General features: G+C 35.7%; 2 protein-coding genes across 3 annotated transcripts; both read left to right on the top strand.

Moving 5' to 3' along the window:
- Positions 1-5,214: 5,214 nt before the first annotated feature.
- On the top strand, positions 5,215-41,964 carry LOC113078630 (WD repeat-containing protein 18-like). Its single transcript, XM_026250950.1, has 7 exons — positions 5,215-5,220; positions 7,733-7,876; positions 13,024-13,088; positions 14,758-14,882; positions 32,645-32,811; positions 37,850-37,918; positions 41,441-41,964. Exons 1-7 carry the CDS (start codon positions 5,215-5,217, stop codon positions 41,567-41,569), a joined length of 705 nt encoding a protein of 234 aa, XP_026106735.1. The 3' UTR covers positions 41,570-41,964.
- A 16,631-nt stretch (positions 41,965-58,595) lies between these two features.
- Positions 58,596-120,696, top strand: LOC113078631 (glutamate receptor ionotropic, NMDA 3A-like). Of its 2 annotated transcripts, XM_026250952.1 has the most exons (6): positions 58,596-59,581; positions 104,944-105,572; positions 112,903-113,995; positions 116,397-116,542; positions 118,139-118,249; positions 120,677-120,696. In XM_026250952.1, the coding sequence occupies exons 1-5, from the start codon at positions 59,123-59,125 to the stop codon at positions 118,152-118,154; spliced, it is 2,343 nt and encodes a 780-aa protein (XP_026106737.1). In that variant the 5' UTR covers positions 58,596-59,122; the 3' UTR covers positions 118,155-118,249; positions 120,677-120,696. The 2 variants fall into 2 exon arrangements, with proteins under 2 accessions (XP_026106737.1, XP_026106738.1); XM_026250953.1 differs by lacking the exons at positions 118,139-118,249; positions 120,677-120,696 and having other exon boundaries at positions 116,397-116,933.
- The last annotated feature ends 10 nt before the right edge of the window (positions 120,697-120,706 follow it).

The raw sequence follows: 120,706 nt of genomic DNA, 5'->3' as shown, positions 1-120,706 counted from the left end.
TATATGGGAAGCCTGTTTTACCTCAGCTAATTTAATATGCTGATGTCTTCAGCAGTTCTGTCCAGTTTTTTGAAAAAATCACTTGAAATGCATGAATATTTATCAATTCATATTTCTCTGTCATATGCACCCAAAGCTGCCTCACTTGTAATCCAGTTTGCAGCTTATTTAACTTGCTAAAATCTCATAATGGCATCAAGAACTCAGGTCATGAATGGTGTACTTAGCTTGAGATGATGTGCTGTCTTCTCTTTCTTGTTTTATGTGGGAAAATGCTCTTAAATGACTGTTTGCTGTGAATGAGACCTTGGATTGTCATTCAAGGGAAAGTTTGCATGCCATTTATGCTTTGTTCTTTGTTGATGTGCACCTTTATAGACCTTGTTAGGCATTTACAGGCCTCCTGTCTTCCAGCTAAAACACTTAAAATGGGGTAATTTTGGTTTTAAAACGGACAATAATGCATGCTTCCCCTTCCTCAAGTTCAAAACTTTTGCGGAAATGTGATTTTCCTGTTAATGGATGTGACTTAGGGTCAGTAAGTGTCCTGGCTGTGATATAAACTGCATAAGCAGAAGATTGAGGAGATAAAGTTTTTTTCCTCCTGCTGTCCGAAACCATAACGAACCATGACGTCAAAATTAGGTATATATAACGAACCGTCATGTTTGTGTACCGTTACACCCCTAGTGTGTACATATATAGTATTTACATAACAAGTATACATATTTAAGTATTTAGTTCATTTATTACATTTATTATCTACAATTTTACTCAATCAACTGATTAAGAGCTCTTTCCTTTTTAGTAATTCATGGATAATGGAAGACTCAATTTTCAAATCCAAACGATAAACTGCACTTTTTTGATTAAGCTCCAGGATGAGCAACTGCAAACCAGAAGCATCAAAATATCAAAGGAGGCATCAGCAGCAGAGCGTCTCTCCAAGGTCATCCTGAGATCGCCCTGTGGACTCGCTTTGAGTGTTTCCTGTGTGTGATCATTGACTCTAAGTACTGAAAAATTCCCAGTCCGTTATTGATACACAGTGAAGAAGTGAAGGACTTATTCGATCTTTCATGGATCTTTGAGCCCGAAGGACACTTCAGCTCTCACCGCTGATCTATTCGTTGCGTCTATCAATGTTCCGGTGTGATTTTGGATGAGACTTTATTCCTTTTATCATTGACATTGCTTTGACAGGATTACGCCCAATAATCAAGCCCATTATAAAGAAGCCACAGGCATGACTGATCTACAGGCTACATGCTCCGAGGATCTGTCATCAACGACTGGCTGCTTAGTCTTTGTTTAAACTGGAGGTGTGCCCGTGGCACCACTGCACACAGGCGTTCAATGTCACACTGAGTGCACTCTCTCATTACCCACAATCCCCCATGGGGCTTTTGCAGGACCGGTTGTTGTCATGACAGAGCTCTAGTGAGGAGAAATTGGTGAACGAGGTGTGGGTGATAATAGAGGGGAGTTTACCTCAGGGTGACTCACCCACCCCTCTCTTCTCAGGACCATTTCCGAGATTGTTTTTGGTATGAATGCCCTTACAAAACATGCTCGTAGGTCTCGTATAATCAGCCTCGTCTCACGCTGTCCGAAGCCATTTGAACGCTGTGGCTGCCGTCAGGGTCTCGGGGCCAATCTATACCCGAATCGATCAACTCCCAGAAGGAGCCAGCGATTTAAAAATTTGTTTGTGATGTCCGTGGGAATGCAGCTCACGCTGTTTAATTGTGTGACACGTTCTGCACTCGGCTGTTTGAATGATGCTTGTGTCTTGGGCTTCCCGTGTAGATATTGTCATGGCTAGTTTAGGGCTGATGTTTATCGGCTTGGATCCGCTGTGGAAGATAGCAGCGAGTTGCAGTATTTTGACGCCATGCGGTGTCTTATTCTAGACAGCTGGATGTAAAAATGAGCGTAATACCCCCAACGTTTATAAATAATAAATCATAATAAACATTTCTTCTGCCAAGAAGTATAGTTCATTAGTCTAATTGTAGACTGTCGGCAGTTGCCAAACAACTTGGTGCATTAATAAAGAATTCAACTGATGTGCGGTCACTGGTTCATGGGATCCAAAATATTTTTTTTGCATTGTTTTTTTGGCATAGAGAAGATCTTTTTTTTCCGTTTTGATCAAGAAATTTATTTTTATTAAGAAAGGATGCTTTAAATTGGATTGAGAATACTGATTTGTAAAGCATATTTCAAAAGCAATATTTATCTTATAGTGTCTTATAAATTCAGTTGAAGCAAAAAACGACTTAATTTGGTCTTTTCTGTTATAATTTTCTGTATTTAAAAATATAGAATTATAATATGTATATATTATAGAGCGTGTGTTAGTGTGATCATCCCTTCCTATTTACTACTAGTTTAAAATGAAATAAACATGAATGCACATCTCATGCCTCCTGTAATCACTCAATCTGTGTTTCAACTACGGAAAGACATTAAAACTAATCTCATGTAGCATTTAATTGACCTTAGGCAGGAAAGTCATCAGTAGTCAAGCTCCTTAGTTTGCTAGAGAAATTAAGTCTAGAGAACAGCATTTTGCGAAATAGTAGACTAAATATGCATTATAATTTACTTTACTTTTTTATCACATTTGAATTATTTAATGTTTAAATAAATGTGTAATGAAACAGGTTGTGACAGCCACTGTGTAAATTAATATATTTCAGCAACAAATAGAAATCGCATAGTTTAGAAGTTATTTAAAAAAACTGCATTACGTGCAATTTACATGTTTGCAGATGATTTTTAAGTCGAGTGTTGATTGTTATATCAAAAATAATAAATGGAAATTACATTTAAGATTGGACTTTGTTGTTAAGTGTAACCTTGTATTAATGTAAAAGGGCTCCCAATAGTTTAGAGCATAAACAGAGGTCGATTTTTATCCCTAAGAAAATTAATTATGATTGAATTTATTTAAAGAAAGTGCTTTGTTCAGTATACCACTGTTTAATAAAAGAAAAGCAATTTTATGTTTCCTTTTTCCCCTTGCTGTTTCAAAACCATACCGAACCATGACGTCAAAACCGAAGTATGTACTGAACCATTAGGTTTGTGTACTGTTACACCCCTAATATTTACCTGGTCTTTCTAATTTAATTGCCATTATTAACCCATGCAACATTGTTTTAAAATTGAGAGTGTTGTTCAATTGCATGCAGGATGAGAATGAGTGTGAAATGAGCATTTCAAAGACAACTCAAGGCAGCAAGGTGCTGAGAGGACTTAAAGTTTATCATCTGCATTCAGCCCTTCCCATCTGCCACTTTACTGGCCTGTGAATGACAGGGAAACCTTTCTGTTAGCTGTACCAAAGAGTCCAGAAGATCCCTTTTAAATTAGATTGAAATGCAGCCAAAATCTTTTTGGAATGCGTTCAAATGCAATAGTCCTTCATTTGATTTTGGGATAGTTTCATTTGCACTTGAAGTGGTTTTGTTACCAACTTAGCTTTCATTAGTCTTTGTACGCTTTAGCTGTTAGTACGCCAATCTGTCCGTCATTGTTTTTATCATTAACAGAAAAATAAATAAATAAATAATTATTTATAAAGCTGAAATAAAAAAATATTTTTTAACTTGCTAAAATTGAAAAACAAATTTGAAAATGATGCTAAATATTCTAGTGGATTTATTTCCACGTCTCCTTCTGCAGCTCTTTATTGTCGATTTTGTACAACAACCTGAAATCACTAGATAATGTGTCTATCTACTGAAAGAAAGCGATGGGGTGAAGCTTTTTCATCAGGTTTAATGTCAAAGTTGTTTTGCTTTCTAGCCAAACGTCTGAATCCTGCCCTGGCTTCCTTTCTTCATTTGAAAAGAGTCAGTTTATGAATTTCATATAGGTTTATATGAGGTCCGAAAACTGATATCTGTTGGCCTTGAATGGAGTTCATCTTCAATCTAATGGATAGTGTGTTGAGTCATGCAGTATATTGCACACACACACACACACACACACACATATATATATATATATATATATATATATATATATATATATATATATATGTATGTGAGAGAGTGAGAGAGAGAGAGAGAGAGAGAGAGAGAGAGATAGAGAGAGAGAAATATACAGCCTAAGGGTATGTGAAATGAATAAGCTATATGTGAAAAACGTAGGAAAACTGGCATTGCAAATGCAGTCTTGACAGATTTTAAAGGCCAGTTTTTGAATGTATCTACCAGTAAATGAGTTTCTTGTTTGTTTGTGGGTGTCTCTTAGGCGCATTTTAATTAAACTCCCTTTAAGCCAGTGGAAAGTGGTGCTTTTCGGTGGTGGAGAAGCACAGATGTCACTTATCAAAGGCTGAATATGTACTTTAAAGCTTCATCTCAAGCTACCATTAAACTAAATTTTTTTCTCTCTGATATTTGTTGAATCCAGGCACCCCCTCCCTCCCGTTTGTGCTCTGTCCCATTTAGACAAAGTGGTCGCCATCAGATTGCCATCAATCAAGTTGATCATTCTGATGTTTAATCTGTCCCACTGTTGTTCATTAGTCATTTGAGCTCAATAGCATCGGCTACGGTGGATTACGGCCCGTCAGTCATCCTAGATTAATTATTTTGTTTGTCGTTGTCGTGAGGAGGTCACATTGCACAAAGACATGGGCTTGTTAGTGCAAGAGAGATGGAGAGGTGTCTCTGTGTCAAACTGCAGACCGATCGCTGTTGGGTGTTTAATGATGGTTAGAAATGTCTGACATGGATTGACAAACTATCCCACACAGATGCACCGCCTGGCCTTTGACCAGTGCATTGGACAGCCTGATTTATGAAATGGTCAATTCATTTGGTGGAACATCACATGACCTTTGCTCTACATGTTTAGAAAAAAGCTCTTATATCTGTGGTTTCTTATGAGGGTTATTTGAATTATGACTGATATACTGGCTGGGTGTATTAATTAGGGGATTTTTGACTATTTAAAAACTATTCCAGTTGACAAATTAAAGGAATGGTTTATTTGAATTTCATTCTTTTGTTTAACACAAAAGAAGAATGTTGTTAACCAAACAGTTGACGGTAGCCATTGACTTCCATACTATGCAAAAAAAATAAAAAAAAAAATACAATGGTCAATGGCTACCGCCTGCTTCCAGTAATATTCTTCAAAATATATTATTTTGTGTTCAGCAGAAGAAAGAAACTCATACAGGTTTGAAAAGACATGAGGGTGAGGAAACAATGACCAAATTTGTATATTTTTCATCTCCAGCCTTGTGACAATGTTTACTTAGTGTTATGCAGTGTTTATTAATACTTTAAATTGGCTTTTATATATATATTTTTTATTATATATATTTACTTTTGTCAGTTGTATTAGTTTTTTATATTTCTGAATAGCTTTATTGTTATTTCAGTTATCATTTTTTGAATTGAGCATTTAAAGTTTAGAGTAAATATTGCATAAACCTAAAATTCATTTAAATTCATAAATTATTTCACGTTTATAATTTCTAATTGATGTATTTAGAATTATTAAAATAATTGTAAATATATAAATGTAAATATATATTTGAAGTCATATTTCTGAAACTTTAATAACGTTGAATATTATTTTATTATGATTTTGTTATTATAAGGTTGTTGTTGTTATATTATTGTTTTTATTATGATAGATTTATAAAACTTTTTTTTTTATTATCAGAAAATGAGCCACTCTAGATGTCTCCATGTTTTTCCTAAAAATGTGCATAAATTATTAAATGATTAAAATGATATGGTTACTGTTCTGCATGTCTTTTCTAATTCAGTAAAAGTGGCAGTGGTAATGGGCAGTTTCCTTTCACTCTTGACATTTTATGACTGGGTCATGGGCATTGATCCTTTTCAGCCAAAATTATTTTACGGTCAGTTTGTCTTCTTTATGATGGGGCATCAATCGTGCTGGACTCATGCAGGGAAGGGCGGCGGAGCTCCTCGGTTAATCACACATTACGCAGCATGTTCTTGCTCACGAAGTAAAAAAAACTTCCACTTCAGCTTTATACCTCCTTTGATTGAAGATCTTTTAAAAAGCAGCTGTACATTTGAGAATAATGGTTGTTCTCTCCTTACAAGCTCTGCAAGAATAGACCTTTCACTTGGACTGAAACTTTGTGTTGTTGGCTCAGCAAAGTCACTGCAGAGAACTAGAGCTTTCCAAATCTGAGCTTCTGAGCTGTCTAATGTCCATTTCAGCCTTTTCTCTGAGACGATAACACTGCATTACCCCTGTACCAATGAGAGACCATCAGACTTTTTGGCAAAAGTGCTACCATTAAGCTGGAAGTTGGAACAGGAATGTGTAGATGCTGGAGAGACGGCAGTCTTTGTGGATTTTATCATCCTGAGGGAATTACAGTCCTGACCTAGACCGAGTAACGATTACTGAGAAGTCTTTGTCTTTTTGTATTCACTCTTATCTGTCTCTTCATTCTTTTCTGTCTGCCTCTCTTTGTGTCATTATTCATTTCTAGTTTAATCAATGCAAATGTCACAGAATCTAACGATTTTTTTTTTTTTGTTCCACACAATAGTTTATTAAAACCATTTCTTGATAACACCACTTCTCTGCAGGATTTCTGCAGGTCTTAAACAAAATCTTAATCCACGCTTTAACAAATTAAGGCCTTAAAAGGTCTTAAATCAGAGCAGAAAGTGCTAAATTCAGTAAGTCAAGACATTAAATGTTGCATGCACTATGAAACAAAAAAAATCTTTTAAGTATTTTGTTTTGTTTTCCAATGCTAATATCTAAACATCTGTAAGTAGAGGTACAGACTGAGTCCTGTTCAGAGTACGATAGTCAAATCACATATACAGATTTATTTATTAATGTGTAATATGTATTTGTTATATATATATATATATATGTACTCTGGTCTTCAGTGTCACATGATCCTTCTGAAATCATTCTGATATGCTGATTTATTATTAATATTTGAAACAGTTGTGCTGCTATATATACATATATACATATATTTGGCAACTGTGCTAAATGTTTTGACCATTTAGCACATCCTTGCTGAAAAATAGTATTCTTTACATTAAAAAAAAAGAAAGAAAAAAATGTACCGACCCCAAACTTTTAAACAGTAGTGTATATTGTAACACCAGATTTCCATTTTGAATAAATTCTGTTTTCATTTTAAAATTTAAATTCAAAATCAAACTGATTCCAAACCTTTTAACGGTAGTATATATATATTAAACGGATTATGAAAATGTAAATACACTGAATGAATGGTATTTAGAATTGTTACAACTCTGTTGCTTTAAGTTACATCATCTACAAATGTTAAATCTACAAATAAAATTAATGAATAAACAATGAATAACAAAAAATAAATAATAAATTGAGATTTATTCTTTACATTTTCTTTGCTTGGTCTTAAAAGGTTTGAAAATGTCTTAAATCTTCTTAAATCTGTCTATGATGAATGTGTACATCACCTGATTCATTGAAAGCTCTAACGCAATAGACCTAAAAAATGATTTATACGTTAATTTTATGTATTCTTATAGGCAGAATATTGTATTTCTTGAAAACGCATAACTGTTTTAATACCAAACCTATGAGAACATAATGAAACCAACTAAGAACTTGGCGTGTGTTTCAAACTTGATTATTAAAAGACCGTTGTTGTCATGTTGGGCGTTATTTTTTTCGCTGACCATCCTTATTCTCTCTCCTCATGTCACAGGTCTGGGAAGTTTCCTCTGGGGAGATGCTCCTCTCTGTTCTCTTCGACGTTGGCATCATGTCAGTGACCTTTGACCCCTGCGAGTATTTCCTATTCTGCGGAGGCAGTGATGGCAATATTTTTCAGGTGTCTCTCTGCAGCACGGTAAGCACTTTAGACGCTGGCATTTCCTGATCAGTGGCATTTATCCAGGTCCGATGAGACCTTTGCAACAGAGTTTTTGTCACCATTGTGAAGTTTTTTATGAGATGTTTAATTGGCCAACAGCATATGGACAAGCAGCCTGTTGTGGTTTCATAAGCAATAATGCACCCTGTCTTATCTTCACTGCATTAGACGGAGAAGATTACAGTCATTTTAACTGGACTCCTGCTCGGCAGCGATTAGATGTAAATAGTGTCAAGTCATTTTCTGTCAAATCTACATTTCTTTTCTTTCACATAGTTCTCAGAGTAAACTTCTGGTGTGAAACGTTTATACGCTGATCTTTGTGATCCTCTGTCCTGATCCTTCACATGTCTCCTCAGCACTGCTGAGAACCGAAGTGAGTGGTTATATTTTTTATTTTTCTGGTGAGCTGTCTGTTTCAGTCCAGGTCAGGGCATCTTAGAGAAATCTCTCAGTGCTGGAAGGCAAAAATGAATGTGAAATGAATGTGTTTCCTCACATCCTCACCTCGCTTCACCTTTACGCTTCTCTCAAAGGGAATTTCAGATGAAACGTATGCAGGTGTCATGGCCATTGTCAGCTTCACTTAAAGCCTGTGTAGTTTTCCTGGATCATTGGAAGTAGGTTATTCCCCAGCAGGTGCCTTCAGATTTGAGAAGATATGAGGCTCTACCATCGGAAACATCTGTTTACAGAGAACATTGGTGTTGTGTTGAAATTAATGTATTTTGAAGAGATCTTCGATAATGCATTTACTCATTCTCATTTTGTTACAAACCTTTTGTGGGAGATGTTTAGCAGGAATGTTCATGCTAGGTGGGCGATGACCCTTCAGACACACACACACACACACACACACACACAAAGAAAATAATGTTGTCAGTTGAACAGTGTTAGAAAGATTTTGACATGCTTTATATTTAGTGTCGTGGTCATATAGTCCAATAAGTTAATATTAAGTTTTATGAGCAATTTGAACCTTTATAAAACCAATTTTTCCTAAAAGAGTCTTTATCTTTTGAGTCAAATTTAAAGTCAAATTGTTACATTTTAATCACTGAATTAGAATAATAAGACATTTGGCTTAAACTAAGCAAATGAGATCAGTATCAATGAAATGAATCTTTGCAATGCAGAGGAAACGCAGAAGCTGCTTCTGAAGTGGGATTTAAATCTATTTACTCACTGTTTAATGCAGGACATGAATGCATTCAAAGATGCAGTCCGTTTTTGAGTTCAAAATATACATAATAAGCGAGTACACCATGAATCAATTTTGCTAACCTTGTTTTTGGCTTGTCCTGAATCACTACTATATTATAGGTGCAGCTATAAGCTATAAGTGTTTATATTCTGACTATTTAGACTGGTTTGGGTAGGTACTGCTGTGGAGTAGCCCAGTACCTGCGTGATTCGCCATAGAACATTGAACTGTTGTAAAAAATCTATATCACATTTGTAATCATGGTAAAATTTGGACAAATAACAACACTCTTCATATGAAATTTTCTTGAATTTGTGATTATTTGAGTCTTGCAGTGAAAGAACACACTCTAAATACGCACATGCACTAGTCTAGACTTCATCATGTAATGCATACATGCATGCACTCTATAGATATGGCTTGTTTGGTTTTTGCAACAACAAAAAAAACAATGTCAAATTGCACATTGTTAAAACATCAATTACGATATTATCACAGACAATATATATCGAACAACGCTAGTTGAAACACAATTTCAGCAGTAAAAGAGGACTCATTGTGGGCTGCCTTAGAGGTGCTCATATACCGTATTTTTCGGACTATAAGTCGCACAGGTGCGACTTATTTATCAAAATTAATATGACATGAACCGAGAAAAATTAACCAAGTGAAAACATTACCATCTACAGCCGCGAGAGGGCGCTATATACTGCCAGAGATGCTGCTCAGTGCTCCTGTAGTCTGCACTGAAGACATAGAGCGCCCTCTCATGACTGTAGACGGTAATTTTTTCTCTTGGTTCTTGGTTCAAAATGAATGCGACTTATATTCCAGTGGGACTTATGTTTTTTTTCCTCATCATGACGTATTTTTGGACTGATGCGACTTATACTCAGGTGTGACTTATACTCCGAAAAATACGGTAGGTTAAATACACAAACTTTTATTTGTCAAAATGCCTTGTCTTGTATTTTGCAACAGTATAATAGATCCGGGCAGCTCTTAAAGTGACAGCAGTCTAATATTCCTGCTGTCTGTCATTCATGTTAATCAAATAACAAAAGAGAGAAAATTTATCTGCGTGGAAAATGGTTATTCATTTTGAGAATTACTAAGCTAAACAGAAGTTAGCATGCACAATTAAGTATCATTGAAGCTTGAAAGAGCAGGCTGTCTGAAATGGCTTTCTGATCCGTAATTGTTGAACAACTCAATGATAGAAGAAGGAAGAAACGTTTGGAAAAACCAGCATTTTCTGGTCAGCACTTAATATGATTTGTCTTATAGCTCTCACCATATCATAAAGTATTCCTGAGCTCCTATTGAGAAACCGCAAGCTTAACAGGAGATGCTAGAGGCAGAATTTTTTATGAATAAACATGTTTCTTCTTGAGACAGTGTTTTCCGATTGAAGATTTCTTTCTTCTTTTTGTTTGTCTGAATGCATTTTTGAATTCAGTGTATGTGTGTGAGAGAGACGGCATGTGTTTCTAAACACCTTTAAACAGAGGTGAAACTGTATGCGATTCCCAATCTGTCCAGATGCGTTCATCATCATTCTTGAACATTAATCAGGGCATTAATTAGCTGGTGCTGATGTGCTTTTTCTCAGCCTCTTCGGTTTTCATTCTGCTTGCGTCTGGAATCTCAGCCAGCCTTATTAGTCTGTAGGGTTTCCTGATTTATTTATTTTTTCATGTTTCTAAAACCTTTCAAGATGTTCAAAGGCTATTCATTGATAGACTCATATCTCTTTAACGTCTAAGGCTGGTTTTCACGCTTAACACTTTCGGTCTACTGTCTTAAAGTTGATTTCACAGGAAGATTAATTGGTGGGATGTAAGAAATGTGAGGATGCTTGGAACGAGGCGTCCTGACTTCTTTCCAAAACATCGGCCTCGATCTTTGCATTCTGATTGGTTCAGAATTTTCCCTTTGAACAAAATACAATACCTTGCTGGTAAAATTAGTGGAAAACTAAAAAATCTTCCACTCGGGACTACATAATGTGTCTTTATGGTGTTCAGTGGTTAGATTTCATGTCAAAAATGATTGTTTATTATGCAGTTGTGTCCTTAAACGCTTCCTCTAAGCTTCTCTTCTCAGTCCAGTGGTTTCATTGACCTCTTCACCCTGTTGAAAGTGCTTCCTCAGCTCTGTTTCTTTCCCCTTGTTGTTCGGATTGTCTTGTCAGTGATGAACGAGGGTTGAATTTTTCATATTTAGATAGAAAAAGACTTTCTGACAGGAAAGCTTACAACTCCCTGCCTGCTCTAAAGACAGAAAGACAGAAAAAAGACCTAAAGAGAAGAATACAGAGCCGAGAAGTGTGTTACTGCTGAAGGTTTTTAAAAACGAATCCTGTCAAGGCTTTCTGACTCAGAAAGACATCTGTTTAACTTCGTTCTGAACAGCCCCGCTCTATACAAACACTTTAATGTAGCGGTTTCACTTAATTTAACTTTAAATTGAATTATTAGCATTGAGTATTATAAAATAGTAGCATTTTTTTTTTTGTTTAATACTCACTTTTTATTTAAAAATATAATCGTATGATCACACTATTTATTATTTTATTTGAAAATATGAAATTGAAATGGAATTGATAATAATACTTATCAATTTAATATCAAACCGTTTTAGTTAAGTTGTAGCCATTTTATACTAAATTAAACATGGGAGCAAATTACTGTAGCATTGCGACGATTTAACTAAAATGAGGGAACAAATTAATAAATTGTGGCTACAAATGAAACAATTTAGCTAATTATTTATTAATTAATTCCACTATGTGTGGGGCTCAGTATGTTCTAAAAATATCCAGAAATATATTAAGCAGCACAACTGTTAATAATAAGATCCACTATTAATAACTGAGAACCATTAATAATGAATAATAATTAAGCAGCAAATCAGCATATCAGAATGATTTCTGAAGGATCATGTGACACTGAAGACTGGAGTAATGATGCTGAATATTCAGCTGCGCATTATAGGAATAAATAAGTTTTTTTGTGTGTGTTTTGCATTTTTTCATAATATTACTGTTTTAACTGTATTTTTAATTCAGTAAATACAGTTTTGGTGAGCATAAGAGACACTGATTCTCACTCACATGCCTTCCTTGTGGTAGCTCTTTATTACGCAGTGGTTTCACGTGAATCTTGGTACAGTGTTTGTCTAGCATGTTTAAACTGGCTTTTTGAACAGTCTTTTCAAGTCATTTTAACCACAGACCTCCCTTTAATCTTAAATCAAAAAGAGCTATTCTGAAACCCCATTAGATATTCCAGAAGGAGCTCATAGCTGGAAATTGCCAATTCTCTTCTGGGTTTCACGACTATAAACTTGAACAGCTCTATTGTTTGAATTATAACAAGGTCTCTCAAAACTTTTTCGGGACCAGTGCGATGTCTGTCCGTATTAATGTGCAAATCTGAATATGAAAGACGTGCGTTTCCTTCTGGAGATCTCCTGCTGGCTTTAACTCTTCCTGTCATGTATTATTGATGCTCCTTATTGCCAGGCTTTAAAGAGGTGATGTAATGATTTGAGTCAGCAGTGGTCCAGTCCAGGCCACCGGACTTCTCCCACAGCCTCTTCCTTAATTAATGCCATTAAGTCAATCGATCAGAGCGTTTAGGAGACAGTCGGGACTAAAACCCATGCTACCTAATGGAGGCTGTGTGTACCAGGACTGTAAGCTAATTTGCTGTAGCCGGTGATCAACTGTAAGGATGTTTTTCAGCTGCCCTTGTTGGCATAAAAACATGTACTTGATCAACGAGACCCCAAACTCTCACCCCAAGCCAGCAGGCTGTCGTTATTGTTGACCCATGTTAGCATTTGGATAGTTTTCTCCACATTGTAATACTTTTTCTCTTTTGCTCTTTTTCTGTCTTTCTTTCCTGCTTGGCAGAGTTTAAGCCGGGATAAAACCTTCCAGACGGACAGCGACGGCAATCAGGTGTTCAAAGGACACAGGTGAGGTTGTCTGTGCTTTTTTTGTGACCCATGTGTCTGTCCTCGGTTATTACTTCAGGAAAAGACATGCGTTTTTGTGCCGGAGCTCAAAGATCAGACAGTGAAAAGGAAGAAAAGGTGAACGTTTCTGGCTTCTGCTCTGGAGTGAACTCATTTTGGATTAAGCTCCTTGTTTCTGTGCTTTGTACAGGAGCTCCGCCTGTGAAGCAGTGCAGGCAGGAGGTGTAATCACAGCCTCCATTTGTGCTGGTGTTTTCAGGTTACACACAGCGAGAAACGCAGAATGGCCGATGCTGGTGGCAAAAAAGCTGTCATTTTGGCATCATACTCTAACAAATACATGTTCATTTTTGTGACAGCTTAATATGGATTTGACTCTATATTAAATTACGTTTTGTATATATATATATATATATATATATATATGCCTGGATAGACATAATTATATATAAAATATAATTGTCTTACAAATATCATTCATATAATTTTTTTGAACTTTCTATTTATCAGTGAATCTTGGACAAATCTAATAGATATTTTATAAATAGAATGTTAATGTATGTTTATATATATATATATATATATATATCAGTCCCTCCAGAAAAACACGATTATGCGATCGCTTGATTTAATGCATAATCAGCCAAAGGCCGCATATTTATGCGGGGTCGCATTTTTTCAAATACGCCACTCTTTTGCCGCATAAATGACTGATTTCAGAAAGCAAAATATGCGGGGCTAGCATGATTTCATAATCCCTGTATTTTAGTTGCAAAAAACTCACATATATATTAGCAGAAAGATGAAACATGTTGCGTTTACTTCACACAAGTAAAGCGCCATTTCCCCCTATTGCCTTTGGAACCTTATGAAGTGACGTAATTACGTGACGTGAACATCATCTGCAAACCCCGCGGTGAAACTTGAAGCGCGCAAATCATTCTTATTTGCCAACAAAAATAAGCGCAAAAGAACGCGCAAAGCAGTTTCCCAATTTGTTACATGACAGTGGAGCCAAATTATATTGCGAAAACTGCGGTTTGATCAAATAGAGAAAAAAAGGTGATTCCCCCAACATCCCGCATATTCCATCGCATTTTTTAAGAAAACGTGCCGCAAAATCAAGGATTTTTGCCCGCAACAATCACAAAAAAAATCTGCGTTTTTCTGGACATATATATATATATAATTTTAATGAAGGAAATGTGTAATTTTATAAATTAAAAATGCAAAATTGATTTCGATCTATTAGATAATATTGGAAATATATAATAGATATTTTTAGAATAGTGAACACACACACATTTATATTTATATAGATATATTTAGATTTTTATCTTGATACAAATTTTGCTCTTTCCACACACGCACACACACACACACACACAAAAAAAAAAAATATATATATATATCTATATATATATATATATATATATATATATCTATCTATCTATCTATCTATATATCTATAATACATAACTGAGCATGAGCACAACATGTCTGGTGCATGTCTGCTAAGTCCCACACCATGATTTTATTTATGTATTATTTTTTAATACACAGTAAACCGTATTAGGTAGGCAGACTTGTTGGTTTGTAGAGCAGATAAACCTGTAAATAAATCTGAACCTGCTCTCTCCACTATAACATTCTCTCTCCTCCTGGACAGAAATCTGGTGACATGTCTGTCTGTGTCTATGGACGGGACCCTCATGCTGTCCGGCTCCAACGATGAGACTGTCAGGATGTGGGACGTTCAGAGCAAGCAGTGCATATGGTCCATCAACCACAAGGGTAAGCATCAAACACTCTCTCTTTCTCTCTGCATGATTCCCTGGTCTACAGGCTAGATCTGCTCTCTGTCCAATCACCTCTCAAGCGTCCCAGCATCCTTCAGTGCTCAGCGATGCTCGCTGACTCTTTCTTGCTCTCTGGCAGCTCGACCAGTCTACTCCAAATTGACGTGCCATTGGACACCTGCATCTTTTTCAGTTCTGGTGTCTGATCTCTCGTGCTTCGGCTGTGATTGGCTGGCAGTAGTGCAGGAATGATGAGATTCTGCAGCGATAGTGACACAGCGTGCTCTGTTTTGGTTCTTATCCGTGAATACATTCTGTCAGCGCCGCTGGGGTTTGACAGTAGTTCACCCTCCATGGAACACTAAACAACCTCATGTTCCTTTCTGGGTTCCCTGGGTTATTTTTTTTTCTTTCTTTTCCTTGTCAATTATGGACACTGTGCAAAAATGGAAAATGGAATATCTAGGACACTCGAGTAACCAATTTAAGCAATTTTTAAGTCAGCAGGAAGTCACTATCTGGTCCTGATAGCTTTCTATTGCTTGGACCTGGTGTTATTGTGCACAATTCACCAATGCACATTATTTCTTCCAAATAAAAAACAATATTTTTCCTCTTTTCAGCTTGTATTCGGTTAATGCCAAATAGGTATTTTGGCTTTATTTAATAAGTCAATGTCATATAAATCTATCCAATATGTAAGTTTGTATTATATTTTTATATTAATATAGACAGAAAATGAACATCATTTTATTAAGCCTAGTACTGATGCTATATTGAAGATATGAAGACCCCAAAACTTGGGAACTGGCAAAACAGCTGCTAAAATAATAATTACTATAATAATAATATTAAAAATAATACTAATAAAATAATACTAATAAATAATACTAAATAATAATAATAATGTACATGGGTAAATAATTATGTAAAGTCCTGCTGTTCAGTTTGGTTTATTGTGGGTTGCAGATGCTATTTCTTTATTTTCTTGTATTTTACTTTGAATTAAATTTTTAACCATAGCAGCTGAAAAGCTGTGAATCTGTATTCCTGATACTGTATTAATAACGCTCCTTCAGCACTCCAAATATCCTTCAGCCTTTGAATGAGTCAGTGTTAAGACCTTGGCGATTCTGACGGACTACTGAATTCTCTCTCATTTTTCTCCCGTGAGGTGAAATCACTAATTAGCTCGCTTCACTCTTTCAACATACAGATGAGCTTTGGTCGTCCTGGGTTACAGCCGGGAGGATGAAAGTATTTTTCCATTAATTTCATTCCAGCAGACTCTAGAGAAACTCACATAGCCAGATTGCGTTGCACGGCCACTTGTCCTCAGCACGTTGTGTTATTTCCAGTATTGCTACTGAGCTGTTTCTCTACTCAACTGCTTCACGCTCTATTTGATTATTTTGTTAAAAGAAAAAAAATCTATTGCTGGAAGGTAATTTGTCAAATGTGGAGGTGAAGGGAAAACGTTATTGCGATCTGAAAACTCGAGCTGATTAATTGGTTTTAGTTCTCGCCATTGTTGCCCCCGGTGGTCAATGAGGGTTAAAGGACCACAGATGGCAGGTCTCTTTGAGCAGGCAAGAGCTTTTTGAAGGCCATTGAGGGCTCTTGAATTGAACAAATTAGCACCAAATTATTGTGATAACCCCTAGCCTCTAGTTCATTATTTATACTTCTAGAAAGGGAGGGTTAGAAGAGTGAGCGGGCTGTGGGGTTGAAGCAGATTTAGTTCATATGTTCTCAGATTGATGCAGGCTAAATTACCCTGTTGACTTTGAGGGCCTTTGATCAAATACCTGCTGTAATTAAACCGCTCTGAGAGGTTTAAAGGTTTTAATGAATAACCAGTGTGTTATGTGTCAGACTGACTCCCTCATTCCAAGAATTTTGTGTTGTTAAAAATAATTTTTCTGGGAAATTAATGATCTCATGGTGGTTCAAAGGTTTTGGGCAGTTTATGTAAATCCCTGCTATGGGATGGGCCAAGATGGTCGACGAATCAGATACTTGTCCAACTTTTGAATTGAAACTGTTACTGTTGAATTTGAAATGCCGTTTTCAGTAGCACGATTAATGGATAAACCCAGCATTCAAGAACAGATTAAAAGCTACGCAGGAGAGTCGTAATGTTGAACAAAAGAAAATTCGAATTGTTTATCATCTATCACTACTAATGTGTATGAATTTGAAATACTGTTTTAGATACCACCATTTATAGATCATGGATATCATAGATATAGATCATTTATGGGTAAACCCAGTATTTAAGAACTGATTATTAAATAAATAATCTGAAGTCATAAAATTGATAAAAAGTTACGGTCAAATCAATTGTCATCTATCTCTGTGTATGAATATTTATATTCACACACACACAGGTCAAACCTATTTTACTGGAACCAAAATGTCACAATTTATTGGAAAACCTGAATTATATCTTTTACTGTATGAATTTGAAACACTGATTTAGATGCTACCACTTTTTCAGTAAACCTGAAATTTAAGTGTAAAAACAAGAAGTGTTAATAATGTTAGAAACGTTTAATTTCTAGTATTTCTGTTGCATTTGGCCATAAATTGCATTTCTTTCAGTCTTGCACATCATGTAACCCTCTTTATTTGAGTTTGTGACAGAAATCCACTCTCCTGGGTCTGTTAAAAACCAGGACAGGGTGCAAGCTTGTCTCCTATCTTCACAAGGAGATGCATCTCCGAGCGAAGTGGGTCCTGTGTACTCACTGTAGCTGGACAAGGGGCAACGAATCTCTGCTCAAGGCTCTTGATCATGGAGGCAATTAAACTCAGTTTCACGCCTCATCCCCAGACGCAGCTGATACCCCCACTCCTCCTTTTATCTGTCTTCATTAAAGCCAGCGGGCAGCCTGTCAAATGACAGAGTGGAAAGAGAGCGACCCAAACAAACGCCTCAGCCAAAATGTCCAGAACTGAAGTGTCATTTACAGACATTTTGTGTTCAGAAGGCTGAAGGGCATAATTGTTAAGTTTACTTTATGTACAGCCTAATATTAAGTCCCTCTTAAGGAAGCTCAGAAATGGACCAAGATAGGGCTCAGCCATATGTCCAAAAATATTATCATGATATTTCTTTCCGTATCATGCAATATCAGTATTTATCAATATATTAATTTACCATTAATGGGGAAATGCCTTCCACATGTTTTTAGACCTTGAGAACGAATGTCAGTGAGACTTGTTTGCTTGCAATTAAACTGTGCCTAGTAGATGTCTTTTAATTTTGGGTTCTGTGAATTTTGTTTTACTTTACACAAAATTCAGTTTTCAGTCTTTATTTTTTCTGTATTCTTCGATTTAATATTTAACACAAAGTAACCATCAAAATGATGTAACAATAAAACTTTTTTTCAGATAAGATGCTGCACGACAAAACTGTATAAATTGGATGTAAAAATATCTTGGCTGTTTGATATTTCTTAAAAATAATCGTAATATTATATTGAGAAGTACATAATAGTAATATATTTCTGTCATAATTTCTTCAAGTTAAACTGAACTCTTATTTTCGTTGTTTGTCTTGAAGATCTATGAGCTTCAGTGTATGTTTGTTAGTTGTTTTTTTTTCTCAAATGAAATGGTGTGTGTGTTCATGTCTCATATTGAAACACCAGATGGTGAAAACGTTGTTAGCATCATGCATGTTTGGGTTTTTTGTATAGTAGACAAAACAACAATACCATTTGTTTACAGAGACACACGCAGAACATGCAGACATAAGACACATGCACTGACTCGTTGTTTATTTCTGCTTTGTGATCCGCTATAAAGATTGAGGAAAAATGTCCAGAACTTATCATTGTTAACAACATAAATTATATTGGTATCTCTATGATATTGTTCAATCCCTAGACCTAGACAAAGACAAAGTAATGCAAGATTTTATATTTTATTTAACCTTGTTTCTTGACCTTTCTTTTTTTGAGGGTGGGATGTTGATGTCGTTAAGACGCGGGAGGAAATTGAAAGGACTGCTGGTTCGATACCTGCAAGAAACGAGCCATGCGGCTCACTGTTGTGCCCTTGAGCAAGGCACCTATCTCAGGGTGCTCCGTGGGGATTTTCCCTGTAATAAGTTAATGAGATTGTTCTATGGCAAAAGTTACTCAAGCAGATTCAGCTGGCCCTGGTTGTTTGATGCGACTTGTTACAAGGAGTTTCTGATGCATATTGCTCTATACACTGTAAAAAGACCATGACTGGCTGAAATTGCCTGGGAATAAGTGCCCAGGGTTTTTTATAAGTCTGCCAGGAAACAATGTTTTGATTACAAGCTGCCAGGTTGAGTCAAGTAATTACTGGATTTGCCAAGCTTTTTGCCAGGTTAGTGGCTTCAGTGAGTGTTCATTTGAAGTATGTGAAGGCTATGACATTTAATTGCTCACTTGCCGTTAAGTTGTGCTATTTTGCATAATGGAAACATATTACTTTGAATATTTATATCATTTACAAAAGAGAATATTACAGCAAGATGCAGTGTCCTGCCGATAAATTGGGTTCAACCTCATTAAACAGTGCGAGCAATCTGTCAAACAACTTGACATTGCAATCCTAGCTTATGAAACTATTGGCTTATGACTTCAATTGAAATATTCAGTGTGTCCATGCTTTGGACAGCTTGGGTAGTACACTTATTTTTTCCTCTCTGCCACTTCACTCACCATCTGTTTTTGCACCCTTTACACACGAACATTCAAAAATTTGGGGTCTGAGATTTTGTTCATCAAAGAATTCTGAAAGTGGTTCCAAAGACAAAAATATTAAGCATATTACAATCACAGCTGTTTTCTACTATATAATACTAAGCATATTTTCAACATTGATAATGTTAAGATAATATATTTTTCTTCATCAGCTAATCAGCATGTTAGATTAATGTCTGAAGGATCATGTGACACTTAATACATGCGTCACAGGAATACATTTTTACAATATATTTAAATCAAAATCCATTTTTTATTGTAATAATATTTCACAATATAACTCCTTTTTTTCTGTATTTTTGATCAAATGAATACAGCCTTGGTGAGCATAAGAGGATTCTTCCAGAAACATTAAAAAGTCTTTAAAAACTGATTTTTAAAATAAATGTTTTTGTGGTGCTAATTATTATTGTGCTATTTATTTTATGTAAAAATGTATACATTACAAATTACAAATTTTAAAATTTGTAGCATTAATAATGAAGCATTGGTTTAGTGCAGATAATTATTTGTATTTTGCGTTTGTGTTTTTTTTTTAAAGATATTTTGCAACATTCTAGAAGTTTCTAAAACATTCTGTAATATTCTAGTGGTTTCTGGAATATTCCAGACATCATGGGACGAGTCATAACAGACAAAAATTATGCAACGTACACTGAATTTTGTATGACTCACTTTTGTAAAATGTTTGATAAACTGTTGTTAATGGAGTATTATGCCATTTTTTTATGCATGAGTTATAACAGATCAGCTATTCTTTTTATCATTCATTTTCATGATCATGTCAAACATTATGAAGAAACCTTGAGAAAAAAAAGCTAAACAACATTTATAAAAGTCCTCAGCTCTAAAATTGCATGCAAATACCACTTAACTTCAAGAACCACAATGTAGAGTTTTATCACGTAAAACCACTTAGTTGGAAAAAGTACATGGAAAAGCAAGAACATTTTGAAATATTTGAATAACTTTCACACGACTGAAAGTTATGTTTTAGTTGCTCCCCAGACATCGAGTGATTAGTTCAAAAGTCATAGTGTAATGCAGAAGAGGTCAGGTTTGTTGACCCCTGTGTTAATTACTCAGCACTGGCAATTAACTACTGCTCATCTAATCTCTTAATCCCATCTGACCTAAAGACAAGAGCGCTCTGAAAGAAACCAGGGTTTAGAGAACACTAAAACGGCTCAAAACCAAATGGAGATGTCAGAATCACTCCATTCTCCTCCCGTCCCGTCTCCTGCTCGCTGGCCGTCTGTCTGCCACTGGATTATCAGATGGGATGGATTTCGGATTTTATTAGGCACGGCCTCAAATTGAGTTCATGTTTCTTGACCTGGTGATATATATGTCTTAAATATATGTCTAACAGTTGTTTATAATAGACCAGATTAGTGGAAGAAATTATGTATTTGCATATTTATTTCTTTTAGGTATTCAGATGAAATACAACATGAAACAAAGGCAAAACATACAGTTTTTTTTATTTATTTATTTTAATTTACACATAAAAGGTTGTCTGACACCTAATATGTATGTGGATACTTTGCGAAATATATCATGCCTCGTGATTTCAATCCAAAATAAAGCATTAAAAACAACAGAAAGTTTGCATTTCATAAAGACATTGCGTTAAATGTTGCATGCACTGCAAAAAATTTGTATCATGCTCAGTATTTTTGTCTTGTTTTCCAGTACAAACATCCTTAAATCAATATTAATTTTTATTTGAATACATTTACTTAATATGCAGAATTAATACACGAAGTCTTGTTTTCTAAGAAACTGAACACAAAAAGTGAGTTCATGCTTGAAACAAAAACAAATATCTGTTAACTGGGAATGAAAACATGTTTTCCCTTTGAATTAAGTTCATTTTCTGAGCCCTTTGGCAAATATTTGTTATTGTTTCATGCATAAATTCATTTCATTTTGATCTATTTCACAGTAAACAACATTTCTCGTCATTTTGCTTCCCAAATAAATATGTTTTGATTTAAGAGTAGACATTTGGATTGGAAAACAAGACAAAAACATTGATAAAAAGCAGAAAGCTGTGATCAGTAAACATGATTAAACTCCAGTTGTTTGGAGCAGGGCCATTCAAACCTTTTAACTGTTTTTTTAAATTAATGAATAGATGAATGAATAAAAAGTAATGGAAATATGTATTTTTTTTTTTTTTTTTTTTTTTACAAATACAACTCATTGTGGTCTCTAGATATTTACATGTACAAATTGATGTATTATGTTCCATTCAATTTATTCCTTACATTTTCTTTACTTGTTTTAAAACATATTATATTTATCTTCATTAAACCAGCAGAAACCTTGAGAAATTATATTACTATATTACTACTACTAGCTACAATTGCTACAGAAGTTATTAATCTTTGTTAAAAAATACAAGTCTTAGTTCATGTTAGCTCATTAAATAACACAGCTGCAACTTTTGATTTTAACAATGTGTTATTAAATATTGGAAAACCTATAATTTATATAACCTATAATATTTTTTTATTGGCCTTATGTTAACTAATGAATTAACTAATGTTAATTAATGAAGCCCTGATTTAAAGTGTGAACAATAAAGAATCTGCTGTCAGAGAGTGGATGTGTTTTCACATGTTCCCTATGTACTACTACCACTTGGTTGTTTACATCAGAGTGCACACCTGTCTTTCAAGCAGCATACAGCGGTGTTGTGCATTTTGACCAGTTGATGGGAAAAATATTCTTTAAATGCATTTCAAATTCTGAATAATTTGTAATGTATAATTGTTCACAGTATTTAGAAATGCCCACAATAAAAATATTGTGCGTATACATTACCGTCATATATCGCATTACCGAATACCGGAACATGTCTACTATATATATATATATATATATATATATATATATATATATAGAGATGTGAGCTTTTAATACAATAAACATAAAGCAATAAGCTTTGAAAGAAGCAACTCAACGTTCCTTTGTTACTAGTTCTAAAAATTGCTTTCGAATTAGTAACATAGGCTTGGGCTCAGCTTGAGATTTGAATCTGTGGCAAATGGAAATAGTTCTGTGAAAAAGAAGGTTTTTAAAAAGCATTCCGTTATTCTTGCTTTTTTATAAAAAAAAAAAATTGTTGCAAACTGTTGTATAAACACATTACAGACACATCACACTGCTACTAATGATATATATATATATATCATTTTTATAAAAAAGCAAGAATAACGGAATGCTTTTTAAAAACCTTCTTTTTCACAGAACTATTTCCATTTGCCACAGATTCAAATCTCAAGCTGAGCCCAAGCCTATATTACTAATTCGAAAGCGAATTTAGAACTAGTAACAAAGTAACGTTGAGTTGCTTCTTTCAAAGCTTATTGCTTTATGTTTATTGTATTAAAAGCTCACATCTCTGAAAACATCAACAAGCTAATTTTCAAATAAACATTATCTTTATTAACAAACCGCATATTTGAAGTCTAAACAAATAAATTCTCACCTAAAAACTCTTAAAACTACATTCTGTGAAACAAAAACAGTTCTATTTATAAAATGAAAATGGGTCTGCATGTCAGCCATGACAGGCTATGAGAAATACTGCAAACAGAATGAAACAAACAGCACAGTTATCAGCACAATATCGCATTGCTGGAAACGGAACTCAGCCAATCGGATTTAAACTAGAGAGAACGGTTGTAGAAATGCATGTAAACATATATTTCAACTTGATAGCTTATCTGCAACTCAGTTTTTATTTAAATACTGATTATTAAATAAATGATTCATTTATTATTAAATATTACTTTTGTTCTTGGTTTTGTTTTCTGTTAACATTGTATTATTGTATTATTTTGTTTTATTTCATCACTAGGCTTTTTGCCTTTCCTTGGATGTTATTTCCCTACTTCTAACATGAAAGACTATCATATTTTCTCTGGGAGCTTTTAAGGAGTCATGACAAAGGGCTATAGTAGTAATGGACATGTGTTGTGAAAAGCACCATTCAAATCAAGGTCCAAAAGCAAGATTAAAGAAAAAGCTCAAAGCCTTTGGGAAGGAAGCCTCTTGGACATTTGGCAGAATTACGGCCACAAATTTAACATCCATTCCGCCCCGTTCCCTCTGGGGTGTCGTCATGCCAGGAGTCTCTGCAGTGCGCTGGCAGAGTGTGCATGTTACCCACCTCTTTGCACTTTTCCCCATCACTCCCAAGCGCCACGTTATGTGACCCGAGAAGCCGGCACACACAATTTATGACCGCGTGTCAGAGTAGCCTGCACCATTAGTGTAATTCTAGGAGTGGAGCCAGTATCCCGTGAATCAATTGCCATGATTGAGTGGGAGATAATTAGCTGGCCCTGATTGCACACAACAAAGAATAATACTTTTGCTTAAGTACGCAGCACACAAACTACATTTCATGACTCAGTGGAGTTTAATTTGGGAGTGTTTATTGCTCCAAAACCTAGTGAGCTGCCTTTAAACGCAGCATCTAACTGACAAAGAACTTAAGTGAACGATTTAGAACAAATTATGTTCCTCAGGCGAAGCACATCACATTTAATTCAGTGAAGTTTAGTGTTAGCATGTTGCTTAGCTGAAGACATGATACTAATGCATAGCTTTAACTTGACTGTTTTATGATAGCACTTTATAGTTGGGTCTCATTTGCTAACATTAGTTTAACTCACATTGAACAATATAATTTTTAACAGCATTTTAGTTATTTATTGTTTCGTTTAGTTCATAGTGCATTAAGAAATGTTAAAGGGATAGTTCACCCAAAGATGAAAAGTCTGTCTTTTTCACTTTTTCCCCCCTAAAGTTGTTCCAAACCTGTATGAGTTTTCTTTCTTTTGTTACACACACATAAAATGTCTTTTGAAGAATGTGGATAACCAAATAGCTGCTGGACCCCATATATTGCTTTCTTTTGTGTGCCACAGAATAAACTCATGCAGGTTTGGAAAAACTTGAGTTTTCATTTTTGGGTGAACTATCCCTTTAAAAGATGACCTTGATTTTAGTATTACCAAATGTTGAAATTGACTAAGATTAATAAATGCTGTAGTATTGTTCACGTTAACTAATATAGTTACAAAAAAGAAAAAGATTGTAAAAAATAAGTACCGACTTGCCTAAAAGTTGCAATAAGTGTGTATTTATTCCTATTTGGATCTGATTTCTCTCTCTACTTTTCCTGAGTTTATGATTATTCATTAGCTATTTGTTTTCCAAATACTTTATTTCACTTAGCAGAGCATTTATTAGCACACCAAAACTCCTGGGTCCTGGAGGCACTCCAACACTGCAAGTTTTGTGTGTATTCTTAATCAAACACACCTGATTCAGGTCATCAGCTCATTAGCAGAGACTCCAAGACATAAAACATGTGTCAGAGAAAGGAGACATGCAAAATGTGCATTGGTGGGGTGCCTCCAGGACCAGGGTTAGAAACCACTGCATTAATGAACTCCCTTGTCAATGCAAAAAATAAAAATAAAAAAATGAAGCAAAAACTAAACAAACAAAAATGGGCACATTTATCTTGATTCTTCAAATCTAGAGACCGTAAGCAGTTTTGTGGAGGTTGCCTGCTCTTCACCAGCTGGCATTTTATGGGGTTTAAAATGTTATAAAAATGTTTCCGCTTTTGTAGAAGTGGTATATTTCTCTCTCATTTCGCTGAATGACAACCTTCGAAAAATCTTAGAAATGTCAATTCCAGTCTGGTTCTTTCCCTGTGACAGACGTTTATGGCATTACTTTCATGAAGCCTTGTCACGCTTTGTTCAGCCAACCTGCTTCAAGGTGTTTTTCTTAAAAGCTGTAGATGAGAATGAACAGACTGCATGGCTGAATGGCTAGTAACATAATGCAGTGCATTATTACAAGGCCATCAGCAGACGTTGCCATCATGTCTTCAGTGGTGTGTATAATTCACAAAATGCTTCGTAAATGGGGCTGAATCAGTTGATGTGTTCAGAGCTCTGCTGCGGTGCTCCTCGTTGTGCCGCATCTTTATAATATTTACTATATCATAACATATGAGTCACTTATAGTAGGATACTTTATGGAGATTTTCATGCAGTATTATTATTATCAATAAAAATAAATTTTTGTTTAATTGAAAAAAAAATTCTCAAAATTAACTAAAATGTACATTTGTAATTATTTTTAAGTTTTGGGTATGTGTTGTATTTAAAAACGTGGAACATAAAGACTTAAAACACATCACTGTGCAGAGAAATGTAACATTGTTCAACATTTTTGAATTTCAGTGTATTAACTTTAAATTTGCTTAAAATATTTAATGCTTAAATGAAATACTAGTTCTAAAATAGCAGTAATAGATTATAAACGAAATAAAACTATACAAATATTAAGAGAAAATTAAATAAATACTAAATTAAACATTTTAAATTACAATAAACCTTTTTTCATTACAATAAGTCTATTTTTCTTTAAATTTTATGGTAAGAGCAACTAATACTGTATATATACACCGATACTAAATTTTTTCTGCCATTACCGATTATTCAGAATGAAATCTGCCGATACCGATAATTTATTTTTCTAACAGGAAAAAAAAAGCTCTCCAAGCTAATGCTGTAACTATGCAGGGACGCTTCTTATTTGGTACATTACTATAATATTAGATGGTAAAATTAACAAGACTAAAGTATTATATTCAACTGAGGGTGAGTAGATGATGACAGAAATTTCATTTTTTGGGTGAACTATCCCTCTAAGTACAGTTCAGCTTTTACATTTCTCTATGCGTCAAATAAAATAATTTTGATGAATTTCAGCTAGCAAACTGGAGTTGTGCCAAGGGAATATATGATGAGGGGGGTTCCCTCAACATTTCCATGTTTGAGTGCTGTAAATCCACCCGCAGGCGTCCTTAATTTTACTACAGGAGGTCTTAAAACCCTCATTAACATTCATGTTATGCCTCCCGCATACACCACCAAAAATAATAGGTATCAGCATGGTTCACCCTGTAAGTCGCTGCTTGATTTGAAATGTCTCCTGCAAGTGTGTTATCTTTTAGCCTTGATTAATGAAGAGTGTCATTGAACATAATACAGCGTGACACAAGACGTGGGTTGCACCAAACCATCTTTTTCATCTGTAGTATTGTGATTTTGAAATATTATTCGTGTGTTAATTGAACATCCCAGCAAAATTTCAAGCTGACAATCATTCATTTCATCTTTAGATCATGACTTTCTCTCTGCGTAGGTGCATAAATGTGCCAAACACACACATACTGTAATCTTTATTTGATTGTGGGGTATCGGTGATTTTTGTTTAGTTGTAAAGTCACTCAAAAAAAATTTTGGAGGCCATCACAGTTTCCCCTTTTGATTACTCAAACACTCAAGAGATGCAAATATAAATCCAAGTCTCGAACAAATGAGTAATTAAAATTTGAAGGGAATCAATCATTTCCCAAATCCCATCTGAATGAAATATTCTTGTGTGTTCCTGAAAATATGAAAAACCAAACAATCGTGGAGCTTCACTGTGTTGAAAATATGCCAAACGTTTTCACAGGGGTCTTTCAAAGGGGATTTACTTGATTTGAAATATTTGTCATTATTAAACTTGAGATGACTGCTGTCATGCCATCAAACTCATTTCTTCACATGTGCACCTTCTGAGAAATTTCTTTAGGCTATTGAAATTCATTGCATTCATTTGTTATGTACTTATTAGCAGACTGACGTGGAATCTGCACTCACAGATTTTCATTCAGTTTGAATGTCATCTTTCATAAAGTTATAAACATCCCAGTCCCTTTTAAGTTATTAAATTCATTGATTTAGATAAATGTTATGGGTCACCATTTACTAATGTAATTTGTTACGCGTACAATGGGGTCTACAAGTGAAAAGGCTACCATTTGTATTTTTAATTTTATGTGTACACATTTTTTGTTAATTTGTTAATTTTGTGCAATTAATTATGAAAAAAAATAATTTTAATTAAATTAACACATTTAATGCACAGTTTTTAATGAATGAAATTGTGATTGATTTTGTGCGATTAGTTGTGTATAGTAAACATTTTTTTTAATAAACATGCGATTAACGCAGCGCACATTTTCTGTTTGACCTGTTGCGTAGCCCACACTCAAAAAAATGAATTTTCAGTTTTGTTCACTTTACCTGAACAATTCATGTTGAATTAATGCCATTTTGGCTATTTTTCATTTCACCATGATTGTGTCATGTTAAACTGACTTAAAACTGTCACTCGCTGGTTTAACATAAAGTTTTCATTTTGAAAGAACATGTTTCAATCAAGTACTTCAAAATAAGTTTTACGCTTCCCATCATGCTTTGCACAGGACTGGATATGGGGAGAGAAAATGTTGAAATAAAGTGTTATTTTATGCAGTTTTTTGTAAAAAGTGATAATAAGGAGACTTTTTCATGTCTAATGCTCTATTATGTGGGCATTTTAAAAGACTTTATATTGGTGTATTTTGTGCGAGTTACCATTGTGGTGAAGTGTGGAGCTTGTGGTTGGGTTGAGGACCTGGTTAAAAGAAAGTCTAAAATACTTAATTTGAAAAAAAGCAATTTTAATGAGAGTGCTAGTGTATGATGAACACATAGTAACATCCTTAAACTGCAAACAACTAACATCATGTGTAAAGAAAAGTTATATCTTACTTGCTAATGTTTAATGTTAACAGTGGTTCTACATGATGTAAACATATTATCTCTACTCAGATATTTCATGAAGGATGAACTAAAGCAAACTGAGTAAACTCAACTAAAAGTAGACATGTCCTTATAACTTGATTTATTCTTGTCCAAATAACATGGTACAAACATGTGGAACCACTGTCCATGAAAGAATCATGTTCACCCAAAGAGTCATTTTTTTGAGTGCATAGTTGGAGAAATGGAGATGCTGTGTTGCCAACTTAATGTGCTTTTACTAATAACAAATGTACTTTTGCATAAAGCATCTATATTTGTCCATGCTTATGTTGATTAGAGTAAAAAAAAAAAAGTATTAATTTAAGTTACATTTATAACATAAAATTTGTGATTAAGTTGCGATTAGTCACGAGTTAACTCATGACAATCATGCAATTAATCGCGATTAAATATTTTCATCGACAGACAGCCCTAATTTAAACACATACATTTAATAATAATTTATAGCACTAAAGTAGATATAATGAATTGTAGTCTTATATTTAACAAAATGCTTTTCATTAGATTTAATCTCTATCAAATACGAGCAGTAGACAGTGATGACTTGTCTGAGGTACATAAAATGCTACATGACATTTTGTTTAAGTGGTTTTAATGACGTCCTTTGTGGTTGAGACACTATTGAACGATTACATGAGGGGTGCGATGTTTATTCATTTATATTTTGCCTTAAAACTGGTAATAAAGAGGATGGGGTGTTCATTTGCTCTCCTATTGCCTGTCCACGCAGTGTGAGCCTCCGCTGACTGCACGCATACCTCCTCAAATGAACGAGGTCTTTACACTTGTCACAGCACATCAAAGAGCATCACTGCAGCATGCACCATGCAACACATTTTTTCTTATTTAAATCTAATGCACATAATTCCACAGACTTCTCCATAAATAATGTGCACAAAATTTTAAAAGTCAGCAGTTTCCATCTGGGCCTAGTTATTGGACACATTAGTTCCACAAGCAAGATGGTGGTATTGTAGGCCTGAAAGAGGGCTTGTGTAAAGCGTGGGCTCTGGATCCTTTCATAACAGTTCTGATCCAGGTTGAATTGATGAAAAGACCCATATAATTTAATTGCCTTTGGAGAGGAGCGGCGTGTTTCTCCCGCCAAGTCCGCACTGCCGAGAGACCAGCTGCTGCATCACTGCTTACCTGTTTTATCATAATTGTTTTGGCATCGTTCAGAAACAGGGATTAATGTAGACACAGTTCACTGAGCCGCTGCTCTGCAAAAAACCTATTTATCACCGTCTTTTCTTTTCGCGGAAAGTGCAGGGCTGCTTCGGAAGCTCCCATTGCAAACGTGGCTTTGTGTTCATTTGACTGGCCTCAATAAATCAACAATTCTGAGTCGAAAGGCTTCAGAGGAAACGGGGGAGTCAGGTCGCTTTCTTTAATCGCTTCAAAACAAAAATGGCGATTTGAACGCAGCCTGATGCTGATCTTTTAATTAGACCACATGGGCACACACTCATGCATTTTATATTTTTTTTATTATGATTATTATCTTATTTTAATCTAATGATGTCCTGCGACTTGTGCCAGGGGAACTGAAAACCCCTTAACAAACAATTCCAGCCTGGCGAGATGCTTCCTGTGTGGCCAGTTTCAACTGTTGATGTCATCAGCGTCTGGAATGACTCAGTCCGTGAGTGATGGAGCTCATTTTTTAATTTTTCTATCAAACGCCAACACAGTTTATGAGTCTAATCTAATCTGCCAACAGACTCTTCTGTGTGATGGATCTCCTCACTCTGTCTCTTTCTGTGAAATTATGCAATGATTAATCTTTAGAGGATATCAGGATGACAGGACAAAATTGTGCTGTTGAAAACAGTTACTCCACAGTATCTTTGAAGTGTGGATACTTACCTTAATTATGTTTGCTTAATCCAGAAGAATTGTGGCAATGTCTCCAAGACACTTCAAGAAACCTACCTGCAAAGCTACGTGAAAAACAATGTGCAAGTGCACCTAGGACAAAAGCTTTTTTTTTAATGCATAGTGTGGTCACACCAAATGTTGATTTAATTTAGTGAAGTTAATAGAAGTTAATTGATCAAATCTATTTTCGAAAGCATCCTCACTTTACAGCTTTTTTACACAAGTGCGTAAAACTTTGCATAGTACTGTAGCTTTGCAGGTTTCTTGAAGTGTCTTGGAGACATTGCCTCAGTTCTTCTGGATTGAGTCTGTCTCAGTTTGTTCTGTTTCTTCATGTTATTCCAGGCAGACTAATGATGATAAGATCAGATCTCTGTGTGGGGCACTGGCTGCTGTCAGATTCCTTGTGCAAACAAAAATCTGACTGGATTATTACATTTAATGGCAAAAATAATGTTTGGAAATGTAAACCGATATTTCCTACTGACACACTACAGCAAAACATATAAATAACTGACTTAAAATCATTTTTTCCTGGTGAAAATACTAGTGCCCTAAGATTGTTTTATATGTGACCAATGTACTGCATGCAGCATTTAAATGAGGTATATTTGCATACATCCTGTTTTCTCAGAATTAGGTCCGTAAGTCTGCGAACATTTTGAAAATCTGTGTCAGAATTGAATGCAGACCTGCAATTCATGGAAATAGTTTCAGAATTTTTCCATGAAATATATTTGTTCGTATATATTTAAAATAATATATTTAGCTTGTTTATTAAATATATTGGTAATTTTTTTTTTATGTATATCTTCCTTGGGTTTGATATAATGTTGATATATAGTGGGGCCAACAGATCTTTGAAAAAATGATTTTTTTTTTTGACTGAATTTAATTCTGATAATTAAAACCTTAGAAAACATTAAAACCATGGGCTATGATTCTGGCTGAATAAATGTTATGCTTTTTTTGTTTCTAAACTTTTAAACATTTGAACAGTAGTGTGTAATATATTTACTATATATTATTATCAAATGTATCAAAATTCCTTTGTACCAAAGTTCCAGCTTTCAGTGAATCACAACATGCTTTTTAGAACTTTCTCAAATCATGCTGAAGAACATGATTATCTTTTCTTTACACTCTTTTGTTTTGATCCATCAGTCTGCTTCAGGGTGATATTTAGTACCTGAGCTAATATATCTCCCTGGTACAGATGATTTGTGTTTAGCCCTTTTATAGAGGAGAACAAACAGCAGATGCCAGAAGCTCAGTTGGACCTGGTTGCTGTTAATTAATCTCAGGTGAACTGCAGGAACGCTCTTCTGTCCCTGAGAGTGTGTAGACACTGCGTCAAACTCTCTCCTGCCAGTGTGTTTCGGTCAGTGTGAAAGACAGGTTTCAGACACACAGATGCTGTTGTGATTGGTGTCGGTGTGTTCTACACTGACAGTAATGGGCAAATAAAAATGTCCAACACTGTAAGCGGGAAGTGAAGAGCTCTTCAGTGCCTCCGAGTGCAGAGTTGTAAAAGATTATCTGCTGGTTTTATCTCCTCAGCTTCCAATCCAATTCCACTCAGCAGGGGAGAAAACTGAAGTGAAAGAACCTTGAGATTTTCTGGTTTTAGTGTATATATATATATATATATATATATATACACACACACACACACACACACACACACACACACACAGTATATGTGTTTTTTGAAGCCTCTCTTGTTCACCAAGACTCCATTTGTTTGATAAAAATATACTGTACAAACAGTAATATTGTGAAATTGTATTCATTTGACTGCCATCACAAATAAATTAGATTTAAAAATATATTACAATAGAAAGCAGTCATTACTTCTATCTTCAGTGTAACATGATCCTTCATTTCTTAATAGATTGTTATTATTCCTATTTACTATGTGTCCTGTTTAATTGAATTCATTTATTTTGATTTACAGAAAACACTCTCATTCATGTTATTCATTGTACAAATTGTAGATATAACAAGATGTTAATTAAGTGTCATTTTAAAGCGTTACCACTATCCTTCAAACCACTAGGTTTGTCCCATTTTTCAGCAAGAAGCATTAAATAATTAAAAATTTGAGAGAATATGATTTATTTTATATATTTAAATAAGTACAGGTTGGAGTATGTTGTTCACTTTTACATAAAAATATATTTTACACTGAATAACAGTAGAGCACCATTTCACTAATATTATTATTTACATTTCATTTAAAACATTGAAGTTGAAGTTATATTGCTATATTAGTTATTTTGACTGAGGAAATGTTTTTTGAAGATTTCAATATTCACGAACCTTTACTAAACTGCAAGGGTTTTCATAGAGAACTGATATTTTAATCTATCTCGTCTCTTCGACAGGCCCCGTGACCAATGCTGTTATCATACCAGCACCTGCCAACATGTTCCTTTCTGACAGCCATCCATCCGTCCCACTGCCTCGGTTCAGTCGCCACCTGAACCCCTCCGAACAGGGTGACGGCACGGGCCCCGGAGGCATGTGTCTGAGACTGGGAGCCGACACACAGGTAACCACTGAAACACCGCTTGCGATTTAAAGGCCACATCTCATGGAAAATATGATGAGGTCTACTGTGAATGTTTATGAGATGTCACAATCGCTCATTTAAAACAACAGAGTTACATTTACTAATCAATTCATATTTGGTATGCAGGAACTTGGCCTTCCCTGAGAAATACAAAAGGTCACATGCAAAGGTTTAGCCAAAGCCAGAGCTCATTTACATATACAGTCTTGTTCAAAATAATAGCAGTACAATGTGACTAACCAGAATAATCAAGGTTTTTCGTATATTTTTTTATTGCTACGTGGCAAACAAGTTACCAGTAGGTTCAGTAGATTCTCAGAAAACAAATGAGACCCAGCATTCATGATATGCACGCTCTTAAGGCTGTGCAATTGGGCAATTAGTTGAATTAGTTGAAAGGGGTGTGTTCAAAAAAATAGCAGTGTGGCATTCAATCACTGAGGTCATCAATTTTGTGAAGAAACAGGTGTGAATCAGGTGGCCCCTATTTAAGGATGAAGCCAACACTTGTTGAACATGCATTTGAAAGCTGAGGAAAATGGGTCGTTCAAGACATTGTTCAGAAGAACAGCGTACTTTGATTAAAAAGTTGATTAGAGAGGGGAAAACCTATAAAGAGGTGCAAAAAATGATAGGCTGTTCAGCTAAAATGATCTCCAATGCCTTAAAATGGAGAGCAAAACCAGAGAGACGTGGAAGAAAACGGAAGACAACCATCAAAATGGATAGAAGAATAACCAGAATGGCAAAGGCTCAGCCAATGATCACCTCCAGGATGATCAAAGACAGTCTGGAGTTACCTGTAAGTACTGTGACAGTTAGAAGACGTCTGTGTGAAGCTAATCTATTTTCAAGAATCCCCCGCAAAGTCCCTCTGTTAAAAAAAAGGCATGTGCAGAAGTGGTTACAATTTGCCAAAGAACACATCAACTGGCCTAAAGAGAAATGGAGGAACATTTTGTGGACTGATGAGAGTAAAATTGTTCTTTTTGGGTCCAAGGGCCACAGGCAGTTTGTGAGACGACCCCCAAACTCTGAATTCAAGCCACAGTACACAGTGAAGACAGTGAAGCATGGAGGTGCAAGCATCATGATATGGGCATGTTTCTCCTACTATGGTGTTGGGCCTATTTATCGCATACCAGGGATCATGGATCAGTTTGCATATGTTAAAATACTTGAAGAGGTCATGTTGCCCTATGCTGAAGAGGACATGCCCTTGAAATGGTTGTTTCAACAAGACAATGACCCAAAACACACTAGTAAACGGGCAAAGTCTTGGTTCCAAACCAACAAAATTAATGTTATGGAGTGGCCAGCCCAATCTCCAGACCTTAATCCAATTGAGAACTTGTGGGGTGATATCAAAAATGTTGTTTCTGAAGCAAAACCAAGAAATGTGAATGAATTGTGGAATGTTGTTAAAGAATCATGGAGTGGAATAACAGCTGAGAGGTGCCACAAGTTGGTTGACTCCATGCCACACAGATGTCAAGCAGTTTTAAAAAACTGTGGTCATACAACTAAATATTAGTTTAGTGATTCACAGGATTGCTAAATCCCAGAAAAAAAATGTTTGTACAAAATAGTTTTGAGTTTGTACAGTCAAAGGTAGACACTGCTATTTTTTTGAACACACCCCTTTCAACTAATTGCCCAATTGCACAGCCTTAAGAGCGTGCATATCATGAATGCTGGGTCTTGTTTGTTTTCTGACAATCTACTGAACCTACTGGTAACTTGTTTGCCACGTAGCAATAAAAAATATACTAAAAACCTTGATTATTCTGGTTAGTCACATTGTACTGCTATTATTTTGAACAAGACTGTAAATCTGTTAAAAGATGCGGAAGCATAACATTCTCTGCTTCTATAAATCAGACATCATTAAGAGCTTGCTGTATGTTAGGACTGAATAATGTAGCCAGAATATTTGATAGTGTATAATAAATTATTTATCTATGGTTTTTTATATTTAATAGTTTCAAAGGATTATTCTTGCTGTGGTTTTGTTCTTTAAATGCACATTTCAAAGTATAAGTAAATAAGGATGTTTCTTGATTTTTACTCACTTAAGCACAGTAAGATTTGAACATTATATTAATAATTTGCAGTTATGTGCAGAAACAAAATTGTTTTCTTGAAGCAGTTTGAAATGATTTACAGAAATTAGCATAAACATGTTTTTGCTTCAAAAATTTTAATCAGCAACTGAATTTATCAGTTTCTTTATTTCCAAACTTTTCAATGGTAGTGTATAACATATCTTTTGTTATATATTTAAAATCTTTCTTGTCTTGATTTAATGAAGAAATATAGATTCCATTAGTGCCCGCCCACTTTTTCAGCACTGTTGGTTCTGGAAGTATTTTTTTTCCCCAAAGTGATTTTAAAAAGTATTTGTTAAAGCATTATAAGTCATGAACCAAACAAAGAATGCTGCTCTTTTTTCTGCTGTGACTCTGATTGCTGGGATTTTCTGTACAGCATTGTAGGAGCGGGTGATATACTGTTCCAGTAGATTAATCAGTAGAAATCTGTCAGCTGGTTGAGATTGTTGACAGTCCTCTCTAGCAGTAACACGCTCACATGCCATTGCTGTGCTATGTGATCAAGATAGCGTATCATTTGTATACATTTTTAAGCATTTTTTTTTAAAAACAACAAATTTTAAGCCATTGAAATGCAATACACGTGCTCTCAGAGAGGCGTGTGCACGTGATGACGGTGCTCTTAGAGCGCTGGAGTATTTTATATTAACAAGGCATACATCAATGGAAAACTTATTTATTCAGCTTTCAGATGATGTATAAATCTCAATTTTAACAAAAATTACATTTATGAATGGTTTTGTCTTCCTGGGTCACATATATATCATTACCATGAAATAAAATTACTCCTATTGTGATATAAAATTGTGGTCATATCGCCCACTGCTAGCATCATGGGAAATGTAGTTTTTCACAAGTGATTGAGCTGTTAAATATGATTATTTTAAAACAGAAGTGGATGATGGCCTGAAGATGAATGCAACATTTATTAACAGCCTCGGAGCTCTGTCTTTAGATACCTAAATGTTGCTAAATATATCTTATAAATAAATAATATTGATAACAAAATAATTACAAATCCATCATGAATATCCAGCCATCCTCAAATGCATATTCAGGTGGTTGTTCTTTTCCTTTAATGCAGATGTTTAAGTTTCACTGACACTTGTAGAAGGTGTAACAGCTGCATCTGGGTGATACGATTAGTTCCAACCTTTTGTTATCTTTCTTTCCTTTCTGCATATCTGCCGTTTTCCTCTTCCTCCCCCCCTCTTAGCTTATTTACAGAGCGGCTAATCTTCCAGCCTCTGGGAGAGCACATGACATCTGGAAAACATGCTTCTTTCACCTCTGCACATTGAAAGGGATCTTAAAACAAATGTGCATGAATACTTCTACCAGGAAGCAGGAATAACTGTGACCCAGAGGCTGCACCCAACATCACATATTCAGCATGACTGGCGTTCCACACGGCGTCTAAATTAAAGCTGCTCTGAGAAAATTAATTTCTCTTATGGAATTGTTTCTCTTATTCGCTTGGAAGGCGAAACCCGGGCTGAATTGAACCGCTCGACGCTCTAAATAATCGCGACTCGAGGGGAAAGTCTATTAACAGCCTGACTGACTCTATTCAGATGGAGGTCAGCGGTAAGATGGGTTTCCATCAGACCTGTTGCCATCCTGAGTGGAGCTTGAGGACAGTGGGTTATGACTCTGAACTTTGCATAAAGATATTAAAGCTCTTATTTGGCCCTGAATTAGGCAGCTCATGATGGTGAGCTAAAGGTTACTGCCGGAGCTACAGAGGTCAACCGCTCTGCTTTCATAACTTATTCTGAAGCTATTTTTTATTAAGCTTAATCGTCTGCGATATTTGCCAGCTGTTTATTTTTCCTGAAAAAAATTCATTTTAATTGGGCATTCATGTTATTTTGCATTGGTAACAAGCCTCCACAATCTTTCCTGGTTGCGGTTGCCAGATTACAAGACTTTAAATCCTCTGTCCAGTGGATTACTTGATGTGTCCAGCTTGGCAACCTTGCACATGTGCTCTCTCTGTATTATAATAAAAATGCTTCTGAGCTGAAAACACAGACAAAAAATTTGTTTCATTTTGTGGTGGAAAAGGTGCTAGTGAAAATTAGACTCCTAAAACTAATTCTACAGATTTATATGCACTTTGTATCCTACTTTTAATAAAACTTGTTCTTAATTTTGATTAAAAAGCAGTTGTGCTGCTTACTATTTTTATGGAAACAGTGGTTAATTTTTTCAATTATTGGTTAAATTTTTTTTTTTTTAAACATTATAAATGTCTTTACTGTCACTTTTGATCAGTTTATTTTGTCCTTTCTTTATAGTATTAATATTATTAATTGTTTAAAAGTATTTATTTCAATACAAATTTTTACTGCGCACATACTTAAATGGTAGTTTAACCAAAGCCTCCACATTAAGGAAATTCTGTAGATTTGTGAGTGTCTGTGGGTGTTTGTATGAGCACAATCAAACTACTATGCTGAGCAGCAGCACCTGCTTTACTCCTCTTTCTGTGAAATCAGCAGCTCTACTGTATCCATCGAGGCAGGAACGGTAAATTCCCACAGACGGGCACTGATGGTCCGTAAATCAGCAGAGTAAGATGGCAGGATCTGGGAAGGGCTTTTAAAAAGAGATTGACCTTGCTGAGATTTTCATTGTCAGCCTTAATAATCTCGTTGGACCCTTGGAACAACGTCATCCCCTGCACAATCCCCCAGACACTTATTCACTGTCAGCAGTGATCAGCCTGCAGGAGGCGGCCATGATTAGACCTGGTTTGTAATTGACCCTCTACCGTTTGGCACAGCCACTTCAGGGAAATGCTACACAAAAACACCTTATTTGCACAGGCGATCATTATTGTAGCTTAACATGTTATTATGTTGATGTTTAAAGTGATTTGCTTTGTCTTTTCACTCTCTCAGGGGCTGGAGGGGACATATTTGGAGAAAGCAGACGAGCTCTACTCTCTGATGTGTGCTGTCACTGACAAGGTAAGCGGGGAAGTTCACCGCTACTGTCGTTACTGTGAGCTGAATTTTAGCAAGGCTTTTAAGGCGGAGATGGTTTGTAGCCTGTTGGCTTTGATTTTTTTAGATGATCAGCGTGACGAGAGTGGAGATGGAGCACTTGTCATGAGTAGTGTGGACTAGTGCTCATCCAGGCAGAGTAATCAACACATAAATGCCAATTTAAGATGGCTAACAGCTATGCCCATCTGGGCAAAGAACTCAACCTTTTTATATGAATTGCAATGAAATATTGTTTAAATAAAATGTTCAGCAAATTAAGGTTCTTTGCTATGATATCCAATGCGAAATTTCTCTGCCTATACCGATAACCGATTATTCAGAAAACTGATGATGATAGATTGGTTTTCTTAAGGAAAAAAATCTCTCTCATCTAATGCTGTAAACTTATACAGGGAAGCAATTAATTTGGTACATTATTATAATAATAGAGGTTAAAATTAACAACAGAGACCAAACTACTGTATTCAACTGCTATTTACGTTCAGATATAATAATCGCAGTCAAATAAAAACTGAAATGTTTGCGTACAACTCATTTGCACGTAAGGTAGTTTTCATACAAACTTATCTTTGTCAGATTTATTCAAACACACATAATTATCAATATTAATCTCCCTCTAGTGTGTTTTAATGCTAAATATCCAACTGTGAACACTGGATAACTTTCCTTAGTTTTACTTTATATTTCCTTTACTTTAACATAGTAGATGTAGTACGTCTGAATTTCCTTCAGACTACCCATATTAATACTACATAGAACGCACTTTTTTTGTCTTAAAGTTCAAATTCAAATGTAGTACCTATTCAGACAGTACGCGATTTCAGATACACTGTTTATCTCTTGTAACAAAGAACAAATCTCTTTGTGAGTACTGGACAGGAGGTGTATTAGATATAATGTTTGTTGAAGGGAAAAACATGGACTTTTTCCATATAAGCATATCATTGCTTTTATCAGTTGTCACAAATTATTGTCTGATGTGCTGGTGCATCCCTAATTATATGTGGCTTCAAGGCAGCCAACCAGGCAGGGTAGGTGATTTGGTTCAAAACCATTTTTTGTTTTGCTGGTTGAAAGTCTTCACATTCCGATAGCAATCACCAAGTTAAGTGGTCTAAATGTATTCATATCGTGTATGGAAGCCGTAGGATCATTAAATGTTTGCCCAATCATATCGCTCAGTCAGAGGCCTGCAACCCTCCACCAACGCCATCTCACGTTCACGTGTTTTTTGCTCTCTGAAATCACCAACCTTTAATTTTTGACGTGATCTACCTTCCGATTCGACTGGTAGACTGTAAAATGAGCAAATCAAAAATCACATAGACCATCATTCACTGAGGAATAAATGAATAAATTCTGAATTAATTGATAATAGTAGTGTGTTAGGAAAGGGTTTCCTGGGACAAGTTGGCTATACAAAATATTTACAGCAGCATGCTGTGATTTACAGAGGCGATCGATACAATACTACAATCTGTCATATCGAGCATCTCACTCACTGGCTCTTGCAGGAAATGAGCCACTTGCACACATCTGTCAGAGTCTCGGCTGATTCACACCGCCGATAGAGCAGCTCCACTGGGCCGCTCTTATCCCAGAGTTCTGCCTCTCTCCTCGGGATGTTGAAAGTGTATTTGAGAGCAAACGAAGGAGAACACCATCAGACTGGGCTTGAAGCTGAACTGATTAACACACAAAGCCTACTGTAAGAGTTTATCTTCTCTCAGCTCAAGCCTTTAGAGTAGCGGAGTGCCTTCAGTAGCCAATCCTACTGAAAATGTGACACCAAATTGTTGTATTCTTAATTTTATGAGCTTCCTTAATTAAGAGGGGGTGTCTGTATAATTTCGGCCTATTTGACATCAGTTGTTCAGGGAATTAAATACAGGCAAAGCACAAGCTGTGTACCTCATAACTCTGTCCAAATACATTATTTTAGCCTCTTTAAAATGTCAAAGTACAGTGAGGCCAGATGGTCCCAGCAATCCTGTCCATCTGGAGGGACCGACGGGTGTTTTGGGGTTTGTTGCCGTTATCTGCCTCCAAACGCGTTCAGGTCGCCATAGAGGTTGTTCCCTCTTCCTCATGGACCTCCTGACGCTTTTAAAGGGAGTTCGGCTCTTGCAGGACCATTAAGTGGATTAGTTTCACTCACTCAAAAGGGAGCTGGATCCTGCAGGAGAGCTCAGAGCCCGCTGTGTTTATTCAGGAGATGTACAGTATGTAAATAAATATATAACTGGAGAACAGGAGAATTTTTTTTTACCCTCCCTACCGTCTTAATCTGGGGGAAATGTGCATCGCTGTCACCCGCCGTTTGCCTGCATGGGAGGAATCGAGCACAAAGGGAATGTCAATATTTCCTCCGATGGATTAAGGAAGCTCTAAAACGGGATTTGATGACCTCAGCGAAAATATATGATTAAACTTGAATTCTTAGCCGCAGGTGCAGGGTGTTTTTTTCTTCTATATGAAATAACCTCACCTCCTCATTTACACAGCTCATCTTCTAATGTATATATGCTTGAGATTTAGCTCTTTTAGATTAAAGGAATATTCTGGGTTCAGTACAAGTTAAGCGCATTCGACATCTGGGACGTTTTTTTCAGTAACCACAGAAAATAATATTCTCTTTGCCAAGTTCTTTAAAACAAACACATTGTTTTTATAGTAATGCATTTACAACCTAAGTGTATGACAAACTGCTGTACTAATATAATGAGCTGTGATTGCTCCAGTCATAATATAATATAATATAATATAATATAATATAATATAATATAATATAATATAATATAATATAATATAATATAATATAATAATATAATATAATATAATATAATATAATATAATTAGTTCTTTCAGATGATTAATCACGATTAATAGCATCCAAAATGTTGTTTATATAATATATGTGTGTGTATTGTGTATATTTATTATGTATACATGAATAAACACACCTACTGTACAGTATATATTTTGAAAATATTTACACTTATTTAATACAAAAACGCAGGATATTTTTCTTAAATACATACATGCATGTGTGTGTATTTATATATACGTAATAAATAATATACACAGTACACACACATATATTTTGTTAGCAAAAACTTTTATTTTGGATGCGATTAATCGAGATTAATCATTTGAAAGCACTAAAATAATATATAGAGTAAGATAAGCTGTAGTAATTCCTGTCACAAAGGTCATGGAAATATGATATATATATCAATTTTTTGTTGATTGAGAGTATTATTTGAGACATTTGTACAATAATATGTTTGTTTAAATCTATTAATTCTGAAGTATGTGCCTCACATACAAGTGAATATCTGTCCCAATAATTTCTAGAAAGTAATCTATAAGAACACGTATGTGTAATTGTGAACGACTGGAAAGGTCATGGAGATTGAAAGTGTTGGGACTCTGTTTGTTAAACAGCGATGTGATGATAAGTGTGGCTCTGTTCTCTGTCAGAGTGTGTTTGGTGATGGGGAGAACACTAAAGTTCGAGTGTCTGAACTGGAGGAGGAGGTGAAGACCCTGAAGAAGATCAATAAAGATCTGTATGAGTTCTCCACTCAGCTCCTGACCAAACCCAACTAGAAGAGCTTCCAGCTGCAGAGGTCCTCCGTCAGAACAGTCGGATCAGTACCAGAACAACGGGAGAGAAAAATGCATCAATTCTGCCCAATTTTTACGTCCTAAGTGCAGGATTTTTTTCACATCCTTAAGCACAAGGACCTGGAGGTATATTTGTAGTGTGTTTATGTGGTGACATTTACTTTCTGTATTATCGTAGGCATAAACTTCAATTATTTGGTGTTTTTTTCTTAAAAAAAATATTTTGAACTGTACACTTCATAAAAAAAAAAGTTGCCTAAAAATCACAGGTGTGACATTGTAATCATTTTTCAGCCTCTTTATTTTTATTCCAACCAGCACGTAAGAGACAGATCTTTGAAAAGATTAAAAATACTAATAAACTGGTGATGTGTCTACCTAAAAGCTTATTTATTTATCGTTACAAGCCTTTGAGAACTTGAGTTTAACCCCATCACGGTAAATTTGGGAATTATATACTGATAATTTGATTGGTAACTGCAGTATTTCTCTGTTTTGGTGTGTTTTGTGAAACGTAAGTCACACAATTAATATAGAATAATATTCCATAACATTTCCTTATTTTTTTTAAGGAGAAAATGTCAGAGTATAACATGATTGAAAAGAAAGACAAAATAAGAATAATCTTCTCTCAAATTGCATTTTTTTTGTGTGTTATTTTTATTGTTACTAACATTTAAATGCTTCTTTAGTTCAGCCCTGTCAAGGGAAATAATATAAATTATATACTTGTTGGCTAGATAACTGCAGTATTTTGTAAAACCCAATTAATAAATAATAATATTCCATCACATTTAAATAATTTTTTAAGGAGAAAATGTCACAGCAAAACTGGGTTGAGCAGAAATGCAAGTAAAGAATTCTTTCAAATTGTATTAGTTTATTTATTTATTGTTACTAACCTTTAAGTGCAAATTTGGAAATGATATACTTACTTTGATAGATAACTTATATTGCAATTATGGTTTTGGAGTGCTTAGTAAAATGTAAATCTATACACAATATATAAAAATCTGAGAGGAAAATGCCAGAGCACAACAGGGCTGAACAGTGTCAGAAATGGCTAATGCTAAAAGCATTTTTAAAACAAACAAAAAATTCCAAATAAAATGTTTACTTTAAAAAAAAAAAAAAATCCTGCAATAAAAAGAAATCATTAAATGATGTGTGGGCATTTACAGTAGTATCAGAAACTTTCAGTACTTTATCAGAAATCTTTGTTCTGACCTTTGTCTTCAGTAAAACCTGAGACATGAGCTCATTCTCCTGCTGTACATCCAGCAGCTGTCAGCGAAGTCATCGTTTTGTAATTTGAAGCTGGCCAGAAAGATCAGATTAGCCGTGTTCATACAGCCTCACACTGTCGTCTTGTTCAAATGACACTTCGATCTGGCTTCCTCCACATGTGCCTCTCTTTCGCTTTGCTGTGCAGCCTAAAACTTCATAAACACCTTCCCCCGCACAGCGGCTTATTTTCCATCTCTTGTTACAGGAGAGTAAAGCTGCCCTCTCTGTGACCCCGGGATTTAAAATTCTGGAAACATCCACAGAATCTTAAAGAGGAAATATTAAAGCCTTTAAAAACTCAAATAAATAAATAAATCAATAAGAAACGAGTGGGAAAAAGACATCAGTATTCCGCCGGCATACTGTTGTGAATGCAAAGAATGCTTGATTTCTATCTAGTTAACTCAATTAGACCATGTGATGCAGATAAGACCCATCTGAGTATCATCGTCTTAGGATGGAGAGACCGACAGACAGAGAGAGACAGAGAGAGAGAGAGAGGAAGCAACACTGATAACAATTACAACTACCTCTCAGCACTTTCTCTTTGAAGATTGTTCTACTTCAGCTGTTCCTGCTCACAAGAGGGAGAAACAGTTCACTCCAATCATCGTGTGGAAACTCATTCTTTCACCTTGACAGAGTCATTCTGTGGCCCTCAGCTGCGGGAAGCATTGTAAGCAGGTGGTTCATGGAGGAACAGCTTCTTAAGAGCTTATTTGGTTGCAGTGGATGAGAAGGAAAGGTGTGCTTTGAGCCGCATGTGACGTGAAACACCTGGTCCCTGGGGAGTTTCTTTCTTCTGTTAAACTCCAAAGAAGATATTTTGAAGAATGCTGGTAACCAAACAGTTGTTGGTCCCCATTGTCTTCCAAAGTATGAAAACAAATATTACGGAAGTCAGTGGGGACCATGATGTTTACCACATTCTTCAAAATATCTTCCTTAGACAAAAATAACTCATGCAGGTTTGGAACAACTTGAGGGGTGAGTAAATGATGATGGCATATCCCAACATGTATATTAGGAGAAAATTTAATTTTTCTGAAAGGTAACGCACATTTCCACCACTTTAATGTAATTCCCATTACATATCAAGTGATGTTATTGTGGTAGAAACTATCCGAGTCATTTATATATTACTATTTTTGGAATAAAATCTCCAAAAACGTTGGAGCAAATTTTTAAATAGGCTTTACCTTTATTAACAAAGCACATATTGGAAAACTTAAGTATTCTTGACTAAAAAAAAATCTTAAAGCTACATTACATGACACAAAAAGAGTATTATTTATAAACTTCAGTGGATTTGGTTGTCTGCCATGACACTCGCTTGAAAAATACTGCAAGCGGAGTGATACAAACAGTGAAATAGTTGGAGTGCTGTTATCACTCGAATATCAGATTTGAGGACATGAAAGAACTATTGTATAAAACTAAATTTACTTAATTTACCCATGAATCCAAGCTAATATCCAAGGATATCATATATCCTTCAGTGCCTTTGATTTCATTTAATTTCTACCTAGAAATAGACGTTCTTCTCAAATATTCACTTGACTAGCTCACTTAAATATTTTCCAGATCATCAGATGTTATGTTTTGACGTCTTGAAATGTGCTCTGAGACCAGTTGCTTTTAAAAGTGCCTTGACGGTAGATACAATTAAGTCTATTAAATGAATAGTTCACCCAAAGATGAAAATTCATGTAGTATTACCTGCATTTAAATATATTCTTTTTATTCTAAACCTAAGACTTTCTGTATTCTTTGGAGCACAAAAGAAGAGTTTTGTTTTGAGCCCCACTGACTCACTATATACTCAAAAACAGATTAAACATTTGTATTGACGTTTTCGGTTTCTACAGGTTTAGTGGCTATATACATGAGCCTTGCATTATTGAACTTTCCCCAAACTCGATTCTTGATTACAATATCATTATAGCACTCAAATCTGTGCCGATTGCCGTCTCGCTCCATGCAGCTGTCATTCAGCGTATTTGTCATCAGCACTGCAGAATACTTCAATTCTCTCTGCTGGTTCCTGCATGCTGACCAAATCAAATGTTTTCTGAATGTCCTATGCAAATATAGCCCTCGAATTTCAACATGTTCTCAAAAAGGACGTGAATAATTTAAACGGCCTCTGTTAAACGGCTAATGTTGCTGTGAGATGACCCATCTGGGCTTCTGGGAAATTTGTCACAGCTGCATATCAAGGCTGAAGACGATGTGTGGCGAAAACAGCCAGCGCTTGTGTTTACCACCGAGAGCTGTTTCCCTTTCATGCAGAGCGCTCATTTCAATGCCAGCTTGTGTCCTTATTTACAAACTTCGCTTATTTAATGTCAAGAGATTTCGTGGATTTACTGCATGTGCTAAGTAGAAATCTGTCTCGTGCTCTTTCTTTGAAACACTAAATGTCATGTAATCTCCAAATCCATATATCAATACTTTCTGGTAAACAAATGAGCAAAAAAAAAAAGGTAATGGATCTGATGTCCTTTTAGTTAGTTTACTTTCAAATGTCAATCGCTAAGGGCTGGGTCCTAATGCAGTAAATAAATACAGGTTAGCACTGAGCATGAGCATTTATTTTTTTTTACAGATTTTGATACGTCAAATCAGGTTTCAGTTAAATCAAACTTAAAGGGTTTGTTCCCCAAATTTTTTTTAAATTAGACTGTGTTTTACTCACCCCCGAGGCATCCTGGGTGTATATGACTTTCTTCTTTCAGATGAATTCTTGAGTCTTTGATCTTTCAAACTCTATCATTGCAGTCAGCGGGTGTTACATTCCTTCAGTCCAAAATAAGTGAAATAAAAAGTGTCCCTCCATAATAAAAAAAAAGTGTTTTACATGCCTCCTGTAGTGAATCGATGCATTTATATATAAAAAAATACCTGTATTCAAAATGTAATAATCACTTTTTTTTAGCTTGTGCTCACAGTTGTAAAACAGAAGCAGTTCCGGGGGAATGATGTAGAGGTCAGCGTTGCGCATGCGGCGGTGAGTCTCGTGAAAACCAACGTTCGTTAACAGGAGCAAAAAAGCTAAGTTTCCTTACTAAAGCAAAGGCAAAGCAGTCTCCTCTTGGATTATATCAAAATCCTCCGACATTCTTCTTTACAAATCCTCATTTTGTACTTCTAATTAGTGACTGTAATTGGTGTTTTGTTTTGATCTCTCTGCTGCATTCCTGTGTGAGTCACATCTGAGCGGCGCATGCGCAAGTCTACGTCATTCCCCCAGAACTGCTCTGTTTACAACTGTGAGCCCGAGATAGATTAAAGTGATTATTACATTTTGAATATGGGTATTTCTCTTATAAAAACACATAAATTTGCTACAGGAGGCCTTTGTTCACCGCCAGAGCAATGTCACTTTTTATTTATTTTTTTTTTTTTTATGTAAGGGCACTTTTTATTTAGCGTCTTTTGGGCTGAAAGAATGCAACACCCATTGACTGCAGTGATCGGGCTTGAACGATCAAAGACAATTTTTTATGTAACTCCTACTGGATTCGTCTTAAAGAAGAAAGTCATATTCACCTAGGATGACTTCAGGGTGAGTAAAAGCCTAATTTTTCATTTTTGGGTGAACTAACCCTTTAAACCTACTTCATTTTATAGCTCCCAAGGAAATATTTATCATTCTCATTCATTTATAGAAATAAAAATCTAAACCAAATAGGCATATTTAAAAATAACAGAAACACACAAAATTGCTAATACTTTAAATTAAATGAACATAAAAAGAGATCATTAGAAATGTGGGATTAATGGATCAGTGCTTTCATTGCAAGACATTTCTCTATTGATTTTATTAAATAAAAAAGAAAACAGTTTAAAACATTTGATTAAAAGCAATAATACAATTAAAAGTAATTTAATCGGACTAAGTGTGAATTAACTGCTCTTCTAAAAAAACACGGCAAATTAAACTACACTCTTAGAAAAATGGGTTCATTGGGGTTCTATATAGAACCGAAGGGTTCTTTACTCAACTCCAAAGAACCTTTAATGCTAAAAATATGTTAGTTTTTGAATATACTTGATACTGTTAAAAGGCACATCATTAAAACAAAAAATACGACTTCACATATCACACCTAACCACGCTCGGAAAACGTAATTAGAAATAGCTACTAAATTAGTAAAAAATGCCTATCCATATACAGCTATGATTATGCTCCGAACTCCCAAACTGACTCAAATGATTCGCGATCCAGCTCCGAACTCCCAAACTGACTCAAATGATTCGCGATCCCGCTCCGAGCTCCCGAACTGATAAAAATGATTCACGCTCCGAACTCCCAAACTGACTCAAATGATTCGCGAACCCCAAACTGACTCAAATGATTCGCGATCCCGCTCCGAGCTCCCGAACTGCTTAAAATGATTCACGCTCCGAGCTACCAAACTGACTCAAATGATTCGCGATTCCCAAACTGACTCAAATGATTCGCGATCCCCAAACTGACTCAAATGATTCGAGATCCCGCTCCGAGCTCCCGAACTGCTTAAAATGATTCACGCTCTGAACTGTCAAACTGACTCAAATGATTCATTCTCCGAACTCCCAAACTGACTCAAATGATTCGCGAACCAGCTTTGAACTCCAGAACTGACTCAAATGATTCACGATCCCGCTCCGAACTCCCAAACTGACTCAAATGATTCGCGAACCAGCTTTGAACTCCAGAACTGACTCAAATGATTCACGATCCCGCTCCGAACTCCCAAACTGACTCAAATGCATATTGTGTCAAATGCATAAGATCAGTGAATATTGCACCGATCTTGAAGTTTCTGTGGTCATGATTGTTTGTGAGTTGTGTGTGCAACCTAGCCAGTGAATTGGCCCTTACCACTGTGGTAAAAAAATGGTCAGTCACATCCCTAGTTGTTTGGAAGAAAGTATGCAAGATTCTAAGTTATCTCACAAATAATTTATGTTTCCAACATGCAGGAATCAGTAAAGCCAACTCCGACTATAGTTTTTCATGAAGCTTCAAACCCCCTCCATGCAAAAAGAGCCAGCATCAATATGGAGGGTGCCAACATTGTGAGCGCAGAAATGGATGTGATGGAGGCAATGGAGTGCCTCTTTGCTACTTATTTCATATTCAGTGTGGAATACCCCAAGCACATCACTCACATGATGAATTTTGTTGAAGAATACCTATTTAAAAAAAAAAAATTAAAAAAAATGGTTTGTCCCAGTGCTCAAAATGTAAAATCAATTATCATAATACTTTGATATTTTGTGAATAGTGCTAAAGTAAATTTGTAAATATGAGGCGTTTGATGTTATTCAGAAATGCTGATCAGGATTTGAATCTGTAATTACAATTCTTTATGAGTGATATTAATGTAAATTTGTAGATTTTAAGTACTTCTATATCAGTATATTTCCATTGTGAGTTATATTAAGATGGATTTGTAGTTTTGAGGTACTTGATGTTGTTCTAGCCCTGATGTGAATTTAGATTAATCTGTATATTTGCATTATTTATTAGTGATAGATTAATGTAATTTAATAATGGACTTATTTTGTAATATGTAGATGTAGGCGAAACTCTATTTTCATTATTTATGAGATTTTTTTAAATGGTTGGTGTTTTAAGGTTGATTTTTGTACATTTAAAGCCTTGAATATTTGAAATTACTTTTTGTTAATATAAATAAATGACTAGTTCTATGCACTTTGGTTGTGCTTTTTTTAGTATTCATGGTTGACTTTTTTATGTGAATTACATTTTTACATTTTAGGGTCTTGATGTTTGTCAATTATATGAAATATTTAATCCAGAAAGGACAAAAAAAATAATCATGAATGAACCTCTACAGGGTTCTTTTGATTGAAACCTTAAAAGGGTTCTATATAGAACCTTTTAGGGGTTCCAAATACATAGCGTCTGATAGAACCTTTTAAGGTTCTATATATAACCTTTTCTTCTAAGAGTGAAAAAAAAAGAGTGAGTCAGTGAAAAATATAAAACACAATTTTATACAAGTAGATGACTAAAAGTATAAAAATATATTATTTTAGAAGTTAAAATTAGAAAATATTCAAATAAGTGACAGGTTGGACAGTTTGGGTTTATGAAAGATAACTGAGAGATTAATAAGTCGAGGTATTGATATTAATGTTAATTAATCAGTTACGGACAATATTTCTTAGGATACATAAAATGTGGACAGATCTGTTTTAACCCTCGCAGTGCATTATGTCCACTCAGACTCTGCTCTTTTTTTCTTTTCTTTTTTGCCATTTATGTGGATATTTCAGGGGAGTATTTTATCACAACATTTCAGATGTCTGTTTTATTTCCGACTCTTAAAAATGAATTCAAAAAACTTCCATAAAGTGGATTATGCATAGCTGGTGTAGAGCAAACGACCCATGAGGCTTGTCTAATGTCTCATGATGAGACTACTGCTGTAAAAAAATAAATAAAAAGATATTTCACAATGTTTTACTGTATTTTAATGAAAGCAGCTGAATATAAGAGACTTCTTTCAAAAGCATTGGTATATATTCTTATTTGGATGGGCACTAAATAAGTAAATGTAACTGTGTGAGGATTGTGGAACATGTTGTGGCGTTCTTCCAGTCTTTATACACTGGAGGAATTTGACCGCATGGCAAGTTGGCTGTCGTTCGGCAGGTTGGGCAGCGCAGTGGGATGTGAATATACTGTATAATAAAGAAGTTAATCCAGAATCCTCTCGAGCTCACACAAAAGAAACAAATCCACCTGTTCTACTACGCTTTGCTTGAGTTTCTTAGAGCATGGCCTGATCGTGACAGGATTTCTCTGTGACATTTACAAGAGGCCGGAGAAGAGAGTGAATGTGGTTTCATTGCTGGTCAGATTCCTCTTTTTTTAATGCAAGTGAGCAGAATATGTCTTAGAATGTCTACATGTTTGTTACAGATGTAAAGTGTTAGTTTCAATGAGATACTATTATAGTTTGAATTATATTTAAATTTTTGTTAAAGTTTGTTTTTGTGCATGTGAGTTTTTTTGTGTTTAATTTGTTTATACATCTAGTTTTTATTATATATTTTTTTTCAGTTTACATTTTTAAAGCCTAAAATAGATTTTATTTATTTATTTATTACAAATTTTTTTTAAAAAAAGAAAAGTTTTGTATGGATTTAGTCGTCATTCAAGTTCCAAATTCTGATATTATTCTGATATTATGAAAACCCCACTGACAACACATACCAGCCTTTAGCTGTGGCTAGAAACCTTTCTGAAGATTATTTTAAAATGTCATGTGACATATTTAGAAAGGGGCACTCAAGCATGTGCCAGTCTGACTGAAATGTCATACCCAAAAACAGACTCCATACTGTAATTAAATATTTGAATATTGTGTTTCTGTATTGAAGTCTCTTGCTAAAAAGAGAAGATAAACAAAATGAATTATAGAAATGGAAAGGAGTGATGCAGTTTTATATACAGTAAATAGGAAGATGAAATACTGAAATGGAATCAGAGGAAACGAAATGCACTGTAAAAAACTTAGGCAAACAAGCTAAAATAAAGAAGACAAATTCTTTAAATGAAATATGTGACTGCATTATTTTAAAGATTCTTCTCCATCTGAAACAACTGCATTGATATTTCAGAGGCTGGTCTTGTTTGTGCCAGCTTTGTTTCCCACATGGCTCATTATTTTGGGTTTACCCTTTGTCTCCACAGGTTCTCGCCGCAGTCACCGGTGTCCAGGTGTCTAGACCTTGTTGGTCTCATGGTTTCTTGTTAGGCTTCCCCGTAATGAGGCAGAGAATTAGGAAGGAAAGTCTTGGCAACAAGTTAACATTACTGAGATCTGCCTCAAGCTCCTCTGGCCCCCATCCAGTTTCACTGAGAACTGAAATCTGATTTTTAGGTGATTGGCTGAAAACAGAAGAATGAAAGAGGGGAGGTTTATTGAAGTTTATGCCCGAAGGACGAGAAATTCTCTGCCACACTGTTGCTTTTTAAATAAAAGCTAGAGGGAGCTACAACATTTAACTTATCAACTACTGCATCAACACAAACAAAGTCACATTTCTGAAATTACCTCAAGAGTAAGAAGATGCCTGTTAGAGTTCAGATCATGACAGGACACGAGATGGATTGCAGTTCATATTAATAAAATGGGCATGATTATATTAAACAACTCAATAATATGTAACATTTTAAGCAACATCACAAGCAAGAACGTTGTTGTTCCTAAATATCAGTCAATAATAATAATAAATGTTGCAATTTGAAGTACAAGTAAGCTATTACCAATTCATGAGCATTGTTGGATAAGCTACTCTAAAAAAAATGATTAGTAGCTATTAATATATTTTTAACATTGTAATTAGATTACTGTACTAATTACACTCTTTAAAAAGTATTGCATTACTTATTTACTTTTTAAATCCCATATCAACCGTGACCAGCTGAACAATACAAGGATAGGCATGCAACTGCTTTTAATTCTTTCAAATAAAATTGCATAAATTCATTCTTGAATTGCTCAATGTATTTAAAGATTTACATTTTAACATTAGGCTAGACACTACATTTTTCTATCAAATCCACTGTTGTTTTATATAGGATAGAATTGGTCTGTGTTGTATTGAATGCGATTGCATGAGAAGTAGCCTAACTGTAATTGAGAATAAAATTAAAAGCAACCCTTTACTTCACTGCACACAAAGCGCCACATCACTTGATCCGCTCCTGAACGAATCAGCTTTTTGAATGAATTGATTGAATAAATGACTGGTGTTATGATATGGCCTATCATGCACAGTATATTTACTGCTAAATGGTGCTGTGATTTTATTAAATACTATAATATCTCTGTCAATAAAATAGCCTGCCTAATTATAATAAAATATCACTACAGACATTTTCTTATTCTAGCCAATCAGAATGCTTTTGAGGCGCGCTTAGGATGTCCATATATGGGAAACCGGAAGTTAAAAATGTGGTAGTTTGAATATTTGTCTAATACAATGACATTCATGTATTCCACACCTTTTGGGACATTTTCCGTACAAACCATATGCTGATTCTGAATAACCCAGTTTGTAGGTTCCAGCATGACTGCTTGCTAAATTCTCAAGGCTCTTAAATACCTTGGTGCTTCAACCATCTGACAGGTTGTTTATTAAGGATGGACGAATCTGACAGATGCACGGTGAATGAGAATTTTCAAACAGTGAGAAAGAGACAGAAACATTCACTGTTATCTGAGAGGATAATGAATAGGCTGCGAACGAATTGCATCGGCGATTCAGCAAAAAACATCTGTTTACTTTCAGACGTGTGTGACAGTAGTGACATCCTTTACTGTATTTTGAATCATTTATACTGTGAATGATAAATTGACCTTGACATTTTACAGTTTTATACCAGTGAAGTAACTTTGTAACTGGGGAGAAAAAAAAGCATTTTCCTTTCAATTTATTTAAAAACCATCATCTACATCTGTCATCCCCAAAGAACATCTTGGGTCATTTCAACATTTGTGGCATTTGTGGAAAATCCCCTTTCTTTTCATAAGCTTTGAAGATTTGTGATTCTCCTTGCTTCAGTCACCTGGCTTGAAGAGTGCACAAAGCACCCCCTTCATAGCCTGCTACATTTCACGCTCATGTGGAACTGTGGATGTCTCAGGAATGTTGAAACGGAAACATGACATTTAAAAGCTGACCGCCTTATTGCATCGTCACGATTCTCTCTGTCAGAAAACAGAAGGGTAAGACGGGGTTCCGCTTCACAACAAAAAGGGACCTCAAGAAATGGGGTCTTTTTACAAAGGTGGCTGGCCATGCAGCATTTAGATTCTGGTGGATGATCTGGGGTGATTTATCTCTGCCATATGCAGTTGATGATTTTACAGTAATACTGAAATTCAAATAATGTTTTCACAGCAGTGCCTTGTGAACCTACCCTGTATGGGAAGCCAAAAGCACTGAAAGTGGGATGAAACAGAGTAAACTCACAAGTGCGTGCTGATCAGTTAAAAAACACTTAATGTAGACTATGCACACAAATACGGTTAAAATGCTATGCAATATGGTGGTTGTGTTAACACACTGCCAACACATGTAAGAATGGATTTTGCATAATAGGTGCCCTTTAACTGCGACTTTTGTCTCAATAAACAACTACTTTGCTGCTTATTAATAGTTAGTGAGGTAGTTGTTAAATTAAGGGATTGGGTAGGATTACAGATGTAGAATATGGCTATGCAGAATAAATGCTTTATAGGGTTACTAATAAACAGCCAATATGGTATTAAATAGCATGCCTATAAGCAACTAGTTAATAGTAAGGATTGATCCCTATACTAAAGTGTTACCTTTTTGTAACCATTGCATGAATTGTTTTGGAGGGCTACCCTTTATGTAATTTGGCTATTTGTAATTTTATATGATTATTTCTTAAAAAAAAAAAAAAAAGAATATTTAATTCGATGTTTAAAAGTAAAGATTTTCCCTTTTTATCACAATCCCTTCTTTTTCATTGTCCCTTTGAATATTTACACGTTTCAGCCACAGTCTGGTGTCACCTTCTGAAAGTCACTTTTTTTACAGGTCATTTATAACACTAATTTCTTTCAGGGGTTAACGCACAGTCCTGAGCTCTTAAGGCTGCTTATGATCTCAAATGTTTGTGATATTGACAAGAACATGGGTACTCCATAGACAGGGAGTTATGTGATAGGTGCAGACATGATTTCAGCAATGACAAAGTCTGCATATTGGTTCTGGCTCAGGCTTTTTTTTATCTTGGAGAGTAAAGTTGCATTTAATTGGTGTTGTCCTGTGTTGGCTTTTGCACAGGATCCCTGTTAATCTCACCTCATTTCCTCTGCTGTTAAAACACAGCACAGTTGATAGGACAGTGGATGTTCACCTATTATCAGAGAAACTTTAGAGACAAGGAGACCTCTCTGGTGTGTATTAGCCGTGAGCAGAGCTCCAGATCAGTTGATCACGTGCTCTGATCAATATGTGATCTCGAGGAAATTGGCTGGGGTGGTTGTGCTACATAAAAAGGTTTCAGCTGACAGCTGTGACTGAGGGGCTCCTAATGAGGCTGAGTGTTCCTGCAAGCTGGATGATGTTGCAACCTGATTATGTACTTTGAGGAGGCCTGATTGAAGAAACACACACACACACACACACACACACACACAAAACAATATCTAATAACTGCTATGAGTTTGTACATGATCAATTATCACTTTCCAGGAGTTTTCTCATGTTCTTGTAGTTTTGTCAAAACTTTTCACTTGTGGACAGTAGTAGCCAGAAAAGAGACTCTGGGTGTGCATATGAAAATCTGGGTGTGCCACATTTATTGTCAGATTACTGTGCAAAATTATGGGATAGTATTTTTGTCACACTGCTTCCGTCCAACCATACTCCTAGTGTTAATTTGCAGGTCGTGTCAAAATGTAGTTAATTGTTAAATGTAATAATTTTCTTCCAAATACGATAATTTTGAACTTTAGCGATTTCATTTTGTTTATTTTTCATTACAGTTTATTCACTTTAAATAAATTATAATATATAATTATAGGATTAAAATGAATTGTAGTTGCTCAATATAGGTCTTTTTTTTCATGTTTTTGTAATGTCTGGGAAGCCAGAATGCGCATGCATCAACAGAAATATTTATTAGCTGAACCCTGTTTTTTTTACGTGCCATTTATAGCAAGACATATTACAGATGATATTACAGATGCTTTGTCAGATTTAAGTTGAAGCGCGTGCCGAACCGTGTGTGGTGAACCGAACGGTTTGGTTTTTTTATTTCAGCGAACCGTGCGATACCTATTACCTCAATAATCAATCAATTACAGGCCTAAAACAATCATGTCCGAGCAGACGGATATTAGTACATCTCATCACACCGGCACCCGCGTCTAAATCAGTTGTATGGTCTGGTTTTCAGTCTAAAACAGTTGCATCAAGTATGAATGTCTCGCCTGTTTCGGGAGGTGCGCGCGCAGTCAGCGGAGGCTCCAGGGGCGTAGCAAGCTTTCCAAAAGTGTGGGGGATGGATGTGGTTTGTTTGTAAACAATAAAAATGATGAACGCATTGACAGAGTGGTACAAATTGCAGGGCTTAAAATTCTCTGGCACTGTGCGGGATTTCCGGCTTGCATTGTTTGGCTGGGAAAAAAAAATAATCCTACATTAAAAAAAAAAAAAGAAAAAAAATCAGAAAAGGGGAGAAAAAACGCAAAATCAGAAAAGGGGGGAAAAAAAACTCAAAATCAGAAAAGGAGAGAAAAAAAACGCCCACACAAAGCTTTTTCTCTGGTGTTATAAATAATGTAAAAATTTACTGTTTTTAAACATTAAAATAATATACACTTTAATTTCATAGTTCTTCAACAGGTATGCAATCAATATCCCAATAATAGCAATTAGCATTAGTCTAAAAAACGAAATATAATACCGAAAACACTCGACATGTCAACAAAACGATTAACAGAACATCTTCCCAAACAAGCTTATTTAAAAACCTCTAAAGCATAAACACTCATTCAAAGCACCTGGAAAAGGGAGATGTAAATAACCCTAAGTTCCCGCCTCCTCAGCACGAGCTGACCGATAACACGCCAAGAGAGGCGGGACTTAAGGCAGAACAGCCAATCATCAGCCGATCACACTCAAAGCCGGTGTCATGTTTGAGAGGGAGGGGGGAGGAGGCAGCCGCGGCGAGCGCAGATACAGAGCGGCCAGAGAAACGAAATAACGACTGTATTAAGGCGTTTGTGCAAAACTGCGGAAAAACTGCAGAAAATGTGCGGGTGTCGAACCCTCTCACCGGGAAAAGTGTGGGTGTTAAATCCCCCACATCCCCCACGGGTGCGACGCCCCTGGGAGGCTCGCACCTCCAAACTCGCACCGGAGGCTCGCACCTTTTTTCTCAGATTTTGAAAAATATTCGCGATCGACTTAAAATGCTTCCAAGATCGACTTGTCGACCGCAATCGACGGGTTGGTGACTCCAGATATAGCGACCAACTTTTTTTGAGCAAGCATTGATTATGCGTGACACAGTCTCAATTTGTGGGACCATGTATTGGGCTCAAAGGCTTTGCGCGCACGCGCTATGCGGGACGGGTGGTCACCCTACCTGGCACACCCGTCTAGAGTGTGTCCACCTTTGTGTGTGGGTCCATGTACATGCTGAATCGACAGGTAAAAAAAAAAAGGCTCAAGTCCAAATATTCATTTATCACCAATTAATTGTTTGACATAACTTCCTGCTTCGATGTCCAGATCTGAATGTAAATAATCTCAAACATGCTACGAAGTCCCGATCTGAATCAACCGAGTCGCGAACAGGCTCCGAAGTGCCGATCTGAATCAACCGAGTCGCGAACATGCTCCGAAGTGCCGATCTGAATCAACCGAGTCGCGAACAGGCTCCGAAGTCTCGATCTGAATCAACCGAGTCGCGAACAGACTCCGAAGTGCCGATCTGAATCAACCGAGTCGCGAACAGACTCCGAAGTGCCGATCTGAATCAACCGAGTCGCGAACTTGCTCCGAAGTGCCGATCTGAATCAACGGAGTCGCGAACATGCTCCGATGTACCGATCTGAATCAACCGAGTCGCGAACATGCTCCGAAGTGCCGATCTGAATCAACCGAGTCGCGAACAGGCTCCGAAGTGCCGATCTGAATAAACCGAGTCGCGAACAGGCTCCGAAGTGCCGATCTGAATCAAACGAGTCGCGAACAAGCTCCGAAGTGCCGATCTGAATCAACCGAGTCGCGAACATGCTCCGAAGTGCCGATCTGAATCAACCGAGTCGCGAACATGCTCCGAAGTGCCGATCTGAATCAACCGAGTCGTGAACAGGCTCCGAAGTGCCGATCTGAATAAACCGAGTCGCGAACAGGCTCCGAAGTACCGATCTGAATCAACCAAGTCGCGAACAAAAAAAAAATATATATTCTAAGTAAACAACAATAGCCCAAGTTTAGTAAACATTTTTTATTGAGACTATAAAAAAATAATTCTGCATCTATTTTTAGGTGTGCCAGCTGCCACTGTGGGTGGCACAGGCACACCCTGGCACACCTGTGGCTATGCCACTGCTTGTGGATACAAAGCAGCTGCGCCGGTGATGTGGAGATTCAAGTGCGTATGATGTTTATAAATTAATATTATGTAAAAAAAATTAATTTTTATTCAAACATACACATTATATATATATATATATATATATATATATATATATATATATATGTATGTATATATATGTTGTGTGTGTGGATATTATGATATCTGTATAATTAATATTATATAATTTAAATACATTTCAGTTTACATTTATTTAAATGCATTTATAAATTAATTATATACATTTAATTTAGAATTGAACTTAATTTTTCAAGTAGGCCTAGTTATATAATTCCATATCTTATAAAAGTGTATTATTATGAATGATATATCTTCAGTTATGAGGCTGAGTGTAATATGATTTGTTTTGTTTTGTTATATTTCATTTGCTGACTGAATGAATCACCATTATGCTAAATGAAATATGCTAATTGTGGCCTATAGCTTTATAGCCTATAGCTTTACATACACTTTGAAATACAGCTGATAGGGAGTGACATTAAACTTGCACCTTTCTTTCCTCTGACTAAGGTAATCCGTGTTGCATAATGATTACTTTTTTTAGGGGAAAGTGGTAGAATATTGATAGTGTATTTTTTGCCTTTTGCTGTTGAGGCAAACCCCGCTATTGTGTACTTAGCACACAAAAATATGAGAAGGGTCCAATTTCAAACAATTGAGCATATTTGCTGACTCTCTTTTTTTTATTCACTTTAAATCCAAAGATTTTTTTTTTTTACTTTTTACTGACATTTCATTCACTACACTTAAGGAAAATCAAGCAGACAAACACGAACAGTGACTATTTCTATTCAGCTTTTAGTGCTTAATATTAGTAATTAAGGGAAATTCTACATTAGCTACACATTCCATGCTACTCTAGTTCTTTATAGCGTATAACAGGGTGTGTGATTGGCCGAGGCTTCAGTCCACCTTCATCAGATTCCATTTTACCGCATGACTGGCCCGTATCGAATCCCTAATACCCGGGTCCAAAACAGTGACCCACTTACCATGCCCTGCCTTCTGTTAACTCTCTCTCGTTGTTTTTCTTTGTTAATTTAAATGTTTTCATCCCTCAGTCAGCTTGTTTATTCTATAATTACAGACTTGATTAAATTATATTCTCCATTAAATGTTGTAATGTTTGTGTAAAACTACTTTGTAATATTTTGAATAATCTTCATACAGCTCACAACAACATTTATACATTTATGTTATATATATAACAGTATGTCAATGAAGGGCCTTCAGCATCCATGGAACCATTTCCATTCCACAAAAAAATTATTAATTCAAAAAAATAAAAAAATAACAAAAAACAGGAAAACAAATCGAATGTTCTGGCATCTGCTCACTGAAACCAAGTTTTGTGTGTGTGTTTTGTTTTTAAAACCCATTTAGAACCTTTATTTTTAAAAGAATAATCTACAAAACTCCTGAAAAAAAGCTGTAAAGACCGAGTTTCCTTAAAAACTGACATTTTAGTGCTGTAGCAGAGGAGAAGACAATGATGACTAAACTTTTCATTTTTTTGGACGTACTGTTCCTTTAAGGAAAGGCATGGAAATTTCGAAGTGTGCGTGTACCTGCTGCATCCAGTAAATGTCTGTATGGAGGACTTCAGCATAAGATCCTGAATTAAGTTGGAATCTTGTTTATAATCAGCTACATATATGAGACTTCCTTTCTGAAACCCCGAACAACATGACGACTGAACAGTAAAAAAAAAATAAAATTATAATAATAATACGTCTTTGGTTAAAGAGAGGTTTTAATAAGAGAGTTTCTGTATTTCCGCTCAAGTCGTTCTCTCTCGCGCTGTTCTCTTAATGATTGCATTACTCCTCTCCAGCGCTTCTCTGGGTGTGAACGCAATGACATCCCCGCCTCTCGAGAAACCCCCTCCTCTCCTGAGCAGAGGATCACATTCACACAGTAACTCCATAGATCACTCCTCATACACTACCCTGCACTAAAATAAATTAAAACAAATAAAACAAAAAAAGGACGTTAAAGAAAAGCGCAGACAACAAGGCGAGCAATGCTATCTTCTGACAATGCCTCATCACCACCGTTGAGAGTGAAGCAGGATGAATTTCATCTTCTACACATTCTTGGCATACTTTTATTTGGGATCGCAAATATTCCTTCTCCATACCCTGCTCGTCCGGCCCGCTCATTCTCACCCGCAGCCCTGCCACATCCTAGCGCGGATAGGACACACCGTGCGCCTGGGTGCCCTCCTGCCTCCCCGCCAGTCGGTCCGGGTGCGCGCGGCTCTCCACCGCGCCCTCAGCGGTCTCGCCGACAGCGGCAACAACTTTCTTCCGTACAACTTGAGCCTGGACGTGGTGTCTCGGGAAGCCCCGAGCGGAGACCCCGAGTCACTCTTCAGGTGTGTGTGTCAGGATATAGTGGTCCAGGGGGTCTCGGCTGTGCTCGCCTTCCCTCAGACGCAGGAGGAAATAGTGCAAATGGAATTTATGTCCTCTTTTTTGGAAATTCCTTTTATAAGCATCATTGAGCACGGAGAGCCCCTCAAAACTCAGGTAACGCGTTTCATTTAAGCAGCAGACCTGCTCCTGATTTTAACCTGGTGTTGATTTGTTGACTTTTTAACGCTTGCAGCTTACGTCTGTGACGCGTTTTATGCTCAAATGCGACTTTCGCGCATCTGTTGACTGGGAACGCACAGGAACCGGTGTGAGTTTAGGGCTGTTTGGAAGCGAAGGTTTATTAAATACACCCCCTCTCCAAAATATTCCCACCCTTATGGTGGCCAAAGCACTTTTGTGGGGCCGTATGTATGTTTTTAACATGGAACATGAATTTCAAAGTTGTTTTCAAACAACGTTTAAATAACAAAAAAGTTTTGCCGAATGCGCAAATTGTACGACGCAAAGCAGAAATCACTATAACCATAGCAACAGTTCGCTGCTCTAACACTTTCCATTAAGATTACTAAGATTTCTACCGGACTGTTGCATCGACGAAACATTATCACTTTTTAGATGCATGTAATATAAATATATACATTTTTCAGTGTTTTATTTATAACGTTTTAGTTGCATTGCATTTAGTTGCATTGTTATAACAAAATAGTTGCATTATAAAAAAAACGTTGAAAATGTAATGATCTGGAATAGGTTATATTTAGTGGATAAATGTGAATTCTTCAAGGACAATATTCTAATTTTTTTTTTTTAATCACTTTGTTTTATATTTTGCCTGTTAGTAATAAGCCTCTAGTAAAAAATGGCTTAGTAAAATGTATGTCATTGTTTTTTAGAATAAACACATCTTCTAGTGTTATGACCTTGAGCACAAGGCTAATAATGATTCAATGAGCTGTAGAATTCATATCCCTGTTACTGTCATCCCTGTTATCCTTGTATGAAGGCATAGCTAAATCCAAAAATGTATTCATGTTTTTAGATTATTATATATTTTTGCTTATCCTTGACAATGAAAATGAAATCCACTTAACAAAATGACACAAGACAAAATTTTCAAAGATGGCAGGCTTGGTGTAATCGCCAAATCAGGTGCTTGTCAAGCAATTTATGCAAGACCTGACCTAACTAATTATCTACCATGCCCTCAATTTATGTGCTATCCGAAATGGCCTATAATATGGTTCAGAGTTTTGTGTTCTTTTTTCTCTCTCTTTGATGTCAATGTAGATTAATTTTGTGGAGATTTTGGCTTCAGTCTGATCATAGCTGATCATTCCCTCAGGTCACAACAGATCTCCTCTGCTTGTGTGTTAGGTTTGTGTTTGGATTGTTATGATCCACCTGCTCTATAGGAGAAAATGTTTCTCTGACAGGTGTGTTCTCTCAAGCAGAAATAGATGCCGCATCGCATTACACTCAGTCAGGTATGTCACACGCTGAGACAGTTTCACAGACATCCGTGTCAAATGAGAGGTTCTGCTAAAATGCTGGAGTTAATGATATGGACTGGAATACATTAGATGGTTAAAATGACATTTGCATGTAGCAGCTGTGCTGTTTCCAATTTAATTGTATTTCTCTCATTTGTTTGTTGTCATGTTTGATGCTGAATTGTTGGCATACCTAATGATATATTATGGAGTTCTTTTGAGTGTATTAGATAATTTGCACCTGTCTTGGCTGCAGAGGGAAGCTTCATGTACTGGTGTATTTGGCTTGGAGCACTGGCTGAAAAGTGCTTACATCACAAGGTACTTTAAGAAATTAAAAAGGGAGAAAATACTTTAAATCTTACACCCAGATGGGGAAACGCATACATTTTTCTTGTTTAATATCTATCCATTAAAATCTCTTCAGGGGCTTCTTAACTACTGTACAAATGTTTAGTAAAAATCCAGTGAAATTCTCCACATCTAGTCATTCAGCTTGAACTCATGAGTATTCGTATGCCTTTCTATTTAAAAAATGTGTGGTTCAACAACACATACTCTTACTTACATTTGCATAGATGCTGAAATATACAATATTGACATACTGACAGCATCTAAAATATAAAATATTTACATTTGAACACTTATTAGATGTACCAATGTGTACAAATTTAAACCGTTAACTCTTCTGCTTATTGAGAATTGATAACATTTCGTTCTGTTCAGTGTGATTTCTGTTCAGCTGACACAAAAGAACGTAAACTGCCTGCATTCAGCTCATTGGAAAAAAAATTGCACTATGGTGATGCAGAGAGAAACAGGAGACGAATTGCTGAAAAAGTGGTTATTTTTGTTTTCTTAGTTTACAAAAAGTATTGTTGTCACTACATAACGTTACAGTTGAACCACTGATGGCAGACGGACTATTCTTACAATGCTTTTCATACTTTTCTGGACCTTGACAGTGTAATTTACTTGGCAGTCTATGGGACAGTCACAAGCCTCCCGGTTTTCATCCAAAATATCTTCAATTGTGTTCCGAAGACGAATGAAACTTTTTCAGGTTTGGAATGACATGGTGGTAAGTGATTAATGACAAAATTTTCATTTTGGGTTGGAGTATCCCTTTAATCAGTCAAGATCGATTTTCTTTTGTTCTCTGATTAACATTAAAGGGGGGGGGGGGTGAAATGCTATTTCATGCATACTGAGTTTTTTACACTGTTAAAGAGTTGGATTCCCATGCTAAACATGGACAAAGTTTCAAAAATTAAGTTGTACGTTTTGTATTTTTGGAACAAAAATACTCCTTCCGGTTTGTCACAAGTTTCGGAAAGTTTTTTTTCGAGTATGGCTCTGTGTGACGTTAGATGGAGCTGAATTTCCTTATATGGGTCCTAAGGCACGTCTGCCGGAAGAGTGCGCGCTCCCGTATAGCAGAGCACTGAGAGGCTGAGCACAGACATTGACTGATCAGAGCGAGAGCGTCGCAAAATGTCACAAAAGAAGTGTGTTTTTGGTTGCCAGGGCAAGACAACCCTGCACAGATTACCAAAAAAAAAAAAACATTAAGGGAGCAGTGGATGGAGTTTATTTTTACAGAGCATCAACGGAGTTGTGCAAGTGTTTTTGTTTGTTCCCTGCATTTCAAAGATGCTTGTTTTACAAACAAGGCCCAGTTTGACGCCGGATTTGCATATCATTTATTTCTTAAGGATGATGCAATCCCAACGAAAAAGGGTCACGATCGTGTGTTGGAACCGCATGCAGTGAGTAAAACTGCTTAAATATCTCTGTGTTGTTAACTTAGCTATCGGCACGTAAGCACATCAAGTAAACAACATGCGATGTTGGCATAAAACTGCACTTTCCACATGTACAGCTTAAAAAAAAAAAAGACGACATAAAGTGGAACTTCGTTATTTTCCAAAACCGCTAAGCAAATATATACAGTTTCAGTACATACCACATAGAGACGTCGTTGCTGATGCTGCTCTTGTTAAATTTCAGCCTCTGGATCTGATTCTGGATCATAAATAAAAGGCTGAATCTGACTGTTAGCCATGGTTTGTTTGGGATGATGGTTTTTTTCCTCGCGGTAATGTCACAGCTTTCAAATGCTCTCAACGCAAAAGTGATTCTTTAGCTCCGCCCACACGTCACGCCTCCAGCCGGTCGTGTTTTTCTGGGAAAAATCGGTACAGACTATCTTTCTCTTATGAATATAATAAAACTAAAGACTTTTTGGAGTTATGAAGGATGCAGTACTACTCTATAGGTACTCAAGATTAACAGGATATTGAGTGAAAACGAGCATTTCACCCCCCCTTTAATGGCACAGACATCAGAAGGAATATTAAGCTGCTGTCCCTTTAAGACTGAATGCATAGATCCAATATGTGTTTATTTGTCCATTCAAGCACAAGTGGATGTGAAAGATAAAAAAAAAATTTTTTAACTAAATGAGAGGCAGCTTTTTTTTCTTTTTCGCGTCTTCTTGTGCTTCAGTGCTTTAAAGTTATATTAAGACATGCACACAGGAATTGATGAGCAAATTTGAAATGCATGTGTCTTATAGAATGCACAATTCTTACTTTGGAACCGGGTTCTACAATGGAATTGTACTCAATACCCAGCCATACTTGTTACAAGTTCAAAAACTGGCACCTCAAGAAGTTTTACGACAGCTTTTATGGTAATGGCATAAAAAGCTCATTGGCTCTAGCCAGCATCATCACAGATGTGATGTGCTGTGTTTAGTGTGCTGCGTTAGACTCAGAAATGCCAAGATAAAATTTTTAACGAATGACGACTTAAAATTCTGCTCTGTAATTTACCCAAAACTATTGTATTTAGTCAGAATGGACTGAGACTGCAGCACTGCCATAAACAATGAGACCAGACTGAATCATTTTTCTTAAATGGAAAGACTTACCAAAGCCATTATTTGAGGCTGAAGCCATACCTCCAAAAGATGTTGTCCACTAATTATTACATGACGCTGACACTGGACAAATCAGACATTGACAGATCTCACTGTGTAGGCTGAAAACCTCCGTCTCTGTCCTTCTGCAATATACCAATCAGTGTAAAAGCTCACGGTGCTCTTAGTGTGCAACATCACTCAGGCACAAATAAAGGCAGGGTGATAATGGGGCTTGTGCTCTGGCTGCTGCTGTGATGCTTACAGGACACTCTGGAGCTCCAAACTGCTTGGATCCTGCTTCACTTGATCTGCTAATCTTGTTTTTTGAGGAGAAATGAGTGTTCTTCAGCAGGCTGGGCTTTTGCCTGTTGTGTTCATCAATTGTTTGAGCTCCATGAGGATATGTGCACAGGGCAGTGTTGCAGTGTGAGTTTTTTTTCTCTTTCATTGTTTTGTCCCTCACAGTTTGCTTTGTGGTTGCAGTTCTAGCACATCAACTTTGAAGCTTCAACTCTTCTGTTAGAGGTCCAAAAGACCCCAAGGCCTTTTTAATTGACCCCCAACAGAAACAGTATTACTATAGTGGTTGACAATGGCTTTCTGACAGAGAGCATGGCTGCTTGGTACAACAGTGGGGCAATGCTTCAGTAATCTCAGCTGCGTTTCTATTAGATCAGAGGAGATATTAAAAGAATGTGATGGAAAGATAAGAAGTTAAAAAGATTGTTCACACAAAAATTAGTTATCTGTCATCTTAAGTTTTTGTCTGCTGAACACAAAAGAAGATATTTTGAAGAATGTTGGTAACCAAACACTTTCTGGTCCTAAATGTACTTTCCCCCCCAAACAAAGTCAGTGGGGACCAGAAACTACTTGGTTACTCACATTCTTCAAAATATATCATTTTGTGTTCAACAGACAACAACTGAGTAATGACAAAATTGTAATTTTTTGGAGAACTATCTCTGTTATTAGTATTAGATACAGCACTGCAATCTGAAGGATTAATACGACAAAATACAGTTTGATGCAACAAGAAAATACTATTTTAGTCTTTCGCTTTCCTTCCATCCCAGATCTGCTTGCAGTGAGCCCAATTAAAACAATAAATGTTCTTTCTTGTCTCTAATCTGCAGTAGAAATGTAAAGGAATTACCAGAGGGGATGCCGTAAAATGAAAGAGAGACCCAGCGCACAGAAAAACCCAAAACACAAAGCTCTTTATTATGTGGAGTCTATATCTGTACAGCTGTAGCGATGTCATGCTGCGGAAGTATGCCATAAAGACCTACATGATAAAAAGAGCTTCCACTGACTGTTACAGAGCTCATAAAACGTCACTTTATTTAATCGCAGTTTATCACAACACTGTAAAATTGATCACAATAAGAGAATTGTTAAACTGGCAGTTGCTAAATAGGCAGTATTCGAGTGTGTTTGATTAGAAACCGTCTCCGCACACCAGCAATGATTTTGAAGCCAAAACCATCTAGATATTTTACCCCTATCATTGCTGTGTGTGTGAAAGGTCCCACATTTCGTTTGCTTAACACAGAAAATGTGAGATTTTAAAGGTCACCCTTGGGCAGAACTCAAGACTATTATTTGCTCCATGAAGTTATAGATCATAAAATCCAGGTCTTTTCTGAAACCGCACAAAATTGATCCAGCAATTGCATACGACTCTAGGTACTTTCATAAGAAAAAGTATGCAGTTCAAGGAGATTTTGTTGCTGAACAGTTAAAGAAACTTCACTTAACAGAATCAGCTTCTTTTGAAGGCCGTCTTTTGCTGATTGCTGGTTAAACATTCAATGTTCAGCGATCTTATACAATCTAGTGGTCATTTATTATTATGAAATAGGTTTTATTTTAACACCAGAATCGCAAGGTGAACATTTATGAAGTAACATATTGTTAGCTGGTGGATCTTAAAGATGCATGTTCCTGCTTTTCCACATTTTTTTGAATTTAATTGATGTGTAAGATCCATAAATATACTACTTCAGACCGTGTTGGTTTGTCTTATTCATTGCATTTCCTTAACTTCCCCAGCCTATGAAATAACCTCCGTGGATTGCCTGATAACTTGGTGGATAAAAATCAGAGCTGTTAATACAAAATAAAAATCAATTCCAGGCAGAGGTGAATCCCATGCGCTACCTAGCTACTGTAATTACTGAGATCCCAATCTTTCCACTGTTGTGACCTTGAACAAAGCGCTTGACTTCATGCTGGTCCAGAGGGACTGACCCTGTGATTGCTGTACTGTGGAGGCTTTTAGATAAAAGTAATGTTGCTTATCTTTATGTTGGATAATGTTATTCTCAAATTCTAGAGAGGAAAATCATGTCCCAAACTGTCACCTGCCTTTTGTTTTAAAAATAGTATTAATTCCACTTCGATATTAATCAGAGATCATCAGTAGATTGTTAATTATACAAATGAAAAAAATTAATTACATTTGCTTATTATCTTAACCCCACTCCATCCAAAAACACTCTTTCAGACTGGAAATCAACACTTTATATATATATATATAAAAAAATCATAAAAATATGTTTATGAATAAAGACATTTCATAAAATAGATTTAAATGAAAAGCTTTCTGTGATTGGTTGTATTTTATACAAAAAGTAAATAAGTCTATTGCACAAGTGGTTTCGATTCACTCTTAAAGTGCCTTTTTGATTATGACCTTTCACGCAGTGTGTTATGTAGCTGAATGTGAACATAAACTATCTGCATAGTTGCATGATAGATAAAGTTATTTTCTGTCAAATAAAAGGATCGGCTCTATATTGCCTAAATGAGTCATCAGGAATTGGCTCTACATCACGAAGTAACACATTTGGATAATGTTATGTCGCCAACTTGCCTGCCCACAAACTTAAATAAAAAAATAAAAAATAAAAATGTATATGTGATTAACATAATTTTGAGAAGACGGTGTATCTTACTCTGTTGATCACATCTCATAATCACACAAACTTGTCAACGCTTGACACTTACCCCTGAGAAACATCCTGTTCCAGTCGTGCTTGTGAATCAGTCTCTTGTGATCAGTTCAACCGTTTCATCATCAGACTCCGGCTCAAGTTGGCAAGCTACAATAGATACAATCTTTTCTATGTATTGGCAAGTCTCCAGTGCTGTTTCTCTATCATGGCGATTGGCGTTTCAATTCTGACGCGCACTGTATGCGATTCAGAGAGTGATTCTTTGAACTGCTTCGCATGAGTCGTTTATGAATCATTTAGAAATTAGGTAAAATAAAATATATTTTCGGAGAAAACTAACATGTTTTTTCCTCTTGCATACATGTAAACCCGTTTTACCTGTTTCTGCCCTGGAAACTAGCTCAAATAAAATAGGTTTGTTTTAATATTAATATTAAATAAGTTATTTTATATGAGGATTTAATTACAACAATGCTTGTAGACATTTTGCCACTTTACTTACTTGTTCTGGGTCAACACAAGTATCATGTTAATTACAGTTTAAGATTATATTTTGGCTTTTCAATATTTGGAGACCGTTTATATGCTAGCTTCAGAGATGAGTTTTTTCACAATGTGAGAGCTGCTCTCAAGCAACACATTACCAAACTTTAATGCTTCAATCTTATTCTCAGTTCTAACTGAATTATCTTTCTTACTTGACTCCCCCAATTTCAATATATGCTGCAATAGAGTCAGGAGTTATTTGTGACATAGAGATCAGCGGAACGCAAAAATCGATATGAATTTAATCAAAATATCCAGGAGCCAGTTATTGGGCAGGATGATAAGGATTGTTGAAGAGAGCGTGCTCTTTAACTAGCTGTTAATTTGCCCGATATACACACTCCATGACCTCAGCGCTCGGTGCAAAATGAGCGAACCTTACCTGTATCTCAACATGGGAACTGATCCACCACACACGAATCCTTCAGAGAGCTATCTATTGTCTGAGATGTTTATACGCTTTCATGTCTGTTTACATCCATCCTCCTTACCTAAACCTCGACAAGAGAGTGATCAAGGAGGTCGAAAATACCTGGAGAGAGTATGCATTAGCATTCCCATTCCCGTCAAAGAGAGTTGCTCGGCTGGCACAAGCCGGCCTGGGAGTACATGACCTACATGCCGTGTGACAGAACACACTTGAGCTGTAGGAAAATGACATCCTGACAGATCTGACTGACTGATAGCACCCTGAGAACGGTATCCAGTCCTTCACTAGCAGAGCAATAGATCTCTTGCTCCAGGCTAATGCATGAGCTGTGACGTGAAAAGCAGCAGACAGGGAAAAACATAAGTCTATTTCATGCTTTTAAAACCCTCTTAAATTGGACTCTGGTGAAACATGTAATGTAATGAATTTCTTGATTCATGTGGTTTCGTCGTCAGTACGTGGCTGCTGATGAATTGAGCAGCAGAAGACTTAATTACATAAGTCCAACTTTCTGACCACTAAATATAATGATCTCTTTGTAAAGGAACCCCTTTTTAATATATAAAGACAGGTATTAAGCACTGCAGTGATATTTTTTAGGCTAACATGTACGTTATCATCCCTCAAAACCCAATATTTTCCATTTGCTTTTAAGTTATTGCAGAAAATATGCGACCAAGTGATGTTTTGAAGATTATTATTCTTACAGGATTTGTTCTTCATTACGATGAACACAACTTTTGATGATTTTGAAGCCTAAATACAATCAACATAAGTAAAAGTTCACTGTAGCCCGGGCTAGACATGAACTAGATGCTTTATGAAGTGTCCATTCATTTTTTAGTTGGAGTATTTTATTTTGTAGTTTAAAATGTAAAAATTTCTTTAACTTTTGTTAACCCTAAACCGTATTAATGCCCAATTTGTGTGCCCAAAGACATTAAAAGATATTTAATTTTATTACATGTTAACTAGTAGTTTGTAAATGTCCTGATTGACTAAATTGACTAAAGTGCTTTGTCAATGGAGCTTGACAGCAAATGTTTATTTTGTTGTAACATAGATATTCTACTAAATATCTCTATTGCGTTTCACATAAGAAAGAAAAGCATTGTTTGGAATGACGTGTGTGAGTAAAGTACATTAGACCTCCATTATTAACACCCATTCATTAAATACTCAACATTAAATAGAAACACATTAACATCAGAACCTGAGACGTGCTGCTGTAGCGGTCCCAGAGCGTGCCCTTGACATCCTCACACCATAGCGGCTAGTAATTCCCCTCTACCTGATGCTCTGTCTGCTGTCTGGATCTGTGGCGACCGCTCGCTGTGTCAGAGCGAGGCAGAGTTGATGAGCAGTGACTTGATAAGTAAAAAATTGAAGGAGTCCCTGAAAAGAAGGCTGTAGAGGCGTAGAGAGATAAGTTATAACAGTGCACAGGTGTGAGACAGTGATAGGCAGCATTGCCTCCTGGGTACCATACTTCTCCGGGAGATTTTCACCCCTGACGTTTGGAAGTGACAGTCGGGCCTCTGTGGGAATGTTCTAGCCTGTACTAACCAAATACTGGCACTATGAAGGAACCCAAAGGGCCAGTTTAACAGTGATTTCCTTTAACTCCCCTAACACATGTTAGAATTAGCATGAATCTTTGTTAGAGCATGTGCTTGTCAAATGTTTGGCTTAACTTTCGGATCCGTGGGAATAGGGATAATTTTTCATCTGTAGGGAAGAAGGTTTCTGTTTTTAGTATGTCAGTGTTGTATAAATGAACCCTGAAATGACAGACTTCTCTCTGGTGATGTATGTCATCTTCTCAGCTCAAACCTTAAAGCTGTTCCTTTTCAACAGTTGACTGCAAGCTTGCATTTATTTTTGATTGCATTGGCCACATCTCAAAATACAACCCACAATTGATGGATAGAACCATCATACATTTTTGTTTGTTAATTGGATGTACATCATAATATGGACGAAAATGTCACTGACAGCTACTGACAGCAGTTGTGCACTTTTGTTGATTACCACAAAAACCTCGTCTTCGTTTTATTGTAAAGGTGCAAAAATCAAGGCGAGACACTTAAAACGGAAGTAAATCAGTTATTCAATTATTACCACATGCAAAACCTGATTTTACATTCTCATATAACAAAATACAAATTTTGCACAATAGACACTAAAGAAAGTGAAGAAAAAAATACATTATTTCTGTTAGTAGAATTTTTATGCCTTAATTATAGGACAGTTTGATGCACAAAAGATGGTTTTAGTCTCACTCAATCAAAAGCATTCAGACAAAAATGAATTAATTTTTGTAGAACTGAAAACAGAAATCTGAAGCTTAGAATTTTAATTAAATTCAATTATTTAACATGAAGTGATGGTAAAGCTTTTAAGTTTTGAAGTTCTTGTGATTTGTATAGTTGATTTTGGGCTTAAGACATTTGATTGTCATGCAATGGAGAGATCTTTAGTACAGTAAGTGGTTATTTTTCACACAAACATTTCTGATTTGACCCATTTTAACGACCTAATTGTGCCTTTTTTCATTAAGACAAATACTATATATCTATATATATATATATATATATATATATATATATATATATATATATATATATTGTGCTAATCAACATCCAACAAATGCTATTGAGCTTAACTTGAACTGAATATTCCTTTAAGAGCTTCTTTCATTTCCGGTTTTTTTTTTTTTTTTTTTTTTTTTTTAAATATGTTGGTTTCTTACCTGCTCACAGCTGACTTGACATTTCTTGGGGTTTAAATTGGCTTCACTTCAGTCATTAAATTGGTTTGTAATTACCATGATATACTACCTATGTGCTAAATGAGAAAAAAAAAAAGTCTGTAATTTGGCTGCTTACCCACCGCTATCTACAAGCTCAATACTTATTCTTGATAATATCCCTAAAAGACCCAAGAGCAAGAGAAACATCTATCCACCACAATGCTTCTTTTTGCTCGGAATCAATTCGAAGTGTCTGGCCATGACAGAGTAAATGTTTATCAGTGATAGCTATTTAGCCTTTAATTGAAGCAATGATTTACAATACTTGGAAGGGCTAGTAACTTGAATTCTTGTAACTGAGTAAAAAATTAGAAAAAAAGCAAGAAACTCACACAAGTGAATACATAATATATACTTGAAATAAACGTTTAATTATTCTAAATGAATTCACCCAGAAAGGAACATTCTGTCATCATTTACTCACCCACACGTTGTTCCAAAATGGGACTTTCTTTCACCCAAAAGATATTTTGAAGTCCTTACAAGTCAAAACAACATTGGACCCTTTTGACTTTAACTCTTTCCCTGCCAGTGATTTAAAGGGGTCATGAACTGAGAAATCAAAATCTTTTGAGATATAAGAGGTTATTATGTTATAAAAACATCATTTAAGTTCAGAACTCGTTATTCCTAAAATAGCTTATATTGAAGCCATCCTGCCAAAACAACAGCTTCTGGAATGTGTCACTTGATATAACATAACATAACATAACATAACATAACATAACATAACATAAGTGCGGCTAAGAAGATCAACGCCTGCTTCTACATCACTGCCTGTTTAGCCCCGCCCACTGATTCATGCATGTAGTGTAAACAATGAGAGAAACCAAAAGAAGGCTCTGAAGAAAACAAGATGATGTGCAGTGCCAAGCTGTGAAAATATAAACACTCTTTGCATTGCCTTTATTCTGATCCCAACATCAGGAAAGAGTGAATTAACTTTATTTAGTTCCAGACTGCGACAGTAGGAACTTGGTCCTTTGTTCACTATATTTTACCACCGATTTGTTCACAAACAAGTCACAATTCAAGACAGGATTTTCAGAAATATTGAAACTAAAAGACAATTCTGTGCCAACTATATCGACACATTGTCATTCATAATTCCTCACAAGCTTGGTCAGGACCCTTTAGCATCATTTTTCGACATTCAGGGTCCTCCACTGCATGCTTTAAATAAGAAACCCATGGCGTCAGTATTGCAACATGAAAGATACTGGGAATTTAATCATCATGATTAAATTATATATTGGGTAATAATATTGCCATTATTCCATATATGTTGTTTGTAATACTTTTATACTCATTTTTTGTGGTCAGTTTGTGCAATAAATACCTGTGACTGTACTTATTTGCCTGCTACATGTTTAATAATGTTTCAGAAGTGGGTAGTTTAGGGTAGGGATGGGGTTAGGTGCTCCAATGAAAATTTAGATCCTTATAAAATTCTTAAAATGTTTTTTATAAATACATGCATACCATTAAATTAAGACAAACAACTGAAAGCAATGGAGGATGCTGCATACCGAAAAATGATGCTAAAAGGATACCACTATGCGTCGAAAAAAGACTCTAAAGGGGTACCTTGAGTGTCTTAAAGTGACACCAAGGGGTCCTGACCAAACATCAATATGTGACGAGTAATGTCGCACCACACAAGTGTAACTGTTTTTATTACGTGATCACTATTGCTTTGTCTGTTAAACAGATCATTTGATATGAGTATTAATGTGTTTTTAACTTAAATCACAGGAGCATCCATCTTTGAAGACTGGCACACATACACAACTGTTAGCCAATCTTAGCAGTAGTATTTTACACAAAAAATACAAAATATGTATTTCTATGTAAAAACCTTAATAACATAATAAGTGAACCTCAGAGAACAGTTTTATTTAAAAAAATATGTTTATTTATTTATTTTGAACTAAACTGATTTAAAAGAAGGAGAAGAATGTATGAAAAAGATGGCGGTTCTTTTTTAAGGATCAAACCCGAATATTAATCCTTAATCTGTAACCACAAGCTACAACTGCTTTGAATTTTTTCATTTGTAATTTTTTTTTAGTTTCTCTGTTTTGAGCCTTTTCTTATTCCTCGTATCCTCTTCTTCTCTGTTCATCTACTCCATTACTCACTGATTGCGTTTCTTCTTCATCTACTCTTCTTGCTCTCTCTGTGAATGAGTTCTGCTGAGTATGCTTTGGCAGGTTGAAGCGTGAGAGGGGCTCTGCATTTTTTCCCTCCTTTAAAACTAATCCTTTGTTTTTCACTATGACTGCAAACTATCTTTTGGCAGGCGAGAGCCTGGTTGGATTCTAGCAGGGCAGAGGAGCCTGCCAAAGCCTCGTCTCCCAACACAGCACTCTGATATTAGCCAATTCTGTGTCATGTTGTGCTCCTGCTGTTTGGGTCGTGACCACCATTTTCTGAAAATCGCCCCATCTGAGCTTCTTTTCTGATGCGTTGATGTCTGGGTCACTCGCGTGCCTTCGGCTGTCGACTGCCAGGGGTCTTGACAGAGGCTGTGCTAAACTGGGACAGCTCTGACCCAGTTGCTGTAATAGACTGTCAGGATAAAGAGGCTGAGGACAGATGCTTGTGACGAGCATTTCAAACCAGCCACTTCTCACTGACCGATGTAGCAGCAGGGGTGGATTTAACACCAGGCAAAGCTATACATCGAACAAGGACCCCCTTAGAAATTTGACGTATGATGAATTAGAAAATGCAACTGTTATATCATAGGTGGCACTAAAATAACACTTTATTTTCAGCACTGCAACAGTGCAGGTTAGATGCAAGTTAAGCTTCCACAACAGCATTTGTGGGATAATGATGCATGTAGCTAATAAAGCTATAAAATTCTATAAAATATAAAATATAACTTTTGCACTCCCTCAAAAAAACTTACATTGGCTGACTCCCAAAATGTCAGAAAACTTCTGTGAGAAACTGGTGATGGAAATAATGATGTGAGGTGGGAAGAAAAACTATATTTCAGTGCTTTTGCAACCAAACGCAAAGTTTCTTGGGGGAATGAAAAATGCTAGAAAACACAAATATGTTAGTAGTTATGCAGAATTTTTTTTTTTATTTAAAATAAATGCTGTTCTTTTGATCTTTCTAATCAGTATAGTTCTTTTAAAATGCATCATTGTTTCCAAAACATAAAACAACACATTTGTTTTCAACATTAATAATAATCTTGGTTGTTTTTTCACTAAATCAGCATATTAGAGTGATTTCTTAAAGATTATGTGACACTGAAGACTGGAGTAATGGCTGAAAAAATTCAGCTTTCCTGGAATAAGTTATTTTAAATTGTATTTCGTAAAAAAAATGTTACAGATTGGACACATTCATTTTCAATGTAGAGCTTCATTCTAACTCTTTGTTTATTTATGTAATGAAAAATAAAAGTTTTTGTGCTAATCACAATTATACCACAAGTTTTGCTGTCTGTTGACCAAAGGGGAATATAAATATAATACAATGCATTTGAAATACATTTATTTCACCAATACATTTACATATGTACTTTTACTATACTTAACTGGCATAATTAATGTATGCTAAATTACTAAACTAATTTTGTATTTAATGTACTTTTAATTGTGCAGAAATAGATAACGTTATACTGAAGTATATTTGATTGTGCTAAAGGAACTATTGCAAGTATAATTCTGGTGTATTTTATCTTGCATAAATCAGTAAGCCTTGAGCGATATGTCAGAAAATATGTTAATAGATTACTATACTTACTATGAAATAAATGTATTTTAAACATATTACTTCTTTTTTTTTTACTTTAAATCTAGAATATTCCTCTAATGCAAGCCGGATATTAAGGATGGGACTTAGCAACTGCAGTGCGGCAGAAAGTCTCAACCTTAAATGGAAGACCTAAATGATCTTTCAGTGTAAAATCATGATAGGCAATCATTTTAATTAAGCCTACACCTATCACCTCGAACTAAATGAAAAGCAAAAAATAGCACAGTGCCAGCTGGGGAGAAACATAGCTCCGAGAAAACCCAGTCATTGTGTTTTATTTTTATTTTGTGTTCACTTCTGTCTGTGTAGTACGATACGGTGCAATTTAGTGTGCTATAGTGCTGTGTGTAGCTACTGTATAATGGAATATAAAACTTCTAATTTAGAAGATGGAGCAGTTGAGCATAAGATGTTTATTGCGAGTTACGCTCTGAGGCGCTACAACCGTTTGTTTATTGCTTTATAACAGTTTGTTGTGGTGTTTAATGGAAGGTTCATGGGTATGAGTCTTTTTTAGCTCTCCTCACCAGACCACAGGCTTTATTCAAGCATATTTATCTGAAGTCTCCTTCTCATTGCAAAGCCAATTAGGTAAACACAGTAAGCCAGCAGATTCACCAACAAAGCCAGATATTACAGAATAAACTGGCTAGGCTGGTTGACCAGAAAATATTTGGCAAATTGGGATTGCGCGTTAGTGTCCGCTGATACACATGCCAGCATAGATAATTAACAGAAGAATGATTAAACCTGATTAAACAGATCATGTTTTCCATTGGTAGCACTTTATTTTAAAAACCAATTCTAACTATTAACTGGTTGTTTATTCGCATGTCTATTACTAGCATATTGGCTGTTCATTAGTACTTATAAAGTACATATTAATGGCTTATTCTGCATGACCATGTTTCAGATCCCTTAATACCACTCGACTTAACAACTACCTAACTATTAATAAGCAGCAAATTATGAGTTTATTGAAGGAAAACCCTTAATTAATTGTGAATATGTGTTCCCTGTTCTAAAGTGTTTCCAGTTTGTCAGTAACGGACACACACACTCACAATTACACATTTTGGCTTGTAATGTTTTAATCCATAATATCTCTTTTTAAAAACAGATTTGTTATGAGCTTGAAGGTTGATATATTACATAATACAAGACCATTATTTTCTAAGAGGGGAAAAGCAGTAAAACTGGGTTGAAGAGAAATTTGCCAAGCCTGTGTTTATTTGATCAAAATATAGTAATATGGTGAAATATTACAGTTTAAAATAACTGTTTTCCATTTCCAACGTTAAAATGTTTTTAATTCCTGTGATGCAAAGCTGAATTTTCAGCAGCATTACTCTAGTCTTCAGTGTCACATGCTCTGTCAGAAATCAAGCGTAGCGTTAGTTCTGGAAGGTTATGTTAGTCAAACTCGCATCAGCTGACTCTCAGCTGATCCCCATTACCCAATAGTAATACAACACCTATCTAAGCATTCATATACTGTATAAGTTCCCTCAGTATTATCAGCAGTTTTCCCATTGCTCAATAGAGAATTACCCTCCTCCATCCCCAACTCCTCCCTTTTTTTTAATGACATCGATTTGATATCAATTCTCAACAGTCGCAAATTGATCTTTTATGGTATTTTGTTTCAGCAAACATTTAAAAGAAGATCTGATTAATGTGAATCTTTTTTTCATTAGTCTTCTCCACTTGATGTCACCTTCTTATTTACCTTGCGCAATGTTACAACCTGTTTTTATACAGTGTATGGTAACAGAAAGCCTGTCACTCATTCAGTGCTTGTCATGGCTGAAATACTGTTGAGAGGAACCAACAACAACGCAATATGAGTGATTTGCAATGCTCAGATAAAAATCTAGAGTAATACAAAAAATTTGCAGAAGCATTTGACATAACGTGTAAAGGTGCCATAATTTCCGCAATGAGTGAATAGCGGATGGTGCAACTCACAGTTTTGATTATACAAGCGCTGATACTGCCCGTGGTGTTTTCGGCATCTGTATTCTCACTATTATGCTATGAATACACTAATTCCATCCCCAGCTGCTCTGAGAGTCACTTCATTAGTATTTTACCATTTAATTTAACAAAACTACCGTCATATCACATACACAGCAGCTGCAAGTTCCTCACGGCAACCAATCAAAATAAAGTTTAGTTTAACGTGAAGAAACAATCAAAAATATATTACTATTCAGCAGTCTTAAGACTCAAAGTAACAACAATGTTACTAGTACTACTAATAAATATTAATACATTTTTATAAAGGAATAATCATGTGTTTTCTTTTTAATTTTAACAGTAAACCCCAGTTGTCCAGCACTTTGCCAAAAAATAAAAGTGTTTTTCATTTGATTAGTATAAATTAAATTGTTTTATTCCTTCATCTGATTACCAGAAAAATTAAGAAAAACATTTTATATAGCCCAACTATTGTATAAAAAAGGACTCTATACAAAAAAAAGTTTAAAATACAAAAATGTAAAATAAAATTATTTTAATAAATTCACCCTTTGTAAACTTATGTTTACTGGTTATTTTTTAGAAATATCAGGAGCATTTGTATTTAGACTATATTCACTGAAGCTAATAATTTAATAATAATTTAATTTTTATAAAAAATAAAAATAAAGTAATAATAAAATTGAGAATCGAACCAAGAATCAAGAATTGGGACAACTCAATCGATACCAAGCCCTAATGTTTATTGTCAATCATCTTTGGTGATAGTGGTCCTGACAGAAATATAATGATTTGGTAAAAAAAACTAAAATCTAATTATTATTGATGATGTTTAAGAACAGTATTTAAAAAAAATTATTTATTAATTTTTTTGGTGGCCACATAGTTTTAATATTGCTTTTAAAGAATTTAATGTAGTATTGCTGAATTAAAGTTTCAATATTTTTTTTTTTTTTTTGAATAGTAGTGTATTTTAGTTTATACAACAGTTCTTTCTGGTCCTAGAACCTGATTGGCTGAGAGCCTTTTCCAGCACTGCGATATTCAACCGTTTTATCATTTGTATCACTCCGCTTGCAGAATTTCTTGCAGTGAGTGTCATTGCAGATGTCCAAATCTACTATAATTTTGTAAATAATACTGTTTTTGAGTCACGGTTTTGAAATATCACAGAGGTTACGTTCATAACATACAGTACAGACCAAAAGTTTGGACACACCTTCTCATTCAAAAAGTTTTCTTTATTTTCATGAGTATGGATATTGTAGATTCACACTGAAGGCATCAAAACTATGAATTAACACATGTGGAATTATATATGGAATTATATACGTAACAAAAAAGTGTGAAACAACTGAAAATACGTCATATTGTAGGTTCTTCAAAGTAGCCACCTTTTGCTTTGATTACTGCTTTGCACACTCTTGTCATTCTCTTGATGAGCTTCAAGAGGTAGTCACCTGAAATGGTCTTCAACAGTCTTGAAGGAGTTCCCCGAGAGATGCTTAGCACTTGTTGGCCCTTTTGCCTTCTGTCTGCGGTCCAGCTCACCCCTAAACCATCTGGATTGGGTTCAGGTCCGGTGACTGTGGAGGCCAGGTCATCTGGCGCAGCACCCCATCACTCTCCTTCTTGGTCAAATAGCCCTTGATGCCTTCAGTGTGACTCTACAATTTTCATAGTCATGAAAATAAAGAAAACTCTTTGAATGAGAAGGTGTGTCCAAGCTTTTGGTCTCTACTGTATATTAAAATAAAATAATTTTTTTTAGCTGGAATTACATTTACATTTTCTTCTTTATAATTCCGTCACGATGAACATCATATTAAAGAACGTTTAAAAACAAAACATGTTTTATTTAACATTTTCTTTACACTCTAAATATAGTTGCTCTTATTTACCAGTGAAAAGCCCTTACGAGTCACCCACTCCAAGCTCCAGTTCTGTTCAAGAGCCTAATAACAGGGTCTTTGGACCCTTATTTGACAGGCCCTCTTTAAGCTCTTTGGAAACACCACTGTACCTTGGCTAAATGCGAGAGGTCGAGGGAAACACAGATAGTGCTGTGTTGCAGCAGCTACAGAGCAGTCAGGATTACTCAAGGGCCCAACAGAAAGGATAATGAAAGCGCATCAGAGCCAGCAGTCCTCCGGAAACCACATCTATATCCTTAGGAGTCCACATAATGATGTTGAACACATCTCATTTAAACAGGGGTTATTATTAACACTAAGCTGAAGCCAAGATAATTCAGTCCTTACTACAAATAGCTCCCAGTTTGCTCTTTAGTTGTCTTTATTAGACTAGTGCAACTGACTTTTCACTGACCCTCGTGCTGCCTGCTGCCTCTGATACAGTCATAGACTTTCTTCTATTCGTATAAAGGGGGTCTGGGCCAGCGAAACAACTGCCACGAGATCAGTGAGAAAACTAATGGACAGTTTCCTCTTGATATTAAAGAAACTCCTTCATCTACAGTAGATGCTGAAACCTTTAGCACAGCTGATAAAATGAGCTCTCAAACTGTTAGCTCAGCCGCGGGAAGAAAGCATTCAGCTAAGAAGAAATAAATGTAAATGAAGTCAAATCCTCACTTGAGCTATATTAAGAATGGACTAAGCATTCACTGGTTTTTATACCTGGAATTCATTCATAACTTCTTTCAATAATTCATTTATTCTGAAGCAGAAGCTCTTTTCATGTTTACAGACTGGATCATCTGTCAATGGAGGCTTTTCTAGGTCTGGTTTGCTTTTATCTTCTGCATATGTTTGTGATGCACATTGATCTCTCAGTCTTGTGAGAGTTATTAGATACAGTGAGCTAGATAAACTATTATCTAACATAAATAAACCTGGCTGTGTTTCTTTTTAAGAAGAGCATTTATTCCTTTCTTTGTTGTTTTAATGAGTAATTGATATTTTAATGTTTAAGTAAGATGTTCATGTTTTTGAAAGAAGTCTTTTATTCTCATCAAGGCTGTGTTAATTTGTTCAAAAATGCAGTAAAAACTGTTACATTATGAAATACGAGTGTACTTTAAATGAATCGTTTTCTATTGTAAGAAGCATTTCTGATTCTTATCAATGTTGAAAACATTAATTAATATAATTGATATTATTATTACTATTTTTTATCTTTATGTGATACATTTTGTTTGGGATGCTTTGATAAATGTAAAGAAAGTAAAAAAAAAATCAGCATTTATTTAAAATAGAAATCTTTTGTAACATTATAAATGTTTGTCACTTTGTATTAATTTAATGCATCCTTGATAAACAAATAGATATAGATGCAAATAATCCACTGAGTTGGTATCCCATTCATCGTGATCAAAACTTTAATGATCAAAAATGTCCAAAAATGGAATATTTGATTAAAATTATTATGCAAATGAAAAATATTTGGATCATTTCTACAGTGTAACGAAAACTGCAAGTAAATTGCATTTTTAGAAATCCATTTTCTATATTTTTGAGCAGTTTCTGGCCCTGTTCATGAAGCAGGCATGAAATCCAGTCTCAGTCTCTGTTCTCTAAGCGTCAGTTGTCAGTTTACATGCATAATAAATTCATTTGACATGTATTCTTGATTTTGTTGTTGCTAAAAGCTAACAACATAATTAATTTTACTCCCTAAATGCCTGATAACAGCCCAACATCCTGCTATTGTTATCAACACTGAAGCAATGCAGCTTGTTCACTGAACGCTTCTTGTTTGCTAGTTGTGACGCAGGTCAAGGCCGTACCAGTGATCACAGCAAATGCAGTATATCTAAAGCTCATGGATTCTGGCAGATTCCTTCACTAATCAATGAATTTTTTATCCTCCACAAGTCAGAATCATCATTCACCTCTTTGAATTGAGCTTTGATTAAGACAAACTTTACATCAGATTTTGACACGGTTCTTTCTCATCCCATTGTGGTACAGGGTTTGCATCTGTCGTGATTGATTCCCCTCTTGTGTAATGAAGCGTTGGGCTGCAGGGGTTGATCTTTGGGCTCATCAATCACAGTGTCAGTCCAGTGACATTGGTTGCTCACACTCATTTTGGAGTCTGGAAAGCATGGCAAAGAACGACACTGGTGGTGTTAAGTCAGATGTGTCAGGGTGATACAACTGCCTTGATATTATCAATCTCAATCTCAGAAGTTAAAAAATAAAAGCAAAAAAAAACCCAAAAGGCTTGGATTTAATGATATAAATATATGCACTGTGTGTTTCAGCGTGGCACTGTGTTTTTTTTTACACACGCGAGCAGCTCATGAACCAGTGTTTTCAGTATCTCTGAGGGCTTTGATTTGCAATAAATGGTGTTTGACATGAACTCATCAATGCAGAAATTTCTCATCAATGAAGAACTTATGGTCACTATATTTTAAGATCTTATTCTTGCCATTAACACACCATTGCCTCACTGAACTTATTTGCTGGTTATTAATGCACGTCCTGATTTTGCCAAGTTCGATGTGTTCCTAGGTCAACATATTTTGTTGACCCTGGAACAATATTTTACTCCAAAAATATATTCTTAACCATATCCCTACACCTAAACCTAACCTTAACCATGAGTAATCCCTAAAATCAGAGGAAATGATAGATGAATGACACTGATGTACAAGCACCAAACACTGATTTTAAGCATAAACTTCACAAAATCTATAAACTGGTTCTTCAAATCTGATTGGTTAATCACAATGTTGTTCCAGGGTCAACAACGATGTTGTCCCAGGAACATGTCTCACTTGGTAAAATCAGGTTCTGCGGTTATTAATAGTTAGTAAAGTAGTGGTTAAGTTTAGGTTTTGGGTAGGATTAGGGATATCGTTATGAATATATGCCTTATAAGTACTGATAATCAGCCAATATGTTAATTGACAGCATGCTAATAAGCAACTTGTTAATAGTGAGAATTGGTCCATGTACTAAAAGTTGTACCAAAATTATTATTATTATGCATTACATACCTTATTATTACCTATTTCTCCTATACAATTAAATTACAAACTCTCATTTAATGCACTGTTATGAATATTAATTTTGTTTACATTTATGTAATAAATAAATATTTACTATGGAAGTTAAATTATAGATTGATGAGAAAAGCTGTGTTCAGCATTATTTATTGATTGATTTATTTTTGTCCTTTGCACTTTAATATTTATGTTTCTAGGAACTTCATAAAAAAATCTTAAGAAAAAAAAAAGACAAATCACAGTCTAAATTTTTATACATTTTTATCAATTCATGCATCCTGCTTAAAATATCAAATAATTTGATATTTGATGATAGTTCAGGTTGTAGAATGTCATGTGGTGCTTTCCGAAGACTTAATGACATTTATGGGTTAATAATTTATGATATTTGTGAACAGTTCTTTTAATGTTAAATGTATCTGAAAATAATGTTGAAGTATTTTTTTTTAAATACAATGAGCACATTTGTAAAAACTTAGAAATATGTAAAAATGTATGTTTAAAAAGATTTTTAAAAAACATTTGTAAAAATTCTGCTGTGTTATGAGCATGAATTTGAAAGATTCTCAGAATCATTGAACTGAATCATTTGTGATTTATGTGTGAGCAGATTAACACACTTCAGTAACAACATGTGTCCCTTAACTTCGGTCATTAACCTTCACCTTGAATTAGCAGCATCACTGACGGAGAGCGCTGTAGCGGAAGATTGTTTTTTGGAAAGCTGGTTCTGGCAGTCTCTTTATCTTTCCAGGTCCTTGGGTCAAATATTAGTTTTTTGTTAATTGGCTCTGATTGGCCTGTAAACCGTGGCTGCTGTTTTCACCTGTTTAATCATTATTGTCTAGAAAGTGGATTAATTAAGATTAAACATTTCCTCACAGTAAGTAGATGTGATCGAGCAGTGTTGAGGTGAATGCTGTTTCCATTCCTTGTATTTGGGAAAAAGATTAGTTCCCCAACCAAACAGTTAATGGTAGTCATTGATTTACATAGTATGGAAATCACGTTGGGAAATCAATGGATAGTCTTTGGTTACCAACATTCTTCAAAATATCTGTGTGTTCAGTGTAACGACTGAAAATGCTTAAAAAATATTTTCTCTTCACTTTATGTCGTCTTGACTGAGATTTCTAAAACACTTATCATAATCCATAACAACACATACACGAACACACACATACACACACACACACACACACACACACACACACACACACACCTCATCTATAATCCAGCAAAACTCTTTATTCTTCTCCGCTGTGTTTGAGGTTTTCTGTGTATCAAGTATTTGCGTTCAGGGCTTTAAGTCTCTATTTCTTTTTCTCGCCTTTCTGTCCTTGAACCCCTGTGTTCAGTGTCTGTGGGAATATCAAAGGATTTACACTTCAGCATAGTCATTCCGATTACAAAAAAAAAAAAAAAAAAAAAAAATTGGAGAGGGAGAAAAAGGTGTGGAATTTTCCATTCAATCTCTTTTATCTCCCAGAATGTCAGTGCTGGCATTGAGGGATGAGCACACTCAATCCGAGAAAGGTAATTTTAAGAAAAGAGAGAAAGGAAAAAGTCATGGTCTCAATCAGTCCATGTGTCCTGCACGCTTCACACGATGGGAACAGGAAAGAAGAGCACCAAATGACTCCTCTTACTCTGTGTAGCCTTTGTTTGTTGAAATGTGAACAGATCTCACTGAGACTCTAAATAGTGTGCTTTCATTTATTTTGGTCACAGACTACTGCCCCATTCCTCAAATGTTACCCTGGAGGTCCAGTGCACTGCAGAATTGAATGTCTGCCATTTTCGAATGATCTTAAAGACATTGATTGGCATTGATTACCATGCTCAGGTGTGTTTGATTAGGGTTAGCACTAAACTCTGCAGGAAAGTGGACCTCGGGGTCCAGATTTGAGGATCCCTGGACTACGGTATGTACAGTATAGAGAGCCATGGCAAATGAAAGACTGTCATTGTAATAGTGCTTTTCAAATATGCCCCAGCAATTACTGACTTAATTAAGGACTGTATGCTAATTCACAGTGGTACAAAAATGTCTGCTGAGAGCGAAAACCTAATGTAGAAGGTTAACGTGGCACATTCGATTTTTTCATTTTATTTATTTCCCCCTGAAGTTGACTTATAATGCTTTTTATAGGAATAGTTTATATCGAATTTTTTTGATATTTAATTACCTTCAGGCAAGGATATGGATGAGTTTGTTGAACACATTTAGAGAAATTTAGCATTGCATCGCTTGCTCACTAATGGATCCTCTGCAGTGAATGGGTGCCGTCAAAACATAAAAACAGTGCAATAATGCACACCTCCCCAGTCCATGTTTGAGAATCAAAATCTGCGTGTCTGTGATAAACAAATACATTGAGATCATTTAACTTTAAACTGTTGCTTCCTGCTAAAATAGGAGTCACCTCTAATATGCTTTCTCCAGTAATAAATGTGGTCTTTTCTGAATCAACAGAAAAATGTATACAGATCAAGCACCGTTTATAAGTTAAAACAGTCCAGAACAGTTCAAAACAAATAAGACAGTGGGTTTTGATGTGAGAGGACAACAGGATATGGACTTTTTCAAAGTAGAAAGCCTTATTATTGGCTGGTATTTCTCCCAAAATCACCCTTTGGCGTCACTTTTTGATGCACAAGGTACTCCTTTAGTGTAATTTTTCGATGTACAGGGTCCTCCATTGCTTTAAAGGTGGGGTAAGCGATTTCTAGTAGCCAATGTTGACATTTGAAATCACCAAAACAAACACGCCCCTACCCCCAAAGGGTCTCGCCCCTGTTTTGATAGCTCTGCCTCACACATACGTATGCAACCCAGGCAGCGACTAGTTCTGTGAATTTAACAAAGCAAACCAATGTTACACCGTGTCTACAATGGACAAGAGTGGCGCTGTGCAACAAAATAGAACTATAGAACTCATTATAATCAGTGATTCTTTCTACACCATATATATATATATATATATATATATATATATATATATATATATATATATATGATCAAAACTGGATGTGACGTGGCATGACACAACAAATCCCTGACAGAAAACTGCTGCGTTCTATTTATGACATATTGACACAAATTTCAAATGATTTTCTTCTGTCGCTTTGTCGCGTCCATTGTACTAGACAGACTTTAGTTGTTGCGGCACAGACATGGTGTTACTCACCCATCAAGAAGAAACAAAGCAACATCGGCGTCCGATCGCAGGCCTTCCACTCCTTGAGCTCTCTCCAGTGCTGGAAAGCTGAACCGAAATTTATACGGGTCCTATTTCTTGCCTTATTGCCTTAAACCTTCTTTTGTTCCACAGAAGTTTTCCTCTTTTATTTTTTATCCGTCATCTCTATCTCTCTTTCTCTTAGCTCGGCTAATTTCTGTCCTGTGCACTGAACGCTCTCTCCTCCACATCATGAGTAGACACGCCCCTTACTGCTGATTGGCTACAAGTTTGTTTTGCTACTCGGCACAAATCAGTTTCCTTAAGCTTTTTTGAAAAATCGTTTACCTCACCTTTAAATAAGAAACGCTTGGCATCAGTATGCTGATGCGAAAGGCAACAGGGAATTTTATCATCATGATTCAATTATATGTTGGATAATAATATTGCCATTATTGCATATATGCTGCGGTGTGATTTTTCAATGTAAACGGTCACAACAGAGCAGGATCATTTTCAGTGATTAAAATCTTTTGTTTTACTCTTTTCTTTGCATAAAGATATTATATGGCTTCAGAAGAATTGGAATGCAACGCGACTTGTTTGTAATGCTTTTATACTCCTTTTTAATGGTCAGTTTTGTAATTAATACCTCTGACTGTACTGTTATTTGCCTGTTACATGTTGTATGTTGTTCAGAAGTGGGTAGGTTTAGGGTAGGGGTGGTGTTAGGTGCTCCAACGAAAGTATAGATCTATATAACTTTATTTCTATTTTTTACAAATGCATGCAAACCATTAAATTAAGGCAAACAACTAAAAACATAATAACGAAAAATAACGCTAAAGTGGTACCTTGAGCATCAAAAAGCGACGCCAAGTGGTCCTGACCAAGCTTCAATTCAACTCATTTACATCTTGGATAACCTAAGGGTGTATACATTTTCAGATTAATTTATTTTTTGGATGAACTTTGTATGTATTTTTGTGCTACAGTACCCCCCATCCCCCCATCTTCTCACTGACCTTAGGAATGACACTGCTCATTTATTTGCTGATGGGGCTTTAGGTAATGCCTTCTTCACCTCTTTACAAAGCAATCTGTACTTAAATTTGCTGCATTAGAATCATGTTCAATGTAAACTTCAACTGCTCATTTCTAATGGATCCTACAGAGAGGGATCTGCAGAGAAGTAGCCTAGGTGCTACACACAGCCTTTAATGAACTTCTGTAGTATATTTAATCTTTGACTAGAGTAATTTTTTGGAAATTTTCATTTTAAAAGTATATTTAAAGGTGTGCACTTTTACTTTTACTCAAGTACATTTCTAACAGAATTTTGTTTTTTACTTCGCTACCTTGGGCAATGTTCCTCTCGTTAATTTAGTGCAATACATTTAAAGAAACGTGTAGTCTCTTTTTTTCTGGGGTTGTGCAAGTTCAAAACAGATCTTTTTTGACACTTAGTTAAAATAAATGCTCTTTTTGTACTAAAGTTTTGATTAAGTTACATTATGTTTTCATAGCCTCAAAAAAATCACAGAATTGATTCCTCATGGTATGAGCTTTATAATTTTACCTTTAAAAACAAGCCTAAAACAGGTAGTCTTTTTCTCCTTCTCTGCACTTACCAAACTGACGTGTAATTTAGCTTGAACTCTATAGAGTTGAACTCTATATTCGTCATTTACGTTTTCTCTTGATTGCTACTGTAGGTGCAGTACATCACCACAGGTTATTTTTTTTTTGGATGTCATTTAATCTCATAAATTATTAATTGGCCATTTTCACAGCATGACAGCAAATTCTGTGATAAATTGCCGGCCTTATGTAATGAAATTTTCAAGTCTTGGTTCATGTATATAGAGCATTTCTCCTTCATTCCATTTTCCAGAAAATATACATTGTCAGGTGCATACTTTTTAATTAAAATCATATCAATCAAATATCTTATATTTCTCACTGTTCTTTTATGCCGTGTTTCGTGATTCCTCTTTAAACAGTCTAGTTTTAGGATGGTTGCATGTAAATAATCTCTGTTTTGAGGAATATTGTAATAAGTATTTTGTAGCTGTGTAAAAAAACGTATTTATATGAAAATGTAAATGCGTTCTGATTCTGACCTCCGTTTACACCTGAAGTTTGAGGTTCCCTGTGAGACATGAAAATCTAGTTAAAACTTGCTCTATTCATGACCGTAATATCACCTGAGCCTCATGGATTTTTATGAGGCGTGTTGATACATTGGCTTTCGATAGCTTTTTAAAATTATGAATAGTTTGAAGTGCAGTTATGCCCCACTGCTGAAGTCTGGCATGGATTGTTTAATCCATAAAAAGGTGTCATTTTCATTTTCATTATCATTATGGTGGCTCTGTGGGCCTGTGACGAATGTTCTCTCAGAGCCGTGGAGCAGACACACTAATCTCAGCGTGTTTTGATTCTGCAGCTGCAGCAGTCAGAGGGCAGATAGCATTCACCACTGATCCGCTTTTCCGAACTGGAAAGGCAGCCGTTAATGAACTTGCCTTTGTTTGTTCGAACAGGGTCTGGAAATGGCAGACTGCACCGACAGGTTCAGTTTTGAGCTTTGGGCAGTTATAGCAGTACTTCTTATATAATTTTGCCTCAGAACCCAGATTTTATATCAAGTGCTGAGTGATGACCCATCACGTTTATGAACTTTCTGTTTCCTTATTTGGTCTTCCTGTTCTAGTTTTGCTTAATTGATTATTCCCCACCTGTCTCCAGTTCCCCCATTATCTTCTGTGTGTTCAAATACCCGTTCTGTTCAGTTCCTCCTGGTCCGTGATTAAATGTGTCTATATTTGTGCATGTTAACCTGAATGTGAATGTACTGCTGTTATTGTATCCTAACCTATTGTCAGTAAAAAAAAGTCTTTCATCTAGCACTACCCAATTTGTAACAACAACATACCATAATTGTTTTTATGTACAAAAAGTAAATTTCAGGGTTGTGGGTAAATCATATATGAATTGTGATTAAATTTTTCTGCTTCTGTGGATTTGTTAAGCATTATTATCTGTAATATGTGCCTGCTAGTTAGCTGTTAATTTGTGTTTTTTGCATTGGTAACACGCCTCCTAAAGCCTTAATGGTTGCAGTTGCCAGATTTAAAGTAAAGTCGTGACATTTGCCAAGTATGGTAACCCATTGTGCTCTGCATTTAACTCATCCAAGTGCACACACAACAGTAAGAAGTGAACACACCATGAACACACACTCAGTAGTGGGCAGCTATATCCAGTATTCTGCTTAAATAAAAGTGTAATACAGCCTGTTTTTTTTTTTTTTTTTTTTTGGCAATGCACATTGATGCGGTAAATCTGATGAAATGTAAGAAAGAAAAATTTAAAAGAACAATAATTGTAATTATATTTTTAGCCAATATATTTTTGTGATGAGTTTAATGAGTTTGTTTATGAGTCCCTTGTCCCTGATCACTGTTCTTCAGCCAATCTTTCCGGCCCTGCACATTCTGTGGTTTTCCAGCATATTAGATCAATTTACAACAGTGACTATGGCTTTGAGATCCATACTTTCACATGGATAACAACTGATGGACTCATACACAACTATTACAAAAGATTAAAACATTTACTAATGCTTGAGAAGAAAAACACAATGCATTAAGAGCTGGGAACTCATTATTTGTGACTCTGTTAAAGATGAGATGACATTTAAAGATCACTTATTGCAGAAACCAGTGGGCTCATATATGCTAAAAATTGAACATAACAATCATAATGAAAATTATAATAATATGTGTATGTGTATAGTACAATGGGGTGGTTAGCCAGTGTGTTGGCATTCCTTGCTGTGATATATTTCACAGTGCACGCTGCTGTTTTTGAGCCCATATTTTTGTGAAAAATAGGTGTTGCATATGCTACAGTGAGTCTCAGAGGGTGAAATCTGACAGGCTGAATGCAAACCCTCACCAGTATGCAACAGATTTCTCAACGGTTTTCTCTCTCTACGCCTTTGTCTCGGTCTCTGCTGGTCTCTCAGTCTCTCTTCTTGTGCTCAGTGTCTTTCTATATGCATTTCCTGACTGTGATTTGAGCTGTCGGTGCCAGTAATCCACATCCTCTGGGATTTAGGTTCCTCTCAAATCCTAGTCAGCTACACATATGGAATGCATATCCATTTTCCCTGAGCGACTGGTAACTGTGATTCTATAAGAAAAAAGTGCCATTGCACTTATTATAAAACTAATGCACTGCACAATATATTCTGTCCTCTGTTTCTATTTTCATTTACATTCTCTTTTAACATCAAGTAATCTCAGTCAAGAAGGCTGTGTATTGGTCACATACATATCTACATAAATAGATAAAAAATCCCAACAAGCAGAATATAATACAATAGAAAATGTTTTGCTATATTAGTTTGCTTGTTAGTTTTCAAAAGAAATCACGCAGGAAATGATAAACAGCAGGCTCAGAGATGAACTTTTTTTCCTTTGTAAAGGCAACTTCTGTATGTCAAATATTTAAAAACTTTGTCAAATACAACTGAATCAGTTGCTTCAATCATTTTTGTCAAAATCAACAAAAGCCATCTGTAAAGGGGAAACTGATACACAGACTTTATTCTGCTGCTCTTGTATATGTATTTACACAAAAATTGCATATGAATGAAAAAACAGGAACTAATTAGGATGAAGCAGTATCATGGCAAAAACTTTACTCTGATATTATAATAATGTTTTTTAATGTTGATTTATATTAACACGTTTTTGGGGGGAGAAGCATGTCATGTTCTTGCTAGAAAAATCAATTAATCAATTTGTTTATTAAGAATTCATTTTGGTTATTTCAGTATCATGACAGACAAAATGGTTATTGATACTAGGAATATATATATATAAGTATGTATGGAGGGATCACTTTTAACTGCATACACTTCTGACTAATGGTTGGAGAACTTTTTGCACTATTGATAAAACACAACTACTGCTTTAACTAGGCAAATAACTGTAAACGGCTATTAGCAAAAGCTGAAGACACTGAAGATGAACGCAAAGAGGAAAAAATACTGTAGCAGACAAGGCAAGATCACTGCTCAATGCATGAAATAAAATGCATGAAAAGAAAATCCAAAATAATGAATTGGGGTAGAGTTCATATGAATGTATCTCTGAGGGGAACTGACTGTCTTCATTAAAGTTTTGATGGTATTTTCTTTTGATCTTACCTTCGTTTAATGCATGTTAATTTAGTGTTTAAAACTACAGCTCTGCTTTGTTTACAGCTGTAACACAGGAAGTGCTGTATTTCTGCTGTTCCATAAGCGCCACCTGCTGTCAGAGAGTGAATTTGCATTCTCATTCAGCCCGTCTGCTGGTTTTGATTCGTACAGTTATGTTTTATTTATTTTAATTTTATAAAGATAACCTCAGACCATTATTCTGCTTTTGCCTTAAGTTTTGAAATGATAGGCTACTGTCTAATAAACTGCTCATGCTACATGTAGCATATAAAATGCAGTGGTTCTGCAACTGTTTCATGCATTCTGATTCATATAAAGGCACAGTCAGGGACAAACTGTGAAACTGTCAGAATCATAAAAAAACATGATGCAGATTTTTGGTTAAACCGCGCCCAGCACTAGGCTCCTGAATCAGCTAATCAAGCTCTTCAGACTGTGTAGAAACTTGCAGGCAAGTGTGCTGAAGCTGGTTGAAGTTAAACTCTGGCCCTCCAGGAGCAGGATTGGACACCTCTGTCCTAGACGACAGCAGACTGAACATGGGGACAATAAATGTAGGATTCTGCATGTGATGTGGAAGTTGGAGGATCTGAACTCAAGACATTGTTAATGACGTCTAACAAAGTCCAGTGCACCTTTCTATTTGTTGGGAGAGACCGCAGGGGCTTGTTCAGTCCATGCCTAAAAATGTCTTTCAGGCAAATGCATTGCAGGTTAGACAAAATTTCCCTACATGTATTTCATTATATTTCTGTATTTCAGACAAAAGCTCAGGCCAGATGAATCCAATCGCAGCTGTATTTTTGCCTCCTGCAATTAATGTTTGCCTATTACTGCCTGCAGAAAACAGGTGCTGAACAGTTATTTGAAAGGGATGTCTGATCTACTGATTATGACAGCTGTACTTCATTATCTGAGGATCAAAAGAACTCACTGTCCTAATGGTTTATGATGGGCTATAAAAAATTAAGAGAGAAAAAGAAAATAATAACATAGGAGACCTTTATTACTGTGTGTCAAGGTCAGTAAGATTCTTTAAATATCAGATAATGTCAAGGTTAGTTCAGTTTGTAAAATGTAATGTGATGTCAGAATGTTATTTATGAATTAATAATTTATTATAAAAAAATAAGAAGAAAACTAGTAATATTATTATTGTTGTTGTTGTTGTTTTTTCCCATATGCCCTCTTAATTAATTATATTAATTATAATATAAATATTTATTATAATAACAGTATAATATTATACAAATTATTAATAATATTGATTATTATTTGTTTTGTTGGATATTATTACTACTACTATTAATAAAATGAATAATGATGATGATAATAATAATCTTAGTTTAATTTGAAAGTGATGTGTTTGGATTTTTCCTATATGTCCTTAAAATTAATACTATCAATTATATGAATTGTAATATTATTATATTATAAATATTATTAATAATGATTTTATTTGTATTGTTATATACTTATAATAATATATTTATTATTATTATTATTATTCATAAAAAAATTATAACTTAATGCCTTCGTTTTTTCATTGTGAATATTTATATTTGTCATTAACTCTTTTAGTTTTTAATGGTTTTTCATACTGTTTTTAATCATTGATAAATCTGCTGTTCTTACGCTTCAGTGACTGAGTTCTGACTGAAATCACCAGTTTTTTTAAATAAACATTATCTGACTAACTAACGGCAAATGATTTAAAACATAATGAAATAGTCGTTTAGTCCCAACAACTGTAAGCACCACAGAGCTGAGCTAATGATCTTATTAAGCCTGAACTTACGTTACCCTCTCCACGAGCATCCATAGCAAAGCATGCCCTCTTCTCCAGCCTTAACAGCTCATCCTTTATTGTTAATCTCTTGCGCAGTCCTTGGTTTATGTGTCTAGTTAGATTCTCAGATGGAAAGTGGAATTGTGTCCCTGACTAAAGAGATTTTACGCTGATGCATGAGGCAAGTATTCATCAGTTCAGTGAAATGCATTATTCTACTTGCCCTTGAGATTTTGAACTCTTCTCCTGGATCACGTTGACGGGATTGTCATGCTTTGTTTTCTGAGTTATAAAATGAATCATCTGTAATGCGTTTGGCTCCGGTGCTCATCGTTTAAGCGTTTGTCATTGTTTATTCCATTTGACATAGAAAGCACATATTTCAGTAGGGTGAAATGATAACTTATTGGGGGAGCATTAATTGTTTTTTTATTTGATTAATAACATTATTCAATTTTATTGTATATTTTTATATTATTGTTGTAGATTATACTGTATTTTTTTCTTATGTATTTAGTCTTAGTGTGTTGGTTAAGAGCTGTGCTGTTGAATGTGATGCATTACACTAATCACATTACTGTATCTGTAATGAGCTAATGAATGGGGCTACTCTTTATTTTTTTGTAATCCTGTTATAATTACTGTTCTGTCATTACTACAATCACATATTATAGGCCATAATTTTGTTTTCATCAAATCACTGTGCTGTCCCATTTTTATTTAGCGCTTCTCGCTTTTGATGGTGTCAAAGATGAGCAGAGATGAGCACTTTCCTAAACTGCACAGTGTTAAACACAGACAGGGTTTAAATGTTTCTATTTCAACAACAAATTAGAATAAAAACAACATGGTCTCATTAAAAAGTTACACTTAAAAAATGCCTTCTGTGCAATTCAAATGTTTATGTAATATTATTATTATTTATAATAATATTATAAATATTAATCATATTGAGTATAATTGTATTCTTGATTATTATTACCCTTCACGATCACACTTTATTTTAAGATCCAATGACTTTTGTGCCTATTTTCAGAATACAACATTAATATGCACTTTATGCTGTATGTACTAATAAACAGCCAATACACTAGTAATATGCATGCTAGTTTATATTGAGAATTGGGTAGAATTGATTCTTTTTAAATAATTGTATAAACGTTTTTAAAAACTGTGTATTGCAACCAATGTTTAAATGCTTATATTTCAACAAAGAACTGGAAGTTAAAACATATTCATATCAGTACAAAGTTGATCTAAAGGTTGCCTTGTGTGACATTTTAAATGTTTGAAATATAATAATAATTTTAATAATATTATATTATAAAGTGTTTAAATCTTTATATTTAATTAACAATTTAAAACATATTTATAACAGTAAGAAATTGATCTAAAAACTTCTTTATGTGCAATTTAAATGTTTATACAGTATGCAGCCCTGGAGCACAAAACCAGTCTTAAGTCCCTGTGGTATATTTTTAGCAATAGAAATAGAAAAAAAAAAAAAAAAAACATTGTGTGTCAAAATTATTGATTTTTTTTATGCCAAAAAATGGCATTAATTGGAAGTTATTTTGTACATTTCCTACCGTAAATATATCAAAACTAAAAATTTTATTAGTAATATGCATCGCTAAAAATTCATTTGGACAACTCATTTGGTGATTTTTGTTGTTATTATTTTTATTATTATTATTTTTTTTTTTTTCCAGTTTAGGTTTTCAGCTAAATAAAAATTAATTTCTGTTTCGGCAGAAGGTTGCATCACTACTGTCAACAGCAGTCTTCAGTTTGGTCCAGCTAATGTAAACATCTGAGAAAACGAATTCACTAAAATTAATCAAAGTTCCCAATTCCTTCATTTGTGTCCAGTCTGATGACATTATCTTCTTCTATTTGTGGCAACAGACGTTGTATGTATCTGTTGACAGGTGCTTGGTCACAAACAATCAGTCACGTACCCAAATAACGTGAGATACTGAGGGAGTTGTGGGACAGATCCACAGTGTCTGCAGTGGAGGATATAGATGTAATCTCATTCTCTCCTTAGTCACTAGTGAGTTTAGATGAGCTCAGGTGGTGGGTAAACTTTTTTATTTTGTGCTCTTGCTTCTTTTTACTTAACATGTATAGTAGAGAATGACAGGTAATTATTGGGAAGAGAAAGGTTGAATAAGGTAAGGAAATGCAGGTGTCTCAAACCATGGCAGAAGCATAGTGTGTGTGTGGGCAGTAGTACTGGAGGAAGTTTCACTGTGGGCGGAGACAAAGATGACACTTTATGGGCTATGATGTCACTGCATTGAGAAGCCTGTCGTGAATGTTACTTAGCTGATGATTGACATAGAATTGACTGGGAATTTATTAGGGCTATAGGCAGATACTCAGATCTTTGAGGCAAAAAAGGCACATTTATCTGTTTTGGAGTAATATCAGGAGTGACAATCATTGGGAATATAGCCTGGATAAGAAATGTGTTTTTAATGTGAGCCTGAAGAGGTGGATATTTTAATATCAGCTGACTTAAATTGGCAGAGTTGTCTGGAAGTGCTGGCACCCTTGGGCGGTGACGGGGCGTCCGGGAGGCACATATAACTTTTATCAGCTTGGCTCATGAATATTAATTATGTGATGTAACATTGACCAAATAATCTTACCTGATTTGCTGAAAGGCAGATAAGTGAGCTCTAGCCAGAGTAGGATTACTTCTTTCTTCTTTCACATTACTTCAGTCCTTTGCTGGTGGCAAAATAATGTTGTTCATAATAATGTGCCATTCACTTGCAGAACGCAAGCTTCTAGAGGACACACAAGTCTGAAGAAATGAATTTAGGTAAATGGATGCAGAGCCAGTGGTGGTTTTGTGGGCAGACATTAATGCATTGAATTTTATGCGAGCAGCTATTGGTAGCCAGGGTAAATTGATGAACAGAGGTGTGACGTGCATTATTTGCGTCTTATTAAATATTAATCTGGCAGCCGTGTTCTGGATTAATTGTAAAGGTTTGATAGAAGTGGCTGGAAGACCTGCCAAGAGAGCATTGCAATAGTCCAGCCTGGACAGAACAAGAGCTTGAACAAGGAGTTGAGCAGCATGTTCTACCATGGGTAAAATAAGTATTGAACACCACATTCACCTTTTTTCTCAGTAAATATATTTCTAAAGGCCGTTGACTTGAAATTTTCACCAGATGTTGGTAACCACCCAATTAATCCATACATATAAAGAACACAATAGAAATAAGTTCAGTTAAGTTATCCTGTATGGAGAAACTAGTCACATGCATTGCTCAGGTGTGATTTTGGCCCAAGCTTCCACACAAACAGTCTAATCTTTAGTTCTGTCCATAGATTTTCTGTTGGATTCAAGTCAGGTGATTGGCTGGCCATTCTAGCAGCTTTATTTTCTTTCTCTGAAACCAGTTGAGAGTTTTCTTGGCTGTGTTTGGGGTCATTGTCTTGCTGGAATGTCCACACTCATTTCATCTTCATCATCCTGGTAGATGGCAGCAGATTTTATAAAGAATATTTCAGTGAATTTTTCCATTCATCCTTCCTTCAATTATATGAATGTTGCCAGTGGTACACCATGATGTTTTGGGGTGATGTGTAGTGCTATTTGACTTCTAAATATGGTGTGCATTATGGCATCTGACAGGCTTTTCTAAATGTTGTGCAGCAAACTTTAAACAAGCCTCAATATGCTATTTCTTCAACAATAGAGCCTTGTGTGGTGAGCGTGTATTATTTATATTTGTATTTCTTATTTTCTTTGAAATAATTGTTCATGCTAATTCCAGGTTTTTCTGAAGCTCTCCACAAATGATCCTTGGCTCTTGAACAACTTTTCTGATAATTCTTGTCACTCCTTTGTCAGAACTCTTACAAGGAGCACCTGGTCATGGCCGGTTTATGGTGAAATCATGTTGTTCCCACTTCCAGATAATGGCCCCTAAAGTGCTCACTAGAACATTCAGAAGTATAGAAATCCTTATGTAACCAATGCCAGCAGTATGTTTTGCAACAATAAGGCTGTAAAGGTCTTGAGAAAGCTCTTTGCTTTTACCCAACATGAAATGTTTTTTGTGTGACACATTGGTAATGAGAGACCTTTTTTAATAGAATATTAATTTCCATTGACAAGGGGCAGGATTGCTTTCTAATTACTGATAGATTTCAGCTGGTGTCTTGGCTTTCCATGCCATTTTGCACCTCTCTTTCTTCATGCATGCAATACCTTTTCCATGTGTCATTCTACCTTATTACACGGAACTTAATTTCTGAACATATTTGTATTGTTTTCTTATGTATGGATTACTTGGATTGTTACTGACATCTGGTCAACAGCACATTTAGAAATATATTTACTGAGAAAAATGGTGACGTGTTCAATACTTACTTCACCCACTGTTTATTACATAATGTTTATATAAATTATATATATATATGCTTTTATATATATATATATATATATATATATATATATATATATATATATATATATATATATATATATATATATATTTATATATATTAAAATATACAATAATTTAAGCAAACACATAACTCTCAGCAATATTTTATAATAGTATATATACAATATAATAATTATAAATGTTTATATTTAATTATAGATAATACAAAAAACATACAAATCTATAATAATAATAATCATCAATAAAATTATATATTTTTATTTATTTACATATTTATAAAAGTAGAATATAATAGATTATCACTCTAAACTGTGTGGTGAGGATTAAGGTTAAAGGTATAGGAATAGGTTTTTTTATTTTACTCCTAAGGTTCAGTAAAATCTTGAAGTTCTATCCCACAGAGATGTTTGACATGATGATGTATGCAGTCTGAGTAAGCTTTCTCTGTAGAAAAAATACAAAGACATAGTTCAGACACATAAAAGACAGAAAGCAATATTTTTCCTTTCTGAAACATCAGAAAACATCAGGTCCATCTTTCTTGCACTTTGATGTGGAGGCTTGCCACATAAAATAAAAGTCTGTTTTATTTGATCTTTTTCATTCATGTGTCGTTTTACGCCGCACAAAGTTGAGTTGTCAGTCATGGCCGTTTAGTAATTTTTTGCTCAAAATGAAAGTAATGACTTGCACAAACAGGAACGCAAGCATCTCAGTCGAAAGAGAAGGCCTTGATCAATACTTCATTCCTGACTCCAGTAGCATTGTCTCACAGATGCACTCAGCTGAGCCTGAACTGAGCAGAGATCAGAGGAATTCAATCAGTGGTGGTCAGGCTCGTGGGACGCCCAGCCCCAGAGTCATCACTGCAATCATTAGAGTCTCTGGAGATCAGCTGCCCTCTGCCTCCTGTCACCCTGAATCCTCACTGCACACTTTAACTATCATGGCCTGCGAATGAAATACAGAGGACGAAATGTCTCTACTGTCCGTTAAGCATGGGAGGGGCTTCACATGTGAACTTTTGGCAGGCAAAATTGGGGCTAGGCTGACGGAGGTACAAACTGATTTTCTGAGTGGAGATAGAACTGTAAAGAACTCCTGCAGAAATGGGCCTGGTATCTGGTATTAGTCTAGGTGTTGGGTCTTGATCTGGATGATTTTCTGTTTACTATTCTAGGTCTTGAAGACATTGGCCTACAACTTTGGTCTAGACAATACAGCAGTTTTGCAGACCAAGTGGTCTTCATAAAGTTGTCACAGACTGTCCTGGAATGTATTATTTGTTTGTGAGGCTAACTGAATGCTGATGTCGAGCTGAGTTTCAATAATGAGACAGAACCAAATTGCCTATCACAGCTATGCAGATGATACCCAGATTAATATAGCCTTATCGAGAATGACTACAGCCCCACTGACTCCGTCTGCCAATGCATTGATGAAATTAATAGTTGGATGTGCCAGAACTTTCTTCAGTTAAACAAGGAAAAAAAAACTGAAGTCATTGTATTTGGAAACAAAGAAGAATTTCTCAAGTTGAATGTAAACCTTGACTCTAGGGTTTAAACAACTAAAAATCAAGTCAAAAATCTTGGTGTGATTCTGGAGACAGACCTTAGTTTCAGTAGTCATGTCAAAGCAGTAACTAAATCAGCATACTGTCAAAAACATTACAAGAATTAGATGTTTTGTTTCCAGCCAAGACTTGGAGAAACTAGTTCATGCCTTTATCACCAGCAGGGTGGACTATTGTAATGGGCTCCTCACCGGCCTTCCCAAAAAGACCATTAGACAGCTGCAGCTCATCCAGAACCAGAAGATCTGAGCATATCACACCAGTCCTCAGCTCCTTACACTAGCTTCCAGTTACATTTAGGATTGATTTTAAAGTACTTTGACTCGTTTGTAAATCACTCAATGGCCTAGGACCTGAATATATATTGCAGATATGCTCACTGAATATAAACATAACAGACCACTCTGATCATTAGGATCGAGTCAGTTAGAATTACTAAGGATTCACACAAAACAAGAGGAGTGCGCTTTGAGCTATCATGCCACCCACAGCTGGAAGCAGTTTCCAGAAGAGATCTGATGAGCTAAAACATTAGACACATTCATATCTAAACTCAAAACTCATCTGTTTAGCTGTGCATTTACTGAATGAGCACTGTGCTACGTTTATGTAATCATTTTTACGTTTATGTAACATTTCAAATACATTTTTTAATCATTTTAAAAGTTTTTACATTCCTTGATTTATTATTGTGATTATTTGTAATGATTATTTTACTTCCTTTTATGCAAAATACTAATTATCATTGTGTATGAAATGTGTTAAATAAATAAACTTGCCTTGCCTTTCTTGTCCTGAGTCGTTGAAGAAGCGTCTCTGCAGTAATTCAAGGTAACATAGAGGCTTCTTACTGAGCAGTTATGCTTGAGCTTTTCAACCGTGTTGTAGTTTTACTTTGCTAAAAGAATCTTGTGTTCCAAATAATGTATTTTCTTGACATACCCATTTAGCTGAAGACTCAAAATATTTGATCCAAGTGTATTTGCTGATTAAACTTTTCTCCCTGGGTTGCGTTCTTGTAATCACGATGATGCACTGAGAAGGATGGAGTCTGAATTGGCAGAGAGAAATTCATTTACATTTACATTCACATTTATGTTCCTGGCAAACGCTTCTTACCAAAAAACTATTTACAGAATAGCAAAAAGGCTGGTTCACACTGCAGTGTATTCTGGCCAAGAATACTTGATCAGAGTGGAGTAAAATGATGTAAAAAAAAAACAAAAAAAAAACACATACATATTTTGATTTTGTACATTAAAGTGTATCCTGTTTAATTTTATTTTTTCTGAGAAAAAAATAATGATTGCCATACCTTTTTACCATGATTTACAGAAAACCCACTAAAACGTTATTCAGTGTAAAAATAGTTCATATAACAAAAAATAAGCATATAGAACAAAAATCATTAGATGACATTAAAAGTCTGTTTAAGGATCATGGTACAACCTAGTGTTGTCACGGTACCAAAATTTCAGTATTCAGTACCGATACCAGTGAAAATCCACGGTTCTCGGTACCAAAGCAAAACACAAAAATATGCTAATTAAAAAAATAATAACTTTTTAGCACTAAAAATAAAACCAGTGCCATTCTTTAAACTTATTTACAATTGTGTTTAAAGCTTTTCAACAAGTTATATAGTTATGAAAAACAGTAAACAAGTTTCACCCAAATTTAATTTGTCTTTTAATTTATGAAATTTAAACACATTTTATTTTTGGTAAATAAAAGGGATTTGCTTTTAAAATTAAAACATTGAAGAAATAATGTGATTTATTTCTTTAAAAAATAAAGTTTTATAAATTTTTTCAACAGTAGTAGCAGTATCACATACATTTTACTAAATAATAGTAATATTTCTAGCACAATGCCATTTTAACTGAACTTAAGACTGGTGGTGATGCTTAAGATTTTTTTGGTCATTTAGGGTTTCTGTAAAAAAAAATAGTAATAGATCATGCTAATTATTATTAAAATATAATACTACTACTAATTCTACTATCATACTAATGTATATACAATGCATTATGAATTGATGAGCTGCTGGGTTCATGAATATTAATCAAGTTGTCTGCGTTCGGTCAAACTGATTTGCTGAAATCAAAACAGGGACGTTACTATTCAGTGCCAGCCAATGAAATTTCCATTTGCACATTAGCTCCGCCCCCTACCGGAGAAACCGGTATGTCTTCTGATTGTTCGAAAATAAATATAAATAATTCTAAATGAACTGCGGCTTAACATTTACAGATACTGGTCCATATGGAGATTTGATTTGATTAATTTATGCTAACTTTGACAAATTCCATGACTGTCCGTATTAAAATGTAAGTTTCATTTTCATGACTGGATTTTGAGATTTTGTCCTCATTTTCTGCTTCGCGGAAATCATAGCGCTGAACCGGGTTTGAACGGGACCTCGGTACTACCGGTACTTAAAGAAACCTGGTACCATTACATTTTTTTAGTACCGACTTGGTACCAAAGTACCGGGTCTTTTGACAACACTAGTACAACCTGCAAAAACAAATTCACTGTCATTTGAAATCTTCACCAATCTTTGCCATGACCTTCAAACCAAGACAAAAGTCACTTGAAACATAAAAGCTGTCACATTACTTGCATTTAACATGCTACCAATGTATATAAAACACTTAGTGGGACATCTCGTCTCTATTGATGATGAGCATTTCCTCTTTCATGAAGGAAAATTTCTTCAATACATCATCCTCGTGATAATCAATATACAAAAAAACATCTTGTCCATTCCTCGTGGCTGCCTTCATCCTGTTATGAATTTTATAAAGGTTTGGGGACAATTTATGCTTTCACATCCTATAGGGAAATGATACAAAAATGTTTCTCTTATGCAGAGTCGGCATTAGCCGTAAAGCTTCATAAATGTTGATTAGATGTTGTTATGATGGCAGCACTTCGCATTATGATGGCAGCCTGCAGTATTCAAATATTCCCCTTTCTCTGTCTATTACCATAGTAATCTCACTTTTTTTGATTACATATGCACAAGTTTGCCTGATGTAGTCACGATACAGGTACACAGTCTGTTAGTTGTTTTTGCCACTGCCTCCGAGCTGAATTGCATGTAAAATAGTTGCGTAATTCGGCTCTTTGAGTATCTATCTGGACATTAGTGATTTGAAACATTTCTACTGCAGAGCCTGAGGGAACTGCTGCAGCTCGGGCTGAGTATATCATGTTTTATGTGAGAAAGGACAGAGCAAATGAGCAGAAAGCAGAATGAGTTTTGAAAGCCTCCGATGTGTTTTAGTGTATAATATATCAATGATCATTATTGAGAACGGCACTATAGTCAACACAGAAGACAAATACATCTACGCAAACTGCTATAAATTGAAAGTAAACATTCTGTCATCTCTTATGTTTATATTTATCCATCAAAACAAATCGTAATGCTCTGAATACAGTCGGTTCCTCTAGAAGACTATTGTATATATTTATTTTTTGTGAACATCCTCTTATATTACAGCAGCATTCAGATGGACACAAGAATATAACAGGAGACGTCTTCAGAATAAAGCAGGTGTCTGACATGGTAGAAATGTAAATTTATGGCTGCTTGCTGTAGTTATTTGCATTTTGGATTCCTGACTCCTTTAAGATTAATGAATCTCCTTCAAATAACAGGTACTGAAAGGCATCTGCTAAACATTAATCTCAAACTTTCTTCCAGGTTTCATTGGTAAATTATCATTTTAAGTTAAGATGAACTCATAAGTGTGTGTGTGTAATATGGGAACAAATATGCAGTAAACATTTAATAAAGGCTCTATCATTTCATTATTATCATATCATCTTGTATCATATACCATTCTGGTATTCTGTTAATTCAAACAAATTCAATGAAATTAAAAACAGCATATACTGTACTGGTGAAGATCAATGCTTGTATGTTCAGCAGATCAGTCATTTCCTGCAGTATTCAATCTCTCATTGAGAAATGCTGTGTCCAGCTTCATACCTGCTGTAAGGCCAGTGTTGCATGCTTTATTCACACAGTGCATGACAGTATGTTCTAGAAACATGCTGTACACTACATGGCAGCATTATAATATATCCTGACAGAATTAGACAGCTTGCTGTTCAGTTCCTCTCAAGGGAGCATCCTGAAACCTGAGCTCTTTGATACAATAATATGCTATCATATTAATAATATATATACAGTGCCCTCCAAAGATTTGGAAATGCCCTAGGCAAACTGGGGTTTTGGACAAAACCTGCACAAATCTTCATCCTATTTTGTGATGAGTTTGTGAAAAAAAATAATGCATTTAGAATACAGAAAACCTCGCTGAAGAAAAATCTCCTTAAACCAGCTAAGACCGGCAAACCATTTTAGGCTTATTCAAGCATTTTTATTTTTCATAAAAAAACTGGATTGTTCTAATTTGTCTGTTGTGTACCAGTATTGGTATCCAAACATTTGTTGGTAGCCACTGACTTCCATAATATAGAAAAAATACTATGTAAATCGTTAAAACTTTCCTTTTGTGTTCAATCGAAGAAAGACATTCGTACAGGTGAGGAAATTATGACAACATTTACATTTTTGTGTGAACTATGCCTTCAATTGACTATCAGTCTGTAGGCTATAAATGTGACCTGTTAGGTCTTTTTCTTCTATGGAACAGAAAAGAAGATACTTTGAAGAATGTTTTAGTCCCATGAAAGTCAATAAAATCCCGACAACAACACGGAACCTGACTGCTGAATGTACTTTTCGAGGAAACTGGCTAAAACAATTAAGTAATCTGTACTAATAACTTGAATTTAGTGAATTTAACTTAAAATGACTGTTAATACACTTATACATTTTTTACAGTTAAATGCACCAAATTCCAAGTTGATTTATGTTCATTTGAAATCATTGTCATCAGTTGATGTCCAATTACTAGTAGTTTTATTTTATTTTTATTGCCTGAACTAGAAAAAGCAGATAACACAAGTGCATTCTTTTTTATTTCAATTTAGAAATTGGCATTTTAAAACACGTAATCAGAATGGATAGTTTTATAAAACATATGCTGCAACAGTACAAATCAAACACTTGCTATCTGGAGCTTTAGCATGAATATTGGGAAGTCCGTTTTACACCGCAACAATAGCTGGACCCCATTGATTTACATATTATGGAAAAAATACTTAAGAGAGTCAAAGGGCACCAGAAACTGTTACACATTCTTCTAAAGATCTTCTTTTTTTTTTTTTTTTACAGTAGGAAACAAACTCATATAGATTTGGAAACAATAAAGGGTAAATGATGACAAAATTTAACATGGTCAAAAAAATAAAAATAAAATTTGATAAGTTTAATTAAAGCAAACAAAAACAAATTCTCACCATGACCAAAAAACTTTAAACAACTGTACATGGTCTCTTTTGGATGCATATGCATACTGCACTGGATGTTGTGATGATGATAATGCTGATGAGTCCCAAGTGACTAAACCCAACAGCTGCAGGGACTTGGAGTGAGTTGATTTGGGTCCCATCAGTTCAGCTGCATGTGCAGGGACTGCATTAGACACTAGAGCAATTTATCCTCATCTTCCAGAGACAGGTGCTTTGGTTTCTGTGCTTCAGTCATAAAGCAATTGTATATGTACTTTATATGCACTACACATGTGAGGGTTGTGGGTAGTTTCATTTAATCAGTTACTATGATTATATAATCCCTCTGTGTAAATTGCATAATAAAACACTTTGCTTAAACTTTGATGAGTGTGAAATCATATAAAGGGCTATTTTGTTAATTTGCAAGATTAAGAGGCCACCATAAATTTCCCAATGGCACATCTTACCCCAACTCTTTTCCCAAAGTGTTCTGTAGCTCTATACATCTTCATTTTCTGTGCATGTCTTCATCATGCATCTCACAGTATTCCCAACATACCCTCTGAACTCTTTACGGAGGTCTTTTCTGTCTTGGATCTGATCTTTGGTTCAGTAAACCTTGTTGAAATGCATTGCATCATCAATTGAAATCAGACCCTTGATTTTCTCCGGTTGTATTGAGAAACTTGGAAAGAGGTTTTTTTGTGACTCACAAACTCAGAATAGCAGGCTGTATCTCCTGTCAATGTGGTCTGGACTCTAGAGGGCCACCGCGTTAACACGTCAGACAGGTCAAGGAATAAACGTTGGCCTTTTGATTCAGACTGTCGATACTGAGATGAGTCAATCCTGAGATGCACATCCTGACTGTGTGCAATGATCTGTGTTTAACGGTACATAAGTAGGCGCTGAAGAGCTATGGGCCGTTTCTTCTGCATGCCATTAAAACTGCTGGTGTAGCACTGTCTGTCAAGCCCATGCTAGAGAGAGGAAATTTATTACAGCCTTTGGTTTTATGGTACAAAATCAATAGTGCAACTAGCAATATTGTGGAAGGACATGCAGAACTGTGGCCAAGAATACAAGATGGCGGGAAATGTGCCGTTATTTCATGTGAGTGGCATACTGACGAGGAAGGAGAGAACTTAAGGAAGAGTGAAGCTGAAAGGATGTGGACTCTGATGAAGGAAGCAAAGCACTTATTCTGTATTTGACCTTAAGGGGGACTTAAATTTTCAGGGTAAATTGCCATTTTAATGAATAACTTTGGACTTCGGATACCCAGAAGAAAATGTAATTGCTCCATGGTTGCTCTTTCTAAGCTCTGGTGTATTCTTACACATTTTGAATCTATTTATACTATTTGAGCTACAAAGTCACATTTGGCAGCTATAAAGACACAATAGAGCAAAGCAAATTCATAAATACAAAATAAGGAATCACAACTGCAAGAAATTAGGTTGCGAGAGTCTTTCTTTCTCAACTGTGAAAAATAAAGACAAAAAAAGTTACAATTGCGACATTTAATGTCAAAATGAAGAGAAATAAAAAAGAAGATAAAAAGTCACACTTGTGATATCTAAAGTCATAATTACAACACAACAATTGAAAAATATGGAGATAAACTCAAAAATGTGTGATAAAATGTGTAATAAAGATATACTTATCATAAATTCATATAAAAAGTCAATTGTCAGACCCAAAGTCACAATTATGAGAAATAAAGATTAAACAACTGTGAGAACTAAAGTCCCAATTATGTGAAATAAAGCTAAAAAGTCATAAAAATGAGATCTATGATCACAATTACAAGTAATAAAGATGCCATTTTGAGAAATTCAGATAAAAGTCACAATTGTAAGACTTAAAGTCACAACTATGAGAAATAAAGGCTGGTGATTGTGAGATCAATAAAGATGCAGTTAAGAGTTATGAGCTGTAACGTTGCAGTTGTGAGATATAAATCACATTGTGACCTCAAAGTCTGATAATCTTTCTGTTGCCTCCTTTATCTTCAGAATCGCTTCCACTTGCAGATGACAACCCGTATTCCCCCGTCAGGACTGGTGGAGCTGCTTCTAGCTGTCCTGCAGCGCAGCGGCAGGGAGGAGAGCATGGCGCTGCTTTGCCAAGGCTGGGAGGACGCGGGTCTTTTGGATCTCCTGAATCTTCAAGGCCGCTCCGACTGGGGACCCTTACACTGGCACCTGCGGGCCGCTCTGAACCTGTCCCACAGCACATCTCACACGACTAACATTTCTGACTTCCTGTCTGAGCACTTTAATCAGGACCTTTCTCCACCCGCCTCGGTCCTGCTTTTCGGGGCTGACCCGGAGTGTGCCTCTTCCGTTCTGCGCAGTGCGCATGACCTTGGGCTGACATTGCCCACATTACATTGGATTATGGGACATCCCCTTAGCCCAGACGCCCTTCATTCTATTGGTCTGCCTTTAGGACTGTTGGCCTACGGAGAGGTCGACCGCAAACCGCTGGACTACTACATCCGTGATGCCCTGCAGTTGGTCAACCGAGCTGTCACTGCGGCCACAGTTGTACGGCCTGATCTAGCCCTCATCCAAAATATGGTCAACTGTTTTGACAAACCCAACAAACATGAGCTGCCCTCATCCGGACAGTACATTGCCAGGTAAATCCATATTATCTCATTGTATCAGCTGGCTCAGTGCATTCTCTTTTAAAAATGGGTGCAGGTCCACAAAGTTTTTATTATTTTTTTGCCGTTTTAGCCTTTAATTTGATAGGACAGTGTAGAGAGGACAGGAAGCACAGTAGAAGAGTGAGAGGGGGATGGGATTGGTAAACATCTGTGAACCGGGACTCGAATTTGCACACCTGAAACAAAACAAAGCTTTATGTTGATGTGCTGCCCACAAGGCTATCGGCACTGACTAAACTAAAAATAAAACTCGGCAAGCACCAAATGCTAGTAAAAATAAGCGTCGGAGAATATACATAACCACATTAATTGTCAGTTGGCCTTTAACATTTTTACTTATTTTGACAATTCCTGAGAACACAATGCGGTTTAGTACAATTATCAAATTGTAAAAATTGCCTTGTAATTATATAAATATTTAATCTGATACTTTTAATGCGCATTTGAAAATGCAATGTGCATGAAACATGTTCTTAAGTTTGGAATGAGAAGCTTCCCTGTGGTTTGCTGCCAAAATATAAGCTATTTTAACAAAAGCCAAGAAAAACAAGCATACATATTAGTATTGTAACTTTACCATCGTTATAGATAAACTACCGCATCATGAAATAATTTACAGCTCAGTGGTATTATTATTATATACATTTAAAGGAATACATCATGGAATAATGAACAGTTCAATGGTATAGTGATATTTATTGATTTGTTCAATTTGTATTATTTGATTAAGTAAATAAGTTATGTAACAAGTAAAACCCCTTTTTTTCACTAGAGTTGAGTTCCAAAAGTTAAAAAACATTTCCAAAGTTCCAAATGATGTACTTCTCACTGTGCACATACACTGCACATTATACTCATAGAGTGTATGCATTCATCTCAAGTGGAAAACCTACCGTTTGAAGCATGTGTTGTTATCCATTCTACTACATAAAGCTGTTTAAAGCATTTCTTGGCCCCCTCCACAAAGCAATGCATTATATTCCATAAAGTATCCAATTTTGTTGTTTCAGTTAAAGAAGTGTTGGTAATTATCCTGCTACTCTTAAGAACACACTATACACACATCTTTTACTACAAAATGGAATTTAACAGTGCAGAATTGTGTGAGATGGGAACAACATGACTACGCTAGTGTACTGTAGCATCAAAATGGCACCATCCCAGACCACCATATAAATTAATCTATTTATTCATAGATTCTTTGGAAAAGTTGCATGCTTTATTCATATGCTGCAGAGCCTTTTTTGAAACACGCATGTCAAATGTAGCTCTCAACAGCAACAGCCTACACCCTGACTGAAAAGACAGCAAGCTGTTCAGTTTCAGTTTTTTTTTTATGTTTTGTGAAACAATGTTTCAATACATCTGTTTAGCTTTTGTATCGAGGTAAGCTTGTAGTCAGAAGAGGGTGTACGCATTAGTGTATGGCATACTCACAAAGTAAGGGGTCTTCTTTACAGCATTATGAGCCAATTAAATTATGAATTAAATTACAAGTGATTTTCCTCTTCAGAGAATCCACATCAAAGTGAAACATATAAAAAAGATAAATATAAAACAGATATAAAAAGACATTTTGAAGCTGCGTACATTCGAAACAAAATAATTAGATAAACAGTTAGTGCTTTTCCACCATCAAGCCAAATGGTTACAGATGCTAAGTTGTGCCGTTTTGTACCAAACCAACTTTGATACAGTTATAGTTTCTCTTTCAATGGAACTGTAAAATCAGTGTTAGAATACATGTAAACAATTATGAGTCACTAAAGCCATTAAACCAGCACAGATCTCCCGTCCTAAGCATGGTTTGCTAACTGCGCTGAAGAGTTACACAGGTAATCTTACTGAACTGTGTTCTACTGACACTGTGCTCTGAACCAGAATGATTGTGTAATGTGTCATTCTCAAATGTGATAATTAAAGTTGCATGTTGATTGATATAATAGAGTGCCAGTATAAAAAAAAACCTTGCAAGCATACTGGGGGGAAAAACTTGCCTGTGCCGATATTTCTGCAAAATGATGTTACAGTGCATGCTTCTTGACACTTTCAAAGTTAAATATCCTTAGTATTATTAAAAGTGTGTTCAGTTTTATTTTCTAAAACAGAAGAATGTGGCAACATTTTATTACATTAGTAGTTTTATGTATCAGCACAAAAAAAATCATGCACTATATAGTAGAAGTGTTTTTCATAACAAAGCATTGTGCAAGGAACTGCTAAAAAGGCCTTTATTATTTTATAATCTGCCTGTTTCATTATCATTTGTGTGAGCAGGAATAAAATTGTTGGTGTTTCACTACCACTTGTGATCATTTCAGCTGAAAACTGCAGCAAGTGAGCCTACGCTATAAAACAATATACAGCACTGCAAAAGTACTTGTAAGTGGGAACTTCAAAAAAAAAAAAAAAAAAAAATATATATATATATATATATAATATATAATAATATATATATAAATAAATTCCTTTATTTTCAAGGGATAGTTCACCCAAAAATGAAAATTTGATGTTTATCTGCTTACCCCCAGGGCATCCAAGGTGTGGGAGACTTTGTTTCTTCAGTAGAACACAAACTGAGATTTTTAAAACAAAGCATTGCCGTCTGTCAGTCTTGTAATGTAAGTGAATGGGAATCACGGCTAAAACAAGATTCAAGATTTTTATTCGTCACATACACAGCATATATAACAAGCAGTGAAATGTGAGTCAGGTCCGCTCCATGGACAGTGCAATTATTAAAGAATTACATAAATACATAAATATAGCTATGAAAGAATGAATTAAAAGTAAACAATAAAAATATAAGAATAAAATATAAAAAAGATGTATACTTTAGAATTAAATATAGAATGCAAAATAATGTGCATGAGAGTAAACTGTAGTCTTAAATATTAAGATGTGCAAACAGGTTGACACTGTCAGTATGTTAATGTGTAGAGAATGATGAATATCTTACTGATAAAGTGAATATTAAGGGGAGACATGAAGATGTTAAGAGGCTGGTTTTGAGTTTATAGAGCACAATGTACTGTATTAAAGGGATAGTTCACCCAGAAATGAAAATTTGTTTATCTGCTTATCCCCAGGGCATCTAAGATGTAGATGACTTTGTCTCTTCAGTAGAACAAAAATGGATACAATAAAACTAAAAATAAAACATACACAAACAAAACCAGAGAAGAGCTTTATTGCCATGCTTGCGCATACAAGGAATTTGTTTTGGTGACATAAGCTTCCAGTTAACAGAGTCAACAACAACAACAACAGACAGTTGGCCAAATGGTTATAAAATAAATAAATAAATAAAAATGTGAAAATATAAATAGACACATATTGAAAAATAAATCGAAAAATAAAGAAATTGTATGACCATTGACACTCTATCTACAATCTCAATTAGGAGTGTCAATGGCCCACTTAGAGAGACACTTTTGTTTGTGTATGTTTTTTTATTATAATTTTTTAATGTTTTAGCCATGATTCCCATTCACATTCATTATAAGACTGACAGACTCCGTTTTTGTTCTACTGAAGAAACAAAGTCACATACATCTTAGATGCCCCGGGGATAAGCAGATAAACATCAAATTTTCATTTCTAGGTGGAACTATCCATTTAATACAGTACATTGTGCTCTATTATTACTTTTTTTTTTCTTGCAGTGTACTGTTGGCTTTACTGTGACAAGTCAGATATTTATAGAGCATAAAATAGCTAACAACTTGCTACCCTGGTAAAAAATTTAGGTTATTGTTTGAAAATAGTTTTGAAATGCTTATAATGTTGAAATGGTTAGCTTTCTTCTTGTGATAATAACATTACTTAAAGGCTACAAAATAATTTCTTAGAACATTTTACTAACTTTTCCACCCAAAATATAACATTATTTGTCCATTTATTTTTAAATTTTTTAAGTCAGTAATTTTTTGTTATTATTTAGAATATTAATTTAATGTTCTAAAAATGTTTCTTGGAGTATTCATCACATACAAAAAACATCAAAAGGACATTCTGAGAATGTTGTTGAACATTCTAAAAATGTTTCTTAAAGTATTCATCACATACAAAAAAACATCAAAAGAACGTTTTGAGATTGTTGTTGAATGTTTTCTTTCAATGTTTTAGAACCTATCTCAAATATTATGTTATGAGAAAGTTCTATAAACATTCCTTTAAGAATGTTTTGTCCTAACAATTTTATAATTTGTAAATAACTAAATAAATAAAAGATGAAAAAAGTGAAAGTTCCCTGTTAGGCAGCTAGTGCTACTGCTTTTATACTGCTACTATTTTACCTGTAGTACATCCAAACGCTTGTGTTGAATGCCACAATTGTGCCACCTCATGTTTTGTGGTGTGGACTCTAAGATGTGCTATTGTTGTGCTAAATGAACTGCTCTTTCAAATGGATTGGAATTTCATAATAAATAGCTGGTTAGACAAATTAGATTCTGGAAATTCATCGATAATGGCTAAATAGGAATAAAATACACCAACATTCACTTTATTATTTGTCACATATTTTGAGAGACTAAATTGTTTTGATGTTTTATTCTTAACCTTCATCAGTAGAACATCCTACCATCTGGATGAGATATCCCAGACAGCTAGTGTCATGCTAAAGGACAGGCACATGGCCACTTTCTCATGCTGCGACAAATTACTGGTGTTTGCCCAGACACTCAGCTGGAATGCAGACATGCTTTAGAGCTTTAAGCTTTATTTATGACTTCCCCTCAGTTGCCTTTCCCTGAGGAGGGATCACTCTTATCAAAAGCTCTGGCACCCACCTACCACGCAGGCCATCATTTTGTGTGGATCATGCCAGCACTCTGCCACACACCACTATATCTCTCACAACAAACAGAAGTGAAATGTGGCTGTGTGGGAAGCCTGGGCCTCTCATCACAACAGGATAAGGCTGAAAATCTGCCAACCGGACCCTAACATGCTGCATAATGCCGGACGATTGCGAGGGCATTGCTGCGGGAGAGTGATACATAGCTCTGCAGCTCATGCAAGAATTTGCCTGCATTGTAGCACTAAAAAAATGTGCAAAACTTTGCTCTTTTAACAATGATTTTGCAAATGCATGCATTTTCTTACCTTAAGGATATAAGCAAGTGAGGAGATTATTATTAGACAACATTATCTTGCCCACATATGACAGTTCAGTCATAATGTAGATGACTATTGTTATTCAGAATGATGTTCTTTTCAAGAAAGTTTACACAGAGCGATAAGACTATATATATTTTTAGAGTCAGAGTGGTCAATATTCATTATCCACCTAGTAACAGGCTAACTTTTTTATGCATGCATGTTTACACAGAGTAAACCTTTCTAATGCCGAAATGTCTGTTTGATTGTAGTGAATATATTTAGATTTGCAGAAACAATTCACAGTCCCCACTTCACAGAGGTTTTGTGCTGCATTTCAAATCTTTTTTATTGGTGGTGTTTATTAATATCATGGAGTAACAAAAGGTATCATCATTGTATTGAGCTACCTTTTGTTGGAAGCTTTTAGAAAAGATGAAGTACTTTAAGTAAAGTCACAACAATTTCAAAGTAGCTTCACCTACAGTGCACAATTTGATTATTAGAAGTTATAGTTCTGTCTCACATTATTTTACCTATTCCTAGTCTACTAATAATCTAGTGAGAAAGTTACTTATAATATAAGTAGAATGTCTAAATTGGACTTGACTCGAAATGAAGTGTTAAAAAAGGAGCATTATTCAGGATATTTAATTTTTTTAGTCATCAGTTCTAAAAATGTTTTAGCAATCTAACCCCTCCCCCAAGCCTCTGCCAGCTCTCTTTTCAGTATATAAAAGATCATAACGTAAGAGTATAATCAAAGAGGGCTTTTAAGTAAATAGCAACATGACATTCTAACACACATACTGTGTTTTTGATGTCACTTATATACACACTGTTAATCGTTGTTTGGTTAAATTGGACCATTTGACTTCCTGTGACGGGTAAAACTATGAATAAAGGAGCTAAATGACATGTTAAGCTTCACTCCTCAGTTTTTCATTAACTAACACAGCATTAGTCAAATGTCATATCTATTATTTATGACTCTAGACATTAATCTTCAAACTCAATGTCAAAGCATTTCCTTAAGTGACCCGAGCTGCGCACCAGTGCAGCAGCCCTGCCGACCGAGTGGCTGTAATTCTGAAGAGTGGAAGGGGGTTTCACAATCAAATATATTGCTCTGTGAAGGCAACATTTGTAGTTTATGGTGTGACGGATGCCAGACTGTGTCAGTCATCCAGCTAGGCAGTCCCTCTCCCAGGCCTTCCCCCTATCCCGCAGTCACATTTTCTATCTGTTTTGCTTCTGGAGAGGATGAAGCTAGCTTAACCTGTGTTCGATCCTGTTACTTACTCAAACTTGAACCAGACTCTTTGTCTGGGTTCCCCTTGAGTAATTTTGCAGGGCTGATTAGCATAGGCCTATTAGCTCATGTTGGCATATGTTGTGGCTGTGACATAAACATCTTTGTTAACTGATGGCCTTTCAAAATTTTAATAGACCCTTCGCGGAGAGTTTGATTGACAGGTGATCTCACCAATAACAAAGCCAAATCTGCCAGTTCACATGATCAGTTATTGAAGTTACAAAAGTGATTTAGTCAAGAGTACTGAGAGATTTTCTCTCTTTTGTTGTTTGATTAACATGAATGACAGACAAAGGGAAAATTAGACTGCTGTCACTTTAGCTGCAATGTACTGTTACACTGTTTTTTTTTTCACTTAAGACCTGAATTACTGTGTTTTACAAGGATACTTGCAATGACAGACATTTTGACACAAACAAGTGTGTGTATTTAGTAATTTAAGGCCTGTAAAGCGCCAAAAATAACTTGGTTCAATACATTCATGCTTTGTTAGCACCATCTTCACGTGTGCATGCCTCTCTGACAGCTCGTGCATATAGTGAAAATAGTTCTCTTTTGCTGAATTTTAATGGCTTAAAATTACTTGTTTTTAAACCTCAATGCTTAATGCGTTTTTTGTGACCACGTAGCAAAGCAGCGTTATGTGAGCATGTAACCGCGATAGAGACGATATTCCAAAATCTCTACCAGTTGACAAATTGCTTTGTGAAGGGTCAATTCTGGCATCCATTTGCCACGGTGGTTTTATTCTTCTGGAAGGTTCTGTCCCAGTTGAGCAATTTGGCATGAATAGGAATGCTAATGCATAGCTTTCTCCAGGTGTTATTGACCATCTACGCCTCTTTCAATCATCATCTGACTCTTGTATTCTTTCACCCTCAGGTTCCTCTCTAATACATCCTTTGTAGGGTTGACGGGCCCTGTCAGCGTTCAACGCAACCTCTCCCGTGTACTCACCTCTCAGAGGGTCCACATTTGGAGTCTGCGCCGTGATGCCGTCGGTCAGCCCACGTGGGTGACTGTAGGCAGCTGGGAAGGCGGTAGGTTGGATGTGGAGGAGCAGGGATTATGGCAGGGATCACCTCCTCGGCAACGCACTGAAGGCCAGATGGGCAGGGGGGGTCGTAGATGGCGGGCCAGCTTTCCCGTGTCGGGGAGTCGTGTACGGGTGGTCACTCTAGTGGAGCACCCATTCGTGTTCACTCGAGAGGTAGATGAGGATGGGAACTGTCCCGCTGGGCAATACTGTCTAGATGCAGGGACAAATAACTCGGAAACCCTGGACCACTTGTACACTGAACGTGCTCAAGGCAACAGCAGCTTTTTGCCACCGGATTTCAGCAAGTGCTGCTATGGATACTGTATTGATCTGCTGGAGAAGCTGGCAGAGGACATGAACTTTGAGTTTGACCTGTACATAGTTGGGGACGGGAAATATGGAGCTGTCAAGGGTGGACAGTGGACAGGGTTGGTGGGTGACCTGCTGAGCGGGGTGGCCGATATGGCTGTTACCAGCTTCAGCATCAATTCAGCTCGCAGTAAAGTGATTGACTTCACCAGCCCGTTCTTTTCCACGAGTTTGGGCATACTAGTGCGCAGTAAGGACACAGCTGCACCCATCGGAGCGTTCATGTGGCCGTTGCACTGGTCCATGTGGATGGGCATCTTTGTGGCGCTGCACATCACAGCGCTCTTCCTCACCCTCTATGAATGGAAGAGTCCCTTCGGCATGACGCCTCATGGGCGAAACCGCGTGAAGGTTTTCTCCTACTCCTCAGCCCTCAACCTCTGCTACGCCATCCTCTTCGGCCGCACAGTTGCCAGTAAGACGCCCAAGTGTTGGACTGGACGTTTCCTGATGAACCTGTGGGCCATATTTTGCCTGCTGGTTTTGTCTAGTTACACTGCAAATCTGGCCGCAGTTATGGTTGGGGAAAAGACCTTCGAAGAGGTCTCTGGAATACATGATGCCAAGGTGAGATCCTTAAAGATGCTTCGCTTTAATTTAAGGTACATTTTACATCAGGAAAAAAAGATTTCTCAATAAAACCAATTCAATTTATGGATTTTGTCAGTGAAGCTATTCTGCTCGTCGCTAAGCTTAATTGTTAAACACCATTTTGATATTGCATGGAAAATATGTTTTTTATGAAGATGAGTTTGTCAACTATGTAATGGACAAACTGCATGGATTGACAGGTAACATACAGTGCCCTCCATAAGTATTGGAACAGTAAAGACAAAATATCTTTCTCTGCTGTGGAGTCAAGACATTTGCAAATATTATTAAAAGATGAATAAGCGACAAAGGTCTTTTTTTTAGGTCTTTCGACACACACATGTTTTACCAAATAAAAAGGACAATACTTTTAGAGTTCATCCCACTATTTCATGTGAGCATAAGTATTGGGACAGTTGAATTTAAGGCAGAAGGAAAAGAGTAAAAGCTAAAATTTAGTAGCAGATCCCTTGCATGCAATCAGAGCAGTGAGTCTGCAACCCATAGACATCACCAGACTCTTGTTCTCATGCTTTGAAATGCTTTTCTTCCAGCCAATTGCAACTGTTGCTTGTTTTGGGGAGTATCTGTCTTTAGTCTTCCCTTCAGCTGGTGAAATTAATGTTCAGTCAGATTTAAATCTGGAGACTGATTTGGGCAATCTAAGATTTAATTATTATTTTTTTCCTGATAAAGTCCTTGGTGTTTTGGGTCATTGTCCTGATCCATGAAGTGCTTTCTAATGAGTTTGGTGGCATTTTCTTGACTATTGGTTGCCAAGATGATTTTGTACCCTTCCAAATTCATTCTGCTACTGCCATCATACATTAAGTCATCATTAAATGAAGAGGTCCTGTATTAGAGACAGCTATCTTTATCTCATCGGTCCATCAACTCTATTGGCTCACATTTGTGAAGAATCTTGTCTTTCTATTGTTGGTGCTGATCAGAGGTTTGCATCTTGCTGTGTAGCTTCTGTAATTCTGTGTCAAATTCTCCTGTTGACTGTAGATTGACAAAGCATCACCCCAGCTTTCTGGAGGTTGTTGGTGATTTTACACACATGTATTTTAGGGTTCATTTTCACAGCTTTTATGATTTGTCTGTCATCAACTACTGTTGTTTTTCTCAGCCGATCAGGTCGACATTGGTTGCTGATGTCGCCAGTAGTTTCCAAACTCTTGATTTCTCCATATGCTCTTTGTTTTTTCCTATAGTTCTAATTGACTTGTTTTCTTTTAGCATCCAAATTGCTTGCTTTTCTTTCAGAGTCGGCTTCCTCGTCTTCATCCTGGTTTGTGTGTTTCATGATCAAATGCAAGACTTAGAATGCACAAGCAATGGGTATAACTGATAAAACACATTCCCTGCTTTTAATATCTGAAGTATTAATGCAACAGGACACAGCTGAACACTTGTGAGGCAACTGTTCCAATACATCTGTTCACATCAGATAGGGAGATGAAACCCTAAAAATGCTGATCTTCTTAGTTGACAAAACATCTTTCTGTTGAATCACCCAATAATAAAATGTGACATTCTGTAGTTTTGTCTCATATTTATCTTTTAATCATATTTACAGATTTCTTGACTCCACAGCAAACGAAAAGAACAATTTTATCTTTACTGTTCCAATACTTATGGAGAGCACTGTAGTTGACAGTTTCTCAATCAATGGGACTGGCCTTGTCTGGTCAACCAAATATTATTTTCTTGACCAGGTTAACCTCAAATTGTAATATTTATTTGAATTAAAATCATAAAATGATTCCAAACTATAACAATGTGTTTGGTTGGTAAAATAGATTACAGTTTTTGTGAATATGAGTACAACTAAATGTTTTCTTATATTGCAAGAACATTATATTAACATTATATTATAACATTAACATTATATTATAACATTATAAGTCGGTTTATTTTTGCATAGATTTTTGAACGTTTTATTAATTATTTTGAAAATAATCATTACAAAAACTGTAATGGAAGGGACATAAAGGCAATTATGTGTGAGCTTATGGTGTGTTCTCTCTTAATGGATAAAATATGATATTTCAGAAGAAATTTGTTAGGAAAGAAAAACATAATTATCATCAATGGATAAAAATTGACCCTAAATTATTGAACAACGTTGTTTACATTACAGTACAGTGCACAGCTGTTATATATCATAGTTCAAAGAGCAGTCCTATAGCTCAAACAGTAGAGCGTGGCACTAGCAGTGCAAATAACTGATACTTTGAATGCACCGTGGATAAAACCTCCTATATTATATCAATAATTGAACATGTATCATGGTTTATAATTATTTATTTTTTTACCACACTTTGACTCCTAAGACTTTAGCGTTTTTTTTTCCCCCTGCCTTTGGCCTCAGCTCCACCACGCATCTCAGGGATTCCGATTCGGCACTGTTCGGGAAAGCAGTGCGGAGGATTACATGAAAAAGAGTTTTCCTGAGATGCACGAGTACATGCGGAAGTTCAACGAGCCCACCACACCTGATGGTGTCGCCACTCTCAAGTAAGAGATCAATTCATCCAAACAGAATGCATTTGGCTAGCAGATGGCAGCAAGTGCTCCTGGTGTAGTTATACTGCCAAACACTGTTAGCAAAAAGTGAAATTTACAACACATGGGAAAAAAACCTTGTGCAGAGTGATCAATAATTCAAACAGCAGTTGCACCCTGTTCAAAACAATGCAAATGCAAATGCTGAATCTTTTCTCTAACAGTCCCCCTTGACTCACTGGTCTACAATACTGCAGGTGTCAATATTTCGGCCAAATGAATTCAATTTTTGAATAATAAAATGAGGTGTTTGCCTAAGGCAATTTTTCTCTCAGTGTATTTGAGTCTAAGTTCTGAGATTCCCTCTCACTGCTGCTCGCCAGGCGAACCGTTTGTTGTTTCCTGCCAGCTGCAGTGCCACAGTCTGTCACACACATACCAAATTGTGAAGTGTGTTTTTTTTTTTTTTTTATTAAAATTTGTATTTGTTTTTATTTTTCGGCTATATAAAAAAGTGAGAGGAGAGCTGGCACAGCTATATAAAAAAAAATATAAGGAGGAGAATTAAAAAAATCCTATGTGGTTTTTATCTAAAGCTTAATTAACAAGTTTCTTTCCAATGAAAGTAAACCACTTGATTTTTTATTTTCTTTTTTTGGCTGGACTCAAGACTTCTAACCTAGTTTGCTCTCACACCAGAGATGCATTTAGAAGGAGAGGAGAAAATGTTAACATTTCTGAGAGTCGCCGCATCTCACTTCCTTCAATAATTCCTTAGTAGAGTTTAAGTCTATATGGCAGATGGCAGAATTAAGCCTGAAATCATAGCATAGAAGTTGCTTCATTTAATTTTTTGGATGTATCACTCAGAATGTAATTGGAAGAGAACTTAAAAGAGACAAACGTCTTCAAAAGAGTCAAAGATCCATGAAGTCTTTGAATTGGCTGAAAACACTTTAATCCTTTTTTTAATTTTGAGAAGAGGATCAGAGGTATCAGTGACCGTATGTATCGCAAAGCAATTCATTTCTGAAACATTTGGTTTTTTAAATTTATGCCACAGTCTGTCTGCTATTGGCTTTTGACGCCGTTTTTATGCAGTCATGTTTGTACTCCAAATTCAAGAGTTTTTTTTTTTTTTTTTTTAAAGAAACTACTAGTGGTGAAATGTCAATAGCTTTGGCAATGATCATTTTGATTTGTACTGACAACATGGAAAATAACTATTCTTATCAACCACAAGTCGTGCTGCTAAATTTGTTTAATTTCAAATTTGCTGATGGCTGAACTTTTTGATAAATGACGTCTTTTATTATGATTACATTAAGCAAGGGTGGGCAGCTGCCCTTAAGGTGTCACTATCCATTAAAAGTCCTTTTTGGGCTCTATTCAGCTTGCATCTATAGCGTAACTGCTGATTTATGGCCACTGCTGCAGTTTATGAACATTTATCTCAGACAAATGATGTCTGTGTTCCATTTGCACCGGAATGAGATGCACAGTCTGACTTATGAAAATCATACTGTGCATGTTTAATGAGAGAGAGTGCGTGTGTGTCTGCCTGTGTGTAGTTTTGTAGCCCCCCTCTTTTTATGTTGTGAAGGACAGATCCGCCTCAACTTGATGCTTTTATTATGGACAAAGCCCTGTTGGACTACGAGGTGTCCATTGATGCTGACTGCAAGCTGCTGACAGTTGGAAAACCCTTTGCTATTGAAGGTAAGCAGGATGTACAAATTGAGTTAGAACAATTTAATCGGACAGATGATGTAGCTTATGGCTTATTTAACACTGAAGGGATAGTTCACCCCAAAAGTGAACATACTGTTATTGTTTACTCACCCTCATGTTGTTTTGGACCCTACTGACTTTCATTGTATGCAAATGGTAGCTATGTTGAGATCACATGACCAGACATACAGATTGCAATGGATGAAAAGAGCTGAAACACACATGGTCGAAATAACGATACAACCAGGGCCTAAAGCTAACATTTCGCTACATTGTATTTACTTTTATTTTATTTTTTATTTTAGCTAAGTTTTTTAATTAATAATTAACTAATGAGTAAAGGCCTGTTCACACCAAGAACGATAACTATAAAGATAACTATAAAGATAACGATATTAGCGTCCACACCAGCGAACGATATCGTCTGTTTATTCTGAGCGCACGTGCGTCTGCCGCTTTAAATCCTCGAGCTCGTTATAGCAGGATTGATTCTGATTGGATGTCAATGTTTGTATCGTTCATCAGCTGGGAAAAAATCGTTCTGAAAATGATTCCAACGATACCGTTTCTCTATGCCTTTATCGTTATAGTTGTAGTGTGGACTCCGCTATACTTTAATATTGAGAACGATTTTAAGAACTATATCTTTATCGTTATCTTTATAGTTATCGTGCTTGGTGTGAACGGGCCTTAATACTGTTACAATACTACGGTAGCATGGTATTTGTATACCAATATTAAATGTAAAGCATTTAATCTCAATTAGATTAAATAAACCATTGTTTTTCCTATTATTTTTTAAGACAACTTTGCCTCCCTTGAAAAATTCACTGGCATACAATAAATAATTCAAAATCATTACATGATTTGAAATATTTTATCAATCATATGTAAAAGCTAGAGGCAGATCGGCCAGAATACTGGATGATTCTTCTCTGGATGTGGAGAAAACTGCTGTGTTGTGTTATTCAATGAGCAAAATGAGATAAATAAAGTCATTAGAAATCTGGACTGCCATTGGGAGGTAGATACTGTGCTCGAAGGGAATCAAGAGAAGAAAATAGAGACAAATTGGTTAGAAGTATTCAAACTTCACATTTGCATTTTTTAGAATGTATTAACGAATGCACAACTTACAAGGGGAGAAAAAGGAAGAAGTCAACTTGGCAGAGATCTCTCCTGCTGTCATGCATTTTTGTGGGGAAGCCAATTTAAATGCAAACCTGGCTGTTTTCCTGAGCTGCCTACAGGACGCACAGATCTTTCCCGAAGGCGGCACTGAGAGGTGTGCTGGAGGAAAGAGAGAGCACTGGGGAAAATAATTGTGGTCCAGTCTGTAATGATTTCATTTCCCAGGCCTAACCCTGAGCTGGGCAGCAGGGCTAATTGAGCTCATGCCCTGCTCGTGTCGTGTGAATTACATTAAGCCTGTTGTTTCATGTCTCATGTCTGTTCATTCCCCCTCAGCACGTATTATACCTCTGTCTCTGTGCTGGAAGATGTTATGTATGTTTTTTTAATCGATTAATAAGCATGGCCTCATGCATCAGCTGGAATTTAACAGACAGGTCTTGACCTTCAGTTTTGCCCTTAAATGCAGCAAAATTATTTGCTCAGCATTAATGACTTATATTTTAACATATTTCAGTTTTTTTTCTTTTATATGGTATATTATTGTTATTATTACTATAATTAATATTGCTCTGTTCTAAGCAGTAAAACTCATTATTTCACTGAATTTATAAATTCATATTTTTTAAAAATGATAATGGGGTATTTAAGAAATAAACGTGTATACTGCGCACCAAACATATAAGTGGTTATATTGTTCTTCTCCACTGTTTGCTTAATTACTCTCATCAATATAAAATGTAGACAAACATAAATCTGTAAGATTAACTAATGTCCCTTGTGAAAAAAGAAGTACACTTCAGTATACTTTAATAAAGTGTTTATTATGGAAATTATATACTTTAAAAATAATAAGTGAGAATGGAATTGATTATTTTTTTTTTGGACACATATTAATTGAATGTTTATTGCAATTACATGAAAATGAATTATAGTTGAAATAGATGTTAAATGCAGTTAGCTGAACTTTTGCTTTTGACCCACATAAGTATGACTTGAGTAGTTCTTATGGATATGGAAAATTTCATGATCACTGTCGAATGCACTTACAAGCAGATTGAGTAATAGAGAGTATTTTCATTTGTGTGTGAACTGGCCCTTTAAGAATGGTGATTTTACTCCATTCACTCCATTATTTCAGCTAACAGCCGTTTCCTATAAAACACTGAACGAAATTATTTGAAACTTGGTCCAGAGAAAGGCAGTTTAATGATGCTTTGTAGCACATTATGTTTGTTCTGGGGGTGTTTTGATGATTGGACTGACTGAGTGGTTCCCCCTCAGGTTACGGGATCGGACTGCCCCAGAACTCAC

The sequence above is a fragment of the Carassius auratus genome, unplaced genomic scaffold (genome assembly GCF_003368295.1).
Source record: "Carassius auratus strain Wakin unplaced genomic scaffold, ASM336829v1 scaf_tig00026159, whole genome shotgun sequence".
In the NCBI taxonomy this organism is placed as follows: Eukaryota; Metazoa; Chordata; class Actinopteri; order Cypriniformes; family Cyprinidae; genus Carassius; species Carassius auratus.
This window is presented reverse-complemented; position numbering and strand designations above follow the sequence as displayed.

Bases quoted from the DNA above. Each gene is read 5' to 3' on its own strand.
- LOC113078630 (XM_026250950.1), top strand. The intron at 14,883-32,644 runs GTAAGCATCAAA...TCTCTTCGACAG, and splicing joins ATGGTCCATCAACCACAAGG to GCCCCGTGACCAATGCTGTT. The intron at 32,812-37,849 runs GTAACCACTGAA...TCACTCTCTCAG, and splicing joins GACTGGGAGCCGACACACAG to GGGCTGGAGGGGACATATTT.
- LOC113078631 (XM_026250952.1), top strand. From the start codon at position 59,123: ATGAATTTCATCTTCTACACATTCTTGGCATACTTTTATTTGGGATCG. The intron at 59,582-104,943 runs GTAACGCGTTTC...CTTTATCTTCAG, and splicing joins GAGAGCCCCTCAAAACTCAG to AATCGCTTCCACTTGCAGAT. The intron at 105,573-112,902 runs GTAAATCCATAT...TTTCACCCTCAG, and splicing joins TCCGGACAGTACATTGCCAG to GTTCCTCTCTAATACATCCT.